Below are 144,179 nucleotides of genomic sequence, written 5' to 3'. Positions count from 1 at the left end.
GGTTTGCGCGTACTTCTGCGAGGCATCCTGCACGTCCGCTGAAGTCACACTGATCCATTACCTTCGGTTTATAGCGACAACGAGAGCCTCAGGCACATTTTGCCTGCAGGTAGCGTCGCGTCGCTATATCGATGTTGACTTTGACGCCACGGACCGACATGGTTCAAATGCCGATCACTTCTGCAGGACATACTAATGTACATGTCCTGTCTCTAGTCATTCAAGGTAACCTGTTTTTTCTGTACATGAGTGTATGGAGGGGGTGTAATGTGTGAGGAACATGATGTTCGTACATTTGTCACACGAACTGTAAGCCCCACCACATTAAGTCCCACAATAATACTAGTATTTGAAAAATAATGTAATTATTGTATCTTACGTAATCAGCATTTCAGCCTCATGAAATAATGATAATAGTAATCATCTATTAAAAATAATTTAGTTTGATGACTGAAATACAATTTTCTTTTCTCCCCTCAGAAAATTATATTATACCCTCAGGACTCATACAGAGACACATAGACTGTAGTTTTTCGCTCGCTCTATCTGTGAGTGTAACAGGAAAGCAAATGACTATTGGTGGTACAGGGTACCCTCTTGCGGAGTAACTACGTAGATGTAGAGGTCGCTGTAGATTTAGGTTGGGAACCACTGCCGGCCGGAGTGGCCGTGCGTTTCTAGGCGCTACAGTCTGGAACCGCGTGATCGCTACGGTCGCAGGTTCGAATCCTGCATCTGGCATGGATGTGTGTGATGTCCTTATGTTAGTTAGGTTTAAGTAGTTCTAAGTTCTAGGGGACTGATAACCACAGCAGTTAAGTCCCATAGTGCTCAGAGCCATTTGAACCATTTGGGAACCACTGCTCTAAATTCATTCATCAGAGGCGTAACCACAAAAAGATACCCAGAAAACAGAGAGACTCATATGGAACAATGTGACTGCAAAACTGTGTCTGTAACCTTAAACTTATTTTGAGATAGAAGCCTCATATAAAATTTGTCAAACATTTTGAACAATTAGTGTGTTTCGTGTCATCGTATTAATTGTCATCCGATCCAAAATACGTAACGTGGAAGAAGGGTAGCAAGGAGCAGGTGAGACCCGGGCACTGGCCGCGGCTGGCTCGTTCCTCTTTGGTGAGCCGTCCTCCGGCACAGCAGCCGGCCGCCGGCCGCGGGCCGCGGGCCGCCGCCTGCTTTCACGGTGGGCCCTCCGCTTTAAGCAGAGCCTGCCGGCTGCCCGCGGACAAGCGCCGCCCCGCTGTATTCTCGCCTCGCACGCTGACGGCGCTTCACGTCCGACACCTCCAAAACTGTTTACTCGCCCCGCGTCATATCTCTCACGGTGGAGCTTCTCAAGTGTGAAGCGCTGCGCTCTAGACGTCGGCGCAATTGCACCTTCTTTTTTTAGTAATATCTGGTACGAAATGATTCTGTTCTCTCTTTCGCTACAGCGATACCGAGCGAGTTAGCACACTGGACTCGCATACGGGAGGACGACGGTTCAAGCCTGCGTCCGGCCTTCCTGATTGAGGTTTTCCGTGATTTCCCTAAATGACTTCAGGTAGATGCCGGGATGGTTCATTTGAAAGGGCACGGCCGATTACCTTCCCCATCCTTCCCTAATAAGAGCTTATGCTCCGTCTCTAAGGACCTAGTTGTCAAAGGGACGTTAAAGACTGATCTACTTCTACTCTTCCTCCCACATCAACAGCCTGCAGTCTTCTATTCCTTCTGTTCCTCCATGTAAGGGATTAGCCAAATGCCTGTCACAGCTTCACAATGAAACACAATATATTTCCGCCTACTTGAATCGTAAGAGCGCAATGAGCGCAACTTCCCATTCCGCGGTATTCCAAAGAGTAATATGTCAGGCGCTTCTGTGAAGTATACTTAGGGAATGAGCGTAGTCTACTGCCCATGTTCTAAACATCAAACCTGCTTTCTTTTTCATCAGTCTACTGACTGGTTTGATGCGGCCCGCCACGAATTCCTTTCCTGTGCTAACCTCTTCATCTCAGAGTAGCACTTGCAACCTACGTCCTCAATTATTTGCTTGACGTATTCCAATCTCTGTCTTCCTCTACAGTTTTTGCCCTCTACAGCTCCCTCTAGTACCATGGAAGTCATTCCCTCATGTCTTAGCAGATGTCCTATCATCCTGTCCCTTCTCCTTATCAGTGTTTTCCAAATATTCCTTTCCTCTCCGATTCTGCGTAGAGCCTCCTCATTCCTTACCTTATCAGTCCACCTAATTTTCAACATTCGTCTATAGCACCACATCTCAAATGCTTCGATTCTCTTCTGCTCCGGTTTTCCCACAGTCCATGTTTCACTACCATACAATGCTGTACTCCAGACGTACATCCTCAGAAATTTCTTCCTCAAATTAAGGCCGGTATTTGATATTAGTAGACTTCTCTTGGCCAGAAATACCTTTTTTGCCATAGCGAGTCTGCTTTTGATGTCCTCCTTGCTCCGTCTGTCATTGGTTATTCTACTGCCTAAGTAGCAGATTTCCTTAACTTCATTGACTTCGTGACCATCAATCCTGATGTCAAGTTTCTCGCTGTTCTCATTTCTGCTACTTCTCATTACCTTCGTCTTTCTCCGATTTACTCTCAAACCATATTGTGTACTCATTAGACTGTTCATTCCGTTCAGCAGATCATTTAATTCTTCTTCACTTTCACTCATGATAGTAATGTCATCAGCGAATCGTATCATTGATATCCTTTCACCTTGTATTTTAATTCCACTCCTGAACCTTTCTTTTATTTCCATCATTGCTTCCTCGATGTATAGGTTGAAGAGTAGGGGCGAAAGGCTACAGCCTTGTCTTACACCCTTCTTAATATGAGCACTTCGTTCTTGATCGTCCACTCTTATTATTCCCTCTTGGTTGTTGTACATATTGTATATGACCCGTCTCTCCCTATAGCTTACCCCTACTTTTTTCAGAATCTCGAACAGCTTGCACCATTTTATATTGTCGAACGCTTTTTCCAGGTCGACAAATCCTATGAAAGTGTCTTGATTTTTCTTTAGCCTTGCTTCCATTATTAGCCGTAACGTCAGAATTCCCTCTCTCGTCCCTTTACTTTTCCTAAAGCCAAACTGATCGTCACCTAGCGCATTCTCAATTTTCTTTTCCATTCTTCTGCATATTATTCTTGTAAGCAGCTTCGATGCATGAGCTGTTAAGCTGATTGTGCGATAATTCTCGCACTTGTCAGCTCTTGCCGTCTTCGGAATTGTGTAGATGATGCTTTTCCGAAAGTCAGATGGTATGTCGCCAGACTCATATATTCTACACACCAACGTGAATAGTCGTTTTGTTGCCACTTCCCCCAATGATTTTAGAAATTCTGATGGAATGTTATCTATCCCTTCTGCCTTATTTGACCGTAAGTCCTCCAAAGCTCTTTTACGAGGGCTATTCCGAAAGTAAGGTCCGATAGGTCGCGAAATGGAAACCACGGTAAAAATCAAAAATGTTTTATTTGCAACAGTTAGATACACCTTGCAGCTACTTATCTCCATAGTCGCCGACCCGACTTAGACGTGTATCGTAGCGTTGTACCAACTTTCCCATACCCTCGCTATAGAAGGCAGCCGCCAGTGCTCTCCGCCAATTCTCTACGCTGGCCTACGGCTCGTTGTCTTGTGCCGAAATGTTGTCTTCATAACCAGCGGTTCATGTGACCTGAGCTGAAACTCAGAGGGAGACAATTACGGGCTGTATTGTGGGTAATCTCACATTTCCATTTGAAAACGATGCAGGAGCATCTTCATTGCCCCTGCAGAATGCGGATGAGAATTGTCTTGAAGACGAAACAGCACGACAGTTATGTAATGTTAGCTGCATAGCTTCAGGGGAAATTTCTCACCAGGCCCCCGTACTTGGCGGCAGACACTATTTTCTAGACATCTTTACGCACTCACTGCGAGCTCAGAAATGAGAAGAGCGACGTGATGCTAAGTGGGGTTATACTAGAGACACTACCCAACACATCTGTGCAAAGCTTTATCGGATTTTCATAGTCGTTTCCATTTCGTGACCGATCGGACCTTACTTTCGGAATAGCCCTCGTAAATTCAGATTCTAATACTGGATCCCCTATCTCTTCTAAATCGACTCCTGTTTCTTCTTCTATCACAAAAGACAAATCTTCACCCTCATAGAGGCTTTCAATGTATTCTTTCCACCTATCTGCTCTCTCCTCTGTATTTAACAGTGGAATTCCCGTTGCACTCTTAATGTTACCACCGTTGCTTTTAATGTCACCAAAGGTTGTTTTGACTTTCTTGTATGCTGAGTCTGTCCTTCCGACAATCATATCTTTTTCGATGTCTTCACATTTTTCCTGCAGCCATTTCGTCTTAGCTTCCCTGCACTTCCTATTTATTTCATTCCTCAGCGACTTGTATTTCTGTATTCCTGATTTTCCCGGAACATGTTTGTACTTCCTCCTTTCATCAATCAACTGGAGTATTTCTTCTGTTACCCATGGTTTCTTCGCAGCTACCTTCTTAGTACCTATGTTTTCCTTCCAAACTTCTGTTATGGCCCTTTTTAGAGATGTCCATTCCTCTTCAACTGTACTGCCTACTGCGCTATTCCTTATTGCTGTATCTATAGCGTTAGAGAACTTCAAACGTATCTCGTCATTTCTTAGTACTTCCGTATCCCACTTCTTTGCGTATTGATTTTTCCTGACTAATGTCTTGAACTTCAGCCTACTCTTCATCACTACTATATTGTGATCTGAGTCTATATCTGCTCCTGGGTACGACTTACAATCCAGTATCTGATTTCGGAATCTCTGTCTGACCATGATGTAATCTAATTGAAATCTTCCCGTATCTCCCGGCCTTTTCCAAGTATACCTCCTCCTCTTGTGATTCTTGAACAGGGTATTCGCTATTACTAGCTGAAACTTGTTACGGAACTCAATTAGTCTTTCTCCTCTCTCATTCCTTGTCCCAAGCCCACATTCTCCTGTAACTTTTCCTTCTACTCCTTCCCCTACAACTGCATTCCAGTCGCCCATGACTATTAGATTTTCGTCCCCCTTTAGATACTGCATTACCCTTCCAATATCCTCATACAGTTTCTCTATCTGTTCATCTTCAGCTTGCGACGTCGGCATGTATACCTGAAATATTGATGTCTTCCTTCCACTTCACTGACCCCTACTATATTTAGATTGAGCCTTTGCATTTCCCTTTTCAGATTTTCTAGTTTCCCTACCACGTTCAAGCTTCTGACATTCCACGCCCCGACTCGTAGAACGTTATCTTTCGTTGATTATTCAATCTTTTTCTCATGGTAACCTCCCCATTGGCAGTCCCCTCCCGGAGATCCGAATGGGGGACTATTCCGGAATCTTTTGCCAATGGAGAGATCATCATGACACTTCTTCAATTACAGGCCACATGTCCTGTGGATACACGTTACGTGTCTTTAATGCAGTGGTTTCCATTGCCTTCTGCATCCTCATGTCGTTGATCATTGCTGATTCTTCCGCCTTTAGGGGCAATTTCCCACCCCTAGGACAAGAGAGTGCCCTGAACCTCTATCCGCTCCTCCGCCCTCTTTGACAAGGCCGTTGGCAGAATGAGGCTGACTTATTATGCCGGAAGTCTTCGGCCGCCAATGCTGATTTTTTATCAAAACTTAGGCAGTGGCGGGGATCGAACACGGGGCCGAAGACGTTTTGATTATGAATCAAAGACGCTACCCCTAGACCACGGGTCACATATGAAACCTGCTTAGCCACGTGATTTTGGGTCGACGCTGCTCGTATAGAATTTTCGGCAACAGCGAAACTTGAATGTTACAAGCAATCACCTTGTTTTCTTCACGTTTCAGCTTGGGCAACAGCTATGTTGTAGTATTGTCGATGCTACGGATGTAAAGAGAAGCATGTGAGGAGCATCAGTTGCATTTCGTAGGTATGTACAACAAATATATAATTCTAAATGCCGTCTCGATATGAAGCAGCTTATTTGTTGAAAAATATCAAGACACGAAATCATAATATCTTCTATTGTAGGGATAATTTCTACCATTTTGTCTCCAGGTGTTTACGCGACAAGTACTAGATAAATTTTCAAGTGTGTCTGACTAAACTGCCACCCAGCGAATGCTTATTGGTGCTGTGTCCATATACGGATAAAATTTATACATGACAACCTGATAAATTACCTGCAATTTATGCAGAAGAATACATTCCACAATATGAATCAGTTCAATAGAAAACCTAAAAAAAGTACTGTTGGCTGTCACTTCTTTTGTTACTTCCACAATTCGAACATTGATCTTCTGTTTTTTATTTTTTATTTTTTCATGCGCAATGTATGGTTTTACTTGTCTGATGAGGTGGTGACAAAATATTACGAATATTTTTCTTGTCTGTAAAAACAAGAAGGCTAAAGAAAGAAAAATATTGAAAATAATAATGGGCTATTAGGTTGTGCAAATAGGTTACCGTATTTACTGTAACATTTGCATAGTTTCAAATTTGTTTCCTTTTTTTTTTTTTTTTCGTCACACTTCGATGCCAACTTCAGTTCTTGGCATCAAATTGTTAAGATGTCTGCAAAACGCATACACAAAGTTTCACGGTGTTTCTGAAGATGATCTATCTGTGGCAATGAAGCAATAACACTCAAAATATGCTAAGTGCTGTACGGGCTAAAATAGGCCATACCATAATCACGCTGCAGGAGATGTTGCTGCTAGAATTCTCGCTCTGTGGATCCGAATGTCACTCCATAGGTATTAATGCTCTGTGCGATGCTCCGGCTGGCTGCCGTACATCTCTACATCTCTGAGCTACGTGCGCAGGATGTTATCTTACACAGGTTGGGGGCTTTGCTTTTCGAGAGACAATCGGGTGTCTTGCCGCACGTTTTTCAGTTAGAGAATAACCTGGCTAGGCCAAAATACAGCTCTGGGATAAGTTTTGGTACTGTACGGACTCTGGCCTGCAGTTTCAACATGCTGATTCAAACGGTTTGGGGAGATCGCAAAATTCTCTTCGTTTAAACTCCACTTTGCATGGGTGTTTCACTTACATTTCTTGCAGAATGTATTGTTTTTAGTGCCATGTTTACGCATAGTAAGTTCTCTTGTCGTGTGTTTGTTCAAATTGGATGTAACTCACCACTCATTTATTATGGGTTCGAAAACGTGGGCCACGATATCCAGTGCTGCTTCACACATCCATGAACATCCACTGCATTCGATCTCTCTCTCTCTCTCTCTCTCTCTCTCTCTCTCTCTCTCTCGCTCTCTCTATCTCATCTATTAGTAAGCAGATTAGTAAACAGCTTGAATATATTGTAAATCTATAAATTTAATGGTTTTTATTCAATGGTTGAGACTGTTTGCAATCATCCATAAGGGGCTGCCTAACTTGTAATTAGAGCTCTCGACCATTAGATCACCTTTACAAAAGATGCTGTAAACTTATTTTCATTACATTAAAATGTACCTTCCTTGATCATGAGACCACGTGACCTTACATATTCACGACCAACAATTGTCTCATGATATTTGATCTCATTAACGGATCGTTTGCAGCAAGAAATGCTCTCGCTAGGTTCCGGTACAGTTGTCGCAGTTTGCTTATGAATCTAGCTCCGCCGGCAATCACGTCTTCAGATCGGACTTCTACAAAATTGCGTCGATAATCATCAGAACTTCAAAAGATCATTTTTTTGTGTACTAAGGTTCTAATGGTACAGATGGCAAAGGTATTTGCATCACACGATTGTTGCAACAAGACTGTGTCTCATTTCGTTTGAAAAATTTCTTGCCAGTATTGGCTCTGAGCACTATGGGACTCAACTGCTGAGGTCATTAGTCCCCTAGAACTTAGAACTAGTTAAACCTAACTAACCTAAGGACATCACACACATCCATGCCCGAGGCAGGATTCGAATCTGCGACCGTAGCGGTCTCGCGGTTCCAGACTGCAGCGCCAGAACCGCGCGGCCACTTCGGCCGGCTCTTGCCAGTATTAAAAAATATCTTTTCTTCAGATACACATGAATGAAGTTAACTTCGTTCCTGCGAAAGTTTGACCACTGAATCTTGTCTGAAAAATGGCTGCAAATCAATTTAGAAGTTGCTTCAGTATTTTGGTTGGGCAGTAAAATTCAACGTTACAGCCCATCTTCTATGTGTCACACAATATCCACATTCAATGGTATTGCAATACTGGTTCAGATAATCTGCCACCTCTACTTGCTCCACAGATTTTCGCATTTCCTTGTATTTTGCTGCGTTTACCGGCTACGAGGAGTAGGCATACAGTTATAACATATCGAACAAATAAATTTACACGATTATTTTATTTGTTTGTGTTCAGGTACTTGTCTGCAGTTCTGGTATACATTCAAATCCTCGCCCCAATCCCCACTAGGGGAGCTTAACACTTTCGCGGGTGTATTTTTTGTAGCAACTCAGCGAAGATAATTTTATTGCTATCCTATTGTGATCAACTGCCTGTATTTTCTGACAATTTTATTTTTTCGATTTAGGACCAAAAACTATGGTGGTATACATAGGGTGGTCCATTGATAGTGACCGCACGAAATAAGCATCAAACGAAAAAACTACAAAGAACGAAACTCGTCTAGCATGAAGGGGGAAACCAGAAATGGTTGGCCCTCTAGCTGGCGCTGCCATAGGTCAGACGGATGTCAACTGCGTTTTTTAAAATAGGAACCCCCATTTTTATTACATATTCGTGCAGTACGTAAATGAATATGAATGTTTAAGTTGGACCACTTTTTTCGCTTTGTGATAGATGGTGCTGTAATAGTCACAAACGTATAAGTACGTGGTATTACGTAACATTCCTCCAGTGCGTACGGTATTTGCTTCGTGATACATTACCCGTGTTAAAATGGACCGTTTACCAATTGCGGAAGAGGTCGATATCATGTTGATGTATGGCTATTGTGATCAAAATGCCCAACGGGCGTGTGCTATGTATGTTGCTCGGTACGCCATTCTTGACGATATCATCCAAGTGTCCGGACCGTTCGCCGGATAGTTACATTATTTAAGGAAACAGGAAGTGTTTAGCCACATGTGAAACGTCAACCACGACCTGCAACAAGTGATGATGCCCAAGTAGGTGTTTTAGCTGCTGTCGCGTCTAATCCGCACATCAGTAGCAGACAAACTGCGCGAGAATCTCAAAAACGTCGGTGTTGAGAATGCTACATCAACATCGATTGCACTCGTACTATATTCCTATGGACCAGGAATTGCATGGCGACGACTTTGAACGTCGTGTACAGTTCTGCCACTGGAGGCAAGAGAAATTACGGGAAGATGACAGATTTTTTGCACGCGTTCTGTTTAGCGACGAAGCGTCATTCACCAACAGCGGTAACGTAAACCGGCATAATATGCACTATTGGGCAACGGAAAATCCACGTTGGCTGCGACAAGTGGAACATCAGCGACCTTGGCGGGTTAGTGTATGGTGCGGCGTTATGGGAGGAAGGATAATTGGGCCCCCATTTTATCGATGGCAATCTAAATAGTGCAATGTATGCTGATTTCCTACGTAGTGTTCTACCGATGTTACTACAAGATGTTTCACTGCATGACAGAATGGCGATGTACTCCCAACATGATGGATGTCCTGCTCATAGCTCGCGTGAGGTTGAAGCGGTATTGAATAGCATATATCATGACAGGAGGATTCGTCGTCGAAGCAGCATACCATGGCCTGCACGTTCGCCGTATCTGACGTCCGCGGATTTCTTTCTGTGGGGAAAGTTGAAGGATATTTGCTATCGTGATCCACCGACAGCGCCTGACAACATGCGTCAGCGCATTGTCAACGCATGTGCGAACATTACGGAGGGCGAACTACTCGCTGTTGAGAGGAATGTCGTTACACGTTAATCATCTTTGGTTCTTTCAAATTTTTCTTCGTTTCCGTTATTGTAACAACAACGGGAATATGCGTGGTAGTGGCGGTGCGGTTGACTTCCGGTTCTATTTCTGCTATGAAGGGCGAACCAAACCTCGACCGACAAAGTACTTTGACATAACGGACCCGTAGTCTCGGTGGCTCCTTACTGAGTAATTCCGTTTGGTATCTTACACCCAGTTAAAATTGGAAACTTGTGGTAATATCCTAAGGAACCAAACTGCTGAGGTCATCGGGCCTAAGCTTACACACTACTTAATCTACCTTAAACTAACTTACGCTAAGGACGACATACACACACCCATGCCCGAGGGAGGACTCGAATCTCCGACGGGGAGGGAGCCGCGCGAACCGTGACAAGGCACCTACATCCCGCGGCTACAACGCGCTTACTCCCAGTTGACAATGTATTTGTATTGCGCAGAAAATACCTGTACAATAGTCCGAATATAGACAGTATGGGCTACGTGTGTTATTTTGAAACAAACTTGTTCAAATGAGTCACAGGGCTTGATGCTGACAACAGTAATGCTCACGTTGCACGTCACCCACAAAGCCTACATTCAGTCTGCTCGGCTCTCTCTCTGGTTTGTTTCTTCGGTAACGATAGCTGTAAATCAACAGTGAAACACAGTATTATGGATAGGATTACTGAACAAGAACTGTTCGATGTTCACCTCGCGTGTGGGATCACTGAATGCAATGAAAGGGCGGAACAACGACGCTACACAGAGCTGTTCCCGCAGCGACGCAACCACATCACAGTTCGTTTGTAACTGTTTACAGAGTGTCCCATTTATCTTGACCACTCTAAATAACTGTCTGTCCAGATGCAAATTACAAAATGTTTCAAGAAAAAGTTCTTTAGCCGTCAGGGGGACATCAGTCAGCATGATTGCCTTAGTTGTAGCTTTGTTTTTTACAAAGATATGAACAGCGGTATGACTTTTTTAAATGGCACCCTGTATTTTTATTCGGTAATTCATTTCCTCTTCTAAAGACTTATTCAAAAATGTATAACAGTGTACCATTCACTGAAACACAACATTATTAATTACATATCATCATATTGATGTTGACGCTCCCAGCGCTTAGTGCAGGTACACGGGGTAATGGAACACATCCACGTGTTGACGTTGAAAGAGGACAAATGTAAACAAAAGTAGTATGCACACCCGTCATTCCTTAAACTACCGTCAGTTGCAGAGTTGTGTGTGTAAAATGTACACCAACGAAAATAAGGTAGAAATGCTACTCACCTATGGGGAATGTAAATTAGCAGAACAGTAATTGCAATACTGTTTTTTTTTGTGTTAGCAGAAGAGCCAACACAGTGTTACGAGTGGAGGCCGAAATGCACGCCTTTTAGCCCACGCAGACTGGTGAGGGAAGAACTATACTGACGTGAGGTCTGGAACATGACAAGGAATGAGAATTCAGAAAGCGGACGTAATTAGTTTGATGTTGTTGTTGTTGTGGTCTTCAGTCCTGTGACTGGTTTGATGCAGCTCTCCATGCTACTCTATCCTGTGCAAGCTTCTTCATCTCCCAGTACCTACTGCAGCCTACATCCTTCTGAATCTGCTTAGTGTATTCATCTCTCGGTCTCCCTCTACGATTTTTACCCTCCACGCTGCCCTCCAATACTAAATTGGTGATCCCTCGATGTCTCAGAACATGTCCTACCAACCGATACCTTCTTCTAGTCAAGTTGTGCCACAAGCTCCTCTTCTCCCCAATTCTATTCAATACCTCCTCATTAGTTACGTGATCTACCCATCTAATCTTCAGCATTCTTCTGTAGCAACACATTTCGAAAGCTTCTATTCTCTTCTTGTCTAAACTATTTATCGTCCACGTTTCACTTCCATACATGGCTATACTCCATACAAATACTTTCAGAAACGACTTCCTGACATTTAAATCTATACTCGATGTTAACAAATTTTTCTTCTTCAGAAACGCTTTCCTTGCCATTGCCAGTCTACATTTTATATCCTCTCTACTTCGACCATCGTCATTTATTTTGCTCCACAAATAGCAAAACTCCTTTACTACTTTAAGTGTCTCATTTCCTAATCTAATTCCCTCAGCATCACCCGACTTAATTCGGCTACGTTCCATTATCCTCATTTTGCTTTTGTTGATGTTCGTCTTGTACCTTCCTTTCAAGACACTGTCCATTCCGTTAAGTTGCTCTTCCAAGTCCTTTGCTGTCTCTATCAGAATTACAATGTCATCGGCGAACCTCAAAGTTTTTATTTCTTCTCCATGGATTTTAATACCTACTCCGAACTTTTCTTTTGTTTCCTTTATTGCTTGCTCAATATACACATTGAAGAACATCGGGGATAGGCTACAACCCTGTCTCACTCCCTTCCCCACCACTGCTTCCCTTTAATACCCCTCGACTCTTATAACTGCCATCTGCTTTCTGTACAAATTATAAATAGCCTTTCGCTCCCTATATTTTACCCCTGCCACCTTCAGAATTTGAAAGAGAGTATTCCAATCAACATTGTCAAAAGCTTTCTCTAAGTCTACAAATGCTATAAACGTAGGTTTGCCTTTCCTTAATCTATCTTCTAAGATAAGTCGTAGGATCAGTATTGCCTCACGTGTTCCAACATTTCTACGGAATCCAAACTGATCTTCCTCGAGGTCGGTTTCTATCAGTTTTCCATTCGTCTGTAAAGAATTCGCGTTAGTATTTTGCAGCTGTGGCTTATTAAACTAATAGTTCGGTAATTTTCACATCTGTCAACACCTGCTTTCTTTGGGAGTGGAATTGTTATATTATTCTTGAAGTCTGAGGGTATTTCGCCTGTCTCATACATCTTGCTTACCAGATGGTAGACTTTTGTCAGGACTGGCTCTCCCAAGGCTGTCAGTAGTTCTAATGGAATGTTGTCTACTCCTGGGGCCTTGTTTCGACTCAGGTATTTCAGTGCTCTGTCAAACTCTTCACGCAGTATCATATCTCCCATTTCATCTTCCTCCACATCCTCTTCCATTTCCATAATATTATCCTCAAGTACGTCGCCCTTGTATAGACCCTCTATATACTACTGTCACCTTTCTGCTTTCCCTTCTTTGCTTAGAACTGGGTTTCCATCGAAGCTCTTGATATTCATGAAAGTGATTCTCCTTTCTCCAAAGGTCTCTTTAATTTTCCTCTAAGCAGTATCTATCTTACCCCTAGTGAGATAAGCCTCTACATCCTTACATTTGTCCTCTAGCCATCCCTGCTTAGCCATTTTGCACTTCCTGTCGATCTCAGTTTTGAGACGTTTGTATTCCTTTTTGCCTGCTTCATTTACTGCATTTTTATATTTTCTCCTTTCATCAATTAAATTCAATATTTCTTCTGTTATCCAAGGGTTTCTACTAGCCCTCGTCTTTTAACCTATTTGATCCTCTGCTGCCTTCACTATTTCATCCCTCAAAGCTACCCATTCTTCTTCTACTGTATTTCTTTCCCCCATTACTGTCAATTGTTCCCTTATGCTCTCCCTGAAACTCTGTACAACCTCTGGTTCTTTCAGTTTATCCAGGTCGCATCTCCTTAAATTCCCACCTTTTTGCAGTTTCTTCAGTTTTAATCTACAGTTCATAACCAATAGATTGTGGTCAGAGTCCACATCTGCCCCTGGAAATGTCTTACAATTTAAAACCTGGTTCCTAAATCTCTGTCTTACCATTATATAATCTATCTGATACCTTTTAGTATCTCCAGGGTTCTTCCATGTAGACAACCTTCTTTCATGATTCTTGAACCAAGTGTTAGCTATGATTAAGTTATGCTCTGTGCCTAATTCTATCAGGCGGCTTCCTCTTTCATTTCTTAGGCCCAATCCATATTCACCTACTATGTTTCCTTCTATCCCTTTTCCTACTGATGAATTCCAGTCACCGATGACTATTAAATTTTCGTCTCCCTTCACTACCTGAATAATTTCTTTTATTTCATCATACACTTCTTCAATTTCTTCGTCATCTGCAGAGCTAGTTGGCACATAAACTTGTACAACTGTAGTCGGCGTGGGCTTCGTATCTATCTTGGCCACAATAATGCGTTCACTATGCTGTTTGTAGTAGCTTACCCGTACTCCTATTTTTTTTATTCATTATTAAACCTACATCTGCATTACCCTTATTCGACTTTGTATTTATAACCCTGTATTCACCTGACCAAAAGTCTTGTTCCTCCTGCCACCGAACTTCACTAATTCCCACTATATCTAAGTTTAACCTATCCATTTCCCTTTTTAAATTTTCTAACCTACCTGCCCGATTAAGGGATCTGACGTTCCACGCTCCGATCCGTAGAACGCCAGTTTTCTTTCTCCTGATAATGACGTCCTCTCGAGTAGCCCCCGCCCGGAGATCCGAATGGGGGACTATTTTACCTCCGGAATATTTTACCCAAGAGGACGCCATCATCATTTAATCATACAGTAAAGCTGCATGCCCTCGGGAAAAATTACGGCTGTAGTTTCTCCTTGCTTTCAGCCGTTCGCAGTACGAGAACAGCAAGGCCATTTTGGTTAGTGTTACAAGGCCAGATCAGTCAATCATCCAGACTGTTGCCCCTGCAACTACTGAAAAGGCTGCTGCCCCTCTTCAGGAACCACATGTTTGACTGGCCGCTCAACAGATACCCCTCCGTTGTGGTTGCACCTACGGTACGGCTATCTGTATCGTTGAGGCACGCAAGCCTCCCCACCAACGGCAAGGTCCACGGTTCATGGGGGTAATTAGTTTGATACTTAACTTTAATCCATTAATGATGAACGTCGCTCTTGACGGTACATGATTCACAATATCATCTGTTCAGAATACATTCTTGAAGTAATTATAGTAACTGAATATGGCGCCTTGTTGGTCGTAGCAAACGACGTAGCTGAAGGCTATGCTAAACTGTCGTCTCCGCAAATTAGATCGTATGTAGACAGTAAACCATCGCTAGCAAAGTCGGCTGAACAAATGGAGCGATTGCTAGGGTGTCTCTCTAGACTAGACCTGCCGTGTGGCGGCGCTCGGTCTGCAATCACTGATAGTGGCGACACGCGGGTCCGACGTATACTAACGGACCGCGGCCGATTTAAAGGCTACCACCTAACAAGTGTGGTGTCTGGCGGTGAGCCACAGTTTTCTTATCTACGGATACATTTAGTACAGTAGTTTAGTCCTTTTAAATACTATTGCGTAGAGTGGGCATACGGTAAAGGCTGTCCTTCCTACAAAATGAATCGACATAACGTTTCTTTTATTGTTGTTGTTGTTGTTGTTGTTGTTGTTGTTGAAGGTAGGCGAAATGCTACGCAGGCAGCGGAACTGTACAGAGAGTGATATCCTGACAACAACCCACCTTCGTGACGGATGAATTCTCGTCTTGTTGCGACGCTTCAGGAAATGGGAAGTTTCAATCCTCGACAAAGCAATCATCGTAGCGTTCGCGCAGGCGAAGCTGCCGAAGTCACTGGTCTCGCTTCCATTGCTATGAATCCATATGTGAGCAGACGACAGCTTGAACACGAGATTGGCATTCCTAAAACCAGTGTACATCGTATTCTTACACGTCATCGGTTCCATCCTTACCATGTATAGCTACATCGAGAATGGCATGGGGATGATTTCCAGAATCGTGTTCACTTCTGTCAGTGGGCACAGCAGCAAAGCATCGCCAACCCGAACTTCTTTTCCAATGTTCCATTTACCGATGAATGTTCCTTCTCAAACAAAGGACAGGAAAATACAAGGAACGTGCATTATTGGTCGAGTGACAACCCACGATGGCTTAGACCGGTGGAACATCAGCGTCAATGGAGAGTTAACGTCTCGTGTGGGTGCTTGGTACTACAATTATTTTCCCTTATTTCGTCTATGGTATACTAAATGGCACAGCGTATGCCAACTTCCTCAGACGAATCCTTCCTCCTCTTCTGGATGAAGTGATGCTAAGAACCAGAATGCTTATGTGGTATCGACACGATGGATGTCCAGCACATAATGCCTTGCGTACACGTCGTGTTCTGAACCGAAGGTATCCTGCCAGATGGATTGGTCGAGGAGGAACATTTACTTGGCCCGCTAGGTCTCCTTATTTAAATCCTCTGAGTTTTTTTCTTTGGGGATGCTTTAAAGACGTTTTCTATCGCGATATTCCAACAACTCCAGAGGACATGCACGAGCGTATCGTGCTTGCTTGTAATTCTCTTCGGGAAGCGACACTGGAAGCAGTAAATAATTCTTTCATTCAACGAGTGCACCAGTGTATCGTTGTCCAGGGTCACCACTTTGAGCACCTTTGAACTACTTCTGACCAATGGTACAGGAGAATCAAAGTCAATTTCGTGTTATGTTTTTACTTTATTTGCATTTGTTTTCTGACAACTCCAGCAAGTGGACGAGTTTGTGATCCCGAGCTCGAAGTCAGTGTTGTGCTAATTAATTAATAACGTTGTGTTTGAGTAAATGGTACACTGTGATACATTTTTGAATAGGTCTTTAGGAGAGGAAATGAATTAACGAATAAAAAATACAGCGTGACATTGAAAAAATTCATACCGCTGTTCGTATCTTTGTAAAAAACAAAGCTACAACGAAGGGAATCATACTGATTGATGTCCCTCCGACGGCTAAAGAACATTTGCTTGAAACATTTTGTAATTTGCATCTGGACAAACAGTTAATTAGGGTGGTCAAGATAAATGGGACACCCTGTATAGCCGCATAATAGAAAATTGATCCCTCAGTGTTAAAATTTGACGTACCGGATGTGTAAGGTATGCGGGATCACTCGATCTCTAAGAGATTTTGTCATGGTGACATTCGTTCCACAAGAAATCGGCGCATTACACGAGGTCTGGACACAAAAATCTGTTTAAGGCCGTTGCTTACTGAGTTCCGTGTTGTGTTTAGCATTTTGGTAATTGTGTATTTTATGCTCTTTCATTCTTGTGAAGATATTTTCACAGAAACGAATGTAATTATAGTAACAAACCGAATAAATTGCCTTATTATACTATAACGATCCATCGAAGACCACGGATCTTTATCGCAAAAAACTCAGATATCCCTGAGTCACCTCCGAAGTTTTTCCACAAAGTTCAGGTTCACTTAGTATTGGCGAATCTGTAGTTCCTACTGCTGTTATTCTAACGTTTTTGTTGTACTAACATGTTGAGCGTGGCCTGTTTTCATTTGGTTAATGTCCACTGCCAAATTTGTGACCTGGCTTTTGTTAATAGATCTTCGGATCCACAGTAAAAATGACACATACCCGAGTGCACCAACAAATAAGTCGTGAACTTTTACTTGTGGGACATCCGCAACTGTTCTGCACCATGTTCGTGGTAAAATCATCATCCACATTTGTAAAACACTTTATTGACCGAAGCCGCACACAGAAGTCGCTACACATTCCTACGGTTTCATGGCCTTCGCCCCACCATCAGGCGTATCTGAAAACTGAAGTAAAACAACATTTATAATCTACCCTATGAAGCAATTAGGAAATTTTAAAAAAATTGAAGATTGACTTTAAAAAACTGGAAGACAGATTAACGGAGTGAACAATGGTCTACCTAGCAGTAGTGGGACGCCCTAACAACTAACAGGCAAACATCTACCGCAGGTGGGCCGTGAAATAACATGCTGCAAAGAACTCCAACTTTCAATTGTGACCTGGGAAAATTCCTCTTGTCGCAAAATTGCTACCGGGAATGTAGGCAGTCTATAACAATAAAGCCACCTTAGGACATTATAGGGAAGTTACGTGCTAAACCAAAGTTAACTAAATAACAATCCTGCACTGCAGAATGCGCAAGTCAGGTTACGGCCTAATGACGAACCACGCGAAAACTCCTACATTTGAGGCCAGCACACCAAACGCTGTTACAGAGCACCTGTGTGACCCGTGCGGCTATAACATGCGGACTGAGCAATGATGCTGCGGGTCGTATTCGTGGCGCGGCTGACACTGTTCCATTCTTCGGTGGTGAGGACTGTATCTAACCAGGCCAGCTTCAGCGTCCTATGTATTTCCTCACTTGTGAGAACTCAGCTGCAGACGTAGGCTGGCAGAAATTAACCGTAACCGGTTTAAATGAACCACCACTGTTTCCTCCTTGAACATTTTCGGGATACTTCCGAAGGCGTGCGTCATATCAGCTTCGGCCTTACTGGATACAGATACAATCTACGACCACACTATATTAGATACGGTTTTTGTTCCATAAGTCCACAGTGAGGAGATCCCCAAGGATGTAGAACGCTGCACGAAATAAGAATACATAAGACGTACTTACAAAAAAGGAAATATGATAAACATTTCTCCCATACATTCTAAGTAAAATGGTCCTCAAGGACATGAAATAACTCAAAAATGTTAAAAACATTTTCGCTTAAGGGTAATAAAAAACTCGTCACGAAACCTGTCAACGTATAACACTCTGGCGTATATTTAATGATCGTTAAGCTAATTTATCCATGCATCTTTATACAGAAATTCGCTTTACAGCAGATATTTATATCGTTCACATCACTGCACTAAGGAGGTGCAGAATTAAGATTTTCCTAAAGACACTGGAGCTGCCTTATTTAAACTAAACCAGTCATAGCAGTCTCCGGACGGAGGATGCTAAATTCATTGCAAACTTATTTGCTTATGCAATAACGAACTTGAATATTTTTGATGACGCTTTCTCTAAACAAAAAACAAAATTTAAAACTGATATAGAACGTGAGTCAGCACTGTAACTGACAATTTCATCCGTTCGCTGTCTGCTCTGGGTGAAAATTCACTCTGCACGGAGACTCACCTTCCAATGACACACCAAATTCAAAGACTTCACTATGAGTAACTAAAGCATTATAGACACCTCACTTACGGCGCCACATTTCTCAGAACCCAAGAGCCCTCTATAATCCTACGTTCACCCTTCGGTATACGTTGCGATCAACATACATTGCAGTCAACCGTGATAACGTGACCCTAAGGTAATACGGGCTTATCGACTGGACCTGTCAATCGGCCGTGTCGTTGTATCGATGCGGCTAAAGTGAGAAGTCGAACTCGTTCCGAGGACAGAAAAAGCCCCCTGCCAGTGTGCAATAGTGTGGTGTGGGCCGTCAACGAGAGATGTTCCCCGTAAGAGGTCCGACGGAATCTCGTGCGGTGGACGCGGCCACGCCTCGGCAGTTGTTTTGATGTACCGGAGAGCGGCGTAAACAGGTCAGTGAGATGTCTCTGTTCGACTGGGAGTGCGCCACGAGTGTTTCAGTTGTTACTGTGCTCTACTTCGATCCATCACGTTAACTGCTTATCGAAACTTTTTGTTTGCTCGTGCTTTGAGAAGCGTGGCGGGCGCTGTCTTTCATGCTCCGGTGTGGATTAACGTTTTTCTCTGTTATCTGTTGTAGAAGCAGGAAGGTTTGTACGTAAGCAACGAAACGTCCTGAGTGAGGTGCTTGGCTAACGTTATCAGCTGATGGCTTGCACTTACCGACGGCCCTTTTCTATGCTGACTTCAAGACGCCCTGGTATACCGTCTGCAACGAAATAGGTGTCGGCTCAAGATACTGTAAGTGATCACGTATTCTTGTTTCACGATTTCCAAGAGTAAAGTTGTGGGTTATTCTTTTGGATGACAAGCGTGTAAAGCCCAAACTTAAGCGGTTAAATTTTTAAAAGGAACAAACAGTTGCCATGTTGCTTGATTGGGTTGTTGAGCTACAACGTGTTGAGCTCCAACTAAAAAAGCATTCTCTTTAATGACAAAAACTCAAAGCACAACCTCGAACTGGTTGTTGATTTCAAGCTAAAATTATCTTTACTCTTGATACTTATGTCATAGTTCTTAAGGCAAATTGGCATATTAAACTGTAGTTCAAATTGGCTGGTGCCCGAGTTTGAATAACCACATTGTGCCGTAGATTTGGGCTGATTTGGGGAAAATTTCAAGGAGGGCTAGTGCCCGAAGCTTAAGTCTTTTACAGTCCATATCTAGCAATGTGTGTTGTAATTAGTCTTAGTTCAGTGTTGGTAATCTGTCTTGTAATTTTAAAATTATTTCATTTTGGAAAACTTGATATTTAAATTTCAGGTCGTTAATTCCCAATGACTAGTGTCGTGTTCATGCAATTTTGGAGTAAGACATTTTATTCGCTGTAAACAAATTGTCTTTAAACTTCCTGTGCTTTACTGAATAAACTAGTGCCCATGTTTGAAGTCCACAGATTTTTCTCAGTTAAATAAAAAATTTTAAAGGGCGTTGTGCAACCATTCCAGTGCATACTTATTACCTAGTTGCGTGCACTAATGACTGTTGGTTTTGTCTTAGGTTGAAGGGTATGCAGCGGGTGGCCACTTCACAAATCTCAAGCTGTACCCATTGGCTTTAGGTCAGGTTGTCATTGTGCCTTATTACCTTGTTTCTTTTTTCAATGTGTGTGACTACTGCCTCGATGTAATTAAAGAAATCTTCCTAGTTTTGTTAAGAACCTTCTAAGTGGCTAAGTGCCGCCAATCAGTAATGTTAACTGTTTTTTTATTTGAGTAAAACAAGTCAGGATTTGGAATCACGTTATAAATAATCCTTTTGAATACTCTAAGTACCAATATATGTTTCTTAATTGATGTTGATAAATGATTTGTAAATCTATAGATCGGTGGCTTTTCACTCAAGGATCACTGTATCCAAATTATCCCGCTCTAAACGTTGTAAAAGCGTGATTAGCTCCAAAGTAACTCCATCTATCTTCATCGATCCCGATCCTCCCCCCCCCCCTTCCTATCAAATTTAATCGGAAGAGCATCTTCTTTTATGATGAAAATAGACCAAAATGATAAGGAAAAATGTACCACTAATAGTCAATGTGAATAGGGTATACACTGTCCTAATAACGAATGAGTGGAAATCTGCATAATTATAAATATTGATGTTAGATAGCTAGTCGAATGTTATTATTTAAAAATTTAATTTTGATGAAAATGTAATTATCTAGAGAAATAATACGATCAGATGTCCTAAAGTAGGCAACTTATTATTGAAATAAATTGGATTCGATTGAATTTCAGGTTACATAACAATTAGTATCATGTATATGGGAGACAATGGTCACTACTGTACACATTAGCTAATTAGTATAGTCAAATGATCACAAAATTAGTCAAATTCAAGTACATATACAAACTCAATAAATCTTTAAAATCAAAACTGAATGAATTATTGCATTATGTAACATGGTAATAATTATGTAGCACCATAACATCACTATAATCTTTAGTGTTACTTATTTTTACTAACCAACACTTCCAAATGTTTGATTCATTATCAAAATTTTTGTAATTTCATATGAATGACATCAAAACGACAACTTTAGTCATTTATGAAATACGAAAGCCAAGACACTGATACATAGATTTACTAAAACAGCCGGCCGGAGTGGCCGAGCGGTTCTAGGCGCTACAGTCTGGAACCGCGCGACCGCTACGGTCGCAGGTTCGAATCCTGCCCCGGGCATGGATGTGTGTGATGTCCTTAGGTTAGTTAGGTTTAAGTAGTTCTAAGTTCTTGGAGACTGATGACCTAAGAACTTTAGTCACATACTGCTCAGAGCCATTTGAACCATTTTTTTTACTAAAACATGTAAAGGTGACTAACATATTAGAATAAAAGTTAAAATTACTGTCTTTTTCCAGAGTTAATGATTCTACAGGGTGAACAAAAAGGTACGGCCAAACATTCAGGAAACATTCCTCACACACAAATAAAGAAAAAATGTTATGTGGAAATGTGTTCGGAAACGCTTAATTTCCATGTTAGAGCTCATTTTAGTTTCGTCAGTATGTACTGTACTTCCTCGATTCACCGCCAGTTGGCCCAATTGAAGGAAAGTATTGTTGACTTTGGTGCTTGTGTTGACATGCGACTCATTGCTCTACAGTACTAGCATCAAGAGCATCAGTACGTAGCATCAACAGGTTAGTGTTCATCACGAACGTGGTTTTGCAGTCAGTGCAATGTTTACAAACGCGGAGTTGGCGGATGCCCATTTGATGTATGGATTAGCACGGGGCAATAGCCGTGGCGCGGTACGTTTGTATCGAGACAGATTTCCAGAACGAAGGTGTCCCGACAGGAAGACGTTCGAAGCAATTGATCGGCGTCTTAGGGAGCACGGAACAATCCAGCCTATGACTCGCGACTGGGGAAGACCTAGAACGACGAGGACACCTGCAATGGACGAGGCAATTCTTCGTGCAGTTGACGATAACCCTAATGTCAGCGTCAGAGAAGTTGCTGCTGTACAAGGTAACGTTGACCACGTTACTGTATGGAGAGTGCTACGGGAGAACCAGTTGCTTCCGTACCATGTACAGCGTGTGCAGGCACTATCAGCAGCTGATTGGCCTCCAAGGGTACACTTCTGCGAATGGTTCATCCAACAATGTGTCAATCCTCATTTCAGTGCAAATGTTCTCTTTACGGATGAGGCTTCATTCCAACGTGATCAAATTGTAAATTTTCACAATCAACATGCGTGGGCTGACGAGAATCCGCACGCAATTGTTCAATTATGTCATCAACACAGATTTTCTGTGAACTTTTGGGCAGGCATTGTTGGTGATGTCTTGATTAGGCCCCATGTTCTTCCACCTACGCTCAATGGAGGACGTTATCATGATTTCATACGGAATACTCTACCTGTTCTGCTAGAACATGTGCCTTTACAAGTGCGACACAACATGTGTTTCATGCACGATGGAGCTCCTGTACATTTCAGTCGAAGTGTTCGTACGCGTCTCAACAACAGATTCGGTGACCGATGGATTGGTAGAGGCGGACCAATTCTATGGCCTCCACGCTCTCCTGACCTCAACCCTCTTGACTTTCATTTATGGGGGCATTTGAAAGCTCTTGTCTACGCAACCCCGGTACCAAATGTAGAGACTCTTCGTGCTCGTATTGTGGACGGCTGTGATACAATACGCCATTCTCCAGGGCTGCATCAGCGCATCAGGGATTCCATGCGACGGAGGGTGGATGCATGTATCCTCGCTAACGGAGGACATTTTGAACATTTCCTGTAACAAAGTGTTTGAAGTCACGCTGGTACGTTCTGTTGCTGTGTGTTTCCATTCCATGATTAATGTGATTTGAAGAGAAGTAATAAAATGAGCTCTAACATGGAAAGTAAGCGTTTCCGGACACATGTCCACATAACATATTTTCTTTCTTTGTGTGTGAGGAATGTTTCCTGAAAGTTTGGCCGTACCTTTCTATAACACCCTGTATTATCGAATATTAGTTTCAAAAGTTAACTTAGGTTGTCGCAGTACAAAATTTACGAATGACTTTGATCAACCAACAAGAAATAGTCTTTCAGTTTAAGAGAAAAATTTAGGTTTACTTTCTGGCAAAGTTATTATTTTTATAGTGAAATATTTGTTTCATTCTTAATGTGATTCTTGTTATTTAGGATAATAGGATATAGACCCTGCTTATGGTTATGTTGAGTTTGGCTAATAACAACTATAGAATTTTGATTAAGTTTCACGATGTAATATATTGTTCAAATAAAACTCTAAGACACTGACAGATGTTTTACAGAACGGCGTCTGAAATGTTTCTACTTGCTATGAAGCTGCTTGAGCGACATAAAGTTTGACGGCAACAATAATGTTAACCAAGCCTCATCTTCCTGTTGTAGACAATTTTATGGGTGCTTTTGCCTTTATAATTCGCTTGAAACCTCTTCATAAATTAACATTGTACTGTGACTCACAGGAATTGCATTGGCTCTCACAGACACACGGGACTATAAAGTATTATATATGTTAGCCATGAAATACATATATGCATTGCCCCTATCTAACTTCATAACCACCAAAAGTGTGAGATAAAAATATACCAATAGAAACATACTGTTATATGTGGTGAATTCCTGTTTTTGCTTTTGTGTTAAAATACGTTTTTCTAACTTCAATCATAATTCAAACGTTTAGTCAGAGAGTTTCGCTAAAGAAATCAGATGGAGATGAACTCAGTACATCTTCTGCAATAAAACAAATAAAATTGTATTTCATTTATTCTCGCCATTTTGTGGCGTCCTTTTTAGGTTGGCTGTTGTAGAGAAAGCACACATGTTTCTATGTACACTATCCTCAGGTACTAGACTAGTTTTTCTTTTAATGTGTAAGTACGTATCAGACCTGATCATATCTCATGATAATAACCATGACTCTGTATGAATATCTGCATCTTTCTTTTCAGACGCTGTAAAGAAAGTAATGGTGACGAATTGTTCGAGGGTAGAAGTCAGTCCCTGATGTCTTGACAGATGTCGTATCATGCTGTCCCTTCCCCTTGTCAGTGTTTTCCACACATTCCTTTCCTCTCCGATTCTGCACGGAACCTCCTCATTCCTTACCTTATCAATCCACTTAATTTTCAACATTCGTCTGTAGCATCAAATAACACAAATACTTCGATTCTGTCCTGTTCTGCTTTTCCCACAGTCCATGTTTCACTACTATAGAATGTTGTGCTCCAAATGTATATTCTCAGAAATTTCTTCCTCAAATTAAGGCCTATGTCTGATACTAGTAGACTTCTCTTGACCAAGAATGCTGATTTTGCCATTGCTAGTCTGCTTTTTATGTCTTTGCTCTGTCAATCATTGGTTATTTTGCTGCCTAGGTAGAGGAATTCCTTAAGTTCATATGCTTCGTGCCAATAAATACTGATGTTACGTTTCTCGCCGTTCTCATTTCTGCTACTTCTCATTACTTCCGTCTTTCTCTGATTTACTCTCAACTCATATAACGTACTCATTAGACTGTCCATTCCATTCAGTAGATCATGTTATTCTTCTTCACTTTCATTCAGGATAGCAATGTCATCAGCGAATGGTACCATTGATACCATTTCATCTTGAATTTTAACACTCCTGAACTTTTATTTTCATTATTGCTTCTTCGATTTACAGTGAAAGGCTACATCCCTGTCTTACACCCTTTTTAATTACATATACATGCTGTATGTTACCCGTCTCTCCCTATAGCTTACCCGTATTTTTCTCAGAATTTCGAACATCTTGCACCATTCTACATTGTCGCACGGGTTTTCTAGGTCGAAAAATTCTATGAACGTGTCTTGATTCTTTTTAGTCTCGTTTCCATTATCAACCGCAACGTCAGAATTGCTTTTCTGTTGCCTTTACCTTTCCTAAAGCCAAACTGATCGTCATTTAACACATCCTCAATTTTCTTTTCCATTCTTTCTGTTACCTGTTCCATGTTTCTAAGCAGAACCATCCTGAGATCGATTTGCCGATCATTTCCTTTCATTCGCTCCGTGTATTTTTCACGTAAGAGTCATGTTAGCTTGATCGATCAATTATCATCCAACGATAACGTCGGCAGTCGCTTCAACGGCTTGATGTGTCGTGCCTCGCGATATTAACAGGAGGGAACTTAATAATTACCTGAATCTGTAATTTACATCTTTTTTCAGTAATCATTAGTTTCATTTATGTATGTTTTTTGCTCAGGTTTACAGTTTTTGAATGTTTCCCTCACCTATCATGGAACTGAACAATAATCTGTTTTTTGTTTGCTAGTACGTACTGGGGAAAGCTTTAGTATTAGCTATATCTCAGGGCTTTCCCTTGTACTATAAATTCTAGAGGGAAACGGTTCAATTGCTGCACGTATAGCCACCATGCCAGAGCCACACACACGTACTCCATTGCACCCTCTTTTACTGTCCGCCTCCTTAGCTGACTGGTCAGCATGTCTGACTGTCATGCGGTGGAGCACGTTCCGATTCCCGGTCGAGTCGACGATTTTCTCCACTTGGCGACTGGGTGTTGTGCCGTCCTCATCATCATTTCATCTTCATAGACATGCAAGTCTCCCAGTGAGGCGTCAACTGAAAAGATTTGAAACGGCGGTCGCACTTCTACAGGTGGGGACTCCCAGCCATTAATGCCAAACGATCATTTCTATTTTTCCCTCTTTTACTTGTAGCGATTTTACGTCCATCTTCATTCACCATTCTTTTCCGATTCTCTACTCTCCCCTCGTAAGCCAAAGATCTTACCCGTCCCTTTAGGCTATATCGGTGACTCTATACAAAGCTATATGTCTGATATTGCCAGTACGTCTACTTTAAAAAATTACACAGACAGTTGTCAATCATTTTCAAGAGAACAGTATTACGATATTCATATGAATCAAGACTGTAGAGCCAAAGAAACTGGTACACCTACCTAATATCGTGTAGGGCTCCCGCGAGCACGCAGAAGTGCCGAAACACCACGTGGCATGGAGTCGACTAATGTCTGAAGTAGAGGTCCTAGCATTGTCATTTATTCAGACAGCCAAGCAGCCCTGAAAGCACTGGCGGCCTCTGCAACAAGATCAAAGATCGTGGCAGGATGCCACACAGTCCTTGTGGAGCTAGGGGAAAGCAATAGGGTAAACCTATTGTGGGTCCCTGGTCACTCCGGGATTAGTGGTAATGAGCAAGCCGATAGATTGGCCAGGAAACTGGTATAGGCAATGACACCATTTATTGGACCGGAACCTGTCTTGACAATCACCAAGGCGATGATCAAAATAAAACTACGAGACTGGACAAGAAGACAGCATGCAGAATATTGGGCTAAGGTCCAAAAGCAAAAACATGGCAAGGTATTGATGCTGAAGCCATGTTCTAAGAGAAGTCTCTCAGTCCTGGGCTTGAATAGGAGAGAAACGAAACTCATGGTTAGTCTATTGACAGGCCACGGGAATTTAAAAAAAAAACTACATATAAGGGGGTAATAGAAGAAGATCATAAATGTAGAATGTGTGGTGAGGGCGAGGAAACCGCATCACATTTGATCTTCGAATGCGAGGCTTTGGAGATCAAAAGACACATAATGTTCGGATCAACCAGACCTGAAGAAATTGTGTCTAGCAAAGCACTGGTAAAGGATCTCCCTGCAGTGTTCAAGGGCATTCGTTGGCTTTACTAGAGACACAGGAAACGATACCGCACAATACACTGTTTCGTTGCGGGCAGCAGCTGGCTTGACCAATGTTAGTTTTGCTTCCCTGATGAAATAAAATCAGATGTCTGAAGTAGTTCAGGAGGGAATTGACACCATGAATCCTGCAGGGCTGTCCATAAATCCGTAAGAGTACGAGAGGGTGGAGATCTCTTCTGAACAGCACTTTGCAAGGCTTCCCAGACATGCTCAATAATGCTCATTTATTGGGAGTTTGGTGGCCTGCGGAAGTGTTTAAATTTAGAACAGTGTTCCTGGAGCCACTCTGTAGCAATTCTGGACGTATGCGGTGCCACATTGTCCTGCTGGAATTGTCCAAGTCCGTCGGAATGTACAATGGACACGAATGGAAACAGGTGATCGGACAGAATGCTTACGTACGTGTCACCTGCCAGAGTCGTATCTAGACGTATCACGGGTCCCCACTGCACACGCTCCACACCATTACGGATCCTCCACCAGCTTGAATAGTCCCCTCCTGACGTTCAGGGTCCATGGATTCATGAGGTTGTCTCCAAACCAGTACACGTCCATCCACTCGATACAATTTGAAACGAACATGTTTCCAGTCATCAACAGTCCAATGTCGGTGTTGATGGGTCCAAGCGAGGCGTAAAAAATTGTTCAAATGGCTCTGAGCACTATGGGACTTAACATCTATGGTCATCAGTCCCCTAGAATTTAGAACTATTTAAACCTAACTAACCTAAGGACATCACACACCTGCGACTGTAGCGGTCACGCGGTTCCAGGCTGAAGCGCCTAGAACCGCACGGCCACACATGCCGGCCGAGGCGTAAACCTTTGTGTCGTGAAGTCATCAAGGGTACACGAGTGGACATTCGGCTTCCAAAGGCCTTGTCGATTATGATCCGTTGAACGGTTCGCACGCTAACACTTGTTGATGGCCCAGCAATGAAATCTGCAGCAATTTGCGGAATGTTTGCCCCACCTGTCACGTTGAACGATTCTATTCAGTCGTCGTTGGTCCCGTTCTTGCAGTTTATTTTTCCGGCCGCAGCGGTGCCGGAGATTTGATATTTCACCGGATTCCTGATATTCACGGTACACTCGTGAAATGGTCGTACGGGAAAATCAGCACTTCATCGCTACCCGGGAGATGCTGTGTCCCATCGCTCGTGCGCCGACTGTAACACCACTTTCAAACTCACTTAAATCTCGATAACCTGCCATTGTAGCAGCAGTAACCGATCTAACAACTGTGCCAGACGCTTGTTGTCCTATATAGAAGTTGCCGACCGCAGCGTCGTATTCTGATTGTTTACATATCTCTGTATTTGAACAAGCATGCCTATACCAGTTTCTTTGGTGCTTCAGTGTATTTGACAAAGAAACAGCGAAAAGATTTACATTAGCGAAAAAACATAGCATTGAATAATAGAAAACAATACCACATCATAGTCTGGTTGACTTACTGTGTTGTTGTGTTACAACTCCTCCATTTCACTTTCCCGATACTGAAGCCAGCCTTCAAGCCCAAGTTCTAGGTCTACTAGAATCACTGCTCATCTGACTTCTCTGAAGCTCACAGTTACTACTGATTTTGATATGTAATTTGTGTTACCCCTTTAGCATTATTCCATTCCTAGAATATGGTCATACCAACCGCAAACTAATTTCTATGATCTGTAAAATAAGAACTTTCATACATCATGTTGTATATCAAGATGATGTCCTTTACCAAAATTTTATGAGATATTTTATTGTATTTACTTACAAAATCATAATTTTCAAATAAACGACCCGTCCCCATCGTATATAAAGTCATCTTCAGTATTTTGGCATGTAAAGTTTCCAAACAAGTCGTGTGCATACTCATATTTTTTTCTGAAAGCACTCAGTATACAAAATATTTTTTTGCAAATATGAGAAGAGAGACGAAACTGAAAGAGATGGGTGTACAAATTTTGATATACAGAGAAAACGAAAGGAAATTTGCTCAAGAGTGGCATCTGTACCAGTATATAAGAAATCAGATTTCGTACTGGCATCTTTTAGTGATCTAAGACAATGCAAAGGAATTGGTAGTTAAAACCCCATCATCAGCAGCAGTAGCAACCATCTGAAATCTGTTACAAGGTAAATACCTTCATCAGACTACTCCTTAGATTAAGGCTGTTCCCGCTCACGTGTCTACCTGGGAGCAGCCAGCTAGCCATGGGCAGGGGTAGGCAAACGGATGACGTGTAGGCAGTCTTGCAGCCGGATCGTGGAGTACGCGTTCATACTCCAAGTAGCTCACGTACGCGCAGAATGTGTGCAATCAACACCACCTGGACTACAGGCCTGCGCGCACACTTGTGACGTCACATACTGATGGCCGGGTCTGTATCAGAAAGCTGCTGTTAAGCACTCTGCAGCTATACGAACTTTACGAGTTTTAGAGCTGAAACTGCATAGGGATTCCCGTGCTTTCCTCTTCTACATGGTCTTGTAATGAACGTATGGAAATTTATATCATTGCACAAAGTAACTGAACAAAACTGCCATATGTTATTTGAACATGTAAAATTGTTTTGACGATTTGCCTTAAATACGCATTTGTAGGCTTGAAGACAAACTGTAATTTTAAATTTTGTCTTTTGCCTCAGGACGTTCGTTTTCTTGCAGTAAAAAATCGGCAATATGCAACAACAAGCAGACGTATTTTAAGTAAAGCTGCTGGAGCTCCTGCGATGGTTCAAGTGGCTCTATGCGCTATGGGACTCAACATCTGAGGTCATCAGTCCCCTAGACTTAGAACTACTTAAACCTAACTAACCTAAGGACACCACACACATCCATGCCGAGACAGGATTCGAACCTGCGACCGTAGCAGCAGCGCAGTTCCGGACTGAAGTGAACTTAAAAAAGCTTTTATCATCAGATTCTTCAATATCTATCTCTAATAAATGATCTTTATCTTCATACTCTGGAGATGCACTGTTTTCAACAGATTTCAGTAAACTTTCAATATCATGAAAATAATTTATTTTCATTGGAAACTGGTATCTGTTCTGGGAGTTATTCACTGATAATCCCTTATATAAAAAATAAACAAATAAAAAAACTGAAGCTTCCAACTGTTCATTAATAACTACAGTGTAACATAAATTAGGTACAGATCCTGTTCTCTCAATGTTAACAAAAATTACACTGTCTGCCTTGATGATGACGGTCCAGAACGAAGAAAAGTTGACTTTATGCCCCCCTGTTAAGTGAGATATATTTGAAATTTTGATTTCACTTTCGTTTTGATCTGCAGAATCCACACTCTCACTTATCGCCTTCTGAAGTTGTCCTGCTTCCAGACGCATCCGCTTTTCATCAGGCGATTCCCGGAAAGCCATTTGCAATGATTAATAGGAAGGACAACCAGGAAATACCGATGAAACACATCCATCCTTTAACCTCGGTCGTTAGAGATTCACAGTTAAAATCTGCCCTGTCTTCTCGCTAAAGCAGTTTGCTGTCCATACAATACTTTCCGGTTGGAAATGTTTGTGGCAGATCTTTAACAGCACAACACGAATTAATATAGCTATGTGTGTGACAATAGTTGCATTAATGAGAGACATTTCACAGCCACATTCGTATTAACGTTGCAGCAATGGTCCAGAATTAAGAAACAAAAGATACTTAGTCATAAAACAGAACTTCTTTTAAAAGCAATTGGCAAATATGGTGCAATGGAAACAAGTAACACGTTACAAATTTTTCGTCATTTACTTACCCTTGAATGATGCATAGGCACAAATTCCTGTTTGGGAATAGCTGCAATCCAACGATTTCCCAACTTCACACATTTGAGAAATCGAAACATGTGCACTTTCATGCCATTTTTGGATTTATAATTTCCCTGGTAAAAGGGAGCGCAGCACTTGTATTTCATACTTTGAAGAACTCTAGGCGAATACAGTATGAAATATGTATCACTTTCACGTGGCACACACATTCAACACAACATACACGCCAACAAGACTGCCGACCAAAGATAAGATGGCCAACAGTTTGTGACGTCACAAGCCAATATGGCCGCTGTGCATAGACCTTGAATCTAGAAAGCTTTGATGCAATACGTCCACCTGGCTAGCGGATAGCCTGCACTGCCTGTTCTTGTCCGCCAACACGATAAGGCGCAGCGCGGTCGCCCTTGGTCACGGAACAGCATTGGATCAACTTCTTACGGCCTTTACCTACGTAGTCCGGCATGTTTTCTAAAATCATCTACCCACCTTCAGTTAAATCGTCGTCTTATTCTATCTTATATCTCGGAATCCAGCAAATAGCTCTATCTACCATCCATGACCTGCTCAGGTCCACTTCGTTTTCATTACAGTCTTGATTTTCATTCTCGACTCCTGTACGTTCTCTCACTCATATGTCTGTCTTCCTGTGCCTCCTAGTAACACCAAACACGCATCCTTTCATTGTTAGATGAACAACGCTCAATTTAAGAATGCTTTTCACTTTGAATTTCCACGTCTCACTGCTCTAAAACTGAACACCAATGTAAACAATCCTCTTCAGAAACAAAGAAAACATTGCTTTGAATACATTATTTAATTTACCAAAATAACTCCAAGCCGTTTTACACACTAGATTATTTATTGCCGCCCGGGATTAACCGAGCGGTCTAAGGCGCTGCAGTCATGGACTGTGTGGCAGGTCCTGGCGGAGGTTCGAGTCCTCCCTCGGGCATGGATGTGTGTATTTGTCCTAGGATAATTTAGGTTACGTAGTGTGTAAGCTTAGGGAGTGATGACCTTAACAGTTAAGTCCCATAAGATTTCACACACCTTTGAACATTTTTTGACTATTTATTTTTCTGTCCATACAGTCCCTGTGTTCAACTTCCAAAAATATGAAATCTCATCAACTCGTTTTTGTGGCTTTGTTGTTAGTATCATCTTCTTTTGTATGTGTTCGTTGCACATTGCTTTAGTCTTATTGTAATTCCAGAATGAATTTTCACTCCACAGAAGAACGTGACTTGGTGGCAGATTTGAAACTGTGTGGCGGACTGCGTCTTTTCGCGAACAAGTGCTCTGTCGACTGAGCTACCCAAGGCTGAGTCACTACCCGCCCCCACAGTCTCTCCTCCGCTAGTTACTTTATCCTATCTGTAATTGGTCTGGCACACAGATTTAAGCTGCCAGAAAGTTTCAGACCACCGCGAGCCCGCTGAAGAGCTAAACTTCGCTCGGGTAACAACGTATAGAAACAACGCATAAGCTGTAGCTAAGCCAGTCCTTCACGATGTCCTTTCTCCCAGGCGTGCTACTCTCGCAATGTACGCGGGAGAACGTCTGAGAGGTTTGGGAATGTAGGACAGAAGGTACTGCCCGAAGTGAGGCTGTGGGTGCGAATCACGTGTCGTGTTCGGATAGGTGTCTGTAGAGCACTATGAGTGAAAATCCCAGAGGTCCCAGGTTTTAGTGCTAGTCAGATTTATTGTGTCACAAAGTTTCTTACTTAAGTTTCTCGTCAGGTTTTCTTTCGCAATGGTCCTATGAAATTATTCCATTAGTTGATTTTTACCACTACAAATCAGCGGTACTTCATCAGTAAACTAAGATGAATCACATATTAAAGCTTCCTCTAAGACTCCAGAGAACGCTTTTGAATACGTGAATCTCCTTGTCCATCTCCTATTTCAATTCTCAATTTCCTACTACCCTTATACAGGGTGGTCCATTGATCGTGACCAGGCCAAATATCTCACGAAATAAGCGTCAAACAAAAAATCTACAAAGAACGAAACTTGTCTAGCTTAAAGGGGGAAACCAGATGGCGCTATGGGTGGCCCGCTAGATGGCGCTGCCATAGTTTAAACAGATATCAACTGCGTTTTTTTAAATTACGAACCCCCATTTTTTAATACATATTCGTGTAGTACGTAAAGAAATATGAATGTTTTAGTTGGACCACTTTCTTCGCTTTGTGATAGATGGCGCTGTAATAGTCTCAAACATATGGGTCACAATTTTAGACGAACAGTTGGTAACAGGTAGGTTTTTTAAATTAAAATACAAAACGTAGGGACGTTTGAACATTTTATTTCGGTTGTCCCAATGTGATACATGTACCTTCTTACATTTTTGTTACAGCGTGATTACCTGTAAATACCACATTAATGCAATAAATGCTCAAAATGATGTCCGTCAGCCTCAATGCATTTGGCAAGACGTGTACGACATTCCTCTCAACAGCGAGTAGTTCGCCTTCCGTTATGTTCGCACATGCATTGACAATGCGCTGACGCATGTTGTCAGGCGTTGTCGGTGGCTCACGACGGTAAATATCCTTCAGCTTTCCCCACAGAAAGAAATCCGGGGACGTCAGATCCGCTGAACGTGCGGGCCATGGTGCTGCGACGACCGATCCACCTGTCATGAAATATGCAATTCAATACCGCTTCAACCGCATGCGAGCTGTATGCCGGACATCCATCATGTTGGAACTACATCGCCATTCTGTCATGCAGTGAAACATCTTGTCGTAACATTGGTAGAACATTACGTAGGAAATCAGCATACATTGCACCATTTAGATTGTCATCGATAAAATGGGGGCCAATTATCCTTCCTCCCATAATGCCGCACCATACACTAACCCGCCAAGGTCGCTGATGTTTCACTTGTCGCAGCCACTGTGAATTTTCCCTTGCACAATAGTGCATATTATGGCGGTTTACGTTACCGCTGTTGGTGAATGACGCTTCATCGCTAAACAGAACGCGTGCAAAAAATCTGTCATCTTCCCGTAATTTCTCTTGTGTCCAGTGGCAGAACTGTACACGACGTTCAAAGCCGTCGCCATGCAATTCCTGGTGCATAGAGATATGGTACGCGTGCAATCTATGTTGATGTAGCATTCTCAACACCGACGTTTTTGAGATTCCCGATTTTCGCGCAATTTGTCTGCTACTGATGTGCGGATTAGACGCGCAGCAGCTAAAACACCTACTTGGGCATCATCATTTGTTGCAGGTCGTGGTTGACGTTTCACATGTGGTTGAACACTTCCTGTTTCCTTAAATAACGTAACTGTCCGGCGAACGGTCCGGACACTTGGATGATGACGTGCGGGATACCAAGCAGCATACATAGCAAACGCCCATTGGGCATTTTGATCACAATAGCCATACATCAACACGATATCGACCTTTCCGCAATTGGTAAACGGTCCATTTTAACACGGGTAATGTATCACGAAGCAAATACCGTCCGCACTGGCGGAATGTTACGTGATACCACGTACTTATACGTTTGTGACTATTACAGCGAAAAAAGTGATCCAAATAAAACATTCATATTTCTTTACGTACTACACGAATATGTAATAAAAAATTGGGGTTCCTATTTAAAAAAACACAGTTGATAACCGTTTGACCTATGGCAGCGCCAACTAGCGGGCCAACCATAGCGCCATCTGGTTTCCCCCTTCAAGCTACACGAGTTTCGTTCTTTGTAGTTTTTTCGTTTGATGCTTATTTCGTGAGATATTTGGCCCGGTCACTATCAACGGACCACTCTGTATAGTGCGAAACAATGATATATTGTTCCTTAGTGAACTAACTGTTCCACTAGATGGAGTGGTAGGACTGAGTTAAGCTGTGAGTGCTCTGTTATCTTTAAAATTTTTGAGCAACAGATTCTCAGAATTAATGTTACAACAAATATTCTGCGAATTAATGTGTCACAGTTTAAATCTGTATGATAGAACGTAATGTCTTCAACAGTTCAAAACTGAGGGAAGCCACAATCAAATTTCACAGTTTAGAAAACAAAATCAAAATTCACTGTTTTGTATCCAAAAATAATCTTAAAACACCACCACAACGAATTCCTTTAATACTTTTATAAGTTCTTGAATCTAATGGCATTTTGTATCCAAAAATAATCTTAAAACACCACCACAACGAATTCCTTTAATACTTTTATAAGTTTTTGAATCTAATGGCAGTCAACAAAAATACAACTCGAAATGAATTCGTTGAATGTAAATAACTTGGCGTCTTGTTACGTACAGGCAGAACATCTGTACCTAATACAGTTGATGCCAACTTATTAGGCCCTCAAAAAGTTGCTCAGCGGTTGCCGGAGTGCTGCCGGTGCGGTTTTTGAGTAGCTGCTGCTTCGTGACGTCTTCTGATGGCACATACCCCCGCTCCGGTGTTCGCGGACCGAGTTAGAAGCACGGCTGAGAAACTCGCACACGGTGTTAAGCCATATTATGAAGACCACCACGTTGCACTTCACAATCCAGAGCACTAAAGGACCATACTGTTGTTGCTGTTGTTGTTGTCGTGGTCTTCAGTCCTAAGACTGGTTTGATGTAGCTCTCCATGCTACTCTATCCAGGGCAAGCCTCTTCATCTCCAAATAACTACTGCAACCTACATCCTTCTGAATCTACTTACAGTATTCATCTCTTGGTCTTCCTCTGCAATTTTTACCCTCCACAGTTCCCTAAAATACTAAATTGGTAATCTCTTGACGTTTCAGAATGTGTCCTGTCAACCGATCCCTTCTTTTAGTCAAGTTGTACCGTAAATTTCTGTTCACTCCAATACTACTAAGTGTTGTTGTTGTGGTCTTCAGTCCTGAGACTGGTTTGATGCAGCTCTCCATGCTACTCTATCCTGTGCAAGCTTCTTCATCTCCCAGTACCTACTGCAACCTACATCCTTCTGAATCTGCTTAGTGTATTGATCACTTGGTCTCCCTCTACGATTTTTACCCTCCACGCTGCCCTCCAATGCTAAATTTGTGATCCCTTGATGCCTCAAAACATGTCCTACCAACCGATCCCTTCTTCTAGTCAAGTTGTGCCACAAACTTCTCTTCTCCCCAATCCTATTCAATACCTCCTCATTAGTTACGTGATCTACCCACCTTATCTTCTGCATTCTTCTGTAGCACCACATTTCGAAAGCTTCTATTCTCTTCTTGTCCAAACTGGTTATCGTTCATGTTTCACTTCCATACATGGCTACACTCCATACAAATACTTTCAGAAACGACTTCCTGACACTTAAATCTATACTCGATGTTAACAAATTTCTCTTCTTCAGAAACGATTTCCTTGCCATTGCCAGTCTACATTTTATATCCTCTCTACTTCGACCATCATCAGTTATTTTACTCCCTAAATAGCAAAACTCCTTTACTACTTTAAGTGTCTCATTTCCTAATCTAATCCCCTCAGCATCACCCGATTTAATTTGACTACATTCCATTATCCTCGTTTTGCTTTTGTTGATGTTCATCTTATATCCTCCTTTCAAGACACTGTCCATTCCGTTCAACTGCTCTTCCAAGTCCTTTGCTGTCTCTGACAGAATTACAATGTCATCGGCGAACCTCAAAGTTTTTACTTCTTCTCCATGAATTTTAATACCTACTCCGAATTTTTCTTTTGCTTCCTTTACTGCTTGCTCAATATACAGATTGAATAGCATTGGGGAGAGGCTACAACCCTGTCTCACTCCTTTCCCAACCACTGCTTCCCTTTCATGCCCCTCGACTCTTACAACTGCCATCTGGTTTCTGTACAAATTGTAAATAGCCTTTCGCTCCTTGTATTTTACCCCTGCCACCTTCAGAATTTGAAAGAGGGTATTCCAGTTAACGTTGTCAAAAGCTTTCTCTAAGTCTACAAATGCTAGAAACGTAGGTTTGCCTTTTCTTAATCTTTCTTCAAAGTTAAGTCGTAAGGTTAGTATTGCCTCACGTGTTCCAACATTTCTACGGAATCCAAACTGATCTTCCCCGAGGTCCGCTTCTACCAGTTTTTCCATTCGTCTGTAAAGAACTCGCGTTAGTATTTTGCAGCTGTGACTTATTAAACTGATAGTTCGGTAATTTTCACATCTGTCAACACCTGCTTTCTTTGGGATTGGAATTATTATATTCTTCTTGAAGTCTGTGGGTATTTCGCCTGTCTCATACATCTTGCTCACCAGATGGTAGAGTTTTGTCATGACTGGCTCTCCCAAGGCCATCAGTAGTTCTAATGGAATGTTGTCTACTCCCGGGGCCTTGTTTCGACTCAGGTCTTTCAGTGCTCTGTCAAACTCTTCACGCAGTATCTTATCTCCCATTTCATCTTCATCTACATCCTCTTCCATTTCCATAATACTGTCCTCAAGTACATCGCCCTTGTATAAACCCTCTATATACTCCTTCCACCTTTCTGCCTTCCCTTCTTTGCTTAGAACTGGGTTTCCATCTGAGCTCTTGATATTCATACAAGTGGTTCTCTTATCTCCAAAGGTCTCTTTAATTTTCCTGTAGGCAGTATCTATCTTACACCTAGTGAGACAAGCCTCTACATCCTTACATTTGTCCTCTAGCCATCCCTGCTTAGCCATTTTGCACTTTCTGTCGATCTCATTTTTGAGACGTTTGTATTCCCTTTTGCCTGCTTCATTTACTGCATTTTTATATTTTCTCCTTTCATCAATTAAATTCAATATTTCTTCTGTTACCCAAGGATTTCTATTAGCCCTCGTCTTTTTACCTACTTGATCCTCTGCTGCCTTCACTACTGCATCCCTCAGAGCTACCCATTCTTCTTCTACTGTATTTCTTTCCCCCATTCCTGTCAATTGTTCCCTTATGCTCTCCCTGAAACTCTCTACAACCTCTGGTTCTTTCAGTTTATCCAGGTCCCATCTCCTTAAATTCCCACCTTTTTGCAGTTTCTTCAGTTTCAATCTGCAGTTCATAACCAATAGATTGTGGTCAGAATCCACATCTGCCCCTGGAAATGTCTTACAATTTAAAACCTGGTTCCTAAATCTCTGTCTTACCATTATATAATCTATTTGATACCTATTAGTATCTCCAGGATTCTTCCAGGTATACAACCTTCTTTTATGATTCTTGAACCAAGTGTTAGCTATGATTAAGTTATGCTCTGTGCAAAATTCTACAAGGCGGCTTCCTCTTTCATTTCTTCCCCCCAATCCATATTCACCTACTATGTTTCCTTCTCTCCCTTTTCCTACTGACGAATTCCAGTCACCCATGACTATTAAATTTTCGTCTCCCTTCACTACCTGAATAATTTCTTTTATCTCGTCATACATTTCATCAATTTCTTCATCATCTGCAGAGCTAGTTGGCATATAAACTTGTACTACTGTAGTAGGCATGGGCTTTGTGTCTATCTTGGCCGCAATAATGCGTTCACTATGCTTTTTGTAGTAGCTAACCCACACTCCTATTTTTTTATTCATTATTAAACCTACTCCTGCATTACCTCTATTTGATTTTGTATTTATAACCCTGTATTCGCCTGACCAAAAGTCTTGTTCCTCCTGCCACCGAACTTCACTAATTCCCACTATATCTAACTTTAACCTATCCATTTCCCTTTTTAAATTTTCTAACCTACCTGCCCGATTAAGGGATCTGACATTCCACGCTCCGATCCGTAGAATGCCAGTTTTCTTTCTCCTGATAACGACGTCCTCTTGAGTAGTCCCCGCCCGGAGATCCGAATGGGGGACTATTTTACCTCCGGAATATTTTACCCAAGAGGACGCCATCATCATTTAATCATACAGTAAAGCTGCATGTCCTCGGGAAAAATTACGGCTGTAGTTTCCCCTTGCTTTCAGCCGTTCGCAGTACCAGCACAGCAAGGCCGTTTTGGTTAATGTTACAAGGCCAGATCAGTCAATCATCCAGACTGTTGCCCCTGCAACTACCGAAAAGGCTGCTGCCCCTCTTCAGGAACCACATGTTTGTCTGGCCTCTCAACAGATACCCCTCCGTTGTGGTTGCACCTACGGTACGGCCATCTGTATCGCTGAGGCACGCAAGCCTCCCCACCAACGGCAAGGTCCATGGTTCATGGGGGAAGACTACTAAGTACCCCATCATTAGTTTCGTGTTCTATCCATCTAACCTTTAGCATTCTTCTGTAGCACCATATTTCGAATGTTTCTATTCTGTTCTTGTTTAAGCTGTTTATCGTCCATGTTTCATTACCGTACATGGCTACATTCCAGACAAACACCAAAGAAAACCCTCAACACTTTAGTCTATATTTGTTGTTAACAAATCTATCTTCTTCAGAAACGCTTTTCTTGTCATCGCCACTCTACATTTTATATTCTCTCTACTTCGGCTGTCATCAGTTATTTTGCTGTCCAAATAGCAAAAATCACTTCCTACTTTAAGTGCTTCTTTTCCTAATCTAATTTCCTCAATATCACCTGGTTTAATTCGACTACACTCCATTATCTTCGTCTTTTTTTTATGTTCATCTTAAATCCTCCTTTCACAACACTATCCATTCTGTTGAACTGCCCTTCCAACTCTTTTGCTCTCTCTGACAGGATTATAATATCACCGGCAAGCCTCGAAGTTTGTATTTCTTCTCCTTGGACTTTAATACCTACTCCAATTTTTTCTTTGGTTTCCTCTACTGCTTGCTTAATGTACAGATTGAATCACATCGGGGATAAGCTACAACCATGTCTCACTCCCTTCTCAACTACAGCTTCTCTTTTACAGACCTCAGCTCTTATCACTGCCGCCTGGTTGCTGTAGAAGTGGTAAATAGACTTTAGCTCCCTGTATTTCACCTTGCTATCTTCAGAATTTCAAAGAGGTAGTTATCCTGCCCTGCATAGGCATACAACATAATCCTCTCTTTTCAGCTTTTTACAATTTTGAATCATCCAATCCCGATACAACAACGTCTGAGAAATATCGAAATATGTTGGTTCTCTGGGTCCTTCACTAATAGGGTATCTGGAATGATGAACCTCATAACCTCAACTGCCCACTTCTTGGCACCTTTTGTACCGCCTCAGAATTCTTGACAAATATTTGATCCCTTAGTTTCAAGAAGTGGGCTATCTCTTCGCATTATAATGTTGACCAAGCCTCTCATGACCATTTTTTTAGGTTTTTCCTTGCTAGTTTCCAAGTTTCTCGAATTTGCGCAACATCAATCCGTTATAGTAACAGGTGATTTAAAATCTTCAGTTTGGAGATGCGTAAATTCAGCTTGAAGGTGAACATAAGGGAAGCCATAGTTTCTTTGCGCGCACCGTGAACAGCATTATTGAACGCATAACTCAACCAACACAGAGACATGTCCCACTTAGTGTGGTCATCAAGGTGGAAGACAATCGGCGCTTCCTGCAAATTTCAGTTAACTCACTCTGCAAACAAGGGGTTTGGGTAGTTCAAATGGTTAAAATGGCTCTGAGCACTATGAAGCTTAACTTCTGAGGTCATCAGTCCCCTAGAACTTAGAACTACTTAAGCCTAACTAACCTAAGGACGTCACACACGTCCATGCCCGAGGCAGGATTCGAACCTGCGACCGTAGCGGCCGCGCGGTTCCAGACTGTAGCGCCTATAACGTTTGTGTAGTATGAGGTTGTCGAAGTATGGGCTATCCCCATTTCAAAACAGAAGTTCTAAACTCTGAAAGTAAATGGTGTCACATTAATTGATGCAATGGTCCTACATGGTCCAGACGTTCCAAAGATCCCTTTCAAACACTATACAGTCGTTGGTACGTTAACGTTCCCACATAAACCTGTCCTTCCGTCTACATACACAAGTGTGAACCAGTTTCCCTCCTTCGAGTTAGGAAATGGGTCGACGTAGTCGATATACATTTTACTCGTGGGAGCCAACTCAACTTCAGAAGACAGTACCCCTTGCTCAGTGTCTGTTTACTAAGGTAACAAGTCTTACAATCCTGTACTAACTTCTGAATCTGCGTGTTCATACCTTTCCATATGAACTTCTAACAGATCTTCATTCTTGCCTTAAAGTTACCTAAGTGTTCTCCCATCAGTGTTTATGATTAAAATGCTTAAAAACGCACGGTACGAGGTCTGTTGGCAAGGCAGTTTTGTTGCATTGATGTTCTCGAGCTGTACAGCATAAAACATTACCCTTTATAAGATACGGCTTAGTCTCCCCAGATCTCGGACGTTTCTTAATAGGGGCCAGCTCTAGGTCTTCGTCTTGTTGAGAAATGTCCCTAAATGTCGTAGCTACGTTGAAATTGGGCGTACCATTTCGTCTGGTTCAGTTCCAATGAGTTACATTTGCACACTGTTACATGTACCTCCCTCGCTTTCATTGTCGAACATTCAGCTTCGGCCATTCGCAACAAAATTCTCCGTCCTTCGGATACGCTTAACCTCAAACTGAAAAACAGATATCCTCACTACCCCTCTAGCTACACCCCATGTCCGCCTCAGCTGCGCAAGCACCAAGCTGAGAACTTGGTTCTGTGTCTCCAATTGAAACGTTCAGCGCTCTAGATACAATTAAATTTTCTCCAAAGCAAGTACAACGGCCACAGCCTCCAGTTCATACACTGAGTACTTAATTTCCAGTAGTGAAATACCCCGACGGCTGCCTCCTCCCATCTGTATGTTCTTGTAGCAAAACGAGGGACCACTCCCGACAATACGATGAGCCCGTTTGGACAATGAACTCCCTTTCAAAATCTGGCATCGGTAACGCATGTACACTTGCCAGAGCTGTCATTAGACCTTCAAATGACGCCTACTGGGAAGGGCCCACTCAAGCTTTTTTCCCCTTTTTACGTAACTCGGTAAGAGGAGCAACTAATTGCGCAAAATCCTGGACGCATTTATGGAATAAATTTGTCTTGCCTGCAAAACGTGCGACCGTTTTCATTTTCTTAGGTTTTGGGCAGGTGTGGATAGCTTCAGTTCGAGCTTGATCAGTACTTACACCCGCAGATGATGCTATATGCCCCGGAACGATATCGCTGTCCTTGTGAATTGCATATCGGAGGGCTTGATCGTACATCGTGCCTCCAGCAAACGCTTAACGACTGCTTCAACATGTCACACGCGTTTTTGAATATACCGAACAAAAATGATTAAATAATCCAAACTTCAAATAAGAGAAAACATCGACCAGAATACGCGACAACACCGCTGCCACAGCTGAGAGGCCGAACAGAACTCGATTGCAATCGGTTGCAAAGACAGTTACTGGCTTAGATTCTTTCACTAACGGCAGCCGAGTATACGCCTGGTTAAGATCAATTGTTGTTAACACTTGAGCTTTATGGAACCACGCGAAGCAAGAGTGAAAATCTAGCAAATCAATTGATTCCAGTACTATTTTCTTATTTAGTGCATGATAATCACCCAGTGGTTAGCCCCCTGCGAGTTTAGGACTATGAAAGTGGAAGACGAATATGGTGACTTAGATAGTCTAATCATGCCATCCCCTCCACTGTCACCTTTAACTATTTCTCGTGCTGGGGAGACAGCCAGTATGGTAGATGTCTCACCAGAGGATTTCTCACCAGAATAACATCACTCAATTCTGTTTTGTACTCACCACACTTGACCGGGCCTGAGTGTTTACTAAGAAGTTTCGGACATAACTGCTACAATTGCTCCAGCTGTTCATGGTATAAATAGTTCAGTTCGAAGACGAGCCGGTACTAATATCACTACTGTTAACCATCATGTGTGCACAAACGTGTACAACATGTTTATAAAATTCAAAGACGGAACGCGGCTCAAAATTAAAAACAAAATCCTTGTCACACCTGTTAGTGGCTAACTCCACGGTGTAAACGAAATCTGCCCCAGAACCCCTCGTACAGATAATCCTTCTGCCATCTTGACCTGAAAGCGCCATGTAAATCATGCAAATTTGTTTGTGCATAACCTTATGCCCAACGCCCCACTAACAACATTACATTTAAACTGGCTGTCTTGCCCACTTCGTTCTTCCTTGATAGAGATCCAGACTTATAAAAGTCTTTATCTATTATAAAGTTCCTTACCAATCAGTATTGAGGAATTTTCCCTATTCAGCAGTGCACAAAATGTTTCTCCATTAATCTCTGTACGCACAAAAGGAAAACAATCAATAAAATTCTTCTGGGTTTGAGGCCGCATTGTCAACTGTAAAATTCCGACGTTTCGGCGACTGTTGCAAGACGCCTTCCTCAGGGTGTACTGCTAACAGCAGTTAGCCACAAATATCTTACTACAGCCTGAGATTGGCCACAGCGCCACCTTTCTCAGGCATCACCTACTAGAATGTTTCTACTTGTCAGGATGCTTTCTGGCCAAATGACACAGTCAGTTAAACCTATAAAATCTTACTTCTTCCACATTATATCCTCATACTGAAAACTGTTTATCCTTCTCCCATACCCCACCTATGCTATTTTACTCAGCTTCCCTAACTGTCTCGACATGCATTAAGGCCTGTTCCAACTGCTAAAAAATTCCTTGGTTTGGTGCTAAACATGATTCTCACCCTGTCATCAGAGCACATTTCTTCCAAGATGTTATGAACAATCTCTTCTTCAGAAGCAGTGAGAGACACACATCGAGCACTTCTTTTCATTCTACTAACATAGTCTTCTAGTGTCTCGTTACAATATTGTATCTCACAGTATAACACTACTAGAGAGATGCTGGCTGCAGATAAGTTCAGAAAGTTGTACAAACAGTAACTAACATTCTCTCAATGGATTCCTGTAACACCTGTTCTGAATGAGCAGAAGCCATTGGGACCAAAAACTGTTAGGACTGAAAATCCTTCAGTCCCAACACCTCTTCCTGATCCAGTAAATCTAAAAGGAAATGTAATGTATGTTCGATATCCTTGCTACTTTTAACTGATGGGACGCCACCTTCGTAGATGACCACATGACCTCTTGAAAAGAAATGTTGGATAAATGCTCTCAGTTTAATTGTGGAAATGTGTGTGTACAAATATAGAAATATATGTATCAATTGTTAATTATTGCAAGCCAAAGACATGAAGAACGAAGTTAATTTTACAGAAACTACATGGCGTCTATGCCACTACAAGACAAAAACTTTGTTTACAAAGTACTCATGAAACAGGCAAAATTTCTAGGAATCTTTGTATGAATGAAGAACGTAACTATATACCTCGCCGTGCAGGAAAATAATCCTGTCCCACAGTAATCTAAACTGGATGTCCCATAGTATCACTTCAGTGTCTCAATATAAACGTATATACAATGTACAATATGGGACGCCAAGCTGCGCACTGCAGCTTGTATTGTCTTATTACAGGCCACTCGTGACCAGAGAATGCAGATCGCAATTCTCATTATAAGATTTCGTATACAGACCCATTTTGAAACAATCAACTAACTTCTCTGTCAATATACCGCAGAGTAGCCACGAATCCCACTTGCATCAAACACACCGCAGGACAACTTTGAACAGAGCATTTTTGTTCCACCTACAAACTCGGACCATGCTACTCCCATACCGGTCACTTCGAATTCATATTGGCAAGCCATACTGCTTACCAAAGATCGTCATTAAGACAGACTACCGCAACTGAGCAGCAATTAATTACATCACAGCTACCGAGCCAAGAGTACAAATATCCATGGAGTGAGCATTCGGATGCACAGAACGAGAATTTTCTCCGCAACGTCTGCTGCAGCTCAAGTCACGTGATTTTGGGGAACAGAAGTTGTCTTAAAGATGTGAAGAGTGATAATATTATGCTTTTTGTCACACTATGACAGCTCAACTTCCACTTCATTTACGTTTTTTTCGTTAATAGGGTAGGAATTGACAGCCAACAATACTTTTCACGCTTTCTTTTCTATTACTTTACAATGATACTGTAGACGGCGCCGAATGGTCACGAAAAACAACGCATTTGGAACTATGAAATTGTTACAGTACTGTAAATGCGATATGCGATTTGCGCCACCTAATTGTCCATTATTATTTTCAATTGTTCTTTATTTACCCTTCCGCTCTTTAAAGACAAGTAAAATATCTGACATTTTTTCGTCATCACATTAAAAGAGTAAAACCATACACTACGTAAGAAAAAAATAAAGAATACGAGATCAATGCTCAAATTTTGGAGAAATAAAAGAAGTAACAACCAACAATACTTTTTTCACTTTAACTATTGCACTAATTATATTGTCGAATCTGTTTTAACTGCGTTACAATGACACTATATAGGAAACTGTCTCATGCAGAAATACTTAGACACACAAGTGTTTGAGAACCTGCAAGAATCGGAGGAAATTAATCAGACTGTCATGTATAAATTTCACGTGCATATGAATTTAGCACTGATTTGTATACGTTGACTGATAGTTTACTCAAACACACAAGCAAAGTTATTTATAACTTGTCTCGTAAACACATGGCCACAAAATCGCAGAAACTAGTTCTACAATACAAGACTTCATAATACCGTGTCTCGATATTTTCGACATATAAAATGTCACATATCAGTATGACATTAACAGTTATATGTTTGTTGTACATACCTATGAAAAGTAACTGGTCGTCCTTTCATATATTTCTCTTTACATATGTAGCAACGACAATATTGGACCATAGCTATTACTAAAACTCAAACGTGCAGAAATTTATACAACAGAAGCCGAATACGTGTAATACTCGATTAATGCTATTACCGCAAATTGTAGAAAATTATTGTCGTCCCAGAATCATGTTGCCAGTCCGGTTTGATGCTGAGAACATGTTCAGAAGGCCATGCTCACTACATGGCTAACGATTATCATAGCAGAACTGCTCATGATTTAGCTGACGCGTAAAGCATGAGAAATTTTCTCAGTTGACAAATATAACAGCCATCTTCAAAATTTCCCGATGTGCTATTCGAGAGTGGAACTGTAGAGAAATAGTCTCAAAGTGGTTCTGTCAACCCTCTGACAAACTGCAAAGAGTCATATAGATGTAAATGTATATAAGCGAACGCCAGTTTTCTGCCATCATCTTGTCCATTCCTAGTTTTTGCCCTCATAGTCAGAACGTGAACACCTTTTTTCCTTGTACCCATACAAAAAAATAGTGTGTTCCACGTGGCTTTCATTGCAATACGTGCATTTTATATCACACAGGTACGCCATCACATATGAAGTAAATAGTAACACATTCACAAAAAGTCACCACTAAAAATGTGCCAGCGGAAACATACTACAATACCAACATCCACCTACGTTAATGAAAATTTACGCAGTTACACATGAACTCTTCTCTGAGAGGACTGACGCAGCCTTTTGCTGTAGCACCTGGTATTAACGTTGTTCCGTCATCGGTGTGGAGCCTCTATGAGTTATCTTTAAGAGTAAATGATGCTTTCGCTCAGGCTTACAGAAAAATACACTACTGGCCACTACACCAAGAAGAAATACAGATGATAAACGGGTATTCATTGGACAAACATAATATACTAGAACTGACACGTGATTACATTTTCACGCAATTTGGGTGCATAGATCCTGAGAAATCAGTACCCAGAACAACCACCTCTGGCCGTAATAACGGCCTCGATACGCCTGGGCATTGAGTCAAACAGAGCTTGGATGGGGTGTACAGGTACAGCTGCCCATGCAGCTTCAACATGATACCACAGTTCATCAAGAGTACTGCATTATCCTGCTGAAATGTAGGGTTTCGCAGGGATCGAATGAAGGGTAGAGCCACGGGTCGTAACACATCTGAAATGTAACGTCCACTGTTTAAAGTGCCGTCAATGTGAACAAGAGGTGACCGAGACGTGTAACCAATGGCACCCCATACCATCACGCCGGGTGATACGCCAGTATGGCGATGACGAATACACGCTTCCAATGTGTGTTCACCGCGATGTCGCCAAACACAGATGGGACCATCATGATGCTATAAACAGAAACTGGATTCATCCGAAAAAATGACGTTTTGCCATTCGTGCACCCAAGTTCGTCGTTGAGTACACCATCGCAGGCTCTCCAGTCTGTGATGCAGCGTCAAGAGTAACCGCAGCCATGGTCTCCGAGCTGATAGTCCATGCTGCTGCAAACGTCGTCGAACTGTTCGTGCAGATGGTTGTTGTCTTGCAAACGTCCCCATCTGTTGACTCAGGGATCGAGACGTGGCTGCACGATCCGTTACAGCCATGCGGATAAGATGCCTGTCATCTCGACTGCTAGTGAAACGAGGCCGTTGGGATCCAGCACGGCGTTCCGTATTACCCTCCTGAACCCACCGATTCTATATGGCGGCTGCAGTGTAACACGTGTTAAGTTCGGCTCGCGAAATTTAGTCGAATTCGAAGGTGTTCTCGCAGGTGGTGTTGTCTAGTACAAGTGGAAATCGTGTAAACAACGTTGTTCTGTGCAGTAGTGCTATTTTTTTTCTGTGCTCCGCCAATATCTTCGAGAAAATGGTAAACAGAAGAGTCAACAGCAGCGCGTCCAGCAGCGGGGAAGCAGCAGGTGCGGCGGGCCCGCTCTTGGCGGAAGGTGCGGCCGCGGCTCCCGGCATAGCGGAGCTGGTCCGCTCTGAGGTAAACGCTGCGCTTCGCGATAGAAACAATCTCGATCTGATAGCGGGCACTATATCAGATACTGTAACGGCAGCAGTATTGGCCAAAATGCGTGAAACTGTTGAGGCCAATACTGCCGAAATTACAGCACTAAAAAAGTCTGTGTCTGAATACGAGAAAAAGGCACGAGAGTTGGAAGTGAAACTTTCTGCCGCAACTGACGAACTAGAACAGTACCAAAGGCGAAATAGTCTACGACTGTTTGGAGTAGTAGAAAATAAAGAAGAAGACACGGACAACCTGCTTATACAGGTTGCGCGTGAAAAATTAGGCGTAGAAGTGACCAAGGCAGACATTGACAGGAGCCATCGGGTGGGACGAAAACTACCAGGTGCCACCAAACCTCGTCCAATAATAATTAAATTTATCTCGTACCGAAAAAGGGCAGAGATCTTTACCCAGAAGAAGAAGTTAGCAAGGACAGGGCTTACAATAAGGGAAGATCTGACACACGAACGGCTAAAGATTTTAAACAGTGCCATATCCCATTTCGGTCTTCAGAATGTGTGGACTCGGGATGGCAGAGTAATCATTAAGACAGCAGCTGGAAAGAAGACAGTCACAAACATGACAGAACTGAATAGTATTAAGTGAAGCTACTCGAGCCAAAAGTGCAAACTTAACACCATTTGCAAATTGTAACAGCCCTATACTCAGATATAGTCTTGTAATTTTATTAATTTTTTAATTATACCCATATTTGTACCTTCAACTAATTGTTTTTGTAACTGTATTAACTTTTCACTATTTTTTTGTGTCTGTAGCTCTAACCATTACTTAACTTTAGTTACTGCTAATACTTTTTTTTCATTTTCTCAGTTTATTCTCTTCCGTTCTGAATTAGTTCTATTGCAATTATTAGTTTCTCCTTTAGTTCATTAATCACCCATCTCTTCGGTTTAAATTGTTCATAACAAAAATCACTATCAGTATCACTTTAGCAAATTTCAATCTAATTGTAGCTTCCTACGATAATCACTACCAGCATCACTTTAGTAAATTTCAATTTAATTCTAGCTTCCTACGATAATCTATTAATTATTAAGCTTACTTCTCTCTGCTGGCAGCATCGGCCTCTTAAATCACTTCCTTTTCCCTTATTTCCACCCTAAGCTGTTTCAAATACGCTAATTACATTTCTCCTCATACGACAGAGGATACACAGTGACACACAGCCGTCACTATTTTGGTCATATTCTCCTTGCACCGAATACCACTAATCCATTTTCTATACTCCCGCAACCTCAGGAAATCTCTAGCAGTCGCCTTTCTTTCGGCACTCGCGGTGTCACACACAGGGCGCGCAAAATCTCGGACACCCCTGTGTTATGTCACTTGGCGGAAGCAGCGGCCAGTGCCCCTCGCGGCAGGTAGTGCCTAACAAAGGGACAAACCAGTCTGCCACCCTAGTTCGGGCTGCTCAGCGGAACGCGTCAGAGCTTTTAGCAGCTCACTGCAACATCCAGTCTTTACCTGCACATTACGAAGAACTTAGCCTCCTCTTCAACCAACTAAACTACCACGTAATCCTCTTATCCGAAACGTGGTTGAAACCACACATATCCTCTGCATCTATTCATCTCCCAGGGTACACATTTCTTAGGGCAGACAGATCAAAAAAGCGAGGTGGCGGCGTCGGCGCGTTTATACGAACAGATCTCAAAGCGAAAGTCTTATGTACGTCAAATCCTGCTGAAGAAAAAGAGGCTGAATTCATGTTCATTGAAATAAATATACAAAGTCGGAAATTCTTGACAGGCGTCGTGTACAAGCCGCCAAAAATAAGCTCAATGAGTTCCTTCCAGTCGGAATTACATTCACTTCAGTGTCAATACGAACATGTCATCGTAATGGGTGACTTGAACATAGACCTGCTAAGAGACACTCCCTCCGCAATAAACCTAAGAAGACTGTTTAGTTGCAATAGCATGAACATTCTTCCATTACAACCTACACACCATACGGCGCACAGTCATACTCTTATAGACGTAATCGCAACGAAACAGACTGACAAAGTAAGAGATGTTGGTCAAACATCGGCCCCTGGCCTCTCAGCACATGATGTAATATTCCTGGCCTACTCTGTGCAGCCCCCAAGGATCAAATCGCGTTACATAACTTGTAGGAACATGAAACGTATTGACCTTGACGCTCTAACAGCCGATTGCTCAGAAATCTCATGGCATCAAATAATCAGAAAACCCACAATCGACGGCAAAATTAATGAACTTGGTGATAAACTCACTGCCCTCTATGACAAACATGCACCTGTGCGCACAATCCGTGTAAGAAAATCTCCTGCTCCATGGCTGACAGCTGAATTACGTCAAATGATGACTAATAGGGATGCTGCCCACAGGCGTTTCAAGGCAGATCCGAAACCCGAGCGTTTCGAAGAATATAGAAAGCTACGGAACAGAGTGAAACAATGCATTCGCAATGCTAAAATCAGGCACGCTCGCTCCCTTGTATGCAGCGATCTGACGCCCACGACTCTATGGAAGAATCTCCGTAGCTTGGGGGTCGGAAAGGCAAAATCGGAAACCAATTTTCATGTGTCAGCTAACGAATTCAATGAATTCTTCTCTGCACCTCTGAATACCAGCACAGCTGATAATTACCATCCACAAGAATTCCTAAACAGGATAACTAACAACGATACCTTCCATCTAAAACATGTAACAACAAATACGGCAAGAAAAGCAATAATGAGAATCTCTTCTGATGCAATAGGCAACGACAGTATCGGTATAACCATGATTAAGAATGTTGCCGATATCTTAGTGCCTGTCTTAACTGACATATTTAATTTTTCCCTCGTGAACGGAATATATCCCACTGCATGGAAAAGAAGCCTAATTCGACCCATCCCTAAGATCGAAAACCCGCAACTGCCTAGTGATTACCGACCAATTAGCATACTGCCTGCTGTTTCCAAAGCACTTGAATATATTGTTCATGACCAAATCACTGAACACTTGCATGAATTCAGCCTATATGACAAATTTCAATCCGGTTTCCGTAAACATTACAGCACAAACACTGCTCTAATTAAAGTAACTGATGACCTGAAATATGCCATCGACAATGGAAAGGCAACAATATTGACGCTACTGGACTTCAGCAAAGCTTTTGACACTGTTAACTTTGACATAATGCTCAGAAAAATGCAACAGCTTAATTTCTCTGAAAGTGCAATGAGATGGTTTGAAAGCTACTTAAAAGACAGACAGCAATGTGTTGCCTGCGTAAATGAAAAATCTTCCTGGAAACATGTTTCCTCAGGAGTGCCACAAGGATCAGTCTTAGGACCACTTTTGTTTTCTTTATATGTCAACGATATTTCATCGGTTCTGTCCTCCTGTAAATATCATTTCTATGCCGACGACCTCCAGCTCTACCTAAGCGTCAGACCTGAAGATGTAAACACTGCAATCGCTCAGATGAATGATGATCTGTCTTCAGTAGCGACATGGGCGAAAAACCTGGGGCTTAAACTAAATGCAAAAAAGACGCAAGTAATCTTAATAGCCCATCAGAAATTAATAAGTTCAGATTTCCGCGAACGGCTACCTCCTATTCTGTTCGACGGTACTCCAATACCATATCAGAAAACAGTGAAGAACCTGGGTGTAACTTTGGATGAGCATCTCAACTGGGCGGAGAATACAGTCGCAGTGTGCCGAAAGACGTCTGCTTGTCTCTATGCTCTCAAAAAGTTTCGGAACATATTTCCACAGAACTTGAAACGCCAGCTCGTGCAAGCACTCGTTCTACCGAACCTCCACTATTGTGATGTGATTCAACAAGGCATGAGCAGTGAAAACAAAAGACGGCTAGAGCTAACCATGAATGCCTGTGTGCGTTACACCTGCAACATTCGCCGATACGATCATGTTAGTGCTTCATACTCCCAGCTAGGGTGGCTGCGGCCGGACAAATTGCGCGACTACCACACTCTATGTCTACTCCACCGACTCCTCGAGGCGCAAACACCCCAGTACCTTGCTTCAGAGATTAAAAACCTGTCATGTCATCATAATCGAAACACGAGGTCACTCTTATTTGGTATCCTAACTGTGCCCACTCACAAAACAAAAACTTTTGCAAACTCCTTCTCAGTTGCCGCTGTCCGCCTCTGGAACAAACTGCCCCTTACCTTGCGCAAAATTCAATCTCCTGCTGCTTTTAAGAAGAAGTTGAAGCATTTCCTACTATCATCCTTATAAAGTTCTCCACAAAATTAATGTACAAGGACGATCCCCTCATCTGTCAAATAGCAAAGCTAGCGTCTCCTATGTTGCTCCTGAGATGCCTTCCTCTTCATCTATCTCTATTAGCCACGCAATATTCTTTTCCTTTATATTTCCTTAATTATGTTTCATCATGTCTCTCTATTCTTCTCCTCCCTTCACCATGAGTCTCCCTCATACTCCCTGCTGCCAGCACTCCTATCTCAAATCTGTCTGTTCAATAATGTCTAATTATAACAGTACTTGTGATCTAAGAATATAAACTCTATATGTATGTATTGTTCCAGGTGTACCTTTCAAATTGTTTATTTCACTTTTTGTACTAGATGTAGTTTAACATGCCTACTAAAAGCATATGAATGTAAAATAAGTAGAATGCCTGGTTAGATGTAAGAGAGGGCCTGATGGCCCTAATCTTGCCAGGTTAAATAAATCAATAAATAAATAAATAAATAAATAAATAAATAAATAAATAAATAAATATACTGCTAACAACAATTACTACAAACAGCATAGTGAATTATTGTGGCCAAGATAGACACACAGCCCATGCCTACTACAGTAGTACAAGTTTATATGCCAACTAGCTCTGCAGATGATGAAGAAATAGATGAAATGTATAACGAGATAAAAGAAATTATTCAGGTAGTGAAGGGAGACGAAAATTTAATAGTCATGGGTGACTGGAATTCGTCAGTAGGAAAAGGGAGAGAAGGAAACATAGTAGGTGAATATGGATTGGGGGGAAGGAATGAAAGAGGAAGCCGCCTTGTAGAATTTTGCACAGAGCATAACTTAATCATAGCTAACACTTGGTTCAAGAATCATGAAAGGAGGCTGTATACATGGAAGAAGCCTGGAGATACTGACAGGTTTCAGATAGATTATATAATGGTAAGACAGAGATTTAGGAACCAGGTTTTAAATTGTAAGACATTTCCAGGGGCAGATGTGGATTCTGACCACAATCTATTGGTTATGGACTGCAGATTGAAACTGAAGAAACTGCAAAAAGGTGGGAATTTAAGGAGATGGGATCTGGATAAACTGAAAGAACCAGAGGTTGTAGAGAGTTTCAGGGAGAGCATAAGGGAACAATTGACAGGAATGGGGGAAAGAAATACAGTAGAAGAAGAATGGGTAGCTCTGAGGGATGAAGTGGTGAAGGCAGCAGACGATCAAGTAGGTAAAAAGACGAGGGCTAATAGAAATCCTTGGGTAACAGAAGAAATATTGAATTTAATTGATGAAAGGAGAAAATACAAAAATGCAGTAAATGAAGCAGGCAAAAAGGAATACAAACGTCTCAAAAATGAAATCGACAGGAAGTGCAAAATGGCTAAGCAGGGATGGCTAGAGGACAAATGTAAGGATGTAGAGGCTTGTCTCACTAGGGGTAAGATAGATACTGCCTACAGGAAAATTAAAGAGACCTTTGGAGAGAAGAGAACCACTTGTATGAATATCAAGAGCTCAGATGGAAACCCAGTTCTAAGCAAAGAAGGGAAGGCAGAAAGGTGGAAGGAGTATATAGAGGGTTTATACAAGGGAGATGTACTTGAGGAAAATATTATGGAAATGGAAGAGGATGTAGATGAAGATGAAATGGGAGATAAGATACTGCGTGAAGAGTTTGACAGAGCACTGAAAGACCTGAGTCGAAACAAGGCCCCGGGAGTAGACAACATTCCATTAGAACTACTGATGGCCTCGGGAGAGCCAGTCCTGACAAAACTCTACCATCTGGTGAGCAAGATGTATGAGACAGGCGAAATACCCTCAGACTTCAAGAAGAATATAATAATTCCAATCCCAAAGAAAGCAGGTGTTGACAGATGTGAAAATTACCGAACTATCAGTTTAATAAGTCACAGCTGCAAAATACTAACGCGAATTCTTTACAGACGAATGGAAAAACTGGTAGAAGCCGACCTCGGGGATGATCAGTTTGGATTCCGAAGAAATGTTGGAACACGCGAGGCAATACTGACCTTACGACTTATCTTAGAAGAAAGATTAAGAAAAGGCAAACCTACGTTTCTAGCATTTGTAGTCTTAGAGAAAACTTTTGACAATGTTGACTGGAATACTCTCTTTCAAATTCTGAAGGTGGCAGGGGTAAAGTACAGGGAGCGAAAGGCTATTTACAATTTGTACAGAAACCAGATGGCAGTTATAAGAGTCGAGGGGCATGAAAGGGAAGCAGTGGTTGGGAAGGGAGTGAGACAGGGTTGTAGCCTCTCCCCGATGTTATTCAATCTGTATATTGAGCAAGCAGTAAAGGAAACAAAAGAAAAATTCGGAGTAGGTATTAAAATTCATGGAGAAGAAGTAAAAACTTTGAGGTTCGCCGATGACATTGTAATTCTGTCAGAGACAGCAAAGGACTTGGAAGAGCAGTTGAACGGAATGGACAGTGTCTTGAAAGGAGGATATAAGATGAACATCAACAAAAGCAAAACGAGGATAATGGAATGTAGTCAAATTAAGTCGGGTGATGCTGAGGGAATTAGATTAGGAAATGAGACACTTAAAGTAGTAAAGGAGTTTTGCTATTTAGGGAGTAAAATAACCGATGATGGTCGAAGTAGAGAGGATATAAAATGTAGACTGGCAATGGCAAGGAAAGCGTTTCTCAAGAAGAGAAATTTGTTAACATCGAGTATAGATTTAAGTGTCAGGAAGTCGTTTCTGAAAGTATTTGTATGGAGTGTAGCCATGTATGGAAGTGAAACATGGACGATAACCAGTTTGGACAAGAATCGAATAGAAGCTTTCGAAATGTGGTGCTACAGAAGAATGCTGAAGATAAGGTGGGTAGATCACGTAACTAATGAGGAGGTATTGAATAGGATTGGGGAGAAGAGAAGTTTGTGGCACAACTTGACTAGAAGAAGGGATCGGTTGGTAGGACATGTTTTGAGGCATCAAGGGATCACAAATTTAGCATTGGAGGGCAGCGTGGAGGGTAAAAATCGTAGAGGGAGACCAAGAGATCAATACACTAAGCAGATTCAGAAGGATGTAGGTTGCAGTAGGTACTGGGAGATGAAGAAGCTTGCACAGGATAGAGTAGCATGGAGAGCTGCATCAAACCAGTCTCAGGACTGAAGACCACAACAACAACAACTGCTAACAGTCATTGGATCTCGACCAACGCGAGCAGCAATGTTGCGATACGATAAACCGCAATCGCGATAGGCTACAATCCGACCTTTATCAAAGTCGGAAACGTGATGGTACGCATTTCTCCTCCTTACAACGTTTCACCAGGCAACGCCGGTCAACTGCTGTTTGTGTATGAGAAATCGGTTGGAAACTTTCCTCAAGTCAGCACGCTGTAGGTGTCGCCACCGGGGCCAACCTTGTGTGAATGCTCTGAAAAGCTAATCACTTGCTTATCACAGTATCTTCTTCCTGGCGGTTAAATTTCGCGTCTGTAGCACGTCATCTTCGTGGTGTAGCAATTTTAATGGCCAATAGTGTAGTTGTATTTGCCAGCTTCTTGAGATATTCCCCTTGGGAACGCTCTGTCTCACAGTACATTAGTTCTGTATTATTTCCAGATACTTCCTTGCAGCACTAGCCGTTTGTCTCATCAAATCGTTAGTGCTTGCATTCCAGGAATTCTCCTTCATTCAGCAACAAGGCAGATGTATCAACAAACGAGGCCTGATATGATATTCAAGGAAGGAAATTCGTGAGAACTGTTACAAAAAAAAATGGTTCAAATGGCTCTGAGCACTATGGGACTCAACTGCTGAGGTCATTAGTCCCCTAGAACTTAGAACTAGTTAAACCTAACTAACCTAAGGACATCACAAACATCCATGCCCGAGGCAGGATTCGAACCTGCGACCGTAGCGGTCTTGCGTTTCCAGACTGCAGCGCCTTTAACCGCACGGCCACTTCGGCCGGCGAACTGTTACAGTTTAACATCTCTGCGACAGCGAATTCACGAGAAAGGGAGCTCTAAACGCAGACTGAATGGACGAGGGTACGGTCCAAGAGTGTTTCATTTCGTGAGCGAGACCAGATTGTGCGGATGAAACGGAGACTCTTCAGAGGCGTCTTTCGATTACACGGACGGCAGCGGACTGGGATCGCAGGGCCTTTCAGTGCAGACTGACGTCAGAGGGGCTTTCGTCGAAAGCACCGCACGTCGGGCACGGCGGAACATAATACGACTATGGAGGGCGCACCTCCGAACTGCCCCGTCTCGTCTCAACCGCTGCTGGTGGCTCTGAGCATTTTCACTTTGCGCTCAGAGGTGCCAACTGCAGCTGTCTTCATTGTGTTCTGAGCGCTGACGTGTTCGAGCGTACAATCTTGTCTCTTATGTAGTAAGAACGGGAAGCTTCTTTCGTCGAAAACTGCCATAACGAGAATGCTGTTGTGTCGAAAAAATTCTTATAAATAAAGTAAACATAGCAGTTAGCCACTGTTAATAATTTTATTTATTAGGAACAAATATCGCCGTTATCGGTTTCGAATAGACGTTTTCATCCTCAGACGGCTATTACCATTAAAACTTCATTGTGCTATAAAGATGATTTTCACTCATTTTGCCGAAATGTCCTACAGAAAATGGATATAACAATGAATTAGAATAAAGTTAGTAACTTGTTAGTAATTTAGCTCTTATGTTAGAAAGTTGCTTAGCTTTCTAACATAAGAACTAAGTCACTAACAACGAAATTCCGTCCTCTTTATATTGCACTTCAAACACAGTCAACAGTGCAATAAGGAGGGGAAGAGTTTTCGATGTAAGTAACACGAAAGTAATTTAGTTTTTAATCAGTTTTGAATACATCGCGGGAGCAGACAGTGATCAATGTTATTACTAATAGTTACTATTAAAATCAGTCTTGATCGCAAATTTATTTATTCTGGGTAACCGGTTTCGACCACGCCTGTGGTCATCTTCAGATAAAAATGCTGTATGAGCAGGAGCCTCCTTCTGGTGGTAAATCACTGTTAATAATTTTATTTACCACCAGAAGGAGGCTCCTGCTCATACAGCTGAAGTGACCACAGGCGTGGTCGAAACCGGTTACCAGAATAAATAAATTTGTGATCAAGACTGATTTTAATAGTAACTATTATTAAATTCAGTTTTTATCTTAGGGAGTTTGTTGTTATTACGAGAGGGAGAATTCAATATTTAATGTAAAACATTTCTTCTTCCGGCCAGTTTCGGCTGAAAAAATGCTGAAATTGCTGTGGGACATCGTGAAATATTTCCGCTTCTGCCCCCGTAGTTTCACGAATTTCCGATAGGTGGTGGAGCTACGAGTGGCCTTCAAAATAGCGTCTGTAATGGAAGTCCATTTCCAGCAGAGTGATGTTACTGAGTTTCTTTTTGCGGGAAACCAGAGCATGGTAGATATTCATAGGCGCTTGCCGAATATCTACGGAGACTTGGCAGTAAACAAAAGCAAGGTGAGTCTTTGAGCGAGATGTCCGTTATCATCGCAACAAGGTTGCGCAGACTTGTCCGATCTCCCGGGTGCCAGCCGGTGGCACACAGCTGTGATTCCTGCAATGTTGGCCGGCCGGGGTGGCCGAGCGGTTCTAGGAGCTACAGTCTGGAACCACGTGACCGCTACGGTCGTAGGTTCGAATCCTGCCTCGGGCATGGATGTTTGTGATGTCCTTAGGTTACTTAGGTTTAAGTAGTTCTAAGTTATAGGCGACTGATGACCTCAGAAGTTAAGTCCCATAGTGTTCAGAGCCATTTGAACCAACCTGCAATGTTGGACCGTGCGGACACACTAATTAGAGGGAATCGGTGGACCACAAACAAACATCTCGCCGCTCAGCTGGACGTCTCTCTTGGTTGTAATGACACACTCGTCCATCAGTTACGAAGCGCATAGTGATAATTTTTTGTCTATCATCGAAACAGGTGATGAAACATGGGTTTATCATTTAGAACTGGAAACAAATTGCAATCCATAAATTTGCACCATACCACCTCTCCTCCGAAGAAAAAGTTGAAAGCTGCAGCCTCAGCCAGTAGGTTCATGGGGACGGTCTTCTCGGAATCTGATGCGGTTACTCTATTTGATGCCCTTCCTCAGGGTACAACAATCAACTCTGAAGTGTATTGTGCTACCCCCAGGAAATTGAAGAAACGACTACAGCGTGTTCGTCGGCACAAAAATCCAAACGAACTTCTTCTCCATGACAATGCAAGGCTTTACACAAGTCTGGACACCCGAGAATAGCTCACAAAACTTCATTAGAATGTTCTTCGTCATCCACCCAATAGCCTAGGTTCTGCACCTTCCGACTTCCATCTGATTGGCCCAATGGAGGATGCACTCCACGGAAAGCCGTACGCGGATGATGGTTATTGATGCAGCGAGACGTTGACTCCGACGTCGACCAGTAGAGTGGTACCAGGCTCTCCCAGTAAAATGACGCAAGGCCGTCGCATTGAACAGAGATTATATTGAAAATTGTGGTTTGAGAGCCAAATGAGTGGGTGATAATATGGCATATTGCAATCTTGAGTAAAATCAACCTGCTTCCAGAAAAAAGTGTTGCATTAATTATTGAACGCCCCTCCATTGTTAAATCTATTTAAAATAGAGCAATCATTATTCTTAAAATGCTTATGGCTCTAGGGTACCTTTCATCTTAAGTAACTTTCTCTGCAATAAGTGAACATCAGACGTAAAGCATAATATAATTTTTAGCGTGGGCAGCCGTTTGAAGATGAACCGGTCAGTTCAAAAACGGAAGCGGCGTTTTTTGCTGGTACTGTATAGGATTATTACCAGTGGCTTGACGTTTCTAATTTACTGTCAAAATTCATGTAGCAACATTGGGACGAAAATTTAATTGAGATAGGGGACTTGTATTCGTTTGTGAGGAAAAAATAAAATGAAAAATAGATGGAGAATGTTGTATCTCCTGTAGTCACAACAGTTGTTCGTAGACTAGGAAGCAGGAGACAGACCAGGGTAGCTGGGCACACTATGCATATTTCAATAAACAGTGCTATAATAATTAATCAAACACACCTACTTAGCTTTTGAGAAAAAAGCATTTCCAGTCTCTGAATAAAATCTTTTTTCGACTCATAAGTAAGCTATATTTATATCTCGCTGGTTCTCGAAGACCTAACTATTATGATGTAGGCAGCCGTTGTCCCATGCAGCTGGGTGGCCGAACTGAGGACGCGATCTAGACTGACGAACTGGCCCTCAAGCACTGCCGTCGTCGTCCTTTATACCAGCGCCAGAGAGGGCTCTGGTGTCGTGTAGTCTTCCCAGAGAGGGGATGTCCAACTCCTGATTTACTTACACTGCACTGCTGGCTGGCGCCACGCCTCAGCGTCCACAGATACATACGTTCACGCTGGCTGGTTTTTGATGGCCAGTGTATGGGTGCGATTACACTGCATCCCTCCCTCCATAACCTCTGCACGGTCATCGAGCCCAGACGACTACTGTAACGACGATGGGGAGGTGGTCAGGATGTGGCAGGTAGTGAATGGACGTGGGCGGTAGCTGCAGTGGACGCCGCCGCCCCATCAGCGGCCTGGCATATGCCATGAGCTTGTCTGGTGACATCTGTTTGGAACCCGACCGTAGGTCGCAGCCCTGAATCCTGATAAGGCCCATCCATTGTGGCCGGCGAAGCCAATATGATGTCAGGAGTGCTAGCTGCGTCACTGGGAGTCACCAGTGTTGGCTGATAGCCCGGCGATGGAGGCAAATGCAAAGGTGTCTGTTTTGCATCTGAGTTCAGCGCCATGGAGCTGAAGATGACGAAGGTGGAGGATGCAGCAAACGTCATGGTGAGGGCGACATCAGTCACATGGATACTGGGTCTGACAGCAAAGGTCCTGTGGCTGTATCAGGAATGTCATCTGGGCACAATTGGTTGTGATGGCATCTCAGCATACCAGTAGGACCCCCCAAGTCTGAGGTAACAGACGATGTTCCCCCTCTCTCAGTGACGATTTCCATGAAAGCATCTGAAATAAACAAAGACGCCTGCGGAATACGTAGCTGCAGGAACCAGCGTAGGTTCTGAAAGGTGTGGTGGCTGTAGCAACCGGACCAAGGTGTGGTGGCAGCAGCCATGCAGCAAACTCCGCAGAAGACAGTTCGTTGCTTGGCTGGAATAGGAACGAAGATAAAAACTAGAGCAGAGTCTGGTCGCACATGTGGATAGTGCTTAGGTTTCTCATTTGTTGCTTGAAGGTGTGGACAAATCATTCAGCGACCCTATTCCACTGGGGGCGGAATGACTGAATTGCGTAATCGTTATGTGGTAGATGCCTTAGGTGGCACAAAACTGCTGGAACTCGACAGGCCATTGCAGCAACCCTTCTAAACAAAAAGTCTTAGACAAGGCGTGGATAGTGGAATGAGCCGTGGTGGACGGCATTGGCACTATAAATGCAGATTTACCATACCCTGATGATGGGCCAATGTGTGTTCCAAAAGAGCCCGAAAAATCAAAACCTAACGTTTGCCACATTGCCCGAGGTCTACAGCAGTGAAGAACTTTTTAGGTGGCCCAAATGTGGCACAGTGCAGTCGATTGTTTCATTTGTTGATTCATGTCATGTCAGTCACGTCAGGTGCAGTGACTACACACCGTCAGGTGGCTTGCGGAGTATGGATGTAGATGTAGATGTACATGCTAACTGCTTCATGCGGAGAACACTCCAGTGCCCCTGATGAAGAAAATGGAGCACTGTCTGATGAAGAAGAAAAGGAACAACACATGAAGAAACCACAAAATCACTTCCTGGTGGACCGTTAAATCGTGCTGGCGAGCAAAGTAGCGGCGAACCAAAGAGTTTTCGATTTGGCATGCTGATCCTGGCCAAACATTGTGAAAGAAATGTAACAAAATGCGCAAAAAAGGGTCAGAGGCCGTGGCATGAGCAATTTGATGATAATCAGGAGGGAAGTCCTGCACTGCACCTGAGTCTTGAATACCCAAGTAACGACAAGACGTAGCTGAAGTATCAGAATCAGAGCCGACAGGAAGACGAGAGAGATGACAGATTTAGCCGTGAGTCGATACAAAATTTCATATTGATAATTAGATGAAAAAAGACCAAACAAGGTTTGCAATGGCTTGTGGTTTGTCACAGGATGAATTTAGGACCATAGAAGTATTGGTGAAATTTTGTTACACCACACATTATGGTAAGGGCCTCCTTTCCAATTTGAGCGTAGTTCTGATGAGCGTCTGTCAACAGGTTGGAAGAAAAGGCAATATGACGGTTGTGAGAACCGTTTCTGTGGGACAAAATGGCCCCAGGGCCTTGAGAACATGCATCAACAGCTAAAACAACAGGCTTTGTTGGGTCAAAATGTGCAAACAATGACCATGAAGGCAAGCATCTTTTAGCTTTTGAAAGGCGTCCTGACAATCCTGTGACCAAACAAAAGCAATGTTCCTGTGGTGGAGGCCGTGATTTGAGCAGCGCACGAAATGGAGCGGATAAAATGCGTTAATTCACCCAGCACAGGTTGCAACTGGTGTACATTGCATGAGGGTGGAAGCCCTCAAATAGCCTGCAAATCCGGTTGGGGGGATGAACACCCTGCGAACTGATGACAAGACGAGGTACTTCAGTTCAGACTGAAAGATTACACATTTGTCCTTATTACACCTCAACCCTGTGTCAGACAACACCTGCAAGACGGCTCTAAGCTTCTACAAACATACGCCAGGCGTGCGACGCGACCCAACAGTTGTAAGGTGTCAAACAAATAACACACCTTACATAATTCCTGAAACAATGCCACTTAAATCGATATGTCACACGACATAGTTACATAAAAATGTACGAATTTTATTGACAGGCAAAGCAAGTAAACAAACTGACATTTCGTGAATACAAATTACTTATGCTCACACTAGTAATTGCATGCAAGTAATTTCCCAGACGCAAACTACAAGATGCAGTTCTGAGAGAAGGAGAATTTTTATGACTGAATGTCCGTCCCGCGTTCGGCTGAAACTTCCACAGCGAGACACCTAGCGGACACGTAGGCCATCAGCGAAAGCAGGACGACGGTTTGGAAAGCCTTTCTAAAGGGCCATGGTGGGAGATGCCAGATAAACGACCGGAGAAGCCCAACTCAAGACATTGGTGACTCACTTTAGCCACCTGTGTTAAAACTCGCATGAAAGAAAATGCTGTTTATCTTAGTATTATTTGTAGCAGAAGTTAAACTTTGCCCCGTGAAAGAAACGACGCCAGTGGTGGGCTACAAAAACTCTAGTGGGTGGAGTTATAACAAGTACGAACACTCTGATTTGCCAGAAATAAAACTTGTGGCCACCAGCTTTGATACAGGCAAACTGCAAACAGAGTAATTCTCTCTTCCTCTTGCAGCAAACCGTCGAGTGTTTGAGCAAGGCGACTTGCGCTGCACTGAGGCGATTGCGAGAGTCATTATGTGAACACTTGTCCACAGGCTCGTCTTAACTCATAACGAGTTAAACTGCAGTCTCCCAGTAAGGAGAATCGCTCCAAGCACTAACAGTTAACGCTTGCGAGCGATTTGAGGGCAACAACGTACGCACTGTTCCAGCCAAACAGCGTGTACCATACCAGTTAACTTAGAAAGGGAACAACTAGGAGTCTCGGCTTCGCTGAAGACGTAGGAAATGTATCAGACTGGCGTTTAACAGTCGAGAGAGATTCTCAGGTTCACAGTTCACGTCGACAGCAGCCACTGCCACCCCCAATGCAAGGTAAACATGCGTGCTCTCGCTACCCCTAGCAAGTGATATTCAATTGACACTCAGAACTGTGGTCACCTCTGTCTCTCCTAATTTTTGTACATTCAACTATTACCTGTAGTTAAACATATACACGATTGTCAGGCTTAACTGAAACAGAACGAGATACCTGATTTAATGAAAATAACTGATTAGCCACTATAGAGTCCTTTATACCCTTAAGTTATAAAATTGTTTTAACTGTGTACTTCTGTTTGATCGCTCTTCACCAACGCCCATTCAATTTAGGGTATTTTCATTGTGCATTTTAGCGTAATTGATATCTCTGGCCCCAATTGTATTTAATTTGTTTGCATTTTTATCCACTCCCAGACAAGATCATCAATCATCTTACCATTAAAGAACCTTGTAATAGTTAGGAATTTCGATTAACAGTTGTGAACACCAAATATCAAAATTTTACCATTCTGTACATATTTTTGCTAAAATTGCTATGTCATGAATTAATACTTTGAGTAAAAACAAGCCTTAATAACGAAAGATCTAAGATTTTCATATTTGCTAACATACAGTTACGCCCGAACCCGTACACTAATTTCTGATACGGATAATGTTTGCTTTACATTTATATCATTGTCTGACAACATCACTGACCATACTGCTGCACTCTTCTGAACTCTGCATGCATAAGATGGTATCTTTCAACCTCTCAGGCCGTAGGTTCAACACCAAGTTCCTAAAACACTCACAGAGCGTCGTTGCACAACTGTGGTAGGAAGATAGATCAGAACCAGTCTCACATGTTAGACAGTATCGTTGAGATAATTAGAACAAGATGGAACTGTTGCTGTCAGCTGCTGCAAATAGTACTGGAAAATGGTAGGCGTCGAAGCTCTGCTAAAAGGCAAACACAAAAACTTAAAGAAGCCAAGATGAGCGACGGCAACAATGGTTTGTTGAGAATTATCAATTTTGCTATAAAATGGCTGGGTTTTAGGTGGTAGATTGTAAATCTACTTATGAGATATTTTCTCTCCTACTTGTTACGACTGTTCGTTAAGTGGAATCTGCAAATAAGCGTCGCGCAAATCAGTCTTTAAAAGAAGCATCTGGCCCCCATCATATCCATCAGTTCTTCCGAACGCAGCAACGGAAAAATGTCAATCACCATTCGGGGATTCGCCGTCGACTTAAATCAGCACATAAACGGAGACATCCTGAAGGTTTCTTTAAAATTACAGTGGGTGATGTCCATTGGCTGGCAGCATCCTGAGCAATAACACCACTGACCTGCAATATTTGTAGTTCTTGCGCAACCTGTTCGTGGACTTTATGCGGAACAGGACGAGCTTTGCAGAAGTGCGGGTGCCTATTGTCTTTCATCACAATGTGCACGATAAAATTGTTCGCTTTTCGTAGTCCATCAGAAAACTGTGATTGAAAGTCTGCACAAAGGTTGTTCACACTGTCACTAGGTGCAAAAGAACTGACAGAAAACACATTGTTCTGAATGCAAACAAATCAAGAGAATCAAATGGGGAAACTGTCACTTGAACGGAGAATGGTAAATCTCTCTGTCTTGGTTAGTTGCTAACGAGCGATGTTTGTTGAGCGGAAACTATCGCCAGTAGCGATCGAGTCATAGTACCCAAAAGTGGAGAAAGTGTATAAGCTGTGCCAAACCTGGCCACAGGACGAGCTGCGACAGCGTGTGGAAAATTGGGCGTAGTCCTGTTAAACAAGCAATATTAGTACTAAGAAAACAAGAGAAACACAAACGCAAATCAATACCAGCTACGTGATCTGCAACAAAAATATCCACAAGCAAGCCCAGGCGTGTGTGCTGCGATGCAAAAACAACACGTAAATTTATCGATGATTTCGCAGGAGGTGCAGCAGTAGACCTCGTCGCCAACTTCTGTTGTATCTCGGGTGGTCACAACAGTAATTCGTAGACTAGAAGGCAGAAGACGGACCAAGGTAGCTGGGCACACACCAGAATATCAGTAGACAGTGCTAAAATTGAATAATCAAACATATTTACTTATCTTTTGAGAAACAAATATTTCCAGTCACTGAATAAAGTCTTTTTTCAACTCATCATAAACAATATTTCTAGCTGCACGGGTTCTCGCAGCCGCTATCCCGTGGAGCTGACCTGTCGAACTGAGGAGACGATTTGCGCTGACGAACTGGGCCCCGAGTAGTGTCGTCGGCGTGCTTTATGTCGTGTAGGGGAGGTGCAGCGCCTGATTTGCATATACTGTCACGCTGGCGCCACACCTCGAGCACCACAGATACTGACGTTCGCGCTGGCGGGTTTTTGACGGCCAGCACGCGAGTAGTGTATTACGATGACATCACAGAGAAAATGGATTGTGGCGAAAGACCCAAAGAGGAAGCCGCCCGGTAGAATTTTGCACAGACAAAGATGTAATAACAATTCTAAATATTTGATTTAAGAATCGTGAGAGAAGTTTGTGTATGTAGGAAGAACACGGAGGCAATGGAAGGTTTACATAATGGTAGTCACAGAAACCAGATTTTAAAAATTAAAACATTTCCAGGAGCCAATATGGACGCCACAGTTAATTGGTTATGAAACGCTGACTAAAGATGAGCAAAATTTCAGGAAAGTAGAAAACTAAGAAGATAGAACAGATTGTTGAGTTTCAAACGGAGGATTATGCAGTGACCAACTGAAACAGGAAAAAGGAATACAGGAATAGAAGAGGCGATAGCTTTGAAAGATGAAATAGTGAAGAAACCAGAGGAAAAACAAAGCAAAAGGACCCGGCGCAGAGTAACTTCTTGGTTAACCAAGTCGATATTTAATTTGATTGATTAAAAGAGAGACCATAAAAGTACAGCATATGAGACAGGTATAATTAAATCATATAGAACAACTAGAAAAGAAATGTAAAACTCTCGAAACATACCTGACAATAGAGAAAATATTTGCCACTTATAGAAAAATTAAGGAAACCTCTGTCAGTTCTGGCTCATAGCAGTTCAAGCATCACTTTTGTTTCCGAAGGCTAAAACAATTAATGTACCAGGGGATCTTCATGGACACTCATTTAATATGATTTGTGGTACCTTTTCTATGATATTCTACACTGTTCAAGTTCTACACTCCGCTGCAACGCTTCTTCCCGCATCTATTGTCAGATGAAGACTGCCTAGCTTTTGCACAACAAAAAAACATAGCTCTGCTTCCAAACACTTCTGTCTGAAATCGATAGATTAAATTAGATCACACGTTTCTCAAGAGTCAACGGTAATTACTACATTACCACAAAGATTATTTTTAAATTGGTTGCAGTACGTCTTTCACCAGTTAACCTATATTTGATGACAAAATTTTGACAGTCTTTACCACAGAGGAGTAGTTTTACAAGACTGGAAAACCATTCACGAAACATGCTTACCATATGGACAACATTTTAGAAGTTTCCGTTTAAAGACTGTCTGCCTTTGAAAGCTCAGACACCTTTTCAACATTATCAGCCTCAATCATACGTTCATTTCTACACATTTATTACATTGCTTTCGGAGCTCTTCATGCAGTAGATCAAATGTGTCAGTAAGTTCTGTTCGAAGATTATCAAGTGCATCACGTAATATACTGCAGCCCTCCTGCATATCTCTTTTAAGTTCCTGATGAGTTTTCCCAGTTTTCTGGTGGGAATTTTCAAACCATTATTAACAATACTCGTTCCTGTTTTCTCGTTAACTGCCGGTTTTTAACTATGCATTGTTGACATTAAATCACAAATACCACTATCTTCTGTTACACAATTCGCGTAATTATTCTAACATTATCGGTACTGTTGTACTCTGTATCATCCATTTCAGTAATGTTCAAGATAATCACTGTTCGCAGTAATTGCAATCAATAGATGTTTAAAAGTTTCTTCACGAATTAAATATTGTTAGTACAGTTCACAGTTTCTTTCCTATTCATCCCTAACCAACGTTGCACCCTGAGCTACACAAAGCATAACTTTTGCAAATACAGTTATGCACACAGTTCAAATCAAGACATGACCTCAGTACAGCAACTGAAGACAAAAACTTTGAAATATCAGATACTGAATTAACAGGGCTTGGTATCACCAAGAAATTAATCATTTTGTGTGTGTATAGATCTCCCAGTGGCAGTGTGGACACTTTTTTCAATAATTTAGCAGAAGTTCTAGATAAAGTCTCAAGTACAAAGGTCAACATAATGCTGTGTAGGGACATTAACATCAACAGTAATATCGTAAATGAATCCAGCAGCACCCTCAAATATCCTTCAAAGTTTTGGCATATCCCTATTGTTCAATAGTGCAACAAGGGCTACTACAGTGACTGCGTCAGTAATTGACCATGTGGCCTTAAATATGGACAGGGATAAATGTGATGTAATTGTAAAAGATCTCGGACTCTCAGACCATCTCCGGCAAACAACAACAGTAAAATCAGGCATCGAATCATTCCCTAAACTACAAGCCTACAAACGACATCTATCACAAATCAAAATAAAAGATTTTTCAAAGGAACTAGCAAAACAAAGCTGCGATGAAGTGTATAAGGAAACCAATGTGAATATGAAATTCTCTAAGTTCTCCACATAATTTAAATTATACTTTGAAAAGGCATTTCCGAAAGTATAGTTGTCTGTATCAACATCTCACAAAAATAGATGGATAACACCAGGTATTAAGAAGTCCTCCCAAATACTTAAATACCTCAATTCCATGAAAAAGAGTCGCAATGATCCAGAATTCTTAAATTTCTATCATAGATACAAAAATATTTATAGAAAGGTGCTGACTGCAGCAAAAAAGTCATTTAATGACAAAACAATATATAATGCAGAGAATAAAAGCAAAGCAGTCTGGGATGTTATAAAAAACGAAACGGGGAGAGGCAAACAAACCCTAAGGGAAGGGGATAGGGTAATAAATGATCCACAACACTTAGCAAACTAGGTAAATGGGCATTTTTCAAGTATTGCAGAGAAGTTACAGCAAAAATTCCCCAAAACAAGTATAACACCTGTAAATAATGTTGCACTAAATACAATGATGTTACTTCCAACCACAGAGAATGAAGTCAACAACACTGTTCAAAAATTAAAAAATAAAAAGTCAATAGGCTTAGATGAAGTACCAATGTGTGTACAGAAACAATGCATAGAGATTATACAAGGCCCCTTAACAAATACAATAAATGAATCCTTCACATCAGGGACATTTCCAGAGCAGTTAAAACAGGCAAGAGTTGTACCTTTGCTTAAGAAACGAAATGCAGGAGACATAGAAAATTACCAGGCCATTGCCCTGCTGTCACCATTGTCAAAAATAATAGAAGCAATTATGAAAGACAGAGTAATGAATTACCGAAATAAAGACAACCTTTTAAGTGAATCACAGTTTGGTTTCCAAAGTGGCAAAAATATGGAGTCAGCCACAATATAATTCACAAACGTTGTACTTGATGCTCTTGACAAAGATGAATGTGTCACAGATATATTTTTGAATCTTTCGAAGGCCACAGTTGACCGTAAGATTATATTAAATAAATTAGAAGCATTAGAAATAAGAGGGGTAAGTAATTATAGGTTTCGATCATAGTTAGCAGACAGGGTACAAAGAGCAAAGATACATTAATATAGGGGTTCTGCAAGGTAGCATATTAGGACCAATACTGTTCCTGATATATATAAATGACTTTCCCAATAGTGTTACTCATGATGAAAAAATTCTCTTCGCTGATGACAGCAATATTATAGTCACTGAGAAAACAAGAGTTCTTGCTGAGAAAGAAAATGAAGCTCTCAAGGAAGCAATAAAGTGACATTGAACATAAAGAAAACTAATTCCATCAATTTCAATTTGAAGAGGAAAAATGACAATGTTAAATTAAATGTATTCGTTTTGTATTATCACGTAATAGGGGAGAGAGTGTGGCAGATATGATACGCGAGTTGGGATGGAAGTCATTAAAGCAAAGACGTTTTTCATCGCGGCGAGATCTATTTACGAAATTTCAGTCACCAACTTTCTCTTCCGAATGCGAAAATATTTTGTTGAGCCCAACCTATATAGGTAGGAATGATCATCAAAATAAAATAAGAGAAATCAGAGCTCGAACAGAAAGGTTTAGGTGTTCGTTTTTCCCGCGCGCTGTTCGGGTGTGGAATGGTAGAGAGGTAGTATGATTGTGGTTCGATGAACCCTCTCCCAAGCACTTATGTGTGAATTGCAGAGTAGTCATGTAGATGTAGATGTAGATGTAGATGTAGATGGCACCTCTATAGACTGTGTAAATGCAAAATTTGTAGGAATGAATGTTGATTCTCAGTTGAAGTGGTGTGAACACACAAAGGTACTTGCAAACAGAATATCATCAGCATGTTATGCCCTTAGAATCCTATCATCAGTGTGTTACATGCAGTGTCTTTTAGTTACATACTATTCATATGTACACTCAGTTGTTAGCTATGGCATTCTTTTTTGGGGAACAAATGCACAAAATACGAACAAAATTTTCAAACTCCAGAAAAGAACCGTAAGAATCATAATCAAAAATGTTAGTCGAGCTCATTGTAAAGATCTGCTCAAAACACTTGGAATTTTAACTGCTTCATGTGAATACATCTACCAATCACTTGTACACATCAGAAATAACATTGGTAATTACAACACAAACAGTTCTGCTCATGACCATGGAACAAGAGCTAGACTCAACTTACATTTGCCACGAAAAAATAAACATATAACTCAAAACAGCATTTTCTACCAAGGAATAAGAGTGTAAATTCCAAAAATACACTTATTTAAAAAGGCAGCTAAAAGTACCTGTTATGCAATACATTTTATACATTGAAGGATTACTTAAATAAAACAGAGTAGTGGTTTGGTAAAAAAAAAGTTATACAAGTAAATAATAATAATGATTATAAAACATCCAACATTTTCCATAACACCTTCACACTATATTTTTTCCTTCTTTTTCCCTTTTCTAGGAAAACTTACCCGCAACGTATGCATCGCACAGTACCAACAGCTCTTCCTCTTTCTGAGCTCAACATCTCACTCATTATAGAGGGATGCTCACTCAGTTTTTCAGGATAGCAAATGGGAAGTTGTGGTACAGAAAATAGACCAGAGATCACCAGTGTGTGTGCGTGTGTGTGTGTGTAGTGAGTGAAGTGTTATGAAACAATGTGTGTATAGTGTGTGCAATGACTGATAGTGAGATATGAGTGAACAGTGTGGCATTACATTATTTAATAAGATATTTGTAAAAAAAAGTATTGTATACCAGGAGTAAATCTAATGATTGTCTCTAACAAGAAGTCTGTAAATGTATATGTAAACGAATTAGCTTATTTTAAATTGGTCTAAACTTGTAAATACTTTGAAATGTCCTATATCCTTGTAAAAAAGGATCTACGGATGAATAAAGCTGCTACTACTAGTACTACTACTCACTGCGCTGCTACACCGACTTCAGGTTCTGGAGCCGCACGTCGGCTTATGTAACGGTGAATCCTTCGTTACAGCTAGAATAATTATTTCTTCTGATTATTTTGGTGATGATACCTCTCTTCCTGTCTGGCAAACTTTGTTGGGGATACCGCCGTTAACCGCAGAGGAGAGAGCAGATAGGTGGAAATAGTACATTGAAGGCCTCTATGAGGGAGAGGACTTGGCTGATAACGTGATACAAAAAGAAATTGAAGCCGGTAAGGAAGACGTTGGAAATCCAGAATTAGAGTCAGAATTTACAAGAGCCCTGGAAGGCTTGAAATCAAATAAGGCGGAAGGTATAGATAATATTCCGTCGGAATACCCAATATCACTGGGGGAAGTGGCAACCAACGACTACATGAGTTGGTGTGTAGAATACATGAGAATGGGGTTGTACCACCAGACTTTCGGAAAGAAAACATCATCGACACAATTCCGAAGATAGCAAGGGCCGATAAGTGCGAGAACTCAAATGGCTCTGAGCACTATGGGACTCAACTGCTGTGGTCATAAGTCCCCTAGAACTTAGAACTACTTAAACCTAACTAACCTAAGGACAGCACACAACACCCAGCCATCACGAGGCAGAGAAAATCCCTGACCCCGCCGGGAATCGAACCCGGGAACCCGGGCGTGGGAAGCGAGAACGCTACCGCACGACCACGAGATGCGGGCAGTGCGAGAACTATCTCACATTGAGCTTAATAGCTCATGCATCCAAGTTGCTTCCAAGAGTAGCCATGCAGAAGAATGGGAAAAGTTGAGTATCTGTTAGGTGACAATCAGTTTGACTTTAGGAAAGTTAAAGGCGCCAGAGATGCGGTTCTGAAGTTGCGTTTATTAATGGAAGCAAGACTGAAGAAAAATCAATGCACAATCATAGGATCTGACGTCCTAGAAAAAGCGTTCGATAGTATAAAATAGTACAAAATGTTCGAAATTCTGAGAAAAATAGGAAGAGGCTATAGGTAAAGATGGGTAATACACAGTATGTAAAAGAGCGAAGAAGGAACGATAAGATTTCATGACGAAGAACGAAGTGTTTGGATTAAAAAGGGTATAAGACAGGACGCAGGCTTTCGCCCCAATTGTTCAATTCTTCATCGAAGAAGCAATGACGGAAATAAAAGAAAGGCTCAAGAGTGGGATTAAAATCCAGGATGAAAGATCATCAGTGATAAGTTCCGTTGATGACATTGGTATCGTCATTGAAAGCGATAAACAATTACAGGGGCTATTGAATCGAATGAGCAGACTAATTAGTATAGAATATGGATTAAGAGTAAACCAGAAAAAGAGTAAAGTAATGAGAAGCAGCAGAAATGAGAGTAGCGAGAAATTTAACATCGTAATCGTTGATCACAAGAAGATGGAATGAAGGAATTGGAAGCACAGCAAAATAACCCATGACGGACGAAGCAAGGAGGACATAAAACGCATAGTAACATAGGCGAAGAGGGCGTCCCTACCAAGAGAAGTCTACTGGCATCAAACATTTGTCTTAATCTGAGGAAGCAATTTCTGAGGCTGTACGTCTGGACCACAGCACTGTATGGTAGTAAATCATAGAGAGTGTGAAAACAGGAAGAGAGGAAAATCGAAGCATTTGAGACGTGGTGCCAAAGAAGAATGTTGAAATTTAGTTGGAGTGATAATATAAAGAGAGAGACGGCTCTCTGCAGAATCGCTGAAGAACGGAACGTACGGGAAACTCTGTCAAGAAGAAGGGACAGAACGACAGGATTTCTATTAAGACATCAAGATATAATCTCCATGCTATTAAGGGGAGCTGTAGGGGAAAACAGAGAGTGAAGTACATCCAGCTTATAATTCAAACCTTTGGATGCAAATGCTTCTCCGGAATAAAAAGACTGGCGCGGGAAAAGATTTCATGGCGGGTCGCATCAAGCAGTCAGAAGCGTGATGACTCAACAGAAAAAGAAAGAAAAGTAGAAGAAAATCTTTGTTTACTACCAAACACTGGCAGTATGAATAAGGGTTCCTCCACTACAAAATTACGTCACTCAGTTCAATCTGAATGCTATTTATTAGTATTAATCAATTTTCTATCGTACAAACATTTAAAAATAAACATTCATTGCTAATACTGCTTGCCACTAAATCAACCACGTAAACCGTCTTTCCACGTGGCTCACCGCAATCAGGAGCCAAGTGTCCTTTGTTTGCCGAGCCTGCTACTAAGCACGGTTGACGTTAGCGGCTATGTTACGTAAAAATATTCAAGGCTGCTGTACGCATACAAAGCGCACTCATAATTACACTGAGGTGACAAAAGGTATGTGGTTCCTCCTAACATCATGTCGGACCACCTTTTACCCAGCATAGTGCAGCAACTGGACGTGGCACGGACTCAACAAGTCATTGGAAGTCCTCTGCAGAAGTATTGAGCCATACTACCTCCATAACTGCGGAAGTGTTGCCGGTGCAGGATTTTGTGCACGAACTGACCTCTCGCTTATGTCCCATAAATGTTCGATGGGATTCATGTCCGGGGATCTGGGTGGCCAAATCATTCACCTGAACTGTACGGAATGATCTTCAATTCAGCTGCGAACAACCTCGGCCCGATGACACGTGCATTGTCAGCCGTTAAAATTCCATCGTTGTCTGGGGACATGAAGTCTATGGATACCTGTAAATGATCTCCAAGTAGCCAACATAACCATTTCCAGGGAACGATGGGTACTGTTGGACCAGAGGACTCAGTCCATTCCATGTAAGCGCAGCCCACAAAATTATGGAGCCACCACCAGCTTGCACAGTGCCTTGTTGACAACTTGGCTCCACGGATTCCTGGGGTTTGCGCCATCTTGTCACGAGCCCAGGAGAGGCGCTGAAGGCGATGTCGTGCTGTCACCAAAGGCACTCGCGTCGCTCTTCAGTTGTCACGGGCCATTAACGCCACATTTCGCCGCACTAACCTAACCGACACGTCCGTCCTACGTTCCACAAAGATTTCCATCGTTATTTCAGGCAGTTGTCTGTTAGCACGCACAACCCTACGCTAACGCCGCTGCTTTTGGTCCTTAACAAAAGACTATCGGCCACTGCATTGTCCGTGTTTAGAGGTAGGGCCTGAAATATGGTATTCTCGACGCACTGTTGACACTATGGATTTCAGAATACTAAATTCCCCGACGATTTCCGAAATGGAGTGACCCATGCGTCTAGCTTCAACTACCATTCCGCGTTCAAAGTCTGTTAGTGGCTCCTTTTCACATCATTCGCCTGAGTAAGATGACAGCTCCGCAAATGCACTGCCTTTTTATACCCTGTGTACGCAACATTATCGCCATCTCTATACGTGCGTATCGCTGTACCATGACTTTTTTCACGTCAGTGTATGTCTTCGTGTGTGTTTCTTCTTTTTGATGAGTACATGGAGTTATATTTTGGAACTTATGTGTGTGTTTGTTTAAACTGTATATTACGGTGTTATTCTGAGTCAGTGAAGTGCAGAGTACTAAAAGTCGAACATCTGCATGTAGAAGAACCTTAGGAAATGAAGTAGGAGAAAAAAGATGGTGAGTAATAACAGTAATCTGAAGTACGATTATTGTTAATGAACGTAAGAAAGGCGCCATTTACATTAACCACTAAAGACACCTTAAAACAAAGCGAAACGCGTTGGTCTAAATAAGTCTTATTACAATGGCGCAAAATGGAAAATATTCTGTATAACTTGTAAAAGTGCTACTGTGGAATAGGCGACCAAAAACAACAAAGACGACATTTGTACACTTGTATCTACGACTTGCGTGGTAGACTGTTGGAAAGAATGCGCAGTGTGTAGCTAACATGATTTTTTCGGTTATCGAATATGTGAATTCACATATTAATTTGGACAGTTCAGAATCACTGATACACGTATTTAAAAACGTAGACACCACCCACAGACTAGGCTTTAGCCCTGTTCTAGCTGCTGAATTCAAGGCAGTACAAGCAGCAATCTATGATCGTGGGACATGTCCCCAGCGTGTTGCCAATCCCTCCAGCTGTTTTCGCCAGTAGATGAATCCAGGCGGCGCCGCTGCTCCTTTGTTTAGAGAGCCCCCCCGGTTTGCTTCACAAGGCTCAGTGGACCCTGGTCCAAACCTCCCAAACTCGGGAAAAAATCTGATGAGATACCGGGAATCAAAGCCACGTCCTTCTGTAAATAACTTTTTTTTTTTCTTCTTGACCTTTCTGCTGTGGAGATAGCCTGATACAGGTACCTGTGATTTTTGTTTATCAATACAATCAAAAAACATTACGTAATAAGAAAAGGAATTCAGTAGTCAAAAGAAAACTAGTGCTCTTGTCAGATTCATGCGGTGGTAAGATCTTAAGTGTGGTCAGCTCAGAATCGTGAGGCCAAATGAGAGACTGCGAAATAAAGTAAGTAGCGAAACTTAAGCGCAAGCGGCGGAAAAAGCGTCAAATCACAATTCTTGCAGCAGGCTGGAGATTTACGCGACATTTGTAGTACATTTATTTGCTTCCAACAGTGAAAAAACTAGAAAAGTGAACAATCAGTGCATTGACAACTATACGGATGAAACGGTTGTACTGATATCATGTGGACATTCTAAAGGATAGCAGAAAATTTCCAGTTGGTTAAGAGTCCTGTTCCATCCACAAGTATACCACCACTTGCAACATTAGGGACTGTGCGCATATAACAATACTAACATTATGTGCCAGCCCAGCAAACAATATTAGGACCATTATGTCTTCCAGAAGATGAAATTATTTGCTGTACACTAGTTTTGTTATATTCTGATATTACACATCCCTCTCCATGCTTCTGAAAAACTAAAATAAAAAGTTACACGCATTCTGTAGCCACAGAAATGTAGACTACGATACAGTAACTCGTCAAACTTATAAGAGGACCATCTGCGGAAGTTTCTGTTGCGCACGACTTTCCCGCTTTGGGTAGGAATATTCCGAGCGGATTACACAATTTAAGTTTTCCTAGGAGGTCGAGGAGAATAATGCTCTCGCTTCCATCACTAGGCAAGAAAAACTTATAATGAAGCTCTGGCCTAGGAAAAAGAGGAGTGGGGGAGGGCGGTTCCTCGCAGTCTTTTCCATCCGTTCTGCCATTATGTTACAATGGCGCGTAGTCTGCTGACACATACGTACAGATACGAAACGTAATCCTTATATCTCACCATGAATAGCAGTCTTCGCAGATGTTCGACTGGTCATCAACGTATTAGCGACTCAAAGCGGCATATATTACGTCTACACTCTGCATTAGATGCTTTCTTGTAATGCATGTACGTCAAAAGACATGGTGTTGCTTCTTTTAATAATTATGCTGAAACTAACAGCAAATGAATATCTTATTCTTTTGTAGGACGGCCACTACTTTCACGGATGTCTATGATTTTCCAGCTATGTTGCCATAGCTCCTTCTTATCTTCTGCTCAATTACTGAATTTAACGTCCACGTTAATCTGCTGTTGTTTTCCAATCTGTAGATCTGCCTGCTGTTTTTTTCCTTCCAGAGCGCCTTCCTTTCCAATTCCAGACTTTCTAGCTTATGTTTCGTATACCATCTCGTAAGTTTATTCCATAGATTTCTTTCCTCAACTGTGGTTCTTTATTTGTCCATTTAATATTGGACGTGTACCATACGTCAAATGCTTTACGACTTAATACTTCTCAAGTTCTCCTTTCGCCTACGTTTCACATCCTCACAATCCTGTGCCCCAGAAAAGCCCTCAAAAGCTACAGGTTCGACTACATGCGAGTCAGTGAGCATTTATAGCATTTATGTGGAGTAGCTTCATCTCCCATGAGCCCGAACTGATTTTCGTCTAGTATCCCTTCCGTTTTTGTTTGTGTCAGTTTGTTAAGAAACATCGGACAGTTGTTTGACTGAAAATCTGATAATGAGTGCACGGTTCAAAATGGCTCTGAGCACTATGGGACTTAACTGCTGAGGTCATCAGTCCCCTAGAACTTAGAACTACTTAAACCTAACCAACCTAAGAACATCACACACATCCATGCCCGAGGCAGGATTCGACCCTGCGACCGCAGCGGTCGCGCGGTTCCACACTGTAGCGCCTAGAACCGCTCGGCCACCCCGGCCGGCTGAGTGCACGGTTTGGTGGATTTTGGATGTCATTCTACTAGCTTCTATACCTTCCGCTGACATCAGTAATTCTTCGGTTGTATCACTGAGTCTCCCTGAGGCTTTTGCATTCATGTTAGACATTAACCACTTTAATGGATGATATATTTCTTCCTTGTCAACCTCCTCCTCTCCTTCTATGTAGTTGCCTGATAGTTCGTACAAGCTGTCTATGTGCTCCTGCCCTTCATGTATATTTTCTTCTGCACTTAACAGAAGTTTCTAACCTGTATTTCGTAGGTCAATCTCTTGATGATTCCTTACCCAAAATTTCTCCTGTAACACTCGCCAGTTTCTCAGCGGCAATATATTTTTTAGACATTTTATTGCCTTTCTGATTTGCATATGTCAGTGTCTTTTGGAATAATTTATAAGTTATTCCGTTATATTTTCTGTACCTATAGTGACTTCACAAGTTTTAATCATCTCCTTTATTTATATCACCCACTTGTCTTCAACTAGATGAATTTTTAGATATGAAAGAGTACCTGTAAAAAAATTAATTATATCGTGTAAAGAAAACTTACGTTAAACTGGCACGTTTCACATCATTGCGAAATGTCGTATTCATGATCTATGGAACAAGAATTAATGTAATGTAAAGTAATGTAATGTACTAAACTATCCCCATCTCGCCCCCCTTTCTCCAGTTTGTATAAGGGATTGTCAAATTAGTTCCACACATTCTTAACTTATCAGTTGCCCAGCTACCCATATGTCCACGATTTATCTTTCTTCATTCTTTTTATCATCAATCTGTTAGATCATAATCTGTATATAGGCCCTACAGTTGCACTTGGATATTTTTTACACTTCTGATTCCAATATTTGGCCCCTTCATGGTACACTGTAGAGCCAAAGAATCTAGTACCCCTGCCTAATATCGTGCATGGCCTAAGTGCCGCAACACGACATGGCATGGACTCGACTAATGTCTGAAGTAGTGCTGGAGGGAATTGACATCATGAATTCTGCAGGCCTGTCCATAAAGCCGTAAGAGTACGAGGGGATGGATAACTCTTCTGAGCCGGCCGGAGTGGCCGTGCGGTTCCAGGCGCTACAGTCTGGAACTGAGCGACCGTTACGGTCGCAGGTTCGCATCCTGCCTCGGGCATTGATGTGTGTGATGTCCTTAGGTTAGTTAGGTTTAATTAATTCTAAGTTCTAGGCGACTGATGACCTCAGAAGTTAAGTCGCATAGTGCTCAGAGCCATTTGAACCATCTCTTCTCAACAGCACGATGCAAGTCATCCCAGATATGCTCAATAATGTTCATGTCTGGGGAGTTTGTGACCAGCGGAAGTGTTTAAACTCAGCAGAGTATTCGTGGAGCCACTCTGTAGCAATTCTGGACCTGTGGGGTGTCGCATTGTCCTGCTGGATTTGTCCAAGTTCGTCGGAATGTACAATGGACACGAATGGATGCAGGTGATCGGACAGGATGCTTACGTACATGTCACCTGCCAGAGTCGTGGCTAGACGTATCAGGGGTCTCATATCACTCCAACTGCACACGCCCCATGCCATTGCAGAGCCTCCACTATCTTGAAGAGTCCCCTCCTGACATCCAGGGTCCATGGATTTATGAGGTTGTCTCCATACCCGTACACGTCCATCCGGTCGATACAATTTGAAACGAGACTCGTCCGACAAGGCAACATGTTTCCAGCCATCAACAATCCAATGTCTGTGTTGACGGGCCCAGGCAAGGAATAAAGCTTCGTATAGTGCAGTCATCAAGGGTACACAAGTGGGCCTTCGTCTCCGAAAGAACATATCGATTACGTTTCACTGAATGGCTCGCACGCTGACATTTGTTGATGGCCCAGCAGTGAAAACTGCAGCAATTTGTGGAAGGGTTGCACTTCTGTCACGTTGAACGATTTTCTTCAGTCGTCGTTGGTCCCGTTCTTGCAGGATCTTTTTCCGACCGCAGCGATGTCGGAGATTTGATGTTTTACCGGATACCTGATATTGACGGTACACTCGTGAAAAGGTCGTATGGTAAAAATCCTTACTTCATCGCTACATCGGAAATGCTGTGTCACATCGCTCGTACGCCGACTGTAACACCACGTTCAAATACAATTAAATCTTGATAACCTGCCATTGTAACGGCAGTAACCCGTCTTACAAAGACCTTACCGACCGCAGCGCCTTATTCTGCCTTTTTACATATCTCCGTATTTGAATATGCATGCCTATACCAGGGCATGTCTTCCAAGTTATTCAAGCTGTAGACAGAGCAGTCAGTAAAGGAAACTAAGAACAAATTTGGAAAACCAATTAAAATTCCGGGAGAAGAAAAAAATTTAAGGTTTTGCCATGACATGAGAATTCTCTGAGAGACGACAAAGGATTTGAAAGATCAATTGAAGGAAATCAATACTGTCTTGAAATGTGGTTATAAGATAATAAAAACAAAATAAACAGAATGAACGGTTAGTCGGTGAGGCAGGGGGAGAGATAATAATAGGAAAACGCTGAAAGGAGGCGAGTTTTGTTACTTGAGTAGCAAAATAACTGAAAAAAGCAAAGGAGGTATAAATTGCAGACTCGAAAGAGCAAGCAAAGTTTTCTTTGAAAAGCTAAGTTTCTTCACTTCGAACATTAAACTGTTAAGAATTCTTTTTCATGTATAGTCTGTAGAATAGCGTTATATCAACACGAAACGTGGACTCTAAATAATGCAGACAAGATGGGAATAATGAGCGGGCGCTATAACGTGGTAGCCTTAGGCTGGTGTGGGCGGGGCGTCTCGAACTATGGTTGCGTTAACTGCTGGTCGGACCTTTACTACCTCGTTTATAGCATGCTAACCTCGGCAGTCAACTGCGGTAGCCATTAACGAATGCTTTGCGTACTCCCCTTTGTTTTACGCTGTGCGTTGCTCATTGTTTTCTTTGCTTATATGAAATGAGTAAAGAGGCTGCTCTAGTTCCAGCACGGAGATCGAATGCGACTCCTACGATCCCGAGGAAAGGAAGCGCAAATCTTGGTTGTACGAGATGGAGCCAGCGCTTGTTTCCCCTTATTGTTCCTCTCCCCATGAATGTATTAGTTCCCGTTCATTTACGCTCGCTACCGACTGCAACGTTAAAATATCTGCAATGTAAAAGCTTTTAAAATATAACATTACAGAAAAATGCTGGAAGTCTGATGGATACACCAATGAACTAATAGAGAGGTACGGAATTTAACCGGGAAGAGAAGAGCTTCGTTGCACAACATGTCTAAAACAACAGTTAAGTTGTGTAATGTAAGCCAAAACGGACCCCAATCTGCTTGAATTCAAAGACAGGGAAAGAAAGGGGTAATCACCAGACCAGGTGATAATCCTTTTGGGACCTTCCAGAGCACCACTGTAGGTACTGTTCTGAGGGACCTGATAGACTTGCTGGTGCCCTGTTTGTCGGTGGTAACAGAACAACAGGGGTGACCTCTGCAGGAACCTGAGAAATCGACGATTCCGTACGACACGTTGCTTCAGATACTGGTAAATTAGATGTTACTGAAGATTATTCGGGTCCGCAGCTCGTGGTCGTGCGGTAGCGTTCTCGCCTCCCACGCCCGGGTTCCCGGGTTCTATTCCCGGCGGCGTCAGGTGTTTTCTCTGCCTCGTGATGGCTGGGTGTTGTGTGATGTCCTTAGTTTGGTTAGGTCTAAGTAGGTCTAAGTTCTAGGGGACTGATGACCATAGATGTTAAGTCCCATAGTGCTCAGAGCCATTTAAACCATTTTAAGATTATTCGGGACTGCTTTTAGAAAGGAACATTCTTGACAGTTGAGTGTATGTCTTTCACATGGGAAAACTGCAATGAAAGTTGCTAAAAATTATTGTATTGGTGAGATGAAGAATTCAAGCTGCCAATCAGAAGTGTAGATAGTACCTGTTCTGGCGTAACCACAAGCGCCGGAACGAAAATGAAGAACGGAAGTCCAGAGACGGCAGTGAAACGACGTCGGCCAATGGTGCGTGGAGTAGGACCGCACCACAATAGGAGCGCCCTCAAGCCGAAGTGAAACTAAGCGCCACTCCTGCCAACCTCGGCCGCTCAGACCGGCTCAGTACAAGGGCATTAGTGGACAGTGTTAGTGCGGCGGCATCAGATGGTAGTGATCCATATTCATTGCTTGTTTGGACTTTGTCTATAATCAAGAATATTACTGTTTGCATGTCATTTGCGACACCTTTGTAAATACATTTTTTGTCAATATATAATAACGTTATTTGCATGAATTATTGTATATCATTCCGAGAACGCAGCATCCCTTAGGCACCCCTATATGAGATGAGAGGTTCAAATGGTTCAAATGGCTCTGAGCACTATGGGACTCAACTGCTGTGGTCATCAGTCCCCTGGAACTTAGAACTACTTAAACCTAACTAACCTAAGGACATCACACACATCCATGCCCGAGGCAGGATTCGAACCTGCGACCGTAGCAGTCGCACGGTTCCGGACTGCGCGCCTAGAACCGCGAGACCACCGCGGCCGGCTGAGATGAGAGGGCAAGACCCAACAGTCCCATAGGAAAATTTACAGGGCATTGAGTGAGAACGTTTCATCGCTAGTCTTGTGCTTGTAAGTGGCAGCTACCGTTACTAGAAAATAAACCAGATATAATTATTAACACAATGGGCATATTATTGTTTCCTTTTTTGTTTGAAGCGTGTGATCGAAAATTGTACAAGAATAATTTTGTAAATTTTATACATTCTTTTCTGAAAGAAAAGATTTTATTCAGGGTTTCAATACACAGTATTATTTCCGAATCTTTTGGCTACAAAACCCCTTTTCAGCATAAACTCCGTTCAATGCGACAGCCTTATGCCTCCTTACGGGGAGGGCTGTATGCCCAAATGGTAAAACGCTACAGCTGGACGTCGGAGCCAACGTTTTGTTTTATCAATGACCTCCACATCATCCACGTTCTGCTTCCCACAGAGTGCTTCTTTCATTGGGCTAAACAGATGGAAGTCAGAACATGCGAAAACCCAGCGTGCACATACCTTTAAGTACCCCTATTGGTGGACGAGTGTGGCAGCGCTACCAACAGAGACGTCCAGTTGTGCAGCGAGTTGTTTGATTGAGATTCGTTGGGTACCTCGAATAAGAGGTTCCAACGTTGTGGGAGTCACAGCTGAGTGCGGCCGGCCAGCACGTGGGAGATCAGACAGATTTGCGATACCTTTTCGCGATGATGACAGACGCCTCACCCAACGACTTACCGTGCTTTTGTTCAGTGCCAGTTCTTCGTAGACATTCTTCAGACATCTACAAACATCTACGATGCTCTCAATTTCTGCCAAAAGAAAACAATGATAGCTCTCTGCTTGGAACGCATCTGCATTACAGATGTCATTCCGAAGGATACGTATTACGCCGACACCAGTAGGAAATTCACGAAACTATGGAAGCTGAAGGAGGAATAGTCCCCGATGTGGATTTGGATTTTACGGTGTTCAGACTCGCTAAAACGACCTTGTCATCACGAATCCCTGTGTCCATGAGAAGGCTCTCTCTTATCACAGCGTTATTTTTCGTTAAGATGCCTAATATGTTACCGCTACCATTTACATACTGAATAGACTCCTGAATCAATTACTGAGAATAACTTTCGGCTGAAACATTAAGAACAATTTTGGATGATTTTATGCCTGCCACCGATGTAGATGTAGATTCACCAACATATTGAGGATAGACTGAGGTCATCACCAACTATAATGGTACAAGTAATTCCCCGATTCCTTAAAGAGCTGAACTCCCACGCACAAAACAGCTTCAAACATATGACTATTTTACAAATTAGTTAATGTGTTAAATATTCGCCTTTAAGAATATAAGTGAATAGAAATTTAGGAAAGGTGTGAACTTGTGCTTACAGTTTCTCGGAAGTTCACTAAGTACTCCCATTATGAAACACTGGATGGATATAAACAGGGTAATTTACGCCCCCATTTAAGTAAAAACTAATTTTTCACGCATCTCAATATTGATGACATACTCCCGAACTGTGTGTCATACAGTGACATAATTCTGCATGTACATTCAGTGGTATGCGTAAATACTGTGCCGGCCGAGCGGTTCTAGGCGCTTCAGTCCGGAACCGCGGGATTGCTACGGTCGCAGGTTCGAATCCTGCCTTGGGCATGGATGTGTGTGATGTCCTTAGGTTAGTTAGGTTTAAGTAGCTCTACGTTCTAGGGGACTTATGACCTCAGATGTTAAGTCCCATAGTACCCACCTCAGGCTGTTATGCAAGCAGTTATTCGGCTTGGCATTCATTGATATAATTGTTGGATGTCCTCTTGAGCGTTATCGTGCCAAATTCTGTACAACTGGCGTGTTAGATCGTAAAAATCCCGAGCTGGCTGCTAGGCGCTGCCCGTAATGCTCCAAACGTCCTCAGTTGCGGAGAGATCTGGTGACGTTGCTGGCCAAGGTGGGGTTGGGCAAACACGAAGACAAGCAGGAGAAACTCTCGCCACGTGCGGGCGCGCATTATCTTTGCTGAAATGTAAACTCCGTACTGCTTGCCACGAGGGGCAATAGAACCGCCTGCAGAATGTCGTCGTCGACTTACCGCTGTATGGTAAGGGTGTCTCGGATGATAACCACAGAGGTCCTGCTATTAAAAGAAATGGCACCCCAGACCATCACTTCTAGTTGTGTGGCCCATGACGAGGGACGGTCAGGCTGGAATCCCACCGCTTTCCGGCGCGTCTCCAGATACGCCTTCGCCTTGGAACCTCATTCGGTGCAATAGAATTGTCTTCAGCGAAGAGTCTCGCATCGAACTGAGCTTCGATGAGCAGCGAAGGCGTGTCTACAGATGCCCCGGACAGCGGTACTACGAGGGTTGAATGAAAAGTAATGCCTCCACCTTCGTTAATTGGGTTTGGATGGGAATATTTTAATAAATCAAACGCAGAAATAATCCTTATAATGTAATCTTTAATTACCAATATTCACTTTTCCACATAATCACCAGCCAATTGGATACATTTCTGCCAACGATGAACAAGTTTTCTGAAGCCGTCACGGAAGAAGTCGACACTCTGTTTCCGCAACCACAGTCTCTTAGTTTCTCAATGTCTTCATCAGAAGCATAATGATTCCTCCTGACACAATTGAGTGGAGAAAACTGTCACCTTCATTCTCGTATGGTTCCATACTTTACTCTGTAACAACACAACCGTTCGCTGCTAAGGCTTCCTGCCAACTGGAGCTATAGAGAAGATGCTATGGAACAAGCCAGTACCTGCCACATAAGAATGCTGCCAACTGTTGAAGAGTTAAGAAGGTGGAGGCATTACTTTTCAGTCAACCCTCGTAGTCGGAGCCATAGAGGGGAGAAAAAAAATATGCACATGAATCCAGTCTCAAGAATCATGACAGAAAACGATCAAAGGTGAATATTATAATACACGTAAGAAATAATTCATGATGTCGAGTTTAGACTGGGATGAAGAGGCTGGGATAAGAGAGTTAGATGCGGCGATTCACATCAGACCAATCATAAGGTTGATGACAAATGACATTCTCCAGCTCTCAAAAATCAATTAAAGAATTAACACAAAGGACCGACGGCAATATGGCGGTAGGGGTTCCTTCTTGTAGACAGTAACAGCCAGCACGCATCCGATTATTTAAAAGATAAGATTTGAATAAGTGGAATGATGAAGTTCTTGACTTATACAAATATCCCACTTTCGCAGCTTTAAGAACTCGTTGAAATCGCTACACGTCTTCTGAAGCACAGTCACGCGTCCGCCTCTCAGAGCACTTTTAAGTAATTTCTGTACAAACAGCTGCTCCTTGCTATGCAGTGTCGTAAAGCCATACTATTGGGCGAAACTGTGATGGTTTCTCATTGCTTCCAATTTTAATAAAAAAAACTATCTTCCGTAAGCAGTTCCCGGCTCCTAAATCCGTCAGATAATTTAACGTTGTAATTCTTTAATCAAGCTAGATACTTTTTGCATTATTTTTCTATTGATCTAATGTATTCCATATTTTTAGGGTTCCGTTCGTCAACTGAAAGAAAACGGAACCCTTATAGGATCTCCATGTTATCCGTCTGACTGTCCGCCTGTTAAAAACCTCTCTCCTCAGGAATGGATGTACATATTAAGTTGAAACCTATGTAACATATTAAGGTCTATGGTCCCTGGCGTTGTGAGAAACTGAAGCTTCTAAATCAATGCAACCAAAACATACGGCCATTTATATCACATATTTTGATACTCGCAAATTTACGCATCATCAAAGCCTACAGGATACTTCCCGTTGACCTAGACTCATGAAATTTGGCAAGAGGCCAGCTTCGCAGTACAACTGAAAGAACTTTCGAAAATTGTTAATTTATAATTATAATACATGAAAAGAATTTTTTGTCATTTATTATCTTACTGTGTGTTCATCCGTCTGTTACGAGCCCCTTTTCAGGTACAGACGTATCAAGCTGAAATTTGTGTTATCCAATAAGGTCTAAGGTCCCTTGACAGTGTAAAAAAATTTTACCTTCCAAGTCAAGGAAATCGAAAGATACGGTCATTTATGTCATATATTTCAATACTCGTAAAGTCACACATCAAAACTTATAGGGTACTTCCCTTTGATCTAGAATCATGAAATCTGGCAAGAAGCAAGGTACTGTGAAGTAGAAGTAAAGGAAAAAATCCGCAGATTGTTAATTTGTAATTATATCATATGAAAAAATATGTTTTTTGTTATTTTTTATCCGACTGGCTGTGTGTCCTGTTGAGACTCCTTTTTCTCAGGAAAGAGTAGACGCCTATCTTGCAAGTATCGGTATCGGTAACACGCAAAATTCGCCAATATTCTCGATACCCGGGACGGATGAACTACGAGTATAAATAATTAAGTTTGTACACAACCCTCGGTGCGTGAGTCCTACTCACGCTACCTGGATTTTTTTTCATCTAATTTCCCTACTTTCAAAGTTGCCTCTGTCCCGTGAAGAGTGCAACACAGCTTTCGTCTCCCGGGGGTTGGCAACGTTGTGCGATGGACGTCACGTCTCGAGAACCCACGAGGTTGCTCCATGGAACTACAGGCACCGACAGCTAGCTCAACCCTGTCTGGCAGAGTTACACTCGAATGTCCTGTGTGAACGGCGGACCGCTGCGCATCGATGCGACTACCCGAGTAGCTGTTGTGGCAGCCCCGTGGTATTACATCAGGGGCTGAGCGACAAAACGGTGGCTCATGTGTTGCCGTGTGGAATCCATAAGCTGGCCTTCGATAAGGCGACACTTCTGGGGGATGGAATGCACAGAAGTGTTTCATCGATGTGCGAGGGGACGTGCAGCACGTTGTAGGGCAAGCTGTACACATGCTGCCTCTTCGTACTGACTGTACTGGTTGTTAGTCTCGCCTCTGCTCGGACAGACAGCCAGTGTTCTGCAGCATAATGAGCCGTGCTGCGGCTCGCGTTGGTGCCGTGTGCACATTTCTGCCACACTGTATCGTTTAGTGGCACGGTTGCACTGTTTGTCTTCTTCTCGTGTTCACTGGCGCTACTCTGTTTCGTAAGCGTTGGCCGTCCGCTAATGGCAGCAGCGGCGCCTATCGATATGCTGTCCTATCTTTGGAGCGACCTCGTTCCTTTTCCGTGTGGTGTGACTGTGGAGTTCGGTTGGGGACGCAGGAGCAGCTGGTGGCGTGTATGGGCTGCCGGATCGAAGGGCAGTGGTCACGAGGCTGCACGACCTCCTCGCTACCGGATCCTGCATGTTTGAGTGCATTGCAATTCGCGTAGAGAAACCTCCACTATTGTGAAATCTCGCGATTCTCAGTGATTTGGGTTCGTATTGCTGCTCGTAGTGTCACCGAGGCGAAAAGCAGCGAATGGAATACCTGGGGAAGGTGGATCTGATTAGCCTTCCTGAGCTTCTAATTACTATTTACTATTTTCAGCGTCTTACCAGCGATATTTTTGTCTTGTGGCCGCTAACGCCTCAGTAACCTGCCCTGTAGGTTGGCTGGCGTTCTTCTACTTTAGTGGTAGTCATTTCTTCTCTTTCCGGGCGCTCTGAGCACAGTAATCTGCGGGCGGAGCCCAGACCGTGTCGTAATTTTACATCTTGCATTTGTTTTGTTGGATGTCAGGTAGCCTCACAAAGATTATCATTAGTCGCTCGTTAGACTGCCACTAGGCCGAGTTACCATCTTGTGATCTGAATGCAACTTCTGGCTGCCTTTCTCTTCGCTCGCGAATGTGTCTTTGGTGTGACCTACTCAGAGGTCGATTCCTGGAGCACCATCTGTCACTGGCCCTTGTGTTTTACTTTATTATTGTATTATTAAGTTACCATCATTTCGCTCACCTGTTTCGTGATCTGTTGTTTGTTTGTTTTTTAATTAACTTTGCTATGCCATTCGCCATTTGACAGTATCTAAACATTCTGCGTGGTGTCTGTTTGTTCTATATCGTGTCTCCCTACCACTTTCGCGCAACGACGCTCTGAGCGTGTTTTTTAGGGAATTGACTAGTTTGAACCTGGGACCTGTTGCTGGTAAAGAGACGTCAGACCACACATGACGTGTAGAATTCAGAAGAGTTCAGTGAGACTAGCGATGATATAACCAAATACTTAATGATCTCAGCGTCAGCTCCACTGCACTCCCTGTAAAATAATCTTAATACTAACTAAATTTAGTGGAAGAGGTTCAAGGATTTCCTATTTTTAGTTAGCTGGTAAAATAACATCGAAAAAGCAGTTAAGTTTACCATTGGAAATTTTATTCTACTCACAAAACATCGTTTATAAATTGCACTATTGATAAAAGGAAATATTTTAATACACGATGGTAAAAACCGACTGCGTTCAACAAAAATGTAAACGAATATTCCCTGAATGGGTTTCCAAGCTCTACAATGGATCGAAGGATGACCTATGCCATATCACATCTATAATCTAGGTTTAATTTAAGTTTCACAAAAGAGAAAACTATCAAAATGGTCTACAGTGACCCTCAATTATCTTTAATTACTTATCTAACTTGTCGTAAATTACAGTGGCTGATGTGACTTCTCAATAACTATATAACAGAAAAATCATCGCGTTTCAGATTTTTGCTTCAAGTGGCAAATATGAACACCATGAGCTTTAATTGACGATCGACACTAGTATTACGCAAAAAGGGGATGTAACAGATGAGACTTCTGCAGTTCTGAGTGAAGCCTTATGCGCTCAAAAATGCGGCATCGCGTGCGTTCATTACCTTGTCGGTGTCCGTCAGGGGGCGGCGGACAGCACAGCTCCGCTCACCTCGCCGTCTCGGAAGGAACTCTTCTCCTAACTTCTCCTTACTACAATTTACCGAAGTTGGTTTAAAAAAAACTATCTGGCTGTGTTTTCATCTCACCAATCAGGGTCTCAATGTTAACCTTAAGCTCCGCCTACAAAAATTCTGTCTATCCAATGAGAAACGTTATACTTTTCGTGGTGGGGCAATGTTTTTAAAGTTTGCAACGTAACAGAGACGCGAAAAAGTCTCACGCTAAAACTTGCAGCTCGTGTGGTCCTTTAGTGTTATCGTAACATCTATATTGTTCTTTTGGAGGGCTCTATCTTTTAACATGGGCTGGGGGGTGGTCCTAACGTAACAGAGACGCGAAAAAGTCTCACCCTAAAACTTGCGGGTGGTGTAGCCCTTTTTGTGTTATCGTAAGATCTATACAGTTCTTCTGGAGTGCTCTAGCTTTTAACATTGGCTGGGGGGTGCTCTTGACGTAACAGAGACGCGAAAAAGTCTCACGCTAAAACTTGCGGGTGGTGTGGTCCTAGCAATTAGCTGGCGACGTGGGTGTCCGTCCGTCCCTTATCGTAGGGCCTTCCAGCTTAACACGGTTCTGCTCTCGGCTTCTGTTCTCGTTTCTCCCCTCGGAACTGCGTCTGTCTCACGGTGGGAAGGTATGACATGCATTTAGGCATTCTTGTGTTAGTCTGTGGTATTCCATTTGCTCACTCGTTACTCGTATTTTTTATGGAAGGTGTTGGATTTGCCTGACACCTTACAAGTATATTTATTAAATTTTTTATAATTCACATTTTGTCGTTAAAAGGCCTTCAGCCATGATTGTGGTTACTTGCTTAAAAGTCTGATTGCGACCTCACTGGCTTGTTTTCAAAAATAATTTACTAAAATAAATGAGTGAACTTGCAAAGCAAACCAATAGTAATTGACTTGGGCCCTGTCCACAATCGTAACCCAATCCTGCCATCCTTAATCACCAGGTCTCACATAACTTTGATTTATTGTCTTATGTAATGGTGTAGCCTTTGCGTAATATACTGATTAGGCTGCAAGCTAATGCTGCAAACAAATGTCTTGCTGTTTAGTTTTGTTAAAAGTATGAGTATGGTTTTTCCATAATTTTTTTCTTTATTGTGATTTCATTCCCCTGCCCCATATGGGCAGGGGCGGGCTGCCAGAGGCACAATCCGCCGCTCCTCAGCCAAGTGATATGACAACTAATACAAGAATAAAATATTACATATAAGGCGATAAAAAAGGGGGACATAAAACAGAGTAAGGGGAAATAATGGAGATAAAAATACACTGACATGGAGACGTTCATGGGGGACAATTAAAAAAATTCGACATAAAGTTAAAAAACACAGTTGGCGATTCGTAGAACACAAAAAAGACACAGAAGTCACACACACAGGTTAAAAGTTGGCCACAGTATTAAAAATACTCCAGAACAACACACTTTAAACCCACTTGGAGCACACACGATGAAGAATAAAACTGCCAGGTGGGACCTGCCGAGGGAGAGGCCTGAGAGGATGGAAAAGGAGGGGAGAGCAAGGTGCAGCAGGGGAGGGAGCGGGATGAAAAGAGTAGGGGCGTCAGCGGGTGCACCAGGAGACAGGTGGGACAGGAGAAGAAGAGGGAAGATAAGGCAGGAGGGAATGCAGAGATACTGAAGGGGAACACCAGACAGGGAGGGGGAGTAGGAGGGAAACCCTCTCAAAAGAAGGGAGGGGGAGGAGAAGGAGCCCTGAGGAGGAGGCAGGAGGAAGATGGGGTTAGAGTTGGTAGGAAGGGTAGATGACAGGGCGAATCTCGTCATCCAGGATGGGTAGATGGTGGAAGTTGTGTTGGGAAAGGAGGTGGAGGATGTGGAGATGGAGAGAGGATGGGATACAACGGTAAAGAAGCGGCAACGGTGTGGAGAGGAAGGGAGACACCAGGGGGTGAGGGGGATCAAGGCGGCGGATTTGTTCAAGGAAAAGGAGACGGTGGGGGAAGGGGATGAGGTCATAGAGGATGCGCGTGGGGCACGGAAGGCGGATGTGGAAGGCGAGGCGGAGTGCATGGCGTCCGAGGATATGGAGTGATTTATAGAGCCTGGGAGGGGCGGCAATCCAAGCAATGCTGGCATAACAGAGGATGGGGCGGATCTGGGATTTGTAGATGTGAAGGATGGTGGAAGGATGCAGACCCCATGTTTTTTCATAAATAATAAATACAGGTTTTAATTCTTTCAATTCAACACCAAGTCGGCTTTTCTTAAATGAGAACAGTAAAACGTGGTGTTGTTTCTCATAACTTCTGTACCATTAATGCAGATTTCCACTGTTATAACAAATATTATAATTAAAGTGTAACTACCTATAGAGATCCGCGAAGGGCTGTAAATATCGTATGGTAGCGAAACTTGGTATACTCGTATATTCTAATGCGTTAATGTGGAGCCGATCTACACTGGAAAAAAAAAATAGTTCCAGTTTTACCCACAAGGTGCAAATATGGCACTGTACAGCATCTAGTCGACGTCTCCGGTGATCATACTGAACAAATTGTGTAAGTGGAGTTTAACAATAAAATCAACATTATGCCTTTTGCACCTGTTTGACCTCTTCTGCCCAAGTCCCTTTCTAATCCAATACATATAGAAACATTTCTATGCATCTTCCCACATTAACACATTAGACTATCAAGCAAGTTTCACTGTCGTACGATAATTATAGCCCACACTGGACCTCTATGAGTAGCTGAACTTTAATTATAACCACCCAGTAGTTTCTTTGCCTTAATTATTAATACCAATAAACGCACATCGACTCACTCAAGCGCTTCTGCTCCACAGTGAGACCAATGTTGTGCCATTACATCTCTTCAAATTTTCAGCCTATAAGAGCCCATTGTTTTGCCTCCTTAATTTGGTGCTAGGGTGAACTAAGCCTACTGTTTCCTTATGAGGTAACAAAATGTCGACTCCTTTTAAAGATCGTCAAAAATACAATTTTCTGAATCGTCGCCCATATTCCTTGCGCCGGCAAAAATATTAGGGGCTAAGAACATTTAATAGTGCATTCCAATGGTACACAACTTTTTACGTCATGTCTTTTGTTAAAAGAAGTCCTTTTGACCTTTACAATGAATGTCGTTTTCCCTCTGGTGCCCATTTTCTGTACAACTCGTGTTTCTGCGGTCCACCGTGCGACCATTACTGTGAAAAGTTTTACGAGAACCAAACACGTCTTCTGGCGAGCTTTCTGTATCACAGGCATTAATGACTACGTGGTTGAAAACCATAATCATAATACCGATCTGGACAGAGCAATGAAAGACAGATAGCCACAACTACAATTCTGCAAGTGTCTTATTCCGTTTTCTAAGCAGTGTACAACCAACACATGCGTTTCTCTGGAAGTACTTCCATAAACGAAACACAGCTATCCTCCACTCTTTACGTCGTCCATTTCCTGCCTTGTAAGAGGCGAAACTTTCTACGAACCATATTGCTGAAGTTTTACTGCCGTAGCATACAAACTATTTAAGTTCCATTGAAATGCTTTCTGCCAAGAATGCAGCTAAGTTTTAATATACACGTTTATGGTACCAGAAGCATACTTGGATATCTTTCGTCTCTTCATAGAATAAATACGGAGAAGTAAAGGGCCTGTCTCACTGCTTTGCTGAAAGGATGAGCTCCTTTACTGAATGCACACTCTCATAAAAACTTACGGAGTACCGCTAAATTAAAGTAACCGCCTCTAATTCGGCTCTATAATGCTGTTGCCTATTTTCATTCAAACTGAGCAGCGCACTCGGTCTGTAGCAAGAGTAATGAGCGCGCTTTCTGTTACCCACAGTACTGCATTATCTCCAGGTTAAGGCAAATTTAGTGTACTCAATAAATAAATAAATAAAACTGCAAATGCTACTGAGTCGCTGGATGCACCGTAATCATCTATAATACCGCAGAAGTAAATGCTGCAAAGTTATTAGCACTGTTCTCTGTATTACTTACACAGCAGAACTTCATATTCTAAATGATCTGGGTTGCAACAACAGTACTGTAATGTGCAGAGAAACTACTTTCATCCTGTCTGGTGCCACCAAAAAAGTTGATGATAGTGATACAAGCATTATTTAGACATTACCATACATTCTGGATAGACAGTGAGTCAGTCCCTCAGTGGGAGTCAATAGCAGTCAGTCAGTGAGTCAATAAGAGGCAAATAGGGATTGAGGGAGTCAGTCAGTGAGTCAGCTAGTGAGTAAGTTGGCGACTCAGTGACTCAATCATTTAGTGAATCAGTGAGTCAATGGGTTAGTGAGTCAGCCAGTCAGTCAAAGAGTTAGTTATTCAGTCAGTCAGAAAATCAGTTGTTCAGTTAGACAGTCAGCCAGTCATCCAGTCATTCAGTCAGTAAGCGAGGCAGTCATTCAGTCACTTAGTCAGTGATCCAGGCAATCAGTCAGTCTGTCACTCAACCATTTACTCATTGGGTATGACAGTCAGTCACTCACTGACTCACTCACTTAATCCATATGCCAGTCAGTCAATCAGTCAGTGAATCGGTCACATAGTCACTCAGTGAGCCAGTCATTATTCAGTGAGTCAGTCAGACAGTCAGTCATTTAGTCATGCTTTTATTAATTCATCCATACATTTGGTTGTGAGGGTGGTGGATTATGAATCAACGTACTGACTCCAATGCAAGTTGTTTAGCAGCCCATACGTATCTGTCTCCCATATAGCTATCCAGCAAGAATCTTACCTTATGGACGCAAACAAGTGCACAACATAAACACCTCGATTAGACACAAATCTATCATGGTTCATTCCCTTAATCCTTCCTACGAAGTAATATAGGGCTCTCCTCCCAGTGCTTACCAGAATCATCTGTTGCAGCCATGTCCCTTTCCTTCCATCCTCGAGAAGGCATTCATTACGTACAGGTATAAGTGAACTCTGATATTGAAAATCGGTTGAAAGTGGTTTCTAAGTGAACTGATAATATTACAAGAAGTGAGATGCCTGGAAACTGATCTCCTGGCCGTAGCATGGACTTATTTTCTTACAACAGAGGTTGCCGAATTTTTGTTCTCTGCTGCGTCTCCCGCTGCACAGCAGGATTCGCTGAATTGTCATGTTACATATGAGTCACAAAGATTTTCACAGTACACTGAGTTCACTTTTAACGCAAAACGCAGTATTCTGTACATTACTTCGTATCTTTGCTACCTCATTATCCTATCTGTTACATCCTATTTATATACTTTCTGTACAATAACTACTTAACTGGTGTTGTATATGTCATTCTGTACAGTGTGTTTTGTCAGGCCAATGTTCGTATTATTATAAAGAAAATATGTTAATTTTAGCGAACCTTAAAAATTTAAATGTAATTAACTTTCCTTTCCCTGAGTGGTCATAATATTGCTTCCGTACCACTCGTGTAGGGAAAGGGTAAGCCCTTTTACTCTGGCGCGTGTTCTTGCCTTGACGTTGTAATAAATTAAAGTATATCGCTCTTTTAAAAACAAATCATACTCTGTATCTCTACTAATGTTTAGAAATCGTTGCTGTAACTTTGTTTTTCAGTTTGTTTAAAAAAAAATAACTGTGGCACTAAAAGTCTCCTCACTGTTTCCTTTTGTTTTTCGTTCGTCTCTACGTAAGGACTCATTTCCTTGTTACTTGTAGCGTTAGTAACAGTAATGACAATATTTAAGTCTACTTATGCTTTTATTTAGTAGACTTTGGTTAAGATCTCTTTATTAATAATTTATTCAGAATCTGCTTATATTCACCTGTTTAACTACGTTGCTTTTGTCACGTGTCGATTTCGCGCCATCAGCGTGACGTCATATGCATATATTCGTTTTCTACATGCCGAACCCATGCACACCAGTTTTCTCATAGTGAAGTCTGACTACTGTGCTTTTATGTTATGCAGATCATCTGAATGCATTATCGTCTATGTTATTATGGTCCGCCATCACAAAGCTTTTCTGCTTCCCAGTGCCGACTCTGCACCTGACAGTAAGAGAAATGCCACTGACATGACACACTGCCTATCAGTCATACATATCGCCGAAAAGGCTGCTTACTAAATATTTCGGAAGAAATAGTAATTTTCAAACATACAGGAAGAATGTCCATACCCAAAGTCCTAGTTTCAAAACACTGTAGAAAGAGAAATACTGCTCAGAATGACTCCAAATTTGAAATGCGTAAAATCAACGCAGGGAGAAACGTCATGGAACTACAAAATTTAATGAAAGTTTGACCAATGACGTAAGCGACAGGACATGTACACCATAAGACGCGCGGCAAACGGTTGTTCCTTAGTTTGCGTCCGAGATACCCACTATTAGAGGCTTCATGGAAGATCGTGTTGATAAAGCTCTTTTACGAGAAATGTGACTGTGTACCAGTAGCACTGCAGAAGTTACGGACACTCAAGGGTATGAAAAAAGGCGTTCATCTACATCTACATACGTGCTCCGCAATCCACCATACGGTGTGTGGCGGAGGGTACCTCGTACCACAACTAGCATCTTCTCTCCCTGTTCCACTCCCAAACAGAACGAGGGGAAAATGACTGCCTATATGCCTCTGTACGACCCTTAATCTCTCTTATCTTATCTTTGTGGTCTTTCCGCGAAATGTAAGTTGGCGACAGTAAAATTCTACTGCAGTCAGCTTCAAATGCTGGTTCTCTAAATTTCTTCAGTAGCGATTCACGAAAAGAACACCTCCTTTCCTCTAGAGACACCCACCCGAGTTCCTGAAGCATTTCCGTAACACTCGCGTGATGATCAAACCTACCAGTAACAAATCTAGCAGCCCGCCTCTGAATTGCTTCTATGTCCTCCCTCAATCCGATCTGATAGGGATCCCAAACGCTCGAGCAGTACTCAAGAACAGGTCGTACTAGTGTTTTATAAGCGGTCTCCTTTAGAGATGTCTGCTAAGGTCTGGAGAAAATGATTACAAATTTCGGGAAGACAGCTTCTTTTGAAGTAGAATAAGGCAGAGGGAGGAAAACAGTTGATCAGATGTCTGTCGAAGACAGCATTGCAGGAGGAGTTGGGAGGTGGTGTGCAGCCGTGAAGTGCCGAGGGAATTTCCCGAACGTGGACATGCCTGTGAGCACTGCGCATAAAATCCTACGAAACAATTGCATTGCTATCCACACAAAATCACCCGTGTTCAGTAGCTGCTTCCTGCTGACCTGCCAGCAACAAAAATGGATCTTCTTGCTCGCATGGACGTGAACAATAAATGGCGACGGAATATTCTGTGAACAGAAAAAGCCCACTTACATGTCCAAGGACACGCCAGTACGCAGAACTGCAGAATATGGGCAACGAAAATCTGCAAGCACGACAAGCGTTACCATTTCATGCTGCAAAGGTGAGAGTGCGGTACGGGTTGCCGGCATTGTTCATCGTCAGGCCGTATTTTTTCGTGGAGATGAGTCCTGCTGGTCCTGTTACCTGTACCGCCATGGGTAAACGATATGATAGTCTTTTGTGTACCAATGTGATTCCAAATCGTCAACAGCGTGGATGTTTGGTTAGGATCGGTTTTATGCAAGATGGCGCTCCTCCGAACATAGCAGCGGCGGTGAAGCGGCTGCTGCAGAGGCATTTCGTCAATGCTAGAATTATCAGCCATAATTTTCCTACAGCCTGATCGACCATATGACCTGATCTTAATCCGCGTGTTCAGTGTTCCAATTACAAACGTAGCTGAATGGAAAGCACGCATTGCGCAACGCATGCTGAACGTGACCTACGAGACACTTCAATTTGGGAAATGCTGTTCCTCGCTATCAACCTGAGGCAGAAAACGGTGGACAGCGTATAGAATATGTCTTGTTCCAGCCTCATGACAACTATAAATCGATGTAATTTTGCTTTTTATGCGTTTTTGGCCCCAGGACAATTAAAAAATGATGTCATTTTGCATTTTAATCGGTTTTTGGCTCCAGGAGAATTAAAAGCCGATGTCATTTTGCTGTTTTCATAGTTTTGGGCTTCAGGACGATTAAAAACCGTTTTTTCCCATACGATGTGGTGCGACATTGTCGTGGTGGATGGGCTTACCTAACTAACAGTGACACAACTGTTAACTGCTGAACTTGTGCGGTCACTGACATTTAACAGTACGGCTGGTGTAATGTACAACTCAAACTATACCCGTCGTATTGCGAGTCTTTTGTCATTAGCAGACAACCCCATTTACATTAAGATATAAAGCGGCACACACTGCTAAAATTTTCGTTAGTTTTCTTCTGTTCAAATCTGATGTCATTCTGAGAAATGGTTCTCTTTGTACAGAGTTTGGGAACTGGAACTTTAACTATGGGCACCCTGTGAAACGAAATCTTCTGACCTTATTTTAAACGAACAGACCTATCTAAGAAAGCAATAAATGAATCGAAAATTTCGCTAGTATTTATTAATGACAAAACATTTCTGTTCTGCTAACAGTGATATTAAATATTAGAAGTAGTGTTATTGAACAACTGCTACCTACTCTATGTCATAAAAGAGAAGGTAAGAACCACATGGCCGGCCGGTGTGGCCGTGCGGTTCTAGGCGCTTCAGTCTGGAACCGTGTGACCGCTACGGTCGCAAGTTCAAATCCTGCCTCGGGCATGGATGTGTGTGATGTCCTTAGGTTAGTTAGGTTTAAGTAGTTCTAAATTCTAGGGGACTGATGACCACAGATGTTAAGTCCCATAGTGCTCAGAGCCATTTGTTATGGTAAAGATCGGGAAATTATCAAAAATGCTCCTCGAAATTGAATTTAGAAAATATTTAACCCTGTGGTTATCAAAGCAGCAGGCATATACCAGATCCAAATACCACGATGATGAGCAGTTTAATAGCTATTATAAATGAAATGCCAACAAAATAGTCATCTGAAACGTGAAATATCTGTAATGAAATTTCTTCTCAAACAGCGGGCTGAACATCCACTGTGTCGAATTTCACAATGGAACAAAATGAAACGTTAACTCAACAAAATGCATAAACTACTACAATTACAGCATTAAAAACTTCCTATCAGGGCTTGCCTCATGGGATGAAATGTTGGTCTGATGAACAAGAACAAATAAGACGTTCTGTTCGTACACTAGGTTCAGAGGTAAAGAATTTCACCGAGGAACAAGACACTAAGTTTAAACTTCAATTTGGCACACGCAGAGGAAGTTTTGAGAAAGATTATTCCACGTGGAGTTCTAGTAGGGAAGCCCATACTGAAGAAAGATTGAATTCATTAACTTGCATGTTGTTCAGCTGACGGTGAATGAGATATTATCTCAAGGAAGGATATCAGAAGATGCAAATAACATGGAGTTACACCAAATGAAAAAGGCGCCATCCACAGACTTACCGAAGTGGTGGGATAATGTCACATGGCGATAAGTGACATCCAGCAGGAGCTAACACTATTTAAATAAACATTAATTGACACATCACCCTCCGATGGTAGAGCAGAAGACTAAAATAGCAATTCTACAGCATATGAGGGGAGATACGATAACGACCTCAGTTACACGGTTATGTCACCTAATTATTGGGCAGCACAACAGTTGTCATCTGTTCTGTTCGATGAGAGCTTACTAAAGCAAAAGCAATTTCAAGAATTCACTTTGTATAAAAGTGTATTCGTTCCATTGTTTTCATTAGGTCATTTAAAGGTATACTATCAAGACTATGGACCGATCAATAAAAAATCCATTTCATCACAGATTTCATTCATGGGGAAGGTGTCCTTTGGGCCACTTTGGGCCACTGAGACTGCAGGGGATTGTCAACATTATGCACAAGTCGAGCGGGCCTTCTTAGCTGGGAACCAGTCTTGGTAGGTCAAGGGACGACTCGAAAAGGAGGACTTTAACCCAGAAACTTTTATTAGTAGGTGGAGTAGCCTCCACAAATACTTCAAAAAGTACTTCAATAAAACAAGATACTGAGATGAGCCCAAATCTAATCGTAACACTGTAAGAATATTAAGGGCTCTACTGCTGCTGGGTCTCAGGGACAAACGGGTCTAAGTATCTTAAACTAATCTTCAACACTTTATGCACTCACTTGGCCACGTACAAGAAGATTCAGCATCGAATTCTGATAACAGTAACAGGGCGGCACGGCGACACGGCCATTCGTACAACCATGGTAAGACAAGAGAGAATCAGGTAAATTCCATGATGCAGCTGGGGACGTATGCATAATGCACAGCAGATTTATCGTGGTTCGTCAACTCAAATAAAAAAGAACTAAATGATAACCACTATCATCCAGGTTACAATAGTAATGGTAATCGGCACGGGGAGGAACCATAATAATGCTCAGATGCAGCATTAGTAGTGACCTGCTTGCCACAGTGACACCGCTTAAAAATCTGCGCGCTACGTTGCAAAGCAATGTGAACGAGCATGAGAGAATTGTGGTAGTAAAGGCGAATTGCTGACTTCAGTTTATTGGGAGAAATTATGGGAAGTGTGGTTCATCTGTAAAGGAGACTACATATAGGACACTAGTGCCACCTATTCTTGAGTACTGCTCAAGTATTTGGGATCCGCACCAGGTCATATTAAAGGAAGACATTGAAGCAGTTCAGGGGCGGGCTGCTAAATTTGTCACTGGGAGGTTCGAACAGCGTGCAGGTATTACGGAGACGCTCGGAAACTCAAATCGGAATCCCTGGAGGCAGGCGACATTCTTTTCGTGGACAATTACTGAGAAAATTTAGAGAACTGGCATTTGAAGCTGACAGCAGAACGATTCCACTGCCGCCAACACACATTTCGCGTAAGGACCACGGAGATAAGATATGAGAAATTAAGACTCATACAGAGGCATACTGATCGTCGCTTTCCCCTCGCTCTATCTATTAGTGGAACACGAGAGGAAATCACTGTTAGTGGTACAGAGTTCCCTCCGCCGCGCACCGTATGGTGGCTTGCAGAGTATGTATGTAAATGTAGACGTAATAGCGACCACAACGACAATAGGTGGAATTCCCAAATGGGAAATTGCTGACAACCACCCATGCGTAACAGTAGCAACGTGCATGATGTTCCTGTACAGAAAGGTACTTTTGCAGGGATTAGTGGCCACGAAACCCTGCTGTGAGAGTCACTGAAGTGGTGGTAGAGCCACGGCTCACTAACTCGGGATTAACAAACTAGGTTCGGCCACACTTGGCCTCAAATGTTGGCCATGGGGTGGACTGGAGGCAACGTAGATAGTAAAGTGTACCTGTTACGCTACACGGATGACACAAGTATACTACAAACTATTTTGAATGTCATGTTCAGGATGAATAGATAGTCCAAGTCACTGTACATGCAGTAGTATGAAAGATACCGGCTACGACGTTAGACACAGGAACTATGGTGAGCATTATGTAGTCCAATTTGTTCAAAAAGATTCGTGAGGTCACTAAAGTATCCACATATCCACCACAAAACTGTAAAATCTTAGGATCTATTGGTGTTAAATCACGCTATGTCAAGATGCAAACACAGGTGGAAGTTTAAAATAGGAAACAGGGTAATAAAGTGCCCATTCCTAGTTAAGAGTGGATTGGTAGTACACTGGAGTTTTGTAGCTGATTCCCCACGAGATAAGGACACAGTAATCGACTTCTCTTCATTTTAAATTCTCTTTAGATTAACTTCTTTTAAATGTCGAGAGCCAAAAAATTGTATTACACTTAATAAAAACACAAATAGTGCATGATAAATATTGCCAAGGCTTGAGAGAAAACATACACACTGCAGTAAGATTGAAAAGATTGAAAATCAAGTAAAAGGTAAGATCATAGAATTTACTACAATTGACTCATTGCAACAAGCAGAATTAAAAGAATTACTATTAAAACACGTACCTGTATTTGGACACAAACCTGTTTCGGAAACAATCCTGTTATTATGAACACACATCAGCATCAGATGGAAGTTTACCCCCATAAAATCTATTTTCATAACACGTATCCCATCCCATGGACCCAGCGAGTGACGGTCACTAACCATGTAAGACAAAAAAATGTTAAACTGTATGCTACAATGTATACTGCAGCAGGTACTATCGTTAAAAGAATAGGAAATAGTTTTGTACCAACAGTTGGCAAGCCTGCTGCCTTGCTGTCAGATAACGCTTCAAATTTCATTTGCCAAGCATAGAAAACAGTTTTACATGACTGTGAGATTATAAAGATACTAAATCACGTTTACATGCTAGGGGACATCCCACTGAATGTATCTATCTTTCGAGAATTTAATAGATTCATCAAATCAAGCAAAATGGATCAAATATTAAGAGAAATTTGATCAGACAGCAAACAATTTGCCGCTGTAAAACACACAGTTCACTCCAGCTGAACTCATAAGTTGGACAAAAGAGAGGAATAAATGGATAAATGCACGTCCACGTCTATGTAGAGGAGAGTATTCCTGGGAAGAGAAGGTAAGAAAAGTGTTAGTCACACTGACCGACCAGGCTCACCTGAGAAACATGCACTAGTATAGATTTCGATAAATGCACAAATATCAGGTAGAAGAATGTACTCTGTTAAAAACTCACCAGATTGACAACTTTCGTACACAGTAGTTAGGATTCCACATAAGGGAAGTTATCTCCTGGTCTCTCCTAAAACCAATAAAATTAAGGGACTCTATACCCACCAGGACCTTAAGAAGCATTTGCATAAATGATTAGCCTTATTTGTATTATATATGTTGTTTTATTCTTGAATGTGATCAGTAATTGTGGTCTGTGACTAGTTTAACCAGCGATGTCAATAGAAACGTAGGGCCGTAAGTAAGAAAAATATTTGTACGGTCTACAGGAATACTATGAGATTAGCACTCTCAGTACTTGGATATTTCTTAGCAGAAAAAGAAAATTTAAGTCAGTATATTTAGGTGAAAAAAATGGTTCAAATGGCTTTGAGCACTATGGGACTTAACTGCTGAGGTCTTCAGTCCCCTAGAACTTAGAACTACTTAAACCTAACTAACCTAAGGACATCACACACACCCATGACCAAGGCAGAATTCGAACCTGCGCCCGTAGCGGTCACGCGGTTCCAGACTGTAGCGCCTAGAACTGCTCGGTCACACCGGCCGGCTATTTAGGTGAAGTTGGATCTTACTTACTGATTAAATACGTTGACCGAATTACTTGCTGTGCGCTGTACTGCCTAGGCTATTCGTATATTTATTGCTGTATCTGGGTATGGAAATAGTATTTATAAGAAGAGTAAAACCAAACGACACTGTAGTATGACTTTGGATACTACGTGGATAGTTGAAAGGTGGCTACACTGAGCCACAGCGCCAGAGATCGCTAGAGAGCATTGTTCCGCCGCCTCCACGGGCTGTCATTATTGAGATGTGCTAGAGGTCACTGCTTGGGGAGAGCTCGTAGTAGTCAGTTGGTGTTCAGATGTGCTAGTAGGGAGTGCTTGCTGAGATGTGATACTGAAAGGTTCTTGTTCAGATGTGGTAATAGCGAGGCGGTGTGGAGATATATTGTAATTATGAGAGTGATTTTGGTCAATATATGAAGGTAACGAAACTTGATTTATTTTTCATTATTTCCATGTTTTAAATAATGTGTCATTACAGGTTCAGTCAACAAAGCATCTGGCTTGGGTTCTTGGATTAGAGTGTAATTGTGGTTCTCTTGAGTAATTATGGTATTTGTATTTTCTTTAATTAATTCAGTATAATGTTATTTAAAAATTGTTGTGTTGTTGAAGAAGAACCGTGCCAGATGCGTACGTTGAGTCACACTCCCACACACAGAACAGTTACTCTTGTGCTTGTTGTTGCGTTGGTTTTATAGTTGCTGGGGGCTTAATTAATTAACTGTGTTAATGAAAATTTCCATTTCATTCTTTGTTATTGTTCTAAGCAGTCAGATTGCGTAACAATAACAGTCAGGGCCAACCGTTACGAGACTTCGTAATCGGACAGACAGCTACTAAAGCAAAAAAAAAAAAAATTAAAATTATTTGCATTAATATTATTATTAAGCCCCCATGCACGTGGATGTATGTCATTTTTAGAATTGCGGAAGATCTTAAATTTCCGAACAGTCAAAAAGTGTTTATAGTCAAAGTTTTCGCCTCGTGGCGACAAAGACCTACCGCGTCTGTCCCAGTTTGAATGTCGATTATTGTCAAGTTCGCGCGCCTGGCGCTCTCTTGTTGTGTCCCGTAAATGAAATAAATTACTTTCTTCAAACCCCTCTGCTATCTGTGATTCTAAATTTCTTCTGCTGTCTTTTCCTACGATTTCGCCTTCAATTTGTTTGACTTGCTTTCGTAATGCCTCAACTTCCCTTTTATAGTACACTGAAACAGGGAACCCAAGTTCTGTGTTGATCAATGATGTAGATACATTGATATATGAACTGGATGAGATCCAATAACGCTGATTCCTGCGTTAAAATAAAATCATACTATCCCATGGTGATTGGCATATTTTTGTTCAGAGGAGAAAACGAAGGCATTAATGCATTGATATGCGTTGATTCTTCACAGTATGAACAGTAATTTAGAATATTTGCAGTATTAAGTAATTAACTGCATAACTTATAACTATATGTATTTCCCAGTATTTCTAGGACTAGTAAGAGAAAAGTTTAGCACAGGAAGGAAGTCCCTTGAGTTCCAACCATTTGTAAATATTAATCTGTCATGTTACTACTAGGCAGCCTTAAGATGACTAATAGTACTATTGAAAGCCATGTAAATATTGGCCTTAGAAATTCAAGCTGGCTTTGAATTAGTGCAGTTTTGCTAGTTTGCCAAGAATTTTAAGTTTGTGTTCTGCTCAGCCGCCAACTCGTGTAACAAACATTGTCTTAGTTATTCTAGGGGGCATTGTAAAAATTTAATGTATCTCTCTATGTCAAAGAACAACTTTATTTTGTGTCTCTACTGATGTTTAGCAATCTTTGCTGTAATTTCTAATTTCTAACACTCTTCTCACTATTTTCTTTTGTCTTCCGTCCGTCTATATTTAAGGTTACATTACCTTGTCAATAGTAACTTCAGTAATAATAATGATGGAATTTAAGTTTACTTGTGCTCTTATTTAGTAGACATTTAGTTAAAATCTCTTGTTAATGATGTATTCAGAATCTGCTTAAATTTCAGCTACGTTGGGAAGCAATTGGTTTGGTCACGTGTCGATTTCGCACCATCAGCGCTACGTCATATGCATATAAGCATTTTCTAATGGTCGAAACGTGCACTCTGATTGTCTCATTATGAAGTCCTATTAATGTTTTTGTGTTATGCATATCATTTGGGTGCATCATCCTCTTTGTTATCACAGTCCGCCTTGACCAAGTTTTCTGCTCCCCAGTGACGACTCTGCACCTGACACTAAAACAATTCCCAAAACATGCAGGTAAAGGGGCCGTCTTTGGCAAAGTAGGCGTTACAAGACAATTTCATAGGGAAATTCTAATTATTCACGATTTTTAATGTGCTCATGCTATGGCCACTATGTGTATCCCACTTCCAAACACTTAGCTTTCGGAAGATTTAAGTTCAATCATTTCGTGGTGCATTCATTGTCACTCACCCTTTTCCATGCGATATATTATGCCGCGCAGTGTTAGCGGAACACTTGTGAGTCGGTTGCAGCCAGACAACCAGAGAGTAATGGAGTAATGTCGCAGGCAGATGTCCACAACAAGCAAAGGTGATGTGACATAAAGTGAGCTGCACAGTGTTGGTCGAAGTGTTGAAATGTAGTCCAGTAGTAAGTCGTCTGCTTTGTATTGTCATCTTCTGAGACCTGTTCAGCAAGCACGAAGATTGTGGAAAATCAACATGGTGAACTAAAGCTATATTATTGGTAAGAGACGTGAAGATACTGCAATATGTTGGCTGATTACTGTTCGTTCTTCTGTGCATAATTAGTAAGGCAAGGACGTTTTAATTTCTGTAGAACAGTAACAGAAAGATCAGTTACCGTTGTAAATTCCAACTAATTTTGATCAATATACCACAGAAACTCGTAGATTGTTCACAAAATTGAACGTTTCACAAATTCTGCCTCCCTTGACCCACACGGAAGAATCGTTTTCCTTAACCAAAAGAACTGCGAACGGTAAACCTTGGAGTCTCTGTCAGTGTTTTTGTATAGCTATCGTGCTAGTGTAACTAGTACGTACGTATGTACGTATTTCATCAACGCCTGTGGGATGACCACTGTAACGGAGCTTTTAAGTTCATGTAAATAAATGTGTAGCACAGGATACATTGCCGTGGTCTCTTGACAAGGTGTCAAGCGAATCAACATAGTTTGTGGATCTGTAGGTCAGCACCTCGTGTCAGAAAGGCAGTCCACCTTTTTCCTCTGTCTTCGGTCTCAGCAATGGGTGTGCTTGAACAGATCAAAGGTATCTCCTACGTATACAGTCGTCTTACTGCTATAAAGTAAATTCAATGCTGACGATGAGATCTGTTTGACCAGACGATCTAGTCTTGAATGATTGTCTAGAATCAAGTACAGGACGTGTTAGAAGGGTAAAGACACTGGAAACGATGTGCGTGAACCTAAAACACCGTTGTCTTCCCCTTCACACGGAGCTTGGTTTGAAGCAAGCCCTTGACTAAGCAACACTTTGAATTTACTGCCATTGCCACACGAGTTTTGAGAGCGTTTGAAGGTGTGTTTTTCAACTATGTTAGGAATATGGAGAGGCAAAAGTATGAGCAATACTGACCATAAAATTTTGTATGGAGTTTACCGAAATCTCTACTGTGATTAATGAAAATTTACAAATGGAAACCAGTCCCTATACAGGGTCCAGGCGTTCAGGCGGGACAAGTCCTTATGACCAAGTCGAGATGAAGTGGAGGACGAAGTTCATGAGGGAGACCTTCAAGCTCATTAACAAATGACAATGTGAAAAGAACCTAGTGTCTCGTGCGGCAGCACAGGCGATCATCAAATTTAAATGCAGGAGCTACGTACAAATATTTGAAAGTAAGAGCTACTCTAAGAGAAAAAAATTCCTAATTTTATAATATTGAACAATGCAATTTGTCTTCGATTATTGGATATATGACATTCTGTTAATATATCTACGATGTCCCCGTCACTAACGGGAGGAATCACAGGTTGGAGATGGTATTAATTTCAACAAATGTCTCGTTTTAGATTTTCTCGAGAGCACCGCGTTGAGAAACCAAAGATGTCGTGGAATCTTTTCCGGTATCTACCAATACCATGTGCCTTTGTTGTGGTCCATGGATGGCGAGTGTATTACGGAAATCACTGTGTAGTAGGGGTATGTTGGTGGGAAACAGATTCTGAACAATTTTCGCCAACTGGTTTCCACGTTGGTTGCCCTCACTACCAACACGTCCCGGTATCTATTATTGATGAGTCAGTTGACACAGATCCTTTACTGTATTGAGACCTATCAGAATATCGTTTTCCAAGGGACTAACATTTTTTCTTTCAGATGCCCTCGTAAGAGGCTGTAGGGCACTCGTCGAGTCAGTACCAAAAGAATATCTTGCTGAATTGCATACAAATCCGTAGTTAACATAGACGTCTCTGTGGGTAACAAGGAGTATTGTTCCTTCTCTGATTGGTCATCAAAAAATTCAGATTCTACAGAGACATACGTTTTGGAACCATACGTGTACAATTTGAACCAGACCTGCGAGCTATCATCAAATTTTGATAATGTAAAGGTTCAAGTGGATCAAGTGGCTCTGAGCACTATGCGAGTTAACTTCTGAGGTTATCAGTCGCCTAGAACTTAGAACTAATTAAACCTAACTAACCTAAGGACATCAAACACATCCATGCCCGAGGCAGGATTCGAACCTGCGACCGTAGCGGTCGCTCGGCTCCAAACTGTAGCGCCTAGAACCGCAGATAATGTAAAGGCTCTCATTTGATCATCATATGCAGCACAGGAATACTATAAGATTAACGCTCTCAGTACTTGGATATTCCTTAGAAGAAGAAGAAAATTTAAGTCAGTATATGTAGGTGAAGTTAGATGTTACTTACTGATTGAGTATGTTGACCGAATTACATGCTATTCCCCGTACTGCCTAGGTTATTCATATAAGGAGTTTAGTGAAATCTCTACTGTGATTAATGAAAATATACAAAGGGAAAGCATTCCCTATCCAGCGTCCATATGTTCAGGCGGCACAGATCCTAATAAGCAGGTCGAGATGAAGTGGAAGACGAAGTTCATGAGAGAGACCTTCAAGCTCAATAACAAATGACAATGTGAAAAGAGCCAAGTGTCTCGTTCGGCCGCACAGATGATCATCAAATTTAAATACAGGAGTTATGTAGAAACGTTCACAAACTTGAATGTTTCACAAATACTGCCTCCCTTGACCCAAAAACCGATGCTCTTCCCTTTTTACCACACGGAAGAATAGCTTGCCTTAGCCAAAAACATCAGTTTACTCCGCGAAACTGATGTTAACAGTGCGCTGTTGGATATTCCAGAATTTCACCATACTATAAGATGGTCAAGAGACATTTGGGTTTCTTCCTCCAGTATTACATATGGTGTGCAATATTTAGTAACCGAGGTAATTTCCAATGTAATGGATGATTTATAGAGTACCTGACCCTCAACATGTGTCGGCCACATAAAACCTTTGGTCCGTAAAAAGTGAGAACCTGCAAATTACGCTTGTACGACAGATATAGGTGTCGTCTTAATATAGCATCCACAAATATGCATAGCTGTACCGTCTACAACCTTCAATCGTGACGTGGGTGCGGTGTCACACAACATGCAGACATATTCCATTTTGTTGCAGATTAGGCGACTCCCCTTCCAACCCAGATAACGATATCTGTGCGAAACCCAGAAGCATCAGTTTAAGATCGAAAAAATGTCCACCGCAAATCAATCGTAATCCTAGTGGTTAGCTGCCGATGCATTGGCAGCGATGTGACAGAGTTCTAAGCGCCCCTAAAAAACACTGAAACTCACATTATATTGGGCAGAGAAAGTTGATTAAAATTTGTAGTTGACAATAGTGAGATCTTTGGTGAATATTTAAGCGTAAGCCGAAAGGATAGGGAAACGAGAAATGGAGGTGGTGTATTTGTAGCAAGCAGACCAGAAACAGATCCATCGAGATACAAGTTGAAGCTGCATGTGGTATTGGACTTAGTATCAAGTGTGGGCAAAAATTTATAATACGCTTCTTCTAACGACCACCAGATTTTCCTCCTGATTTTACCAAAAGCTTTAGAGAAAACCTCTGTTCGCTTGTACGTAAGTTCCCTAATGACACTATAATCATTGGAGGAAACTTTAATGATCCAGCAATCAATTGGGAAAATTATAGTTTTGTACGTGGTGGGGATGACAAGACATCCCCTGAAACATTACTAAATGCCTTCTGTGAAAATCACCTAGAATAGGTAATTCAGAACGCCGCTCATGACAGAAATATATTAGATCTAATGGCAACAAACAGACTTGAACTGTTTGAGGAAGCCCACATCGAAATTTGTATCAGTGATCATGAGGTAGTTACAGCAACAATTAACACCAAAATCTTAATATCTGCCATTTCGACGTCCGTACGATGAGTGAAAGGAAAGGCTGTGTTACGTTCTCCGGCGCTCAAACAACTTCGTAAGACCGAATTCTGTATTTCGGTGTTCTCACTATTATCTTCCGTTTCTGTATCAGTATGGTCTTTGAGTGTGTTGTCATCGACAGATGTACAAGCAATTCCGGGTATGCCCCGGGAAGTGTCTTATATCTCTTGCTGTTCATGTACGTTAATGACCTGGCGGACAATATTAACAGTAACTTTTCACAGATGATGCAAGCACAGTCTGAAAGAAGCTTCACAAATGTTCGTTCAAAACTTGGAAAGATTTCAAAGTGATGCAGTAGTTGGTAGCTTGCATTGAATGATCAGAAATGTAAAGTACTGCACATCGCAAAACGGAGAAACGCAGTATCTTATGATTATAGCAGTGATTGAGACAAACGGTCAACTCATAAAAATGCATGGATGTTAAATTTTATATGGACATGAAACTAAAATATCACGTAGTCTCTGTCGTGGATAAAGCAGATAGCAGACTTCGGTTTATTGGTAGAATACTAGGGAAACCAGGCAGTCAACAAAAGAGGTTGCTTAAAAAAAACTCGTGCGATCCATCCTATAATACTGCTCAAGTGTGTGGGACCCGTACTAGTAGAAATAACAAGAGATATTGACTGTATACATACAAAGGCAGCACAAATGGTCACAGGGTTGTTTGACTGGCAGGAGTGTCTTGCAGAGATAATGAAAGAACTGAACTGACAGACTCTTGAGGACAGATCTAAATTATCACCCACTTTGACTAATAGCCAAAAGGTCCTGAGTTCGAACCCAGAAACTGCTTAAATTCTGAGTTTTAAAAGACATCAGCATCGGTGACCGAAGACTTGCGGCATAAAAAGTCGCCCTCGTTTTGCAAACCGTCTTGTCAAAAGGGCGGAGGAGCGGACAGAGTATCCAGATACTCCCTTGCTCTTCGGGTGGGTAACTGCCCCTAAAAGGCGGAAAAATCACTGATGATCAACGGCATAACGACGCAGAAGGCAAATGTAACTACTGTACTAGAGACATACCATGTGTATTCAAGGACATGAGACCCGTAACTTAAAAAGTGTCATGATGACCTCTTCATTGCCTAAAGATTTCGGGTTAGTACCCCATTCGGATCTCCGGGAGGGGTCGTGGAGGTGACCATGAGAAAGAGATGGAATAATCAACGACGGGATAACATTCTACGTATTGGAGCTTGGAATGTCAGAAATTTGAAAGTAGTAGAATGCTAGAACATCTAAAAAGATAAATGCAAGGACTCAAGCTAGTTACAGTGAGGGTCGGTAAACTGAAACGGAAAAGTGACAAGGATTTCTGGAGAGACGAATATAGGATAACATCAGCATCAGCAGAAAATAGTATAATTGATTAGGACTCGTTATGAATAGAAAAGTGGGGTAGAGAGGGAGTTACTGTGAACATTTCAGTGATAGTGTTGTTCTCATAAGATTCGACAGTAAACTAACGCCGCCAAAGGCAGTTCAGGTAGACACGCTGAACTCGCAAGCAGAAGATGAAGAAATAGAGTAGAGTATGAGGATGATGAACGGGTAATTCAGCAAGTAAAGAGATATGAAAATCCAATAATCATGAGTGGCTGGGGCGCGGCTGTTGAAGGAATAGAAGGAAGGGTCACTGGAGGATATGAGCTTGGTAGTAGGAAGGAGAGAAGAGAAAGTCTAATTCAGTTCTCTAATAAATTTCAGATGATAATAGCTAATACTCTGTTCAAGAATCACATGAGGAAGAAGTATCTTTAGAAAAGACATGGCCGGCCGCTGTGGCCGAGCGTTTCTAAGCGCTTCAGTCTGGAACCGCCCGACCGCTACAGTCGCAGGTTCGAATCCTGCCTCGGGCATGGATGTGTGTGATGTCCTTAGGTTAGTTAGGTTTAAGTAGTTCTAGGTTCTAGGGGACTGATGACCTCAGATGTGAAGTCTCATAGTGCTCAGAGCTATTTGAGCCATTTTTTGAAAAAACATGCAGACACGGGGAGATACCAAATGGATTAAATCATGGTCATACAGGAAATCAGTTACTGGATTGTTAGGCGTACACCGAAGCAGATATAGACTCGCAAGGAACGCCTTGAGTACGAGGTCCAAAGTTCAGTCTTTAGTAAGGATCATTTGAAAGTGTTGTGTTAACAATTAAGACAGGAAAAATATTAGCTGCTAATGGCTCCCCATCTGCATCACCAACGGCAACAAAAAATGAGTGTCCGGGAGGTGCAGAGATCACCCTTCTATGGGATGTATGTGTTGCACTTCACAAAATGGACATCGTCGACAATCAAGAAATTTTTAAAACAAACCACTAACTTGCACCGTGGACAACGAATGAAAAATGGCGCGTCACAGTGATCACAAAGTTTCACATCATCAAGATCGAAGGCGAACTCCTCGTGAGTTAAAAACGTGCAGGACGTACAGCTAGGTATCTACGCTTAAAGAATGCACATAGAATCACATTGGTGTAACGGGGTGATGAGAACTGATGGAATGTGATGGCATGCAACCGAATGCTAAACAGTCTGTCGTGGAGCTTATCGTGAAACTGGCTGTCCCTTAAGGCGTAGCTGCAGACTGTGATGTTTTATAGGAAGGAAAAAACCAAACATCCAGAGGCTGAATTTCTCCAGTGGTTCAAGTTAGTACGAACTGCAATGTCACATACTTTTTAGGAGTGATAGTTTACTCTAAGGGAGTACGATTTTTGTGCGCTGACCGGAAATCAAGCAAAAGCAAGTTATTTTGATCAGCTATTGGCCAAAAGCAGTGCTCGTACCATGTTTGTACTTCTCTTATACCCATTTTCCCACGCTTGCTTCTTACGACGCAAATATAACCTGCTGTCCTTGTAAGCTCCCGCACACGAGAAAGAATCGTAGGCTGCAGAGCACCTCCAGCTTCTCACAGCATAATAAATAACTTTCTAACTAGTTTACCATTCAGAGTAACAGTCAGTACTATTGGTACCTCTAATTTCCAGGATTCCTTTCATATGAATTTCCTCTGCAAACCGCGGTTGGTCGGAGCTGAAAACAAATTCCTTACTGAACGAGTGGGTAAGATTTTTAATCTCATCTACAAATTTTTAGACCGATATTGCAGTTTTCTGTGCATCGCCAAGTTGACGCTTTGTTTGAATTTACGTCATGTTACGTCTTTCAATTTTGTAGCACAGTTTCAAGTTATGCAACCTCCACTGCTTGTCTCGAAGTCACAGTAATCTATGTCACTCGCAATTTGATGTGCATAACGTAACAGGTCTTAAACATACACATGCAGCCTTGAAACCCGTAAGCACCAGTTTTTGTAACAAGTGCGCCTTGTCCTCCCATGAACATCCGTTGTCGTTTTTAGGCACTACACGGTCATATTGCTGCCGGCTTAAACGAGATCTATTCATAATTGTTTTTTAATACACTCCTGGAAATTGAAATAAGAACACCGTGAATTCATTGTCCCAGGAAAGGGAAACTTTATTGACACATTCCTGGGGTCAGATACATCACATGATCACACTGACAGAACCACAGGCACATAGACACAGGCAACAGAGCATGCACAATGTCGGCACTAGTACAGTGTATATCCACCTTTCGCAGCAATGCAGGCTGCTATTCTCCCATGGAGACGATCGTAGAGATGCTGGATGTAGTCCTGTGGAACGGCTTGCCATGCCATTTCCACTTGGCGCCTCAGTTGGACCAGCGTTCGTGCTGGACGTGCAGACCGCGTGAGACGACGCTTCATCCAGTTCCAAACATGCTCAATGAGGGACAGATCCGGAGATCTTGCTGGCCAGGGTAGTTGACTTACACCTTCTAGAGCACGTTGGGTGGCACGGGATACATGCGGACGTGCATTGTCCTGTTGGAACAGCAAGTTCTCTTGCCGGTCTAGGAATGGTAGAACGATGACGGTTTGGATGTACCGTGCACTATTCAGTGTCCCCTCGACGATCACCAGTGGTGTACGGCCAGTGTAGGAGATCGCTCCCCACACCATGATGCCGGGTGTTGGCCCTGTGTGCCTCGGTCGTATGCAGTCCTGATTGTGGCGCTCACCTGCACGGCGCCAAACACGCATACGACCATCATTGGCACCAAGGCAGAAGCGACTCTCATCGCTGAAGACGACACGTCTCCATTCGTCCCTCCATTCACGCCTGTCGCGACACCACTGGAGGCGGGCTGCACGATGTTGGGGCGTGAGCGGAAGACGGCCTAACGGTGTGCGGGACTGTAGCCCAGCTTCATGGAGACGGTTGTGAATGGTCCTCGCCGATACCCCAGGAGCAACAGTGTCCCTAATTTGCTGGGAAGTGGCGGTGCGGTCCCCTACGGCACTGCGTAGGATCTTACGGTCTTGGCGTGCATCCGTGCGTCGCTGCGGTCCGGTCCCAGGTCGACGGGCACGTGCACCTTCCGCCGACCACTGGCGACAACATCGATGTACTGTGGAGACCTCACGCCCCACGTGTTGAGCAATTCGGCGGTACGTCCACCCGGCCTCCCGCATGCCCACTATACGCCCTCGCTCAAAGTCCGTCAACTGCACATACGGTTCACGTCCACGCTGTCGCGGCATGCTATCAGTGTTAAAGACTGCGATGGAGCTCCGTATGCCACGGCAAACTGGCTGACACTGACGGCGGCGGTGCACAAATGCTGCGCAGCTAGCGCCATTCGACGGCCAACACCGCGGTTCCTGGTGTGTCCGCTGTGCCGTGCGTGTGATCATTGCTTGTACAGCCCTCTCGCAGTGTCCGGAGCAAGTATGGTGGGTCTGACACACCGGTGTCAATGTGTTCTTTTTTCCATTTCCAGGAGTGTATTTTGCGGATGATCTTCCGTGTGCATAATTATGTTCAGCACCCTCTCCTTGTTTAGTTTTTTAGTTTTAGTTATGTCATGTTCCGTAGATCATTTTCCTGATTATTTTATTGATATGATGTGGAACAGGTCAGACTACAAGATATATACACACACATGAATAGTGCTAATATTAATATTACTGAAATTTTTAGTTCTACAAATGCAGCTACATTTAGAGGTACAACCTTTTTTTCTGAAACAGAACTCGTCCAGTAGAAGGAGTTGTTCAAAAGAAATGATTTTCAGCTAGATTTAAAACTTGATCTTCTACCTGTCAGACACTGTATGTTGTTGGGCAAATGATCAAAGGTTTTTCTTGCTGAATAATGTACTCCTTTTTCAGCAACTGACAGCTTCAATAACGGATAGGGAAGGTCATTCTTCCCTCCAGTGATGTACGCATGAACATCACTGTTCTTCGAGAACTGAGATGGATTATTTGTAACGAATTTCATTACCGAATATATGTACTCTGATGGTGCAGTTAAAATACCTAACTCCTTGGAAAGGTGCCTACATGACGTCCTTGGGTGAACACCACTAATTATTCACACTGCTCTCTTTTGTGCAATCAATACTTTATGTCTAAGTGGTGAGTTGCCCTAAAAAACTATTCCATAAGACATTATTGAGTGGAAATATGCGAAGTACGTTAGGAGGCTGATCTGCTTATTACCAAGACTAGCGATTATACGAAGAGCGAAAGAAGCTGAACTTAGTTGTTTGAGAAGCTCAGTAATATGCTTCTTCCGGTTCTAGTTGTCATCAATGTGAACACCCAAAAATTTCGAGAAATCTACCCTGTTAACTGAACCCTGTTCATATGCTACATCAATTGTCGGTATGACTCTATTCGGTGTACAAAACTGGATATAGTGAGTTTTTTCAAAATCAAGGGAAAGTCCATTTTCTGAAAACCAATTAATAATTATTCGAAAGACGTCCTTAACAATATCTTCAGCTGGTTTTTCTGGAATTGGATTTATAACACTCGTTTCATCTGCAAAAAGTACTAGTTCCGCTTGCTGAACGTTAAGTGGGAGGTCATTCACATGAATAAGGAACAGCAGAGGACCTAAAATTGAACCCTGTGGGACTCCATTTGTGGTAACTCCCCATTCACTAGCATTTACCACCCTCCCAACATTATTTGTGCTATTCAGCACTACTTTTTGCTTTCTGTTCATTAAGTATGATTCAAACCAGCTGTGCATATACCCTCAATTCCATAGAACCTGAGTTTTTCTAATATTGTGGCATGATCCACACAATCAAATGCCTTGGAGAGATCACAAAAAATACCAATTGGCGATAATTTGTTATTTAGGTCTTGTAATATTTGATGGGTAAATGTGTAGATAGCATTCTCAGTCGAGTAACCTTTCTGTAATCCGAACTGTGACATGCTGAGTAAATTATTTTCACTTAAATGTGAGACTACTCTTGAATACATAACTTTTTCGAATATTTTAGAATATGAAGTCAGCAATGAGATTGGTCTATAATTATTTAAGTCACTGTTGTCCCCTTTCTTATGAAGAGGTTTGACAATTGCGTATTTCAATCTGTCTGGAAAAATTCCCTGTGCCAGCGAAGCATTACATATATCGCTAAGGACTCCACTAATTAAATTAGAACAATACAATTCTGATAGAGACTCCATCAACACCACATGAGTTCTTGTTTTTCAGTATATTTATAATTCCCTTAATTTCAGTGGGGGATGTTGGTGCTATCTCTAAAGGCCTAAAGTCCTGGGGAATGACATTTTTAACATATTTTTTTGCTTCTTCAACTGAACCCTTTAACCCTGTTTTTGCTGCTACATTCAGAAAGTGATTGTTAAAAATACTTGCAACTTGTGAACTATCACTCATATCATCATCATTTAGCTTTATTGCTGTGGTATGCTGTGCACTGTCAGGCAGCCCCGTCTCCCATTTGACTATATTCCATATAGTTTTAATGTTACTATCCGCATTATTAATTTCTGTCAGAACGCATAAGCTTCTCGACTTCTTAATGACTTTCCTTAAAATATTACAGTCTCTTTTGTAGTAAGCAAGTAACGTCGGATCCTGACTTAACTTGGGCTGTCCATATATTTCCCCCTCCTCTTGGATAACGATTGTCCATTACCACGTTTCACCGAAGACGGAATTTGTGGCTACCTGTCCGACAAGGATGATGGACTACATGGCTTGACAACGGTTTCAGTATAACTTTTACTTGTTAACCACGTATCGTCATCAGTGTACTCATCGTGTACATTGTCCACACAGTCGAGCGTATACGACACCACACGTTGCATTGACTGTTATTGCAGAAACACTAATACTTCATTTCTTTCTCACTCTACAAAATTCCCTGTGTTTCTTTCTGACGAAATGTCAACTTCGGAAACTGTTGTTGTCGATATAATGCAATTTTTGCTTTGTTTATCTTTGTCATTGCTCTGCTTTTTATCAACACCATTAGCAATGTAGCACTGTTGTGAGTTACTCGTAGACTAACCAATTCAACTATGCTCCGTAGCTTCATGCTGTGCTCACCATTGGATACCTCCAGTCTCGCCCCGTGTCGCCAATAGCAGCCAATATTGTGGCTGCTTCGTAGACAATACGTGGGGCTCGAACACAGTGGCCCTCTGCGACCTCGCACTCAAGAGATCCTTGTCAAATCACAATTTGGTAATGATGAGAAGTAGACTTAGGTTTAAGAGAACAGTCAGGAAGAATCAGTGTGGAAGGAAGAGGGGTACTAAAGTACTGAGGAACGATGAGAAGGGTGCGGATGCTGCTAGGACTGTCATAGTAGGCAGGCCAGCTGAAGAGGATTAGACACCTGTAAAACTGGCAGTCACGAATGATGGACAGTGAAATTTAGGTATAAGGAAGGTAACTGCGAAGACATCTTTGGTAACAGACGAAAAACTTCAATTGATCGATGAAAGTAGGAAGTACGCAAATTTTCAGGTAAGGATAGGAATACAGCAATATAAATTCATCTGCGACTGAAATAAATAGGAAGTGCAGGTCAGCCAAGGTGAAATGGTTGCAGGGAAGATGCGAAGAAACTCAAAAGGAAATGACCGTCGGAAGGGCTGAGTCAGGATTTAGAAAAGTCAGGCAAACTTCTGAGAAATTAAAAGCGTGGCTGGTAACATTAAGACTGCAATATAAATTCCACTGTTAAACTCAAAGGAGAGATCGGATGTGTGGAAACAGTATATTAAAGGCCTCTGTGAGCGGGGGGCGTGATAAAAGAAGAAACAGGAGTCGATATGGAAGACATAAAGGACCAGTATTAGAGTCAGAATTTAAAAATGCTTTATAACACTTGAGATCAGTTAAGGCAGAAGGGATAGATAGCATTCAATAAGAATTTTTAAAATCATTGGGAGAAGTGGCCACTAAACGACTATTCAAGTTGATGTGTAGAATGTATGAGACTGGCGATATACCATCAGACTTTCGGGAAAACATCATCCACACAATTCCGAAGATAGCAAGAACAGACAAGTGAGAGATCTAACGCACAATCTGTGTAACAGCTCATGCGTCCAAGTTGCTGACAAGTATAATATACAGAAGAATGGAAAAGGAAATTGTTGATCTGTTATATGACGATCAGTCTGGCTTCAGGAAAGATAAGGGCACCAGAGATGTAGTTCTGGAGTAGCGCTTGGTAATGGAAGCAAGACTGAAGAAAAATCAAGAAACACTCGTTGGATACGTCGACCTAACAACAGTGTTCGTCAATGTAGAATGATGCAAGACGTTCGAAATTCTGAGAAAAATAGGCGCAAGCTGCAGGCAAAGACGGATAATATACAGTATGTTACAAGAACCAAGAGGGAACCATAAGACAGAATGGCCAAGAAACAAGTGCTCGGGTTAAAACTAGTCTTAGGCAGGAATGGAGCCTTTCGGGCTGTTTAATTTCTAGATCGGAGCAGAAATGAAGGAAATAAAAGAAAGGTTCAAAAGTGGGATTAAAATTCAGGGTGAAATGATGTCAGTGACAAGATTCACCGATGAGATTGCAATCCTCAGTGAAAGAGAAGAATTGCATGAGATGTTGTATGGAATGAAACCTCTAATGAGTATAGGATATGGATTGAGAGTAAACCGGAAAAATACAACAGTAAGAGAAGTAGCAGAAATGAGAATAACAAGAAGCGTAACATGAGAATCGGTGATAACGAAGTAGACGAATGTAAGGAAGTCTGCTATCTTAAAAGTAGAATAATCCGTGACGCACGACCAAGAAAGTCATAAAGCACGGGCTAGCACAAGCAATGAGGGCAGTCCTGGCAAAGAGGAGTGTGCTGGCATCAAACGTAAGCTTTAATTTGAGGAAGAAATTTCTGAGAAAGTAGATGTGGAGAACAACGTTGTATAGCAGTGAAGCATGGACAGAAGTAGGTTTGAAGAACCTAGTAGTGAAGCATAGACGACGGGAAAAGAGGAACACAAGAGAATCGAAGCGTTTGAAATGTGATGCTATAAAAGAATGTTGAAAATTATGTGGACTGATAACGAATGAGGAAGTTCTCCGGGGACTCAGCGAGTAACATATGGAAAATACGGACAAGAAAATGGAACAGGGTGGATAACTTCCATGATAATAGAGGGAGCTGCAGACGCCAAAAAGTGTAGGGGAAGACATATTGTAATACATCCAACACACGATTGAGGACAAAGGCTGGAAGCGGTGCTCTGAGATGAAGAGGTTTGCACAGCAGATAGTTCAGTCAAGTTATAAATGAAGCTGGGCATTTTAAAAAAACAACCTGAAACTAGGCAGAAACGATCAGGACAAGTCGAGATCAAAATCACAAAAGTCACAAAAAATTTTCAGCTTGTTTCTTTAAAGTGTCCGGGTTGTGGCGCTTCTTTGTCTGATTTGATTGGAGAAAGAGGAACTCGTGGCGGGCCGCATCAAACCACTCAGAAGACTGACTTTAAATGAAGGAATATACACCTCCCTGCATGTCGTTTCCATAGAGATTGCGAGGGCAAGATTAAATTAATTACAGAACGCACAAAGGCGTTTAAACGGTCATTCTTTTAGCGCTCTATACGTGAATGGAGCGGGAAAAAGCCCTAATACCTGATACAATGGCATCATGCCATGCGTGGAGATGTAGTCTCGAGTCCGCATTAGTCTGTATAGCCGAGAGCTTGCTGTATAACGTACTGGTAGCTCAAAGATCGTAACAAATGCGCTAGTATATAAGAGAGTAACATATCCGACAGTATATCGCAAATGTTATGATCTTTGAGATACCACTCTCTTGTCTGCAGCAGCAGTCTTTGTGTTGAAACGGACTAGGAGAACGCTTCAACGTACACTCAGTTTCTGATGTTATTACCTATTATACGATTGTAGGTGCTATGACAAGTTAATTTACTACAGTTGACTTGCGTTGGTTATTGTTCTCATTTCATCTGCTAATTTAAAACCTTTCTATATCGATAGTATTATTTGTCTTAAGTTGGCTGGCCATATGCTGGTGACTGTCTGCTAAGAAGCTTACACTCGTGCACGACTACCGCTTGAAAAGGGCATAATGGTTGGAACGGGCCAATAATGGAAAATACACAACGTGATCAAAAGTATCCGGGCACCTGGCTGAAAATGACTTACAAGTTCGTGGCGCCCTCCATCGGTAATGCTGGAGTTCAGTATGGTGTTGGCCCACCCTTAGCCTGATGACAGCTTCCACTCTCGCAGGCATACGTTCAATCAGGTGCTGGAAGGTTTCTTGGGGAATGGCAGCCCATTCTTCACGGAGTGCTGCATTGAGGAGAGGTATCGATGTCGGTCGGTGAGGCCTGGCACGAAGTTGGCGTTCCAAAACATCCCAAAGGTGTCCTATAGGATTCAGGTCAGGACTCTGTGCAGGTTATTCCATTACAGGTATGTTATTGTCTTGTAACCACTCCGCCACAGGCCGTGCATTATGAACAGGTGCTCGATCGTGTCGTAAGATTCAATCGCTATGCCCCAATTGCTCTTCAACAGTAGGAAGCAAGAAGGTGTTTAAAACATCAATGTAGGCCTGTGCTGTGATACTGCCACTCAAAACAGCAACGGGTGGAAGCCTTCTCCATGAAAAATACGACCACGCCATAACACCGCCGCCTCCGGATTTTACTGTTGGCACTACACACGCTGGCTGATGACGTTCAGTGGGCATTCGGCATACCCACACCCTGCCATCGGATCGCCACATTGTGTACTGTGATTCGTCACTCCACACAACTTTTTCCACTGTTCAATCGTCCAAAGCAGGCCGCTGTGGCCGAGCGGTTCTAGGCGCTTCAATCCGGAACCGCGCGACTGCTACGGTCGTAGGTTAGAATCCTGCCTCGGGCATGGATGTATGTGATGTCCTTAGGTTAGTTAGGTTTAAGTAGTTCTAATTCTAGGGGACTGATGACCTCAGATGTTAAGTCCCATAGTGCTCAGAGCAATTTGAACCAATCGTCCAATGTTTACGCTACTGGCACCAAGCGAGGCGTCGTTTGGCATTTACCGGCGTGATGTGTGGCTTATGAGCACCCACTCGACTATGAAATCCAAATTTTCTCACCTCCCGCCTAACTGTCATAGTACCTGGAGTGGATCCTGATGCAGTTTGGAATTCCTGTGTGATGGTCTGGATAGATGTCTGCCTATTACACATTACGACCCTCTTCAACTGTCGGCAGTCTCTGTCAGTCAACAGACGAGATCGGCCTGTACGCTTTTGTGTTGTACGTGTCTCTTGACGTTCCCACTTCATTATCACATCGGAAACATTGGACTTATGGATGTTTACGAGTACAGAAATCTCGCGTACAGACGTATGACACAAGTGACATCCAATCACCTGACCACGTTCGAAGTTTATGAGTTCCGCGGAGCGCCGCATTCTGCTCTCTCACGATGTGTAATGACTACTGAGGTCGCTAATATGGAGTACCTGACAGTAAGTGGCAGGACAATGCACCTAATATGGAAATTGTATTTTTTAGGGGTGTCCGGATACTTTTAATCACATAGTGTAACTAATAATTAGTGTGGAAGGCAGAAAATGTCATTAGAGAAATTTTGAACGACTGCGGTAGCTGCCTGAAGGAAATTAGTTCATATTAAAAGTTTTGCCCTATGTTTATGATGTATGTATAATTTTATGTAGTTAGTTGTAAGGACCATTGAGTCAGCAGACTGAAAAAAAAGGAAGTAAAAAAAAAGGACAGTGTCTGTTGCCGTCTGCACGGGCGACGCCGTGCGGTCACGGTCCAGCCATTAGGGCGTGCGGCCGGCACCTGTAGGCGCGACCTGGCGGTGTCGGTGTCGGTGTGACAGCCTGAGCCAGGCCGCAATCGATACCGCAGGCCTGCACCACCGCCGCCGCCGCCGCCGCCACCGCCGCTGCCCAAATTGTGCGATGCTTCTTTCCCCTGCTCTGCTCTTCGCCCTTATTTGGAGCTTACTGCGCTGGCCTGAAAATCTGCGCCACAGTCAGCCGCTAACGAGGCCTACTGGCCGACCTTTCTCGACGATGGGGAACGGCTGCCGTTACACTCTACACACACCACAGACACATCTCTGCTTTGTACACGTTTTAGTCTCCGAAAAATTCTCCTCGTACGTGTCCAGATGGTATAATTGTCAGCCGGACAAATAGGTCATGCAGCTCTCATGATGAAGTTTCTTCTGAGTGGGGACAAACTAGAACTGGGTTCCACAGGCATCAATTTTCGGACCACTTCTATTCTTAACGCATATGTGCGGCATTCAGTAACTAACGCTAAACATTTTCTGCTGAAGGTAGGATGGTTTCATTCAGGATTCCAATACACAATACTATTCCGCACTCTTCTGGCTACAAAACCCTGTTTTTCAATATAATCTCCGTTCAATGCGACGGCCTTACTCCACCTTACTGAGAGGACCTGTATGCCCCCTTGGTACACACTACTGGTCGACATCGGACCCAACGTCTTGCTGCATCAGTAACCTCTCCATCAGCCAAGTACTGCTTCCCACGGAGTGCATCGTTCATTGGGCCAGACAGATGGAAGTCGGAAGGGGAGAGATCCAGGTTGTAGAGTGGATGAGGAACAACGATCCAGCCTCTCGGGTGCGCCGACTTGTGTGGGGTCTTGTGTTATGGAGAAGGAGCAGTCCGTCTGCATTTTTGTATCGACGAAAACGCTGAAGCCATTTCTTCAGTTTCACCACAATAGCACAATACACTTCAGAGTTGATCGTTGCACCACTTGGCAGGACATTAAACGGAACAACCACGTCAGACTCCCAGATGACTAATGCCATGATTTTACCGGCTAAGGGTTTGCCTTTAGAGTTTTTCTTTGGAGGAAAGGCGGTGCAGCGCAAGTCCACGGACACCCTTATGTTTCCGGTTCAAAGTAATGAACCCATATTTCATCGCCTGTGAGAAAGTTCTACACAAAATTGTCACGATCAGCATCGTAACACGCAAGCAATTCCGCACAGATAGTCCTCCGTTGCTCTTCATGGACATCTGTTAGGCGGCGAGGAATCCAGCCGCCACACGCTTTCGGGTACCCCAATTGGTGGACGACTGCGTCAGCACTATCAAGACACGTCCAGTTGGGCAGCGAGGTCACCTCGAATGAGAGTGAGTGTCTGTACGCTCCAGTATAGCAGGAGTCGCAGCTGTGTGCGGGCGGCCGGCACGCTAGAGGTCGGACAGGTTTGTGCGACCTTGTTGCAGTAATGACAGACGCCTCTCCCAACGACTCACTGTGATTTTGTTCACTTATAGGTCTCCGTAGACCTTCTGCAAGTGCCTATGAACATCTGCAATGCTCTGGTTTTCTGCCAAAAGAACTCTCTGCTAGGAACGCACCTCCGTTACAGACGCCATTTTGAAGGCTACATACAGAGCCGCCACCTTTCGCAACTTCAAGAAACTATAGGGGCTGATGCGGAATTTTCCACGATATTCGACAACAAATTCCGTATTTTTTCAATCAAAATTTTCCTGTTGTTGTTGTGGTCTTCAGTCCTGAGACTGGTTTGATGCAGCTCTCCATGCTACTCTATCCTGTGCAAGCTTCTTCATCTCCCAGTACCTACTGCAACCTACATCCTTCTGAATCTGCTTGGTGTATTCACCTCTTGGTCTCCCTATACGATTTTTACCCTCCACGCTGCCCTCCAATACTAAATTGGTGATCCCTTGATGCCTCAGAACATGTCCTACCAACCGATCCCTTCTTCTAGTCAAGTTGTGCCACAAACTTATCTTCTCCCCAATCCTATTCAATACCTCCTCATTAGTTATGTGATCTACCCATCTAATCTTCAGCGTTCTTCTGTAACACCACATTTAGAAATCTTCTATTCTCTTCTTGTCTCAACTATTTATCGACCACTTTTCACTTCCATACATGGCTACACTCCATACAAATACTTTCAGAAACGACTTCCTAACACTTAAATCAATACTCGATGTTAACAAGTTTCTCTTATTCAGAAACGTTTTCCTTCCCATTGGCAGTCTACATTTTAAATCCTCTCTACTTCGACCATCGTCATTTATTTTGCTCCCCAAATAGCAAAACTCCTTTACTACTTTCAGTGTCTCATTTCCTAATCTAATACCCTCAACATCACCCGACTTAATTCGACTACATTCCATTATCCCCGTTTTGCTTTTGTTGATGTTCATCTTATATCCTACCTTCAAGACACCATCCATTCCGTTCAACTGCTCTTCCAAGTCCTTTGCTGTCTCTGACAGAATTACAATGTCATCGGCGAACCTCAAAGTTTTATTTCTTCTCCATGGATTTTAATACCTACTCCATATTTTTCTTTTGTTTCCTTCACTACTTGCTCAATATACAGATTGAATAACATCGGGGAGAGGCTACAACCCTGTCTCACTCCCTTCCCAACCACTGCTTCCCTTTCTTATAACTGCCATTTGGTTTCTATACAAATTGTAAATAGCCTTTCGCTCCCTATATTTTACCCCTGCCACATTCAGAATTTGAAAGAGAGTATTCCAGTCAACATTGTCAAAAGCTTTCTCTAAGTCCACAAATGCTAGAAACGTAGGTTTGCTTTTCCTTAATCTACTTTCTAAGATAAGCCGTAGGGTCAGTATTGCCTCACGTGTTCCAATATTTCTACGGAATCCAAACTGATCTTCCCCAAGGTCGGCTTCTACTAGTTTTTCCATTCGTCTGTAAAGAATTCGCGTTAGTATTTTGCAACCGTGACTTATTAAACTGATAGTTTGGTAATTTTCACATCTGTCAACACCTGCTTTCTTTGGGATTGGAATTATTAAATTCTTCTTGAAGTCTGTGGGTATTTCGCCTGTCTCATACATCTTGCTCACCAGATGGTAGAGTTTTGTCAGGACTGGCTCTCCCAAGGCCGTCAGTACTTCTAATGGAATGTTGTCTACTCCCGGGGCCTTGTTTTGACTTAGGTCTTTCAGTGCTCTGTCGAACTCTTCACGCAGTATCATATCTCCCAATTCATCTTCATCTACATCCTCTTCCATTCCCATAATATTGTCCTCAAGTACATCGCCCTTGTATAGACCCTCTATATACTCCTTCCACCTTTCTGCTTTCCCTTCTTTGCGTAGAACTGGGTTTCCATCTGAGCTCTTCATATTCATACAGGTGGTTCTCTTTTCTCCAAAGCAGTAGCTATCTTACCCCTAGTGAGATAAGCCTCTATATCCTTACATTTATCCTCTAGCTATCCCTGCTTAGCCATTTTGCACTTCCTGTCGATCTCATTTTTGATACGTTTGTATTCTTTTTTGCCTGCATCATTTACTGCATTTTTATATTCTCTCCTTTCATCAATTAAATTCAATATTTCTTCTGTTACCCAAGGATTTCTACTAGCCCTCGTCTTTTTACCTATTTGATCCTCTGCTGCCTTCACTACTACATCCCTCAAAGCTACCCATTCTTCTTCTACTGTATTTCTTTCCCCCATTCCTGCCATTAGTTCCCTTATGCTCTCCCTGAAACTCTGTACAACCTCTGGTTTAGTCAGTTTATCCACGTCCCATCTCCTAAAATTCCCACCTTTTTGCAGTTTCTTCAGTTTTAATCTACAGTTCATAACCAATAGATTGTGGTCAGAGTCCACATCTGCCCCTGGAAATGTCTTACAATTTAAAACCTGGTTCCTAAATCTCTGTCTTACCATTACATAATCTATCTGATACCTTTTAGTATCTCCAGGGTTCTTCCATGTGTACAACCTTCTTTCATGGTTCTTGAACCAAGTGTTAGCTATGATTAAGTTATGCTCTGTGCAAAATTCTATCAGGCGGCTTCCTCTTTCATTTCTTACCCCCAATCCATATTCACCTACTACTTTTCCTTCTCTCCCTTTTCCTACTACCGAATTCCAGTCACCCATGACTATTAAATTTTCATCTCCCTTCACTATCTGAATAATTTCTTTTATATCATCATCCATTTCTTCAATTTCTTCGTCATCTGCAGAGCTAGTTGGCATATAAACTTGTACTACTGTAGTAGGCGTGGGCTTTGTGTCTATCTTGGCCACAATAATGCGTTCACTATGCTGTTTCTAGTAGCTTACCCGCATTCCTATTTTTTTATTCATTATTAAACATACTCCTGCATTACCCCTATTTGACTTTGTATTTATAACCCTGTATTCACCTGACCAAAAGTCTTGTTCCTCCTGCCACCGAACTTCACTAATTCCCACTATATCTAACTTTAACCTATCCCCAGCCGGCCGAAGTGGCCGTGCGGTTAAAGGCGCTGCAGCCTGGAACCGCAAGACCGCTACGGTCGCAGGTTCGAATCCTGCCTCGGGCATGGATGTTTGTGATGTCCTTAGGTTAGTTAGGTTTAACTAGTTCTAAGTTCTAGGGGACTAATGACCTCAGCAGTTGAGTCCCATAGTGCTCAGAGCCATTTTTTTAACCTATCCATTTCCCTTTTTAAATTTTCTAACCTACCTGCCCGATTAAGGGATCTGACATTCCACGCTCCGATCCGTAGAATGCCAGTTTTCTTTCTCCTGATAACGACGTCCTCTTGAGTAGTCCCCGTCCGGAGATCCGAATGGGGGAATATTTTACCTCCGGAATATTTTATCCAAGAGTACATCATCATCATTAACCATACAGTAAAGCTGCATGCCCTCAGGAAAAATTGCGGCCTTAGTTTCCCCTTGCTTTCAGCCGTTCGCAGTACCAGCACAGCAAGGCCGTTTTGGTTAATGTTACAAGGCCAGATCAGTCAAGCATCCAGACTGTTGCCCCTGCAACTACTGAAAAGGCTGCTGCCCCTCTCCAGCAAACACACGTTTGTCTGGCCTCTCAACAGATACCCCTCCGTTGTGGTTGCACCTATGCTACGGCTATCTGTATCGCTGAGGCACGCAAGCCTGGCCCCACCAACGGCAAGGTCCTTGGTTCATGGGGGGAAATTTGCTTAGAATTTTTTTTTTTTTTTTGCATTTCTTATTGAGCGCCCCTCGTATATATGATCTTTCATCTTACATAGACGAAGCAGATGTGAAAATTACCGAACTATCAGCTCAATAAGTCACGGCTGCAAAATACTAACACGAATTCTTTACAGACGAATGGAAAAACTGGTCGAAGCTGACCTTGGGGAATATCAGTTTGGATTCCGTAGAAATGTTGGAGCACGTCAGGCAATACTGACCCTACGGCTTATCTTAGAAGGTAGATTAAGGAAAGGCAAACCTACGTTCCTAGCATTTCTAAACTTAGAGAAAGCTTTTGACAATGTTGACTGGAATACTCTCTTTCAAATTCTGGAGGTGGCAGGGGTAAAATACAGGGAGCGAAAGGCTATTTACAATTTGTACAGAACCAGATGGCAGTTATAAGAGTCGAGGGGCATGAAAGGTAAGTAGTGGTTGGGAAGTGACTGAGACAGGGTTGTAGCCTATCCCCGATGTTATTCAATCTGTATATTGAGCAGGCTCTAAAGGAAACAAAAGAAAAATATGGAGTAGGAATTAAAAGCCATGGAGAAGAAATAAAAACTTTGGGGTTTGCCGCTGACATTCTAATTCTGTCAGAGACAGCAAAGGACTTGGAAGAGCTGTTGAACGGAACGGAGAGTGTCTTGAAAGGAGGATAGAAGATGAACATCAACAAAAGCAAAACGAGGATAATGGAGTTTTGCTATTTGGGGAGCAAAATAACTGATGATGGTCGAAGTAGAGTATATAAAATGTAGACTGGCAATGCCACGGAAAGTGTTTCTGAAGAAAAGAAATTTGTTAACATCGAGTATTGATTTAAGTGTCAGAAAGTCGTTTCTGGAAGTATTTGTATGGAGTGTAGCCATGTATGGAAGTGAAAAGTGGTCGATAAATAGTTTAGACAAGAAGAGAATAGAAGATTTCTAAATGTGGTGCTACAGAAAAACGCTGAAGATTAGATGGGTAGATCACATAACTAATGACGAGGTATTGAGTAGAATTGGGGAGAAGAGGAGCTTGTGGCACAACTTGACTAGAAGAAGGGATCGGTAGGACATGTTCTGTGGCATCAAGGGATCACCAATTTAGTATTGGAGGACAGCATGGAGGGTAAAAATTGTAGGGGGAGACCAAGAGACGAATACACTAAAGAGATTCAGAAGGATGTAGGTTGTAGTAGGTACTGGGTGATGAAGAAGCTTGCACAGGATAGAGTAGCATGGAGAGCTGCACCATACCAGTCTCTGGACTGAAGACCACAACAACAGACGAAGCAGAAAATGTGCTCTTTGCTGATGATGTATGCGTCGTAATATCAAGGCTAATACAGTTGCAACAACAGAGCGAAGAATAAATTTAATATTGAAAAGCATTAGTGATTGGTTCTTAGTAATGATCCATCACTTAACTTGGAAAGAAACACAGTTGGTTTACCTCTGCACTGTACAGCACGGGGAAAGGAAATATGTAAAACTGATTGTTCAAAATTACTGGGTAACTATGTTGGTGAACAACTGAACTGGAAATGACATATTACAGGCCTCCTCAAGTTTTCCGTGTATAATTGCTGATTTTATTGATAAAAGCATAAAAAAATTGTTTCGTTATTCATAATTCCATCCTTTTATGTCGTATGGAATAATTTTCTGGGGCGACCTCACATATACACTCCTGGAAATGGAAAAAAGAACACATTGACACCGGTGTGTCAGACCCACCATACTTGCTCCGGACAGTGCGAGAGGGCTGTACAAGCAATGATCACACGCACGGCACAGCGGACACACCAGGAACCGCGGTGTTGGCCGTCGAATGGCGCTAGCTGCGCAGCATTTGTGCACCGCCGCCGTCAGTGTCAGCCAGTTTGCCGTACTGCACTCACCGCCACCGCATGGTACGATGGTCTGAGGATGGTCAAATATTGACCGAAACCGCTTTCCATCGAAGTTAATGTTTTGCGGCAAGACTCTTTGTAATCCATTTTCAAAGTTTTTGCCAGGCAACTGTTTCTCCACGACTGGCGCTCTAAGAAATACTAATAATACATTTACACTCTTTCGGGCGGCGCACGCAATAGGCAGACACAACAGTCGCGCCGTCGCGCGTTTGTTGCTCGCCAGTAGAGGCGGCAAAAGGAGAAGAGCAAGGTTCGGGGAGGCGGACGCCGAGGTCCGTCAACGCTTACTTCTTCTTGGACGATGCCTCCGCCTTGAACGGCGTCGTCGTCTTCTTCGAGCGCGGCGCTTTGAGCTTCTTGCTCTCGTTACGAGGAGTCAACCATTAATTGCAAAACAATAGTAAAGGTAATAAAAAAACAAGTAATTACGCTACCAGGGCCAGAAGATCATGCGCTGCCGATTGGCTGCCGTACCGACCTCTGCTCTATGGCATCATTCGGATGCGGTATGGAGGGGAATAGGGTCATCCCAACCCTCCCCCCGGCCACTGTCAGCTTTCCAGACTGTGGGACCACTACTTGTCACTCACGTAGTTTCTCAGTCGGCATCAAGACTCAGTACTCAGTGTACTCAGTTCCAGCCCTCCTAGCAAGTAAAAATCGCTGGCAGTACCGAGAATTCACAGGTCCTCCGCACGGCTGCCGGCCACGCTGATAGCTCAGCTGTGGAGCCGATCAGTGGGAATACTAGCAGCACTCATAAATACGTATAGCACTGGGAACAAATATAAGCTCCATTATCTCATCTGAATCTTCCTTTTGCGCAGAAAGGAACAAAGTAGGCAGCCGTAAAAATAGTTGCTCTTCTTCCTTGTGAATTAAAGCTGCTGGAAGATAATGAAAATTTTAGAAACAAGATTAAATGATTTCTAATCATCTAGAATAAGATTAAAACTAAAACTCAAATTATGTAAATGGCCTGTGTGTAGCCATACTTTCACAGAGAAAACGTGTTTTTATTTGTGAACCTACTGAAACGATTCACATCACGGCGAGGGGTTGCGAATATGACCTACGGAACACGCAAAAACTCTAAACACGAAAACAGCTTACATATGACGGTTGAAATCTAGTCGTGTATAAGGTTACTGTTGTTTTCTTATAATGCAGAGAGTACACAGGATCTCGCTTGGGAGGAGGGGAGACGGAGAAACTCATATCAGTTTCGCGCTGAATGACGAAATAATTTTTATATTTTACGACATATTGTCTAGGTACATTTGCTACTAGTTTTCTTCAAACTGACACTGAGCTAATACATTTGTCTATCTCGTGGAGCACAACGTCGATGTGCTTTGCGGAAATATTTTTTATTGGGGAGGGGACAAGAAGGAGCAGGTGAGCTGCCCTGCCACGCCCCTCATTGGTTCCGCCCTTGTGCATGTTCCTGATGGAGCCGGAAGGGCGCTGCGCGCTCGCCATGAGTCGAGCGTACGAAACTGTAGTCTGGGTCGCTTGTTACGTTGCATTAGGATAAGCAGTTTCGACCTGCGACACAGGTCATCTACAGCCCACACATCTAATTCCTGGGAAGAGCAGACTGTCATCAACTCTGTTTTCTCAGAAACCTCATCCTATTGAGAAGTTGCGCGACGCAGTAATCAGATATATCGATCTTTGGATAGCGCGTCTCATGGTTCTAAACTGGTTACCCAGACGGCGCCTTTCTTACTGGCAATTACAAGTTGTCACTGTTCCCGGAGACGGCATCTCTCCAGTTACAGAAAATGAAAAGACGCCTGACCACGCTATCGGTTGCACCTCCTGCTGTCTCCCTCGTTGTAGTACGCGCGTGCGAATTAATCACGCCCCTTATTCCTTAGTCGGGCGAATCTCTGGCATCCGATAAGGAGAACTGCACAGGAATGGAACAGTCTCCTATTATTTAGCTGTTTAAATGAATTTCTCACTCTAAGATAAAATACCGTAGCCTGCGTGTATTCGCTATGAAACACGCGTAAATAGTTCTGCGGAAGAAGCTGTACCGAAATCAGAACTAGTTCCGAAAATACTTTGTTAATATTTTTGAGTCTTTCAAATTGAAATCCACTTTCATTATTGCGGACACATTAGTTTCCACAAGTTAATCGAGAATGCAGTAAAACCTAGTATTGATAATGAAAACTGGTGACTAGCTCGTAAACGCAACCAGCAATATTTATTGCTGCTCTAACAATCAGTTAATTTCGTTCACATACTAAGTTCTTTTTTCTGTAACTGTTTTTCCAGCACTTCTGTTTTTGATAAATCAGCGTACAAATTAACTTTTTCATTAAAACAGTTACACCCTCCTCTTATCACACTAGACGAACATAAAGGAAAGAGCCAAAATTTAGTAGGCGAAACACTGAACAGCAGAGGGTGCAACAGCGCGTTACATGTATATGCAGGGTGTTTCAAAAAAGATGAGCTGAATATGGATGTTAATAATAACGAAACGTGGGACGTGTCAGCAAGGAAATATGTGTTTCTCGAATGGGTGTGGGCTAGAGTTTCATAAAATCGCCATTAGATGTCAGTCAATCTTTCTTCTCAGTTTGTAGTCAATCTGAAGTAAGATGGCGTCCACTCAACAAAAGGCATTTTGTGTGCTGCACTTTGCAAAGAGTGAGTGATTTCGGTCCATCGTGCCTTTCGTCGCCGTTTTCTCATTGACACCACTGCACCCAAAAACATTCGTCGTTGCTGCCCCCAATTAGAAGAAACAGAATGCTTGTGCACAGGTAAGGGTCCATCTCGACGTCGCGCTTCTGATGACATGTTAGAAGAGTACTCGCCACACATGCAGACAACTGGCAAAGCCTCGTACGATTGTCTGGTGAGTGTTAAGGCGCCGTTTGATCTATAAGCCATACAGACTGCAATTAGCGCAAGCTCATCGGGTTGGTGATGAAAGGAAACGGGTTGACTTCAGCAATGGAAGACGATACGATTTTTTTTTTTTTTAGAAAACACAGTAACTGTAATGAGATATCTTCAAATGCTGCAGAACTGGCTTTTCCCACAACTTCAGGAAGACTCCGATGACTTCATTTTCTAACACGACGGAGCTCCACCAAACTGGCTCAGCAACGTACGGTACCTCAGTTTCTTAGTGTCACTCTGGTTCAACGCTGGATTGGTCGCAAGGGACCCCGAGACACTGCCCTGTATTCCTGGTCTCCAAGATCGTCAGACATGACCCCACGCGATTATATCGTATGAGGATATGTGAAGAAAATAATGGCCATCCCACCATTACCTCGTTACGTAGGAGAAGTGAGGAATAGAATAACAGTAGCCATAACTCCTGTAAAAGCAGAGACATAATGTAATGTTTATGACGAATTTAGCTACCGTCTAGATGTTGTTCGTGCTGCTGATGGGGGACACACAGAGCATTTTTAACAGCATAGCTAAAAACTTTAAGATTTTGTGAGCATTTGGAAATCCATCCCATGAAACTTCCTGACAGATTCATATCAGCGTACACTCCGCTACAGAGTGAAAATCTCATTCTGTAATCCATCCCGTGTTTCTACAATACATCACAGGTAGCTTCATGTTCCTTAAACTACATTTATTCTTAGTTGTGTTGACCTATTCGATCTCAGCATTATTTAAATATACATTTTAAAATATTATTTCCTCATGTGTTCTAATCGCTAGGAATCTTAGCACTGCATGTTCCATCGAAATGAAAGAGTGGTCACAACCTCCTGGAAGTTTTGCCATACTAATTAAGAGTAATATACGGCCGCGGCTTCAACTTAAGGCATACAAAACGTTAATTCAGCAACTAACAAATAAAAAGCTTTCCCACTGAATTTCTAATAAGCTAACTTTCAGACTAAAACATTTTAAATGGACTGTCCTCTTTCCCGAGGTATGGGAAAAAATTACATGTACACTTTGTCGCTTCATCGACAGCAGTCCAGAAACCGAGACCATATTTGTCAAGTTTGTTGAACTGAATTGAGTGGAACTTCACATTGTTTTCCTCAGTAACAGTTGCTCTTTTGTTGTTATATTTTCTCCAGGGCTGTAAGAAAGAATACTGTTTTGTGAACTTTCACCAAATTTCACATACATGAGTGAATTTGTTGAATAGCAGGAATTCATCTCGGGTTGTTTGATTGCATTGGAGAAATCTAAGAAGCTCCTGAAATCTGTCCTTTAACATAACGTCCCAGAACTCTTTTCAGTGACCTTGAATTTCGTCCTACAATCGATACTGCATATCAGTGACTTTGATTCTGGTATTTGTATCGATACTGGTCCACTATTGTCATGATTTTTAAATGTGTTGCAAGGGTGGATTTATCAAACTTGCATCCATGCTGAAAGGTATCCATGTGCCATCTCCCCCTCCCTCCCCCCCCCCCCGCTCCCCCACTCCCCCCCCCCCTAGCCCCCTCCCGGAGGAAGCACCACATCTCGGGAACTGTATGTAGTTCATACTAGACCAACGAAACAGACTGTCAGTCCAGGGACACACCTCTGGCTCTGGCACTTTGCGACGTCACTGAACCATTGCACCAATACATGGATCACTTCTCTGTCGCCAACACATGACAAGGTCACGCAGCCACTGTGACGGTACGAATTCCGATAATGATCGAGAACGACCTCACGCCAGCTGTGTCAATAGCAATCAAGTTATCGCTCCTTCACCCCTTTTTCCCTTCTACTTAATATGAATCCAACTGCATGAGCGTAGTCATTTGAGGTATGTATGTTGTAGTGAGAGGATCATGAAACGACAGCAGCAGACATCAGGATCCCACCAGACTAAGAAGAAGAAGTGTAGGTAATTGTCCATCCATCTCCCTATATTACTTAAAATTACTATTCCATGTGCTTATACTTAGGGTTTTGATATTGTGGTACCCCCGTTGGAGGCCACTGAGCCGCGGCGGCTCATATCGATAGTGCCACTCTGGTGGTTTAACTTTCCTGCCACGGCCAGGGCGGTAAGCAGCGCCCTCTGGGGCCTACGCGAGGAGTAACGAGGCGAAGTCCTGTGGGGGTGTGCTCCGGGACGTGGTGGAAGACGGTTGTCGGGTTGACGCAGCGAGTGTGGGACCGGACCTATCGCATGGAGATATACAAGTTGGCTCTGAACGGAAGGCGCCGTAGCAAGCAGCGGGAAGTGGGCGTCCTGTAATTTGTGTGAAGGAGTAACGATTTTTGCATTGGATGTCCCAGTGGTTCCCGAGAGTTGCGGTGGCTGCTTTCGGGGAAGAGAATTGGTAAGAGCTTGTGTCTACGCTCTTTTCCGTACGATGTTGCTGCCTGCCGTTATAAACGGGTGAAAATCAGGCGCTTGTATTGACTATACGTGAACTGGTGATGTAAAATTACATTTTTTATTGAGTCTCACTTGTACTGTGACAATTTAGAGGCGAAAACCGTGGGTTTCATTAGGTCGCGTTCTTTGCTGTGCAATGAAGGGTGTCAGTTATTTGGGGTAACTGAGGGAGCACCATTATGTTGGTCTAAGTGATACGTTCTCCACGTTTTGTCTATGGCTTTGCGAATCGAAATCGTGGGGGAGTGCAGTTGTGAGTAATTTGCGATTGTATTGATGGTTATGTTGTAAAGACCGTTCTCTGGTGTGTTAAATCACGCGCTGATTTGTAGCCAATCTAAGCAGAAGTTACCTTTCCTACTTGCTTACGTGCTACTGTCCTTATTATTGGCGTTGTTTGTCTTTTGATTGTGGGTGTGCTCACGTTTAAAAAAAAAATACGGCTACTATTCATAAGGGTTATCTAGTAAGGAAATTGCTTAATCTTTTATCATATGCTGGTCTGTTTGCCTATCACATTGCTTTCTATGCAGTAACTGAAGGAATGTGTATGGTGGTTCAAGGTTGTAGGCTGACTTGAACTGGTGTTGAGGTTAAGGGCGAGATCAGCATCCCGCTAACCCCACGCTGCGCGTGGTTAAATGTTCCGCTATTCGGGAGCCGGCTCTCTGTTCTTGGATTTTGTAAGGATACGTGATGAGTGCATCGCTGTAGTTTTTCGCGTGCTAAACTGCGGGGTGTCGGTGCCGTCCTAGGGCTAGACTTGTGATGTATGTTATGTTGAAAGGGAATTAACTGTACCAAACTTAAGAGAGCTTTTAGTTTGTTTTAGGCCTGTACATGGAATGATGTTGATATTTTGTCGATTACGGCAATAACTTCCTGTGTGGGGAGATCCTCTGAGGGACTTGTATTGTACTGCTGCAGTGCAGTCCATCTGAAACGTGCTCCTTAAAACTTGGGACTGCAGCTTGAAAGGTGGCTACACTGAGCCACAGCGCCAGAGATCGCGCTAGAGAGTATTGTTCCGCCGCCTCCACTGGCAGTGATTATTGAGATGTCGTAGTGGGTAGTGCTTGGGGTGAGCTCGTGATAGTCAGTGCTTGTTAAGAACTCGTAGCAGAGAGTGTTTGTTGAGATGTGCTAGTAGGGAGTGCTTGCTGAGATGTGATACTGAAAAGTTCTTGTTGAGATGTGGTAATAGCGAGTCGGTGTGGAGATATATTGTAATGATTAGAGTGATTTTGGTCAATATATGAAGGTAACGAAACTTGATTTATTTTTCATTATTTCCATGTTTTAAATAATGCGTCATTACAGGTTCAGTCAACAAAGCATCTGGCTTGTGTTCTTGTATTAGAGTGTAATTCTGGTTTTCTTGAGTAATTATGGTATTTTTATTTTCTTTAATTAATTCAGTATAAATGATATTTAAAATTTCTTGTGTTATTGAAGAAGAACCGTGCCAGATGCGTACGTTGAGTCATACTTCCACACACAGAACAGTTACACTTGTGCTTTGGTTTCGTAGGTTTTATAGTTGCTGGGGACTTAATTAATTAATTGTGTTAATGAAAATTTCCATTTCATTCTTTGTTGTTGTTCTATGCAGTCAGATAGCGTAATAATACTAGTCAGGGCCAACCGTTTACGAGACTTCGTAATCGGACAAACAACTAAAGCAAAAAAAATTAAAAGTATTTGCATTTCATTTAATTAAGCCCCCATGCACGTGGCGACCGCTGCTTCGGATCGTCCCTTGGAATTCTTCTGATTGTAAAAATAGTAGACAGTAGTATTGTTGTAGTAATTTGTAGTTTAGTAATTGTAGTATATATTGCATGTGTAGATTTGGTAATTGTCATTCTTCTGATGGTATTTTTTTTTTTTTGCAAAATTTCATTTCTGTTGTCTTGTCTACGGGTTTGACAATTAGTGCAATTATTTCAATTGTTCGATTAATCGTGTTTGAGGGAAACATTTCGTGTGAATGGTATTGTTGGAGATAAAGAGTCATTGTATGTAATTTCCGTACAGTGACGAGTTTTGTATGCTCTGTAAATGATTACGCGATCGATGAAAAAGGCAAAAATGATGGATAGTCAGAATGACGAAATTGTTGACATGGCGAACTCGCCAACACAGGAGAACAGTATAATGAATAATGAAGTGGAAAACAATTTAATAAGTCGGGAAAATAGTCCGGAACCATTTCAAAATTTTTCACAATCGAAAAATTTTCAGAATACGAGATTAACGACAAAAGATATGGAGCAGTTGATGAGTGCAATATTAAATTTGGCATCTGAATTTAAAAAACAGATGGAAATGATGGAGCAGTTACGATCTGAATTAAAGGCTCACAAAAATAGCTTAATTTCAACCGAAATCAGACATGAGGAACAGGACAGAGAACGGGAAGAAAAAGATCGCGTGATAGTACAAAAATGTTCAGAGTTAAATTTACAACGCGCACACGATAAGGAAGAAATATTTGAGAAAATCGAGGAATCCGTACCAAATGACAGAATAAATAACTTAACGCAACAGTGTGAACAGTTAACTAATAAATGTGACAATACCGAAAACCGAGTCGCGACACTTACGGAAGACGTAAATAATCAGAAAGAACAATTAGGTGACTCATCGGAAAGAGTTGAGGAGATTTCAGATAAATTGACAAATCTTAGTTTAAATGGGGACAGAGATTCAGATGATACAGCACCATTGCCATTTGCAGAAACCGAAGAGTATCAGAACATAAATAAGCATGTTGAAAATCAGGGAAAATTTAATGAACGCGTCAAAAGGGAATTTGAGGCATTACAAAAGCAAGACAAATATATTGAAAGAGAAATTGTAGGAAAAAACAGCAGACGAATTTTAGTATCACAGATAGCAGAGGGCTTTGAAGAAAGTAATTTGTTTCATTTACGGGATGTAACAAGAGAGCGCCAGGAGCGGGAACTTGACAATAATCGACATTGGGACTGGGACAGACGCGGTAGGTCTTTGTCGCCGCGAGGCGGAAGCTTTGACTATAAACACTTTTTAACTGTTCGGAAATTTAAGATCGTTCGCAATGCTAAGAATGACATACATCCATGTGCATGGTTAGATCAATTTATGTACGCACTTCCGCCAAATTTGCCACTAAGTCACAAACTGAAATTTATGTGCAGCTATTAATGTCCTCAGGGGATTCACTACACTAAGTGAATATGTGCCGTAGCGTTCACAGGGCCCCGAGCTGTAGTGGTGCTATTTCCCTTTTAGTTTTCTGCACCGCTGCCTACTCTTTCACTATTCCTTGCATCTATAAAAACAATTCTTCTACTATCCATCTATCTAGACAGTAGGTAAAAAATAACCGGATTTGACTGTTTTACCCAAAAGTGACTTTGGAAATTACCGTTTGGACTTACTGTATCTTCATCAGCATTCATTCGTAGTTTAAACGAAATTTTACCTGTTTATCTTCGTGACAATATTACTTCATATGTTGACGACATTCTTATTGCTAAATGTTCTTGGAGTGAGCACAACAAAATTTGGGATTCATTATTACTTATTTTTGCACGAGTTGGCATGACAGTGAACTTGGAAAAATCTGAATTTGGTCGTTCTCAGGTGAAATTTCTCGGTCACATTATTTCTACAGAAGGTATTCTTCCTGATCCAGAGAAACTGGACGCTATTCGTAATTATGCTGTTCCTACCACAAAACGTGATGTTCGTAGTTTCCTTGGTGTCTGTAATTTTCTTAGACGCTTTGTTAGATTGGACAATTTGGCCACACCTCGTTTATGTGAACTATCTGAAAAAAATTCTAATTGGTGTTGGGATGAGGAAGCTCAATCAGAATTTGAACAACTTCGTGATGCTTTAGTTGCTGCTCTACTTCTTTCACATCCGGATTTATCTAAAGATTTTTGTTTGGCGACGGACTCATCATACAAGGGCCTAGGTGCACACTTATTTCAAGAGATAGAAGAAGACGGCGTTGTAGTACAGAAGACTATTGCATTTTGAAGTCGTGTTCTCTCTAAATCCGAAAAGAATTATTCGATTACGGAACTTGAAGCTTTGGCTGTTGTTTGGGCTTTCACAAAATTTCGCACATTTTTGTTCGGTAGACATACTAAGGTTTACACTGATCATCGAGCTTTGGAATTTCTTATGTCGACAAAATTAACTCATGGCAGATTGTCACGATGGGCGTTGTACCTACAGGAATTTGATTTTAGTATTGTTTACATATAGGGATCTTCAAATATTGTTGCTGATGCTTTATCACGTGCACCTATGGGTTTGAAACAAAGTGCTGAAGAGGACTGCAAAGAAAACCATTATTGTTTGATGTACATTCTAGGTGTTGCGTTTGAGAACTTTATCTCGTCTTCGCTCCAGGACATCGCTAAGGAGCAAAATACGGATCCAATCTGGAAGGACATTAAGGAGAAGTGGAGGAGAAAGGAAAGCGTAGCGATTAGACAGCATTATTTAGTTCGCAATGATATTCTTTTCAAACGAAAATCGGTCGACAACTCTGTTTGGTTAGTTTGTATTCCTGATGAGTGGGTCAATAAATTGATTTGGTACACACATTTCAGTTATGCGCACTTTGGTCCCAGAAAATGCTTTCACAAATTGCGAGAAAATTGCTACTTCAGTAATATGGAAAAACGTATTCGATCTGTTCTTGCCAAATGCAAATTATGTCAAAAGGCTAAGCCGCCAACTGTTTCTCACAGAGCACCGCTGTTTCCTATCATTCCAGCGAAATTAAAGGACATGGCTGCAGTCGATTTGTTCGGTCCAGTGGTTCGTTCTACTAATGGTTTTGCGTACATTTTCGTAGCAGTGGAATTGACATCAAAATATGTGTGTTTTACACCTTTACGCAAAGCAACAGCTCGTTCAGTATCTAACGCTTTCATCAAACATTTTCTTAAAGAAGTGGGTCATGTTGATAAGGTTATATCAGATAATGGATCACAGTTTCGCTCTAAAATTTGGCTTTGTACTCTACGGCGTCGGAAGATTAAACCTATTTTCATTTCACTTTTTCACCCTCAGTCTAACGCTTCAGAAAGATGGATGAAAGAAATCAATAAATTGTGCCGTCTTTATTGTCATCAGAATCACAGAACATGGGATCAGTATCTTCATATTTTTCAAAACATTCTGAATGAACTTCCTAATGATTCAACTTCTTTACCGCCTCTATTGATATTAAAAAACAAAGCACCGACAAATCGCATTTCTGAAATCGTTCCTTTTCCGCCTACACGGAAACTGCGGCATTCTGAAGTTGTCAACCTGGCTCTACAAAATATTGCATCTGCGGCCGCTAGAAGAAAAAAATCAGCTAAACGTCCTGGTCGTTTAAAAATTTTGTCAGTTGGTCAAAAGGTGTTAATTAAGTCTCATCGTTTGTCTCATAAAGGAAAAGGCTTGTGTCGCAAATTTTTTCTGCTTTATAACGGTCCATATAGAGTTCGCAAAATCATTCATGATAACACTGTTGAAGTAGAAACTCTTAAATCACGACGCTCTAAAGGAATACATCACATATCTAACATTAAAATTTTTGTGGAATGATATACTTTTAAAAAAAATTTTTTGTGGAATGACATACTTTAGAGAAACTAACAGCTACATGTAAACATGCAGAGAATACAAGGATACCGCGCTGTGTTTTGGCGGCGGCACATACTCAAAGCAACAGTCAGTCTGCGCGCCGCACAAGGCAGTCGTTGACCGCAAACAATTACTTCCTACGTCACGCATCTACAGCTGATCGAGCGCTCAGTGCGAATGCACTGACAGACGTAAACAAATACACAGTCTAATTTCTCGGATTAAATTCTGTATAAAGCTATGGTGACTTTATAAATTATGTTATTAACGTTCAGTATTTTTCAGGATACGGTTGTGTAAAATATTTAAGACCTTCAGGTAAATTCTGTGCGTGTCCGACGTTAAGACGACTTGCTATGGAGAAAATTTCAGGAAGAATGTAATTTCGAAAAAAAAAGTAATAAACTAAAAAGGGTAACTATTAATTGAGTTTATTTTTCAGGTAACATATTTCCACTTAGGTACGTACTTTAGACGTAATTTGCTGCTTGCGATTACGTGACTCATACTTTGTGCTAAATTTCATGTTCTATGAATTTACTTGTGAAGCGACGTGCTTGTGTACATTTACTGATTTTGACGATGATTGATTAATGAACAGGCTTGTTATTTGTATATATTATGCATCGCTTGGCTGCACTGCTTGTTCACTGATGTCATATTTTTCTATTATGTGCCTGCTGTGCTTATTTATTTAAATTATAATTGTCACCTGATTAGTTCTGCTGATATGGTTATGTATGTAAGTTATACTTTGTGATTTATCTGCTTGCGCCTTCATGTTTACTCATTAAGGTCACATATGAACATTTATTTGCTTATGCTGAATGATGCTAATGACTTGTTCATTACGTAAGATATATGTTTGCTGCTGTGCATATGGATTGCATATTTACACACTTCTGTTTTGTTGTCATAACTATAAGTTGGTATATAGAAATGCTGATATACTGTGTACAAACATAGAGTTTAGGTTACACTATGGTATTAATTGTAGATTGTTCGCTTGGCAGAGCCTCGTTGTAGGGATTGTGCTGCATCCACTTGTTGACATTCTGTTCTCTACTGGTATATTTACTCGCTATTGCATGTTTTGCTTACGCTCAGTGCCTTATATTTTTAAGATAAGAAAATGAACTGCTATAACTCTACGAACGACATTGGTACAAGAAACTGCATAGAAGTCACATGAGCTGGAGGTTTTATGGAAGCCGTATAAATTTATGCTAATAGGAAGGAAGTTAACGACATGACATACCAACACTAGGTTTAGACCATTGACAGTTATTACACTGCATTTTTCGTGAGTAATTGAAATAGGAAGTGACACTTGACACAAGAAATACTCCACATGTTTGCTTCTGTTTGCCATAATTTTTGAAGTGGTGTACACACTGAAATATCACGATCATTAACACTTCGTAATCGTACTTAATTACTGAGAGTTATTCGAACTAAGTCTGTTAGAGGTCATGTATGCATTTCTTTTATTTAATGATGGACAAGGAACCAAAATGTATCTTATAATCTATAATTAGTAGAAGATTTGGGTCAGATGGATTACACAGAGGTTGTGTGTTGACACTGTGTCTTCGGATTGTATGGGATGCTGAATTAAAGTTTGCATTAGGATTTTATCTGTACTTGTTCGAGGAGACTGACTAGAGGAAAGAGTTCTTATGGAAGTGAAATGATATTGGTGCTGAGGTTTATATGTATCGACATATTGAAGAGGTATGATTGAGGTATTGAGATTATGTGAAGTTGATGATTATTGGAGTTTTCGTGGACAAGAGGTAAGGTAAATGATATTGATGATCGACGTATTGAAGAGGTATTATTGAAGTATTGAGATTATGTGATGCTGATGATTATTGGAGTTTTGGTGGATAAGAGGTAAAGTAAGTGAGGAGCATATTTTTTTTGTTGGTCCATATGGAACAAGGAGGATGAAGATGGCAGACTAGAACACTCAAGTAGAAAGAGGATTGTCTACACACACACTTTGTCAAATCACTAAGCAGTATATACTTTTTTTTTGAAGAGAGGAAGTAATTGCATATCTTGGCTCACTGACAGTTGTTCAGCAACCGTACATTTTGATCTGGCTTGGCAAACATTGGTCTTGACATGATGACTATGACGCTGACTAACTATTATTGACTGTTATACATTGCTGCCACTACTACTTGATACACATGATGAACATAAAATTTTGACAGAATTGCATTTACACAGTTAACACTATTCAATTACACAGTAGCACTAATGTGGATGAAAGATGAGTGAGTGTGTTTTGTGTGTTTTCCTTTTCCTATCCCAAATTGGTACCAACATATCTCCTAAATATTATTTTACTTGTTGTTGTGGCTTGCACTGACACCCATAAAAATTATAGGTTTACTGATATTTGTGTATTTGTAATATTTAATATGACAATTATCTGATATCATTTGTGTGTTTATTATGATTTGTATGTTTAGTGTAAAAGCATTGTATGTGTATTCAAACTATTGTTCATGCCTGAACTGTCTGATTAGTGATGGTGCTGCACTTTTCAACATGATGTGTGACATTTAGTCATGTTTAATTTCTGCTGATGAACAGTGTGATTAGTGAAAGTGAATATTATGGACTGTGTTCAGCACCTGTTCAACATTGCTGGGTGCCACTGATGGACTGTTTCTACTGAAAAGATGTCACCCGTTGCTGTCTGCACCTGCTCAACATTGCTGGGTGCCACTGATGGACTGCTTCTACTGAAATGATGTCACTTGTTGGTGTCTGCACCTGCTCAACATTGCTGGGTGCCACTGATGGACTGCTTGTACTGAAATGGTGTTACTTGTTGATGTCTGCACCTGCTCAACATTGCTGGGTGCCACTGATGGACTGCTTCTACTGAAAAGATGTCACCTGTTGATGTCTGCACCTGCTCAACATTGCTGGGTGCCACTGATGGATTGCTTCTACTGAAAAGATGTCACCTGTTGATATCTGCACCTGTTCAACATTGCTGGTGCCACTAATGGAACTGCTTATACTGAAATGGTGTTACTTGTTGGTGTCTGCACCTGTTCAACATTGCTGGTGCCACTAATGGAACTGCTTATACTGAATTGGTGTTACTTGTTGGTGTCTGCACCTATTCAACATTACTGGGTGCCACTGATGGACTGTTTCTACTGAAAAAATGTCACTTGTTGGTATTTGCACCTGTTCACCATTGCTGGGTGCTACTGCTGGAACTGTCAACTACTTGTTTCTTGGGCTATGGAAAGCGTTTATGTGAATATTTGTATAAACTGATTTTTTGTGTATTACTGTTTGTGAAAAGTTATGAGACTCTTACCTGCACATATTCGTCATTGCTGACGCTATTGATTGAACTGTTTAATCACATAATACTTGTGTAAACTGTTATGTAAAGTCACATGTATGAAAGAATTTGTATTGCTTACTATATTCTATATATTAGGTTATTGAAAGGTCAGTGCAAAGCCAAAATTTTATCTAGTTATATGATATTTACGCATTAATATTATCTTTTATTTTTGTCTGTATTTTTTGACGAATTTGGTGGTATTTTCACCACCAATGCTGGCAAAAATACCATCAAATTCTAGCCCGTGGAGGAAGGGCATATGAAAGGTGGCTACACTGAGCCACAGCGCCAGAGATCGCGCTAGAGAGTATTGTTCCGCCGCCTCCACTGGCAGTGATTATTGAGATGTCGTAGTGGGTAGTGCTTGGGGTGAGCTCGTGGTAGTCAGTGCTTGTTAAGAACTCGTAGCAGAGAGTGTTTGTTGAGATGTGCTGGTAGGGAGTGCTTGCTGAGATGTGATACTGAAAAGTTCTTGTTGAGATGTGGTAATAGCGAGTCGGTGTGGAGATATATTGTAATGATTAGAGTGATTTTGGTCAATATATGAAGGTAACGAAACTTGATTTATTTTTCATTATTTCCATGTTTTAAATAATGCGTCATTACAGGTTCAGTCAACAAAGCATCTGGCTTGTGTTCTTGTATTAGAGTGTAATTCTGGTTTTCTTGAGTAATTATGGTATTTTTATTTTCTTTAATTAATTCAGTATAAATGATATTTAAAATTTCTTGTGTTATTGAAGAAGAACCGTGCCAGATGCGTACGTTGAGTCATACTTCCACACACAGAACAGTTACACTTGTGCTTTGGTTTCGTAGGTTTTATAGTTGCTGGGGACTTAATTAATTAATTGTGTTAATGAAAATTTCCATTTCATTCTTTGTTGTTGTTCTATGCAGTCAGATAGCGTAATAATACTAGTCAGGGCCAACCGTTTACGAGACTTCGTAATCGGACAAACAACTAAAGCAAAAAAAATTAAAAGTATTTGCATTTCATTTAATTAAGCCCCCATGCAAGCTCTCTGATGTTATATATTACTGTTTAATCTTAAATGTCTTGGATGTAATATGGTTGTTGAGGATTATGTAATTATTTTGATCGCGGGTTCCTTAAAGGAAGTATTTCGTTTTAAAATATGTGCTCTGTCAGAGCATATTTAAATATAATTTTAATTTATCATTCAAAATTTCTAGTCTTGCTTTCTTAAAAGGCTTTTAGTTAAATGATTGCTATTTGCCTGTTTAAATGTTTGAGTGACTTAAAGGAAAAGAATATTACTTTGTAATTTGTACTGATTGTTCCTTTTGGGTAATACCTGACTTATGTGTTCAATAAATGAGTGTCTAGTCAATGTTGATGCACTGTTCTATTGCTAGCCTACCCCTTCCACTCCACAGCCTATTGAGCTGCTTTGTGTCGAAATTGTGTTCAGAACACCCCTCTGACCTGACACCTCAGGCACTTTTGCCAACTTCCTGCGCCTGCAGCCAAAGGATGAGGGGAAAGTCGGAGCACATTCAGTGGCTTAAGGGAGGATACCCTCGTCTTGCGTAAGAATGGACACCTTCCCTTCTCCTCCCCCTTAATAACTGAGTTGTGTCCACGCCCAGACAAATCGGCCCTGAAATTCGTAATTTTTTCCTTGTGGGTACTGAAATAAATGCAGTCATTTCACGTTTTATTCAGCTAAATAATTTGTTCCATTCGCTTATCAGTCCCTTAATCTCATAAATTGTTACTAGAGTTCACTTAATTATTTATGTCACTTAATTATTGGCTGCCAACGTGGGGCGATCTCATTGATAATTTGTATGCTGTGTAATATCGGAGAGAATTTTGAAGGACTCACCATATTTTCAACTTCCAACATGGGGCAATACAGATAGTAATCTGCATTTCATGTTATCCAAGAGATCAGAGAATTTTCAATTGACTACATTTTGGCTCTCAACCTGGGGCACTAAAAGTAGTATTCTGCATGTCATTTTATGCAAGAGATCAAAGAATCCCCAATTCACTACAGAATTGTTTGTTCCAACAGCAGATAGAGTTCCTGATGCAGCGCTATCAGGTATGCTGGACCGAGACGTGTATGTGTTTGGCTTTATTGTCTGAACCACCACAGCAGCAGTAACCCACACGCAATCTCCCTGATCTATCGCATCTGTCATTCGAGTATCTGAGTATTCTACAACATCCCAGCAGCAGCCACCGAGCTTTCTTAAGCCACAGAATCACAGTTAAGCGGTACTTCAATGTTGATATTCACAAAAACCTACAATTTCACTGCAAGCGGACTGAAACATGTGAATTTAGACCTGGCACGTGACAGTGACTTTGATGTATTCATTGATTTATAGGATGTCCAACATCTTCATACTACAAAACAATATGATTGGTATTAATGAGACTACCTATGTAGTATGATGGAATGCATTAAGAGGAAGATGGCGACTGATCACGATCCATCACATACACCAATTTATGTACCTATGTTTGGAAGGAAGGTGTCCATAGTCGGTAGGTATTGAGAAGCAATGTTGGAAATAACTTCAGGAGACATACGCAACTAACATACACAACAGTTTTAGTCGTAACTCTGGCTCTCTCTTTTTTCACCACAATTTATAAATGCCTGTTCACCCATTGCCAATATCTACAACTGTTGACATCACAAATATAAAATCCGTAGAAATGAAATATAAAGATGGAATACCAATGTGTGTAACGACTGCAATGTATAGAAATAAATAATAATATTTCCAATAGAGACTTGATCTTATTTTCCCCCATTCTGTCATTCAAGCTTTTATATAGAGCCACAGCTTGCTAGAGAGAAACAACAGCAAAGACACACATTGATGCACACAGGTCTCAAACTCCAGTGCAGCTGCCACTGTCACCATTGCCACCACCACCGTCATCATTGCGTTCTATCGCACCCCTTTACGAGACTGCCGGCAATGAACAAGTAGGCAGGCAATGATTGCCAGAAGACGACACATCCCAGTTAGCTGTCAGAAGAGAAAAAAGCACCACACCCAAGAAGTTATCAGAGATGTTGGCTGCCCAGAAACATCTTAGGGAAAGGGAGATAACAATTGCGCCACTTCCTTCTTCCATCAGCAGTCAGTATTCAGATGAGAATTAAGAGTCAATAAAAACCTACAGTCATCATAAAAAATGTTGTTTGATTCATAAGCAGATAACAACCCATACAACTTGCTAAACTTCTACACATACAAAAATATTTTTTTGATAAATGAAGACAAATTTTTTATTCCTCAACTTCCACAGCGCTGCTTAATAGGAGGTCAAAGATAACACAATTTTTAAGTTGCATACACTGCTGTTGATATTACATATATTTACACCAGTCAATAAGTCATTCACCTGGTCATGTGAGAACTCTCAATGGGTAAACATTCAAAACCTATAGCAACACTCCCCACTGCAAGAGAGGAGTCATACAAGGAGATG

The sequence above is a fragment of the Schistocerca nitens genome, chromosome 2 (assembly GCF_023898315.1).
Source record: "Schistocerca nitens isolate TAMUIC-IGC-003100 chromosome 2, iqSchNite1.1, whole genome shotgun sequence".
NCBI classification, from domain to species: Eukaryota; Metazoa; Arthropoda; class Insecta; order Orthoptera; family Acrididae; genus Schistocerca; species Schistocerca nitens.
This window is presented reverse-complemented; position numbering follows the sequence as displayed.